The 144,179-nt window shown below is 40.3% G+C and overlaps 1 protein-coding gene across 1 annotated transcript; it reads left to right on the top strand.

Annotated features, from left to right (window-relative positions):
* Window positions 1-46,357: 46,357 nt before the first annotated feature.
* On the top strand, window positions 46,358-135,512 carry RBM33 (RNA binding motif protein 33; the record flags this gene model as incomplete). Its single annotated transcript, XM_079538145.1, has 18 exons — window positions 46,358-46,385; window positions 54,193-54,271; window positions 60,457-60,505; window positions 62,402-62,478; window positions 65,026-65,326; window positions 72,708-72,879; window positions 77,311-77,516; window positions 79,426-79,627; window positions 85,009-85,067; window positions 100,942-101,101; window positions 101,909-102,240; window positions 103,104-103,346; window positions 104,118-104,405; window positions 110,730-111,374; window positions 125,839-126,042; window positions 127,406-127,594; window positions 135,188-135,276; window positions 135,464-135,512. The coding sequence occupies 18 exons, from the start codon at window positions 46,358-46,360 to the stop codon at window positions 135,510-135,512; spliced, it is 3,372 nt and encodes a 1,123-aa protein (XP_079394271.1).
* Window positions 135,513-144,179: the final 8,667 nt, after the last annotated feature.

Raw genomic sequence — 144,179 nt, 5'->3', positions numbered from 1 at the left:
GGTAAGGTTTCCTAATCTATTGACATGTCGGTGCTTCACAGATCTCCCTCCTAAAAGCTGAGAATTTCTCTGAAGTCTTTCGCCTTCCTCCACTAGCAACCTCCACTCAGAAGCAGAGCTCTGCAGCCTCCTCCCGCACCCCTGGGTGCATCCCAACTGTCTCTGTCAAGGCTAACATTTACTTGGGTTCAGCTTTAGTTTTGGGGGTTTTAATTAACTGAGAGCTCTGAAGCTGATCTCTGCCCTGTGGAACAGAAGACATCCCAGGGAAGTTGTAGATGTCCCATTCCTGGAGCTGCTCAAGGCCAAGTTGGATGGGGCACTGGGCAGCCTGATCTGCTGGCAGATGTCCACAGTAGGGATTGTATTTGGATGAGCTTTAAGGTCCCTTCCAACCCAAACCATTCTATGATCCTATAATTCTGACCCAAAGGTCATCCCATCACCAGATGACAGCAGTGGCCAGGGCTGCAGAATGGACCGCAGCAAACATCCATTGCCTTTGGATACCAGTCAGCAATGTCAGTGATAACTTACATGACAATTATCTACCTCCACAGAAGAAAACTCACCTGACCCTGCCAAAGCACAGCCTCAGCTTGCAGTGGGGCCAGGCCATGCATGAAGCAGCACACTGCACTATGTTTTCTTACTGTGCTGACGGAAAGCTTCAAAGTGCTGCTTGCATGCTCCCAGGGCAAATCAAGGGTGGAGATTTCAGCTACTGGACTGCAGCCTGCTGAGACCACCTATAGACTTAAGCCTGTTAAATTAACCTTAATTCCACCATTATTCCTCTGCTGGATGGCAACCATCTGGCCGCGACTTTGTGTTGCAGTTTACCTAAGCTCTTGGCTAGGTTTTAGCTGAAATCCCTTTATTTCTGACCATGCTGGAACAGCAGTGCTGAGACTGGGGCAGACTTTAAGCAGGACTACTTCTCATTTACAGCCCATGTTCTGTGCCCTTCCTAGTCCTGCGGCCTGATCATCTGCACTGGGAATGGGATGTCCCTAAGCCAGAGCTGTTGCTTTCCTAATTCTGTGTGCTCACATCCTCAACTTTGAAGGTGAATTTTGAAGCCCTGTTCAGCACTGTGTCATCTCCTCCTTGCAGAGAAGCATTTCAGCACACTGATGCTTTGACCTCAGTGGGACACAACCCATACCTAAATGCTTGGAGTACAGGAGGAATCAAAGCGCGCTGGAACCAGAATGTCCCAGAAGATCCTGAGAAGCATCATGCAGGGGCGGACCCAATGGGACCTTGAGGGCCATTGCAGGAGCTCAGTGCACCCCTTCAGAGCAGAACCCGTGGGAAACAGGCTGTTCCCAGGGGCATCCCTGGGATAACGCAGCGCTGCACAGTCAGCACGGCACAGGGCTTTGAAATTTCAGCCCCTGCTTGAGGTTCCCCTCAGTGAGCTTGGGGTAATTTAACTCACAAAGCTGCGATGCTTGGGATGCGGAAAGGTGCAGAACAGCTGTGGGAATGCTGTTGGTACTGCATGTGCCCTGGCGAGCAGAAGCACAGCTCAGCAGCCTTGAGAAAGCCAGGTACAGCCTGCTTGGGCTGAAGTAAAACAACAGCTACAGTTTCACATTCAGGAAGGTATTTCAGGAATGTTTAACTTTTGGTATTTTTTGCTTCTTCTTTCTTAAAAAAGTAATTGAACCTTTTCAAGCTTCTCTGCGTCAAATCTACCCATATACCTGCTGAAGGCAAGCCAGCAGAAATTAATGTTACATAGGAACCACACAAGCTGAACCTCCCTATCCAAAAAGTCAACTCTGTGTAACTTAGTGCTGGTGCAAAGAGCCCTGGTTGATAAATAAACATCACAAACTACTCCTACCCAGACTTATCAGCTATCGCTGAGCAGAGACAAGGAGGATTATCGCCCCAGCTGCCAGGAAAGGCAACCTGCCCACTGCGCTCGCTGCTACCAAAGGTCAGCAGAACTCTGCAGCCCCCGGGACCAGGCAGGGCAGTTGCACACATTCTGCAGAGAGCTGAGAGCTGATGGCAGTGAAACACTGGGAAATGTTTGTGCATGAGGGGAAATCAGCAGTAAAAACTGCCTTACGGTTTTAACTTTAGGGAATGGTTGCTGCTAAAGCATCCTTTTTTTTTGCAAAGACAAAAAGCAAGGCTGGCTGCTTCCCGGCTCAGTGTGAGTGCATTTCTGTTTTAGTTGAAAGTTGAGAGCGGTTGATTTCTAGAATTAAGGCCAGTTGTTAAGAAGGGAGAATTTCTGATTTCTAGTTTGGTTTATCATGGGGTCACAGAATCATAGAATCGTTTGATTTGAACGGGATCATTAAAGGTCACCTAGTCCATCTCCCCTGGAACATCACTGGGGATGGTTGTGCTGAATATTCACAGCACATGCACAGCGTGATGAGCCATCTAGTTTAAGGAGATGTTTGAGAAAGCCTTAGCTACAACTGTTTCGCCATTCCAGGCTACTGTAACTATTCATGTTTGTTTTCTACAGTAAAAGCGCGTGTAAATGTACAAACACGAAAGTCATCTGTTTTCAAAGCAAATGTAAATGAACAAGGAAGACTGCATATGTAAAACTGCAATGTATCCAGGCATAACTGTATGCCATGAGCTGAATACCAGGAGCACAAACCTGTGCTGAGCCTCAGGCACCGTACCCCCAAACATCCATCCGTCACCAATTCCCAACCAGCAGCAGCAAACCCCGTGTGCTGTTTAAGAGATGATTGTGAGAGCATTCACCCCACCCAGCACTGCTGAAGAAGGGCTCCCACGCTGAAGGGAGTCACAAATAATTAAATGTTTCAAAACACAATGGATATGACATGCTTTCAAAATAGCATCTCTAGAATCGCTTCCACTAGGGCGAGGAGCTCTCTGGAGGGAAAGGCCTTTCACTCACTTCACTTGATTACCTGTATTAAAGGGCTTAATTTCTCCGGTGCATTTCCTTCCCAAATCACCTCTTTTTGCCAACATCGTTGTGGCAGATGCTCTCTCAGCCCCACACGCAGCCATGAGGATATGAGTGCTGGGTAGGTTTATTTTTCTAATGTGCAATTACACAAAAACAAAAACAAAAAAAGGCAAAAAATTTGTCATTACTAGGCTTAAAGTTTATCATTAAAATGCTCAATTTCTTAACCAGAAGAAATTTGACAATGGCTCAAGACTTCAACTCAAGATGTGTCAGCGCTGTCTGTGAGCTTTTGCAGCGAAATTGTTTTTCTTCTCCCAGTCTTGCTGTCCAAGACCTGCTAAGCATCTTCCCTCTCCCAGTTGGATGTGCAGCCAGCTCCTGAAGGGTTTTGACATCTCCAGGGTGGGAGCCAGATCATCTTCTGCAGGTTGAACTTGATGATCTCCAGAGGTCCTTTCCAACCCTCATGATTCTGCGATTCTTCAATTCTCAGAGCCCATTTGAGAGGAAGGGGCTGCCCAGCCACACATGACAGTATAAAGCCAAATAAAACAATGAAATACTAAAAACCATCCAAGAAATCAGTGCAGAATGCACAAACAAATCTAATCCCAGCTTTCTCCACCTGCAGGCAGCTGTTACTGAATTTCTGTGATCCACATTCAGAACAACTTCATCTCCAACCCTGACATCCTAGATTTAGGATCCGTGTCGCATCGACAGCAGTAGTACTCTCAGTTTTGTCTGATGGGAACCAGGTCAGATCATCAGATTCTTCTGTATATATCTACACAATATGCTTATGATTCTTTGATAGTGCGCATATATCCAAAATTCCTGGTCTTTTTTAGTGCTCTTAAGTCCTATAAATACAAACTCAGCTCAGACCTTCTATTTAGACAGATGCTTTGCCTGGGATTTCTCATTAAATAAATAAATTAAAAAACAAAACAAAACAAAAACACATATGTAAAGAAGTCATAGTAAGAAATACAAAGGCTTTGGGTCGCTATTGCTGAAATGTTTGTAGCCCTGTGGACTTTCCTCTCGGATTTAATATGATGTAAACAGTTCTACAAGGAACAGCATGCCTTGTTTCTAGAGATAATACAGCCGATCTCAAGTTTATCGTTGTCAACATTGTATTTCAGGTTGGGGCTCATAAGAATGGGCTGCCAGGGGCCATGTGCATGGGCAGGCTGGGGCTGGAGCGTGACTGCGGGGACACGCTCAGCTCGCAGCAACTGACCGCTGTTTGTCCCCACCCACAGTGCCCTCTCTTGGAAAGTGAAAACTGGAGCCACCCAGCAACCAAACAGCTGAAAGCTCAGGAAGGGACGGAGATAAGAACAAAAGAAGAATAATTAATCATTGAAAATCCTATGTGAAAATGACTTCATTCTCAAGTGGGTATAAAACTAATATACGTGTGGGACATTTGAAGAGCACCAAAGGCTCATGAGATGCTGCAGTGAAATTTAGACCACAGCTAATTTTATCTTCTCTGATGGAATGGTTTTTCCTTTTATCCTCTGCTTTTCGAAGTTTTAGGGCAAACTCTTATTTCAACTAGTTCAAAAACATCCATTCCAGCTGTCATCTGACCAAATTATTTGGATTAGTAATAGCTTTGGGCAAAAGCTGATTTTCTGCAGCCTTACACTGGGCAGTGTAAAGCTTGTTGCTCTGTGGTTAAGGCAATTGGTACAACTTTTTGGTGCAACAATTAGAGAAGTCTGGGAAAGCAGACTAAGGATGCTCTCTACCTACATTTTGGCACATCAGGAGCATATCCAAAGTGTTGGTCCATGCATTTATCTTCTCCTCTTTGCACTGCAAAAAGATGGGTGGCTCCCAGAGTGGGGGATTAGACCTGTTCCCACCCCAGGGGATATTGGAAGTGATAAGAATTTCTAAAAAGAGCATTAGAAGTGCAGCTTATTCTCCTTATATTGCCAATCTGCCTTTCACTGAGCACTGCCTGGGAAGGGATTTCCCTCTGGATTAATTAATTCCAATTATGACCTCTCATCATCTACCCGTAAATTGGCTTGGTGTGGACGTAGGTGAGATTTCAAACACGGGCTGCACATTAAATATAAATATATATGAATGTGTGTATATTTCTGTGTGTGTATATACATACACAAGCAAATCTCTATCTGGGGCTGCAAGGCAGCTCCCATCACCAAAGGGTACTCGTGTCTCCATCAAATAACGGAAGCCAAGCAGGCTGACTGAGAGGTAGAAAAAGAGACTTGTATATTCACTAGCAGGTGCTGGGTTTGGGCCAGATTTCTTTCATTTTAATCTGCTTTTTAGCAAACCAGCTTCAGCTTTCCTCTGTTATTGGTTTTGCTGTGGGTTAAATTTCTCCTCTTACCTGTCTTTTCTTGCTTTCAATGTGCTGTAGCATCTCAGTGAGCTCTCCTGGGGCCACAACAGTGGCTTGGAGGCTGTACCCAGGGCTGTTTTGCAGGACTGCTAAAACCACATGCAGTCTTCACTTCCATTACACAGCATTAAATATATAGATACGGATCAGACACTGACATATGAATTAATATGAAGGTTGCTGTTTAAAATAATGCACTGGATAGGGCCTAAGAGGCACTGAGACAAGAAAATGACTTCAAACTTCCCATCTGCAAATCACCCTATTGAATGTGAGCTATGAAATGTATCCACACCTGGAGATTCCTGCTTCCCAGATTGGATCAAGATGGGGCTGCCCCTGGTCTTGCTGTAGCTTGCCCTCAGCAGCATCGAGCAGGCTACACAAAAACATCAACCTCATAGCCTCAGCAGTGAGCATAGGTGTAGCACATCTGGATTGCTTGGGTGTCATGTGGCACTGTCTAATATTACCTAATATTTTGTTGTTTGGTCCAATATATATATTTTTTTCCACAGCTGTGCATAGGACTGGAGAGTCCCAAAGGGAAGCCAATTTTCCATCTGATCTTGGAGACAAGCAGATGAAGGTGCAGGAAGAAGAACCTGCTCTTCCAACAACTCTGGGAGGAAGGGATGCTACACACAAGAGCAGAAGCTTCTTTCGGAGGTCATGACATTAATATCTCCCAAAATGCCCCCATAAACTTGTGGGGACATCTGCATAGCTTAAGCAGAGTCATTGCTTCCAGCGAGTTCTTGTTGCACTAGAGCTTGTCATTTGAGGCACTGAAATGGAGGTCTCCTCTCACCTAGAATGAGTGGAGAGAGATGTGACTGTGTCTGGGCATCCGGGCCAGCTAGGTGGATCAGCATCTGATTTTGTCAGATGTTATTCCAGATGAGATGAACTTTTAAGTCAGAGCAGATACTGGATGAGTATCTCATTGTGGAGCCCTCACAGAATACTGAAGGCTTTCAGTTCCCATTCCCTGAGGTTAGACAAAGACACACAAAGCAGAAAACCTGGGCATCCTTGACGTGGAGGACGTGGGGGACATGTGACAAAGAAAGGCCATCAGTATGTGGACTGTGTGTTAAAGCAGCCCAATACTCAAATACCCAATACTTAAAGCATGCCTGTACAAGAAACTGAGCAGTGTCTGTGCAGCACTGGGGTAAAAGTAACTGCAAGAGTTACTCAATAAAGAAAAACAAAAGGCAGTGCTCATGGACTGAATGAGCGCTGCTGAAATGGAGAGAGCAACGTTTTTCTCCTTTTGCTGCCACAGTTCAGTTAAGACCTGTTTGTGGAAGGCTGCAAGCAACATCACTGATCTACATGCAAATGAGAGGACTAATGAGTGCCAAGCATCCTGGATTATTTGGCTTTTAAGGTTCGAAAGGGCCTGAGACTGATGATAGATGAGAGCAGAATTATTTTACTCCTTGGAAGCAAATTGACGCTTCTCCAAAGTGTGAAGTACCACCATAGGGTTAAAAAAAAAAAAAAAATGTCTAGGAAGTCAGTTTGAAGATTTCTGCCATGGAAGACAGAAAGCCTGAGCTTCAGTGCTGCAGAGCCAGGTTTCAGATGCCAAGGCTGTAAGAGCATTTTACAGCTCCAGTGAGCAAACAGCACTACACCTGATGACACAGGAGGTGATGTCTGGTTACTAACATGCCGAAGGCTGATTCAGTTCTTCAGGGAACTCAGGCTGGGAAATACGAAATGCTGGGGACTGAAAGGTAGCCAGGAGAAACAGGCAGTGCTTGTGCCAGAGTAGGCAGGGCAGGGCTCACAGCAGGGCTGCACAGAGCATTGGATTCCTCTCTGTAAGTGCTGATATCCAGGCAATCCTCACTGCCTTCTGTTTGAAGTACACAGATAAATCTTGGGCATCTGGATAGTAAATGACAGAGATAAAGAAGACACATGTATAAAGGAACTAACAAACTTGTTACACTACAGAGCTCATCACACTGAGATGTGGCTAGGACTTTACTGATTGATTCATAGAAACATAGAATCATCATAGAACTATTTGTGTTGGAAGAGACCCTTAAAGACCATCTGCTCCAACCCCCTGCAATGAACGGGGACACCCACAGCTCCATCAGGTGCTCAGAGCCCCGTCCAGCCTGACCTTGGGTGTCTTCAGGGATGGGGCATCCACCACCTCTTTGGGCAGCCTGTGCCAGTGCCTCATCACACTTATCGTAAAAAACTTCTTCCTTACATGCAGTCTTAATCTCCCCTCTTTTAGTTTGCAACCAGTTCTCCTTGTCTTGTCACAGAGACCCTGCTGAAGAGTCTCCCCTTCCTTCTTACAGCCCCTTTAGATACCGAAAGACCATTATCAGGTCTCCCTGGAACCTTTTATTTTTATTAAAACAACTTTCTCCTTATATTATTTGACCCTGCAGTGTGACAGTGCCCAATCTGTTGCAGAACTCAGCCTGTAAGGTGTTTGCTGTGGGGTAATGATATCAAGCTGGCCTACAGGCAGACTACATTATGGTGAGCTCACATTGCACAGGAATTGCAAGCTACAGACTGGAACAACAGAGAGCTGCAAAGCACACCTGCCCATGGATTATGGAAGTGATTTCATGCTATCTGTTCAGAAGAAATAAAGTTGCAGTGTGCAAAGGAAGGGAAGACTGGAAGTGGGAAGTCTACAAATATAATTTTACTTCCAATTTCACCTCTCATGAGGCATTTGCTCTATGAACAATTTCCTTTGAAGTCGAAGTGGTAATTCCATTGAATCCAACAAGGGCTGACTTGGGCCCCTGTCAACTTGAGAACTGGTGTTCTCACCCATGGTAACGGTGCTCTGTCTCTACTGGAAAGCAGAACATAAATGTTTGTTATTTCCAGGTTCCTTGACCTGACCGGATGGATCCATGCAGATTAAAAACAAATTCTTCCCCTTCTTGAGGAAGGGAAGCTGTGTGGAAGAGAAATATCTGCTTGCTTTGGATTTTTCACTAAAGGACAGTGTAAATGGGAGTACCTCATAAAATGCAAATATAACTTCTGAGTAAGGGGAAGAAGGTTTTGACGGTATAGTCTTTCTGGAAACAATTCCAGCAGAGGATTAGGAGCTATGGATGGTATTTCCATAAGCCCTTGTTTTTGGCCTGACGATGACTCCCAGAGAAGCTGATGGTAAATCTGCCATTGTATCCAAGAGGAACAGACCAAGAGCAAACTGAAGATCCCAGCCTTTGACTCAGTAGTGTAAATATTTTGCCTTTATAAGCAGAGATTAGTAAATTCAGGGACATTATTCAAAATACAATTTGGTAGCTGCTTCGCTGAGCACTGTCCATACTCACTGAGCATACTTATCTCCCACGGCTTTAAGACGGCTCCTTGTTGTTAAGGAACAAGGAAATAAATCACAAAAGCGACAGCGATTGGTGTCGTGGCGGGTAATCTCAGCACAAAGGGGACAAATGGGTCACAGACACATTATTCCCTTTGCACTCCTGGGGAGGGCCCCCCAGGAAGGGTGCGTGGCTGTTGGGGTGGGTGCTAGGTGGTGCAGACCCTGCTCCTGGCACAGGGGCCCGCTGCTGCCTGAGAGATGCTAGCTCTGGCCTCACGTGTTGACCATGTGCTATTTCCAAGGCTGCTGGAAACCAGTGGTGGGAGGAACATAAATCCATGTTCACATCCAAAGTCAGAAATATTACTGTGTATAGATGGAGTTTAATCCACTCAGTAGGAAAGTCCCTGACTGAAAACGTATCCAATAAAGATGTTCAGAGCTGTTTAACTGAGTCTGAGGGGATTTTTGCGATTTTCCATTCAATGCATGTAGTGAGGAATAATGTTCAGGAGATGAGTGCAACCCATCTTAGCTTGTAGCTGTAGCAGAAGCCAGGGTGGCACACACAGAGATATCTCTGCAATTGTTCACTGTACAGAATTCTTTGTGCACTCAGTCCTCGAAGGTGATGTGGGATCTGAAGATGATAGTTTAGACAAGCTGGAAAACGTGCTTGTGCTTTTCTGAAACGCTTTCTTTGGGTTAAGCAGCTTACAGATCCACGCTGCTCTTCAGACAAGGGTTCTGCCAGAGCTATGTTCCTTTCTTATTACTGAGGGTTGGAATTTGATCGTTCACTGAAGGATCTTAAAGAATTTTTATAGTTTTGTATTTTGAGAGTTGCTAAGATTCTCAATCTATCTTAGAAATACAATAATGGGACATGTCAAAAAAGTCAATTCAGACAATTCAGTCCTAAGAAACTTTATCATAGAATCACAGAATGGCCTGGGTTGAAAAGGACCACAATGCTCATCCAGTTCCAACCCCCTGCTATGTGCAGGGTCGCCAACCAGCAGACCAGGCTGCCCAGAGCCACATCCAGCCTGGTCTTGAATGCCTCCAGGGATGGGGCATCCACAGCCACCTTGGAAAACCTGTTCCAGTGCATCACCACCCTCTGTGTGAAAAACTTCCCCCTAACATCTAACCCCAACCTCCCCGTCTCGATTTAATACCATTCTCCCTTGTCCTATCACTATCCACCCTCGTAAACAGCTGTTGTCCCTCCTGTTTATATGCTCCCTTCAAGTATTGGCAGGATATGGCAAAAAAGGATGAAAAGTACCAGAGGTATACAGCTGCTGTATAGTTCTGGAGAGCAGTAAAAAGAGGAAAGGCATGAGAAATGACCCAGGCTCCATGACATCTGTCCTTGGCAGCACTGCATACTGTGAGAGCACCTGGAAAAGGAAATTTCTCCCCACCTGAAACCAAGAAATTGGTGGATCTGTCTGGGGCTGTGCCAGCGTTGTTCCTCTTACTTCACTCATTATTCCCACCAGGAATCTCCATGAATCATTGCTACAGGTGCTGGAAACCTTCTAATTATTCTGGAGATAAATTCTTAGTTTGAACTAGAATGTGAAGTGATAACCACAGCTGACATCAATACCAGAGGAATGCACATCTCTACAGCAAGTGGAGTTTTCCACTCAGACTTGGCCATGGAAGGATCAGAGAAGAAAACCTCTTCCTACCACATCAGCTGGCAGTGAATGAGAAGAGGAAGGGACAAAAGCATACAGCCCTTGTGTGAACGTGAGGTCAGCAGCCATCCCAGGTCTCAACTGAAGCTGGATTGCTGTAGTTTTGAAGGTACTGTTCTCTGTTCTCTTGTGTGGTCATTGCAGTCTTCAGTTAACTTTCTTCTGAAGTGACACGTTCCATCCAACAGCATTCTGCATCATCCTAGATTCACTTCCTCAGCTCCATCTTCACGCATTTATGGTGAATTCAGGTTCCTTCACAAATTGGTAATGTAGTGTTTGGTCCAGCAGTCCTTCGAGTTGAAAACCCCAACCAACACCCACAGTAACTACCCAATGACTTTCTCATCCTTAAAGCCTAAGTTAGTATTACCCCAACCCAGAGAAAGAAGCATTTGTCAGACCAAACAGTAGCGATCAGATGGAGGAGAAATAGGGAAAGCTGTCCTCCAGATGCGAGAGGAGGCACAGTGGGAATGTGAACATAAACCTCCTTTGGGAACTGACTGGGATGGGGAGCCCTGTGCTGCTGGTTCCTGATCCATGCAGCTGGAAATTGGACAGAAGAAGGATTGTACTGTCTCGACCTGAAGCAGCTGAAAAAGGATTTCATTCACACCCTGGCATTTCCATGGATCGCTTGAGCACAGGAATGGCAAAGTGTTGTTGCATAACTCCAGAGGATAACTTTTTGGACACCATCCAGTGATACTGGTCTGAATAAACTTAAATGTAACTGTTTCCCCTCAGACTGGAAAATAATCTTGTTCCAGCTCTTGGGTGTGACATAGGGCAGGGCATAGAAGCCTGGGGCCAGGTTCTGCATCCTCACACCTTGCATTTGACCTAGTTACCAGTTAATTGTCTCACAGCTCAAGGACTCTATCCATTTCCATATGGTATGTATTCCTGCAAAGTACTATAGGCTGAATTTCGTCTGATGTCTGATTAATCTGAGCTTTTGCACTATGACTTCTGTCCCCAAAGTAATTTCCCCTGTGTGCCAGCACCAATGCACCAACAGAGACACTGACAGCTTCCTCTCTTCAGCATGCCACCCCTTGCACATTATGATGGTGCTGAATTGCTGGTGATAAATCTTGGGATTTGATATCTCAAAAAGGAGTGAAATTCTTCCAAAAATAGTTCAAATCCATACTCATTTCCCTCATTTCCAAGACACTGATCTTGTTCCCCCTCCCTGGAACAATATAGATATTCTGGGGTTTGAGAAAGGACCTGAGCTTCCTTTTATGTCTGCCAGATCATAGAATCATAGAATCACTAGGGTTGGAAAAGACCTCTAAGATCATCAAGTCCAACTGTCCACCTAAACCATGTCCCTCAGTACACATTTCTTGAACACCTCCAGGGACAGTGACTGCACCACCTCCCTGGGCAGCCTGTGCCACTGCATCACCTCTCTTGGAGAAAAAGCAATTTTCTTTGAGAACCCTGCAAGGGAGCTGATTGCAGTGAATGTTTCAGTGGGAAAAGCTAAACTGAACAGAGCATCACTTCTAATATAAGCATTGCTCTGCCCTGCATTTGTTTAAAATGTTTGAGCTCAGACATAAGTGATATCTTAGCATTACTTTCTTCCCTCAGAAATAGTTTTGTGGATCATAGAATCATAACATCACAAAATATCCTAAGTTGAAACTGATCCACAAGGATCATTAAGTCTAACCATGAGGCCTCCATCAGCCTCCTCTTCCCTGGACTAAACAAACCAAGGGACCTCAGCTGCTCCTCATATATCTTGCCTTGTAGAGCCTTCACCATCTTCAGAATGTAAATCCTCCATGCCACCAGCATGGAGGTTTGGATGATGAACACAGGACTGGCCTCTAAACTTCAGGTTGGATATTAGGATGAACTTCTTCCTTTAAAGAGTGGTTGGGCACTGGCACTGGCTGCCAAGGAAGATGGAAGAGTCGCTGTTCATGGAGGTATTCAAGAAACGTGGGGATGTGGTTCTGAGGAATGTGGTTTAGTGGGCAATGTTGGTGGTAGCTGGACAGTTGGACTAAATGATCTTAGAAGTCTTTCTTAACCTTAAAGATTCTATGATTCTATGTTTCACTTGCTTGTGGGCTGCATTGTCATGCCAGTTAAATCAGGGAAGCTGAGGAGTGGGCTCCTGCCTCCAGCCTCCCCTGAGGCCATTGTAGCCATGCTTCTTGGCACAGAAAAGGAACCTTGCCCTCAGTGCTGCTTTAGATAACTAATTGTTGCTCAATTCATAGTAATACGAAAACAAATACTTGGTTTTAATAAAACCAGAGTTTGGCAACACGAAAGGACAAATCTGCAATTCCACATCATTGCCACTTCTGCAAGGTGTGTGCATACATACATCTTGAAAGCCAGCTGGGAGAACAACCGCGAAAGGCATCCATCCCTGAGCAACATTCCTTCCTGAGATGTGCCTGAACTCGCTCCTCCTGCCTGACACCATCATTACATCACTACACAGAGTGTATGTACCAACTGTGCCATGGACACGTGTAGCAGCTGGCTTCAAAGGGCGGAGCAGTGAGAGTGGGGTCACCTGTGCCTGGATCCATCCTGGCTGGCTCTGATTGCTGGCTTGGGCTGGCTGCATAGAGGACAGATTTATTGTCATTGCTTTATGTTATGATAGAGCTCCTCTGTCAACTCTACTATTTTTTAACCTCTTCTGACATTTAGGGCTTTCCTATGCCGGGGATTTAACACAAATTATTTGAGAATGTGAATTTAGAGAGGAATAATTATTCTTTATTAACTCCCCATGTGGACACTCTTGTTCCAAAATAAAAGTACTTTATTTCAAATGGATCTAATTGGCTCCAAGAAAATCTGGAGATTGTTTTCTCCAAGAAAAAGGGAAAGGGAGGAAACAAAAGAGAGAACATTTCTTCCCTTATATTTGTTGAAAAAATGCAATGACTTCTGCACATTAAGAAAGTTCTAACTGAAAATTGCTGTATGTTATTATGTATGATTTGCACCTCCAATAAAATGCATGCTGTTAAAATTATTGTTCCATGAAAATAATTACTCAGCAGCCAACACAATTAGACAAGAAACACAAAGTCAGAGGCAGAAATATAGGACGAGATGGAAAGGCTGCTTGAGGTGTGCTTTATCCTTGCACCCAGAACACTGCTGAATGTGACAAGCTTGACAAAAGCTTAATAAGTGGAGTTTCTGAGCTTTGGCATGAAATTCCTGTTCGAAACCACTACTCTCTGCACAGTATCCTTTATGTCACTGATCTGCTAGCATTCTAGATACCACTATTCAAGAGCATAGAGGTGTTTTGGGTGCAACTTGGGATGCAGTGAGAGCATGAGGTGAAGAACATTTAGCATGGATGTAGATATAATTTGTGTCATGCCTTTTGGCTACAGGACAGGGAATTGATCCTTGCTTTGTTGGTTACCAGTGCAAACCTACTCACCTAACTTCCTGTTTGTAAACAAATGCTCTGACCAGGTGGCAATCCAGTGTTGGAGATGATTATGCAACTCTTTTAAAACTTGCTCTACATTTCATATCGTAAACAGCTCACCTGAAAAGAGAAAGCTAATTTCTACATCTGTCCATTCTCTACATCCACTTCGGAGTACTTCATAGTCCTACTCACTCATACCCACCTGACCTGCCCAGGGAGATGGTGGAGTTGTTATCTCCAGAGATAAGAGATTAAGAGATGTGGATGATGCTTAGGGATGTGGTTTTGTGGTGGACTTGGTAGCCTTAGGTAAAAGTTGGATTTTATAATCTTAAGGGTCTTTTCCAACCTAAATGATTCTGTGATTCTATTGTTCTTTAGCAAGACAAACCTTTCCCTTATTTTTGGAGGGTAATATCCTGATAAAAAACACTTTCCTGTAATTGTGTGACTCATGGGACCATAATAGATAATGGCCAAAGCCCCAAGGAAGACAAACAAACTAAAACGCACTGCATTAGGTTGAGGTCCCTAAACCCTACAACCATGGGCTATGTACAATGAGGGTGGGTATGTTTTGCTACACATCTCCCTGTCCTGATCACCTTCACCAGGTCTAGAAACAGTGTGGGCAATTACAGCCCTTTTCCAGCCTGGACACCCTCAGGTCTTCTGGGAAAGGAAGGTGATGGTGTGCTCAGGTCTTATTGTGGGATTGAATGAGGTACAGCAGAGGCACATTTCTGAACTCAGAAGTATGAGAAAGTTCTCTGGTGCCACATTTTAGATATAGCATTCATAGCTTTGGGGACTTTCAGCAGAGCTTAGGCTCTTTGGGACCTGAGCTGTTCTGAAAATAGGACTTCCAGATGCTTTTGTAAATTGTAGTCAAGGTGAATTTATGCTGAAGTCTAAATCCACAGTTAATTACAATGAAGTAGAAATTGTTCTGAGAGATTAGGGATGAGCTTTTGAAGGAGGCCTCTGAATTTTAACTAACTAGCTCTTATTGAAAGACCCTGGCTTTGGACATCTAACCACCTTGCTTGCTTCTGAAGATCCAAACCAAGGTCTAAAGCTCATTCTGTTAACAAGTGTGCCAAGATTTCTTTCCTGAGAAAGCATTCTTTTGATATTCCAAAATTAAGACGAGAGAAGACTGCATTCCTTGTTTTATTCTCAAAGGCTAATGCTGAAACAACATAGAAATCATCATGAAAAATAAACTACAGCGATTTAGATATTTAGTTTTCAAATCAGTTGACAGGCATGGAAAGGAAATGTTTTTACCTCTGAAGAAATAAATGTAATAAAATACTGTTTAAATAATGTGTAAGTGATGTGGTGAAAGATGGGTTCACGAACCCTCAGTTATGTTAACAATTAGCAGTGCAGGACATGGATTTTGTTTAATAAATGTCTACTGATAATACTGGGGTCAATATATGAATAAACTATAATGGCAGTATGCACTACAGTCAGATTATATGAGTGCATGCTTAGCTATTTGTATTGCTTTATTTCTTACACCAGCACCCACTGCAGTCATCCCAATTTGGCCTATATGTTCATAGGCAGCAGTGGGCACTCATTCATTCTCTTGCCTAAACTCAGGCCATCATTTGTGTACTGGAAAGGCTTTCTTTCCCTAAGATGAGGAAGACACATACGCCTCAGCCCAATACTGGATTCTGATGCCAACCCAGGCTCTTAGAGGAAGCAGAGCCCAAGGATGCTGACCTGGGAGCACCATAGGAACAGCTGGGAGCTGCTGCTTCTTCTGCTGTGGACTTTTTGTGTGAACCCTCTCACTTTCTCTTAGCTTTCAGCCTCATTTGACCGAAAGTGATCTGTTGCTGTAAAGCACACTGTTGGCCACAATGGTTCCCTGTATCTGAGGATCTCACTAACAGCAAATATAAATTTCTTGACTGACAGAGTCATGGAAACGCAGGGGTTGGAAGAGACTTCTGGAGATCCCCTAGTCCAACTCCCTGCTGAAGCAGCATCCTACAGTAGTTTGCAAAGGAGAACATCCAAGTGGTTTTTGAATCTCCCCACAGAAGGAGACTCCACAACATCTCCAGGCAGAGGAGAAGACTCAGATATCTTGGATAGCTTCTTGTTCATCTTCTTTCCAGCTACTTTGTCAGGCTGTGGGCTCTTTCCAGGCGTATTATTGGGCAGCTTGGTCCTCATTGCTTCTCAACGATAGAGTGAGAACAGAAATGCAAAGACAGCCCTGAGAAGCACCATCTCCAGAAGGCTGCTGCCATTTGCACAGAAACGGCTTTCATCCTTATAATGCTTTAAATATTCACGTAAGCCTTTTAATTTACAAATGGAGATGATGGAAAAGTCCATTATCTGAGTCAACAACAATCCTCTGAAATATTTGCTGAATGACCTGGTTCACCAAACATTTCCAGAGGATTTCTGTTTATACATATCTGGTATTATCTGCATATTCCATGCTGCAAAGCACAGAGAGAAAGACAAGCTCTGCTTCTGCAAGATGGCAGCATGAGGGCTTGGTCCAGCAAAAAGTTGACCATCTCCAGTTCCCACCATGGGCAATGGGAACTGAAGGTATTCCACACCCATAAGAAGCTGTTGGCCAGCAGTGGGCACTATGCAGAGCTCCATTGCAATGCCTCAGTAGATATAGCTTGTCTCCAGGACAAGCTATGTATGTATATTCTCTCCCTTCCATTCTCCCTTTTTCTTTCTCTGTCTCAATAATATGTGTAGCTCTGATACATTTTTTATCAAGATTAACAGTGGAACAATGCTGCTTCAAATATTAAAAGGGCAAAGAAATGTAGGTACTGAAAAGGAAGGAAAATACCTCAATTTCAAGCCTAAAGATTACTTTGGGTCCCAGAGGAAGCAGAAGCAATTTAGTGGCTGATACCCTTAGCAAGAAAAAAGGTTGTAAGATTAAGACCAACTGCTGTTTGGATAAGTGGTTGGTAATTGCACGTATCAGCAATTATGTGCTGTCATATCATTTTGCTGTTACCTTACTCCTCTCTCGTGTCCCGTCAGGGTTTACTTGGAATGACCCTACATCCATGGCCCTCTTTGGATTCACCTTCTTAATGTCCTACAGCAGTGGCTCACAAGTTCAGAGAAGAAAAGGAATCATTATTACAGGAGATGCCTGGTGGAGGTGCTCCTCTTCACAGATGTAGCTAGAGGCTACTGCTGTAATAACAAGGCTTCTAGGCAGAGGAATAGAGACAGGCCTCCCTGACCTGAAAAATGCCTCCTTGTCCTCCAGCCTTGCACAGGGAGAAGCATGGGGGTGGATGGCTTTAGCAGGAAGAGGACTGGCTCTGAGTGGGGTTCCTGCAGCCCAGGGTGGGGTGCCAGAGGAAGGTCACCAGGAGGATCCCCTGCTGCAGACACACCTCCTGCCTGGGGGGCTGTTCTGTGGGCAGATCAACTTCCATAGCCATTGAATCTTTTCAGACATAAAGCAGGAGCCTGAGCTTGCTCTATATGTTGTTTATAACTTCTGCCGCAGCTGAAGATGTTCTGGGGGTAGCAGGGGGGGCTCTTGAGCTTCCAGACTTCCCTTCCCCAGCCTGTCAGAAGAGCTAACACCTTTATAAACACCTCTTGTCTTACAGAAGTAACTGATTCCCCACTAAAGTGTCAAAAGATAAGAACGTTTGTTACAGCTAACCTCATCTGCTTATTGCCTGAGGGAAGCCTCCAGCTTATATGGCAGGGGGTGCTCCTGTGGAGCAGAATGTATTTAGCTCACTGATCAGGTTCAGGTAGGAGATAGAGCTGCTGCCTGCAGTGTGCTCATCCTGTACCCATTTCAGGCAAGAGTCGGCTGCAGGATTCATGGCACCGACCTGCAGTGATGCTCCTGAGCTCAGTGACCTTGCACAATGCCTAGGAGAGCAGAACTGTATACCTCAAGCAGGGTATACATGTCTCATCTGCAAGGGCAGCTCTGGGCTGCACAGCTCTGGAAAGGAACAGAAAATCCCTGGGATGGGATTCGGGAGCTGAATCTCAGCAATAGTAGTGAGGTGCCACATCACAGCAAAGCAGCTGAAAGATTCATCAGCACAGATGAAGATATGAAGGCTTGGGCTTAGACAGCCTGCAGCTCCTGCCAAGAAATCGTGTGGAAGTTAGAAATGAATTTAAAAGGTTGAGTGGGGGCCAGCAAGTCAATAACTGAATAATCCCACCCAGATAGGAAACCAAAGCATAAACAAGAGTCTCCACATACTGACGAGTTAGCACTGGTTGCACTCTGGAAAGGATCCTAAAATAACAGAGATTCCTGGAGACAGAATAAACACATCTCTCAGTTGTCATCCCAAGCAGGGTAATTGCCTGGATGTCTGATTGACTCGCTGCTAGCACCAAATATGTAGCTCTCTGACATGCTGTCACCTTCTTCTCTGTACATGGGAGATTTTTCAGCAAAGCACATCAGGAATCAAAACGAATGTCCATGAGAAAAGATGCACCTCGACCTTGAACTTTAATCACTGGCAAAGGGCTGAAAATGAAGTTGAAAGAAGTGAAGTGTGTGCATTCCTGAGAGCACTTAATCCCCAAACTCCCCTGGGCTTTGTGTGTAAATGGTGCAGCCCCTGAGGGCTGGACAAGGGGCTGCAGCCCTCATCTGACAGTGGGGGCTCTAAGCACCATAATACTGAGCCAGGTGGCTCTTTAAGAAGTAAATTAACCTTTAAAAAGTGAAAGGGGGAGCTGGGTAAACTGTGGGCCTGAGGGTGTGTGATGATGCACAGTGCCATTAATAACAGGTGAAAAACTACATACTAAATGCAATGCGGCGTGAGCTCATGAAGGTAACCGTGATGACTTAAAGATGTAACAGTCTTCCTTAAAAAAATTTACTCAGTACTCTGTGATAGCTCAGGTACTGGATTGAAGTGAAAATGTACATGGTTCTTCTTAGGTGAAAGGATCAGAGTCATAGAATCACAGAATCATTAAGATTGGAAAAGACAACTGAAATCATCCAGTCCAACCATCAACCCATCAGAAACCAGAGGCCTTTAAAGGTACTAAAAAAAAAACCACAAAACAAGCACAGAGCTAAAACATTAGCTGACTATAGTTCTTTAAGAGCCATGGTTTTCAATCTTTCATGTTATGCACTGAGGTAAAAATACAGCCACTATCAGCAGCTCTATCAGCCACTATCAGCAGAGGTCAAAGGAGGCACAGCCACTGGGTGTGTGATTAGTAGGGGAAGGACAGGTTGACCAGTGGGCTGGGCATTCAGCATAAATCTGGGAGTGGGAGATGGAGAAGAGATGTTGTTTCTAACAGCAAGGGTGGTGAGGTGCTGCACAGGCTGGACAAAGAGATGGTGGATGTTCCTGGAGATACCCAAGGTCAGGTTGGAAGGGGCTCCTGATGGAGCTGTAGGTGTCCCTGTTCATTGCAGGAAGGTTGGACCAGATGGCCTTTAAGGGTCCCTTCCAACTCAAACCATTCTATTATTTGGTGATTGCAAACCTGTCCTCTCCCCTCGCCTCCAGCCCACACAGAAAAAACTGTTTTCTGACAGAAAGCACAACTTAGCTATCGCTTTGTGTGCGCTGCAAATACCTATAGATGAGGCGACTTGTCTAATATCTGTTCAAGATAGGAGTTTGAGATGTCAGGGAATTTTATCTGGGAAAAAAAATAAAAGGCATTCATGCACAAGAGGATAACTTGAAGCCTATCTACCTATCTGCTCCACACTAAGCTCTAGGTAGATAGAGAAGTCAAGCGGAAGGTAAAGCAGGAAGAAGAATGCAAAATGATTTCTGCAGGCAGAAAAGAGCAGGATGCCGCTGCTGCTTCTGCTAAACTGAGCTTTGGAGAGAAAGGTGGGGATGACACAGCCTGTGCCTCCTGCCCTCACATGCACAACCTGGAGCAAAGCGGTGCACCCAGCTGACACAGGGAAATGTGCCCTGAGAGACAGGGATAACACACATCTGTCCACAGACCCAGAGCTGTGCAGCACGTTGGGGTGCCCCGCAGGGAAATGTGCTGCTCCCTGCCTGCAAAAAGGGCTTCTCCTCTGCCCAGCTCCATAGGACTGGCCCTGCCGTGCCCTCTTCCTGCCTGCTGCCCTCTCTGCCCGGAACCACACTGTGCATAAGACAGATCCTGCAGATGACATTTTGAAGTTACATTTTCTCTTTGAGTGCCTTTTGGATTTATTTCTCCTCTCTCCCACCTTGTTTCATATTAAGTGTATTCAACTGCAGGGAGTGTCAGAATATACTACCCCACCTTGAGATTTGCTCTCAAGTGATTTCTTCCAATACTACTGATTTATACCCTTTTTCTGCATTGATCTGTTGGGAGCTTTCATCAGCTATATCTGACATAAACACTGCATTATTCTGTATTGCATTATACCCTAGAAATCCACTCAAATCCCTTTGCTCCTCAAATTAAAGCAATATGCCTTACAGTGTCCTGATTTCCTTCTCTTCTCACATTTGCATTTTTGTATCATGCTCTAGATTACTCACTTATATTTTGGCATATGCATCTCCCTGTTCATTTAAGAATGTTACCTTTAATCTTTTCTACACCTCAAAGTGCCCCAAATCCCTGCCCAAAGGACAGGTGGAGATACTTGTTTCCCACAGTGGTTGAACTTCCATGGAGGTTATTTAAAACCAAAGTCATGTTGCTCAGTAGCCTTCTTGCAAGGCCGCCATGTGGACACCCACAACGTTGTCTCACAGCATGGGAGGTTCACCTGCAGTACTACAGCTCTCTGCAACTCTTGTGAAGGGATTTGTCTTCCCAAAATGCATGTTAGTCCCAAACAGATGTTGATCTAGCTATGCTGGAAATATATTCAGCCAGCCAGAGTCCTGAACTTCAGTAATGGTACATGAGAACAGTGAGAAGGGCAGAGCTTTTCTTGGAAGAGGACGTTCATATTTTGGTACCCACTTTTCTGAGGTGGTATATATTAGACGTGGTGGCCCAGAGTTGCTCCATCTCATCACTGATCTAGATTAACTTTATTCTAGATTTTCATGAATTATTACATTATCTTCAGAATGTGGGCAAAAGTAGAGCTGGTAGGAAAAAATGTATATAATTTAGAATAAAATCATCCAATAAGTAGGAGGGAAGGGAGAAAGCCAGCCTTTATTCCAGTTAAGTCCAAGTCTACCACGTTCAGAAGGCATCCCATTATTTACTCTTTAGTTCAGACATCCACCATAAGCTGTCTGAGATCCAGCTTAAAAATCTGAGCACCTTGTTCTGAAAGCAATCAGAGAACAAGGGATGCAGGGACACAAAAAACACTCACTCAACCAGGTTCAAGATTGGCTTCCTGGAGCCAGTGGATATAAGGAACAATTTTTTTACAGTAAGGGTGGTGAGGCACTGGCACAGGTTGCTCAGAAAGCTGGTGGATGCCCCATCTCTGGAGGTATTCAAGGTCAGGCGGAATGGGGCTCAGAGCACCTGATGGAGCTGTATGTGTCCCTGTTCACTGCAGGGGAGTTGGACCAGATGACCTTTAAGGGTCCCTTCCAACTCAAACGATGCTATGATTCCATGATCTTGAGAGCTGCAGTTCCTTACAAACAGCAGTAAGCGATGCACACCACCAAAGATCCATCTGTACCTGCATAGCATGACCCATTGCAATGGGTACTCCACAGAGGGCAGTCCAACATCATTGTTTAATTCAGTGGAAGCGCATCTATCTCCTAAATTTTCCCACCAAGTGCCCTTCTTTGTCCAGGTGACACTGAAGAGCATGAGATGGTTAAAAATGAAGAAAATTTTATTCTCAACTCAAGCAGAAGAGCTCAATCTCTGCTAGCATCCACTGGGAGAGGAGCAAGGATAGAAAAAAACCAAGGCAGATGGATAACAAAAATGTCTACCTTATGCCCATCAGAGCTAGCAAAATGCCATTGTATATTCATTAAAAGATTTGTTCAAAAGTTCAGAAAATTCCCTCCAGTAATGTAATGGGTGATAATTCAATTTATTTATGTTTTTAAGGCATGAAGTCTAGCTTTAATTTCCCTTAACTGTGCCTCTATTATTAATAATCTACTTATCTTCTAAAAAGATCATCTAAACTACACTTCTACAGGGAATGTGATCTTTGGCCATGTAGGGCTTTGCAATTATCCAGTTCTGAATGAACTTGTTGTTAAAACATTTTTTAAGTCTAATGAAAACATTAGATCAATTCCTTGCAGTGATAGTTGTCATTAAATCAATAGCGTGTGTAAGTCCATTACACTGATATTTGACACGAACTGCTGAAGGTCTGCTAACAATGAAACCACACTGAAGTGTGTCCTCTGCTAAGCATATTTCCTACCAGATAAGAATCTGTTAAGTCTACAGTAACTGAAACTTTTCTCCTTTAACTAAAATAAACAGGTATCTGAAATGTTACTGTAACTCACCCGAGGACCACCATGATCACTCATGTTTTGGAGCCTGTTCTTTTATCACACCTCTACCATAGCTGCGCTCCCAAATCAGAAAAGCTTTCGGATTGTTTATCCGTATGGCGCACAAAGCATTTCCTAACAAATTCCTGCCAAGCGTGAAGGGCCTGACCCCATCCCCTCCAAAAGCAACGACATTGCCGCTGATTTGATGGAGGTGTGACCGTTCCTCAAGTCCCTGGAAAATTAAAGGTCTCCCCAAAGAAGAGTGTCTTGGCATACAAGTGGAGCAAGAAATCAAACCAGAGCCATTTCCCAGTGCAGAAGAGTAATTTCTCTGTATGTACTATCACATTGCAAATGGGAAAAGTTACTGAAAGATCTCTGGCCCTGTGTTATTGTTATGTTTTTCCAGTGGTCTGCAAACACCGTATCTGCTCCTACCGTGAGTACCTCATGAAGTCTTGCTATCAGAGCAACCCGGTGAGAGTTTGATGCCTGCTGTAGTTAATGTACATTGCAGCTTCTGCCAAGAAAGAAGTGCAAAACTTGAGAAACTGGCTATCTGATGGGAAGACTGGAGTTCAGAGAGAGCTATTTGGCATAGCTTAACTCATGATTTACAGAGCCACAGGTATGCACTGAGGGCTGGAGCCCCTCTCCTGTGAAGAAAGGCTGAGAGAGTTGGTCTTGTTCAGCCTGGAGGAAAGAAGGTACTGGAGAGACCTTACTGTGGCCTTCCAGTAATTGTGGAAAGCTTACATGCAGGAGAAGGGCCTATATTTCATATGATCTGATAGTGACAGGACAAGAGGCAAGGGTTTTCAACTTAAAGAGGGGAGATTTAGATTTGATAGAATCTAATTTAAAGAAATTCTTTACTTGAGAGGGCAGCGAGGCCCTGGCACTTCTGCCCAGAGATCTGTGGTTGTCCCACCCTGGAGGTGCTCAAGGACAGGCTAGATGGGGCTCTGGGCATCCTGAGCTGGTGGGTGGCAACCAGCCCACAGCAGGGGCTTGGAACTGGATGATCTTTAAGATCTTCTCCAAACCACTCATTTTATGTTTCTGTGATTTTTCAGTGGGAGTACGTGGCATTTTCTCACAGGCAAAATTGCTGTGAGCACACAAACATATATGGAAACAATTGGAAATGGCAGACGTTGACAACTTTCTGGCTTAAAAGGACACTTAAAAATGAAAATTTCAACTATTTTATTACAGAAGCGCTAAAAATTTCCTGGGGATGAGTAGAGGGTTAGTGAAAATTCATCAAACACATTTTGGAAACTTTTGTCCTCAGAAACCACATTTTCTTTCCATAAATGAATAAGTGAAAACAAAAAAAAAAAAACAAAAAACGACCTGAGGCATTCTGTGAGACTTTGGCCTCTGCAATTCCTGCAGCAGGAAATCCCAGTCCGGGCAGGAGTGGAGGAAGTGCCCAAGCGGAGGAGGGTCCTGCCCTGCTCTGTGCTATGGCTCCCACTAATGGCAGCAAGGGAAAGCTCATTCAGCCCAGACAAAAGAGCAGAAAAAAAACAAACAACTTAGAAAATGTTCTTCTCTTTGTCTTTAATGGTGGGCTCTCCTCTTGGGAGCATGAATCAGGGATCAGGAGGGGCTTGCCTGCCATGGGTCATCACTAGCACGTTGTTTGTTGCTGAGGAGAGCTTCATCCCCATTGCACAGGATATTTCTGATGCAAGGAGGTGGGAAAGTCCAAAACTCTCAGGTGAGAACCACGAACTGTGGGAGCAGATGGGCAAACATGTTTGTTTGACATCTCGGTGCTGAGCACGGCAGAGATTATCCAAACAGCTGGGCAATTTTCTGCTTGTGATGCTGCAGAGCTCCCTCACCGCCATTGGGCATGGGGGCCAGGTGCAGGCAGTCCTTGGTCCCACTCCTAAACCTCAGACACATTTCTATGAGGCCTCCAACTCAAGGAATAAACATGAAAGGATTACAGTTAATCAGATAAGTATGTCTTTATTTAACTGTAACACCAAAAATGAAGCTTGCAGTTCTTAAGAGATAGAGCTTTCAGTCTAATACAAAGATTATTTTAGGGCTTTTTTTTTTTTTTCATTTTAATTAAATTCTGTTGATTTTATTTGACATTTGATTTCAAGAGAAGAGTTGGCATTTCTCTCCTTCACTGTCCTTTGTGATTTCACATGTAATCTCTCTCAGCCAAAAGGATACTACACTCCTCCTGTATTTTAGCTTCTCTGTGGGTGATCCTACATGGATAAGCCACTTAAACACTTCCTTCTGGGTTTCTCTACAGCAAGATGATGCTGTGATGCACTTTTTACCCAATGGATGAATTACCTTCTCTGCTCTGGTTTCCCACCAGCACAGCACATCCCCATGCTGGTGGCTCTGGGGGAGGTGAAAGGGTAGAGTTCCCTCATGTGAGAGCAGCTTGCAGGACCTTGGTGGCTTGTCCTTCCTGTGGTGCCATTTGAGTTCAACACCAACATCTGCAGAGTCCAGGAAGGAACTAAAACAACCACTCCATGTGTTCAACAGGAGAGTAAGTTCTTCAGAGGCTGGATTTGATGTGCCAAAGCATAAGAGATCTAAAAAAGGATACTGTGCTATACAGAAGAAATTCCACAAACTGATCAAGACTGAAAATAAGGATCAGAGAAGCCAGAAAACACATGCATTGATATCTGCTGGGAAACAGCCTGGTGTCTGCTGAATTCCACTCTCACTCCTTAGTGAAGCTGGAAAGCACCCAGTGAATGAGGCAGGAAATTTGAGGAGGAGAAAGAAGACATGATGAAGGCAGCTGAATGGTGTCCTGGGGAACTGGCTCCTATCTCTGTCCCTGCTGAAGAGTTTCCCTGAGATACTGCCAAGTCATCCAAACCATACATCGAAAGCTTTGTCTCAGTAATTGTGTGGGTTTTATTTTCTGAATGCATAAAATTAATGCCCCCAAGTTCTGAGTCACAAAACTGCTGAGCACTCATTGCTGTGAAAGAAAACAAGGGCACTGTCCTTCCGGCACATAAAGTGCTAGAGAATGTGAAGTGTTCTGAAAAATCAGGTCATTAGGCATGCAAATTGGGTCATCAAAATTAGTGGATCTTTTTGACATTAATCTCTTTAGACTTCTTCCTGGGAAAACAGGGAGATCCCATACCCTACAGGAGAGTTGTGAACTAAATTAATTTAATGTTTGTTTCCCCACCAGCTCCCGCTCCATCTGATGCTGATGCCATTTGCATGTCAGGCAGGCTGCTGCCTTCACTTCCTTGCTCACTGCAGCCACCGAGGACAGGGAGGTGCTAACTGTCACTGCACTGCTGTGGAGCATCAGCAGTCCTGGAGATGGGGAGCCCTGCCCTGCAGGGCAGAGGCCGGGCACCATCAGCTGCCCAGCACTGGCATTTTTAGTTCCCAGATTCTCCAGTGTGGTCATATTTGAACCTTTGTTCACGTGTTCAGAATATCGTGAAGGCCAGGATGACCTCCCCACTTTGCCACACTTTGCTCCAATCCATAGAGCTTTCCAACAGCAAAGGCAACCTTTGGATGCACCTGCCTGTCAAGGTGCTTCTGCCAACTCCACTTCCATTTAGACAAGCCCGAGTCTATTATCCCCAAAGTAAAATGCAAAAACTCATCCCACAGCTGTTTAAAGTAAGCAGTTCTCAGAACAAAGAGGTTATTCAGCTTGAAACGACTTAATGCTTATGGAGGAACGCTCTCAGCTCAGCTCTCCAGCATCTGTGGGCCGTCGCGGTGGCTGCTCAGCCCGCCACCCCGAATCCTGCTGCAGGGTGGGACCTCTCAAAACTGCTGGGCTTCCATCGCCCAAGGCTTTGTCAAGGGATTCGGGGAGGGAGGTATGGCTGCGTCTGAAGCCACGGCGTTCATCAGGGAGGACTTATTTCAATATGTTGTTGAAGCTATCTGATGTCAGGTTATGTGTCTCAGGGGGACAAGCGTTTCTTGTAGTTTGTTATGCCATCTGTTAAGAAATGCAGCCACTTGTCTCTCTGCTACACGACCACAGATGGGGAGTTTTCCCCTTGTGTGCATGACTGTCAATATATGCCAAAGCCTTGTTATCTGGAACCAGGTGGAATCACCACCAAAACGAGAATGCCCTGTGAGAAGGGTGCTGCAGGGGTGCTCCCGAATACTGGGGCTCACAGCTCACAGCACACAGGTGAGCTTGATGAACAAAGCCAGCCTACCAGGCTGGGCCAGGTGTGTCTATGAGGCCTTCAGCCTATCCCTGACTTCCTTCTGCTCACACGACTCCAGGAAAGGGGCTCTAGGAGAAGATCGTGCACCTCTAGGAGGGAACGTGCAACATGGTGTGTAACCTTGCTGGTTGGCTTTGGGTTTGACTCCTGGGACTCATCAGCATTTACCCCCAAATAATCACCAGACAGATTGGCAATGGCAATCTCAGATTTAGGGAAAACACTAATTGTAAATCCTGTTTCCGTGGACATGCTGCAGCTCTCAGTAAAGTGTGGTGTGTGCTTAACTAAATAGCGTTTTCAGGTCTCCATTCTGCTGCTTGACCCACTGAGTCCTGTAGGGAAATAAACAAACACAGCGGGAACAGAAAATCCCCCTATGGCCAGGAGCGGCTATTGACTTAAGCATCAATAGTGCTCCTTTTCCAGGGTTGATTATCACACCTTTTAATATTGAGTCACACTTTTCCAGCACAACTGGATCTATTCCTGAGTCTGTGGGCTGCAGGTTTTAAAGGGGAGTTTTACAGAAGGAGGACTGTACCTGAAAGTTTTATGGAAACTGGAAGTTTCACAGAAAGGGGACTTTCATTAGGAAGGATCGTCTTAGAGAAACAGGAGTGGAAAGCCAGCCTGTTGCGGCCACCCTGTTTGCTAATCTCTTTGGAGCAGGTATTTCACCCAAAAAGAACAGGAACTGCTACCAAATTTATTTTCACTGGAAAGCAAATGGTCACTCTGCTCTCACTGCGTGACACTCAACACATGGGCTGCAGCAGCAGCAGGGCTGATGTCCTTGGGAAGGGCCAGGTCAGCAGCTGAGCTCCTTTCCCTGGAAGAACTTTGATGCTGGTGGTCATGCTAGAAAACTGTGGTCATGTCTGAAAACAGAGCAAAGAGATAACTTTTTCCTTTTTCCTTTTTTCTTCTTTTTTTTTTTTTTTTCTTTCCAGCAGTATTAGATACATCTTTCCCCTCCATTCCCAGCCCAGCTTCTGAGCTCTGGTCTAGGGTGATGATCTGGGATGGGAGCTCCTGGAGGTACCAAGTCTTAGATTCTGTGATTGGGGTTGGAAGGGACCTCAAAGCCCACCCAGATCCAATCCCCTGCCATTGGCAGGGACACCTCCCACCAGACCACATTGCCCAAAGTCCCGTCCAGCCTGGCCTTGAGTGCCTCCAGGGGTGGGGCATCCACAGCTTCTCTGGGCAGCCTCTTCCTGTGCCTCATCATCCTCAAAGGGAAGAATTTCTTCCTTATATTTAATCTAAATCTCCTATCTTTTGGCTTAAAGACATTACTCCTTTTTCTATCACTGCGCGCGCTTGTAAAAGTTTCCATCTTTCTTATAAGCCCCCTTTATGTATTGAAAGGCTGCAGTAAGGTATCCAAACAAGTTTTGTTTACCAAGTGATGTGACCAAATGAAAAAGTTGGAACATCTGAAAACTGCAACTAATGGAAAGGATGTTTTAATTCACAGTTAACTCCTTTATTTTTACTATAATTTAAATTTACACAAAAAAATACAAGTCACAAAAAAAAAAAAAAAAAAATTCAAAAGGAACAGATATCCTTTTAGGCATGTATTCCTTGTAGGCATGCAGAACAGCCCCCATGCACGCATGCTCTGCCTGGTGGCCCCGCATAATGGCAGGTGACTGGGAGACAATAGAGGAGACAGGCTGAGAAATGAAGAGAGGCCAGAATGGAAAGGAGAGGGAATAGAAGTTAGGGGAAAACCCCCTGGCTTTCCATCTTGAAAAATCGTGATTTTTAAGAGAAATCATAATTTCATTTTTACTAAACATATATAATTAAAAAACAGGATCACCCAATAGTAGAGGTTGAAAGCGACCTCTGGAGATCATTCAGTCCAACCCCCTGCTAAAGCAGATTCCCAACAGTAAGCTGCACAGGAAAGTGTCCAGTACTCCAAACGTGGCCTTACCAGGGTAGAGTAGAGAGGAAGAATCACCTCCCTCATCGTGCTGATCACATTCCTTTCAAAGTGCCCCAGGATACCGTTGGCCTTCTTGGCCACAAGGGCACACTGCTGGTTCATGGCCAACCTGCTGTCCTTCTCTGCAGAGCTCCTCTCCCATAGGTCAGCCCCTAATTTGTACTGAGGTATGTGGTTATTCCTCCCCCGGTGTAAGACTCTGCACTTGCTCTTGTTGAACCTTGTAAGATTCCTCTCTGCCTAACTCTCCAGCTTGTCCAGGTCAAGGACAACTAAATGGGCCAGCTACAACTCATGATCTACTCAATTTTTTAGGCAAATGACCAGCAACACAGCAACTTTGCACATCGATCCCTAGGATACAGCACTGCACTGTGCCTGTCAGGAGGACGAGGGATTAACTCTGGTGCTGAGGAGCTGACACAAGAACTGCTGCTGCCAGATACAGACCTATTTATGGCTGCAGCTATAAAACACACTGAAAGCAAATTTGTAAGAAAGATGCTCTAATGAAGATGTATAGAAGGGCTGTAATGCCATGGAGCCTCCTGATAACTCAGGCCCTGATCCTGCAAATTAAACTAAGCGGTGAAGTTAATCAGATGCATAAGCGTTTGCAGCATCAGTGTTTTTTTCCTTCCCCAAATGAGCTAAATTCAAAAAGGCTCGGTTCAAATTACACGAAGTTATTAGGCACGTCGGTTCTTTCTGTGAGCTGCTTTATTCATGCAGGGCGTACAGTGCGGAGCAGCACGCCTGGCATGGTTAGTGATGCATGAATCTGAAGGGGAAAAATTCCCTTTGCATTCTATTCACAGCCAACTTTCAAAACAACCCAGGCTGCTGCCTCAGCAGCCAAATGGGCAATTTTCCAAGCCGAAAAGTCAGCAACAAACCAAAGTGTTAATGCAGCTTTGTTCTCCCTTCAAGCTGGCTGTGTACCCTTGGAGCGCTCCCTTGGATAATTCCTTCTCCTCTGCTTCTTCTACCTGGCACTCTCTTCCATTCCAAGAGCAAAACCATGATGGTGCATTTCCTTGCTTTCCACCCAGAAGGAAGAGGTGAAAGTCTTGGGTGAGACCTTCCTCACCCATTGCTTGGGTGGCAATGGCTTCAGATGGCAGCAGATTTGAAGAGAGGACAAACAAACACCTGGGCAGCACCTATGGGGTATTCTGCTGCTTTCCCTGCAGTAAAACACAGGGGATATTGGGATGAGATGGTTAAGCCAGGGCTGCAATGAGGGGGAAAATCTTTTAAAATCTTTTAGGAAAAAAATGCCTTTATTCAAGCAGAAATACAACACCTAGAGGAAAAAAGGATACAAAAAGAACAAGGGGACAAAAGGATCTTGTTTTTATCTATAATTTTTAAGATGTTTAAGTGGAAAATATTATCACTTTTTGGTTAACTTAGAATTATTCTCAATATGCTTCCTTTCCATTTTCTAGAGGTCTTTGAAGATCCATTTCATATCCAAGCATTCCAGCAACTTCCTTGGCTATCCTTCCCAACTAGCAGCCACTTCCATCACACACCATGGCTATACTAGGGTCTTCACAGTCAGTCTGTGCTATGATTATAGCACACATAGACAACAAGAATGCCTATAAATATTTCTCTATGCATAACCTGAATTTAAGGGAAATCCCACCAAAGTTGGTGGCTGTCTGTGTTCGCTTATTTCCCAGCATAAGATCTCAACTTGTCTTTGAATCTTGGTCCCGTAGCAACTGAGAAACAGGGCAGCATTAAGTGCACAGGTATTGTTCCCATTCCCCCAGCCACAAATCTCTGGAAAAAGTTAGAATAAATATAACTATTCTTGTCCCCTTGGTTAGTCTTGCTTTGCATATTTTTTGGATCATTTTTGGGGGTAAATACCGTGCTAGATGGGCTAGATGAGCCAGCACATAACTTCTCAAATGGCTGTAGGACCAATAATCAGCTTGTCAAAACTGCAGAGGTTTGGAAGCACTGCAAAGAGAAAAATAGAAAATAAAAATAAATGCCATCAATATAGTGATGCTTTTAAGCTTTCTCCAGTTTTCCCTGTGCTGTTTGCAATAGTCAGAAAAATATGAAATAGCAACAGAATAGCAAGAAGAAAAGCAAAAAGAAAAGGGAAAAGATAATCCCCAATATCTCATGTTATTTCCCATCAGGCAAAAGGAGATGAAGTGAATATTAAAATTTTTAAAGAAGTAAACAGGAAAAAAAACCAACAGTAAGAATGAGTAGGAGAACAAAATGCTGCTCTGTTTTAAACTTGCAAGAGAAAATCTGCTGTTTTTTTCTTTTTAATCCATTAAAAATGAATCAAATCAACTCCATGACATCATGAGGTCACCTCTTCACATTGGCCTGACCACTACACATCACAGCACTGGATGCAGAGACATGGGGTAAAGGAAGAGGTGATCCTGGGGTGCTTTGTGCTAAGCCTATTGGGGCTGCATAGCAGCTCGGGGTGCTGCAGGAGCTATAGCAATGCTAGGGGTGACTTCTGGCAGCCACAGCAGCTACTTTTCCCAAAAATGCCAAGAGAGAACTGTTGTGCTCCCCTAAGCTCGTGGAGGCCCCAGCCAAGGCCTGGCACAGCCATACTTCCGCATCTTTGGGGTTGGAGCTCCCACACTCAGGGCTCAGACACCCACACAAGTGTTTTGCATCCGCAAGAACCATGTCTGTTGGATTGCCCTTTTCTTGCAATAACAATTGCTGCATATATACCAGCTCTTCACGACAACAGCTGGGCCAAGGCCAACTTATGACATAGGGTTCTTTCTCTAGCAGAGCCTGCCTTTCAACCAGGAATGTTTCATGGTAGAGCTCCCCTAGCTTGATGCAGAAGACACTTTTTGCTAAACGTAGGCACTAAGCAGCATTGTCAGCCTGCTTTGTTCACAGCACAATCAGCACACTCCAAAAGAACCACAGATGCCATTGTACCTCCAGCGATTTTGGAAAGCACAGCCTTGAAAAGCAGGAGCTTGTGCTATCAGTGACTGAGACACTTACTTTCCAGTTGATTCATATTGATAATCTGAATATATAGGCCCAGAATGCTGAATGCAAAGGAGGTGGTCAGTAGCAGTCATGCACCTTAGACTAGTTCCTGCTGGCAGAATAGTAGTGGCCTCCCTAAATGGGTTAAAGATCACCCAGTTCCAAGCCCTTGCCGTGGGAAGGTTTCTGTCCATCAGCTCAAGCTGCCCAGAGCCCATCCTTGAGCACCTCCAGGGATGGGGAATCCATGGTTATTTTTCAGCTTCACTTTCCATAGGCCTCCAAGACGAGAAAGGACTGTGACAATTATTTTGTCTCATTTCATACATTAAACAGTCAACAGATTTTCACCAAGTCCTTTGCTGAGTCTCACTAAGCTAAGAAACATCATTAACCAAATAGTCTGTTTCTACTTAAACAACTTCCACTGGTGAGGAAGCCACCACACTGATAGTTATAAGCAAATTCATACATTTACATGCAAACACATCTGCTTTTGGGATTACAAAATTTACAGATTTTCCTGTAGGAATGACTAAGAACATCCAAACCAGGAAGGAACCAGGTAGGAGAAGCTTCTGTAGTTAACTGAAATAAGTAGATGGAATATAGATTGAAAACCCATTTCAGATCTTGCTCATCAAGTGAGTGATGCCCTGGAGTGAGTATGTGGGCTCCCATTTGTTAATGACCGTTAATGACTGTTAATGACTGCAGATTGATCTGGATGGTCTGTTTGGCACAGCACTGATCCTAGAACCAACACAATCCTTTTTTCTTCCCCTAGAGGTAAGTGCAGAAATGCTTCAGAACATGAAAACAAACAAAAATTCAAATGAGTTCTTAGCAACTATGGGAAGGTAAAAGAGTGCTGACATACCAAAAATGAGCTGTGTCTTTTCACAGGCGTGTCCATGTTTGGAGAGAAGGACAAGCAAACAATTAAGGGAACTAAAATGATAGCTAAGGTACCACCTAAAAGATCTGAATGGTTCAGTTAATTTATACTAACTTATCACAAAATGATCACAATGTCTCTGCATTGCTGTCAGGAAACCGCCTGATTGTTATTGCACAAATCAGTTGGAGAAAGGCTGGATGGTGTAAGTGGGTATGCAATCTCTTCTAGGGGCTGTGGTAATAGTCAAAACAGCATTTGCAGATATAGTTGATTGCACTTACCAAGTTTTATGATTTCATTAATTATAGCACTAATTTGATAAAATAAAGGTAAGCCTAGCAAAATGGATTCTATTAGGAAAAATGTGTATTTTCATTGCTGGAAAAATCTTGAGTTTGTGTAACTGGGTGCAGATCTCAGCACTACAGCCTCAGGACTCCAAGAGCACAGACCAGCAGAACAGGGCACAAATCTGAAACACACACTGATAAAACATTCTTCCCCTTTGGAAAGCAGGGGGATCCTCATTTCAGGATGTAAAATGTCTTCCCTATCATCCAGCTTTAGGGGTCATTTTGGTACCAAATTCTGAGAATGAAAGAAACAAACAATCTGCAGAAATAACTCCATAAACGAAAGGAGATCACTGGCTCAATATGATTTGCACTTTGCTAGTGATAAATGCTACTGTTTTGCAGACCTAATTGCTAGCTACTTGTTCCATGAATATCCCACCTTTAGTATCTAGGAGATTGCTGGCCACGAATCCCTTGCCACTGTGTGAATTAGATTTGAGGGGGAGATCACAATTACAATCTGGACCAGGCAACACTGTCTCCTCAAGCCGTTATTCCCATTCCAACCTTCCCCGTTTTGCCTTTCGGTCATTTTGCTGGGACGGGAGCTGTCTTACCCTGAGCTTGTGTAGTACCAAATGGATCAGGGTGATTCTCTCAGTAAAGTCTGACATTGAAATGTTAAAAACAACAAAGAGAAAATTGGAAGTCTAATGTTAAGTGTCTAGCACTTCATTTTCCCCCTGTTCTGAAGGAAAGCTGAAGATTTCATCTCACCCACTATGGCTTCCCATCACAGATGAGTCAAAGGATGCTAACTGTGATCCTGATCCTGCTGACCAAAAGGCCATGCAGCCAGAGCTGTTCACACCACTGGGACTGCTCAGGGCTATGAGTTGTGGCTGTTTGCCTCTAGGTCCTGGCTGCCACCACTGCCTCCATAGAGCACTGCATGAAGTCAGCATGCTGGATAGCTAGCACTGCTCACTATAGACTCCATAGGTTTGTGGCCCTCATATGGATGACTCTAATCCTCCAGTGGCTCTTAACTCATTCTCTTTTCTTCTTTAAGTTGATTAGAAAAATGTTGTGAGGTTGTTTTTGTTTTTAGGTCAAAAATAAAGCTTGTTAAAAGATATTTTAACTGTCTTGCAGCTCTTTAAATACAATTTTCAAGATATTTTTTACATTTAAGGTTAAAGTCTTCTTGTCTTGAGCTATTTTGTCTGAGCTTAGTTTCTTTGTTTAACTAAATCAGTAAACTATCAGTAAACTGATGTGTGACCAAACATAATGACTGCATTTTCACATCTGTAAAAACTTCAAAGGAGCTTGTTTACTGCAGGCTATAAAGCTGCCCTAGAATACTCACTGACGAACTCTACATCAGGAAACATATACATATTCATTAGTAGATGTTATTTATCTTCAGAACACCGCAGTAATTTGATTCTGAAAGAGCAAATCAAGTAGAAGTACAAAAAAAAAAAAAAAAAAAAAAAAAAAAAAAGCCTTTGTATTCAGCCAAGGCTCTTCCACAGCTTCTCAGAAAATGATCAGTGTTACCACAGTTGTACTGAGTAGACATGGTTGTTAATTAAGGCATATTGGTTTGTTCTGGTGCTCCCTGTCCTCAGCAGAAGAACTGTCAAGTTATTGTAGCCTGTACAAAAGTTTTCTCTGCATACAGTACCAATCCTCATTTTTTAAAATGAAAACTCACTTGAGGTCTTCACACTCTCAAAGATCTCTGAAGAACAGTAGCAGAATTCCTACTGACTGTAATCTGAACAAACTCGACTTTTAAATAGATTTGTTACAGACTTGAAAGGATTTTACTGTCCCTTCAATAGATAGATACATAAACTACTTTAGGGTCCTTCTGGAACCACTAGCCAATAGTCTGCACTCTGTGGAAAGAGTGTCTTCAGGAGACTCATCTTTGATTTGCAACAGAAAGAAAAGGTAACCTCCTGGAGAGGAGAAATGATTCAACAGCATTGTATAAAGCTGAGACTTATGGGACAGGAATTCAATTCTGCCATAAGGTCCAATTTTTTATATGACTTTGGACATCCAGAGTTCTAAGCTCACAGTGCAGTTTTGCTTAGGGACAGCCCAATGAGTATGGGAAACAGGCTGGCTCTGACAAATTAGTACCTGGAGCTCATGTTCTTATGGCTAGGCTGTTTCTGCATCCTGAGCCAGATGTAAATGAGTTCACCCTGGTATCCTTACACCCATGGACACTGTGACTCTAAGGATGTATCTACATAGGTCACACGTAGTAACACCTCCTATTTATTTCCATGGAAACCACAGCAGATACAAAGAGCACAATAACAGTATTTGATAGAGCACATTCTCAACTACAAAACACTATTTTCCACTATGATTACTGCCAGTAGCTATGCATTTTTCACCAGTAATGAACAAGAGCCTGCCATGCCATGCTCATGCGTAAATAGACCGAAAATGTTGCAAGTAACCTCAGGTTTTGATTGTTCTTTGATTGATTGCTGCTTCATAGGACCAATAATGAATACTGAAAGCTCCAAATGAAGCTGTACACATTTGTGTCTACAAATGATACCAAAAAATTTTGAAACACCGATCTTCAGTCTCCTTGACGTTTGTATGAGTTGACCAGTTAGAAAATAATAGGTTAGAAATTATAGTTTGTCTTTCCTTCTGAATCTTTGGATTAAAAGAGGGGTTTTGTTTCCTGAGTCAGAGTGAATCGCACTTTTAAAATGTACTAATGGCAGAATCTCCCTGTTCTGTGGTACCAACTCAGACAGCTGGGCCACTCAGGGCCAGATGTAATCTCTGGCCTTTCCTCTTTGCTGGAACAGATGTAGCCCCTGTATTCATCCCAACAGTCATTTGATTTTTTAAATAACTATCTTATACAATCAGTGTGAGATTTTGATGACTGAATAAGTGGCCTGTGACAGTTCAAAATTTAAATACTCCTTGAGAGTTTTGACGCCTAATAGACCGAAATTTCTATTTTATCTAAACCAAAACTTCAGTGAACTGTAAGAAGCCTCTTTGCAGCATAGGCAAACTTGATCCACAATTCAGTGACGGACAGTAAACAAGATATTTCTTCTGTTTCTTGAGCTACTTCTTCCAGCTGCTGCTCACACTGATGCTTCATCTTCACACTTTGACCATGACAGAGATGTTAGGAGTAAGGACAGCTTCAAAGGTTAGGAGAAAGGCAGATCCAATTCTTGGTAAGATTTTCAAGACGTAATGAAATACAGATACAAGGGGCAATAACAAGAGTTGCAATATCCAGTACCTGTCAACTCCGCATAAAGCAAGTTTTGTAAGTGCTAGAGCAAGCCCAGCCACTTCAGCAGTGCTAAGCTTTACTCTTCTGAGATAAACACAGATCACAGCAACTCCTCTTCTACTCATCGCTCTCCAACACTGGGATTCCAGCTTGACTTTCAGGGAGGCAACCAAAAGAGAAGGGCAACAAGGATGGATTTGAATTTTATAAGCAGTTCTGTATTTCAGCACAGCTGCCAAAGAAATACAGTATTGTTTACCACCTGCAAGAGTGCTGCAAGCTGGCCCAAAATGTTCAGCACGTTGGTAACCTTGAACTGAGGTCATCACATGGAATTTAAAACTGCATCACACATTTTACTAAATGCAATGTGAAAGCTCACAAAAAAACAGCCACATTCGTCCTCTCTCATTTCAGGATGGTTTAATTAAGCAAAGTCTTCCTCCATCTCAGGAGAGGGAGGGAACCAGTGTTCTTTCAGAAATGTTGGCACAAGAGGGATGCAGTAGAACAACAATGGCAGAGGCTTGAGCCCACCATTTCATGGAGTTCCTCCAGGACCCTTTCAGGAGCTGCCTCCACCAAAGCATCAGCCAAAAGCTAGGGCCTGCACTGCCCGACAACACTGCTTTCTAAGGAGGAGACACCTTACACTGTTTCTTATTGGATCTCACAACAGAACATAACTGAGTCTTTGCCTCTGCATGTTGAGCTCTGGCCCCTTGCAGGGCTGAAAATCTTCTTTTTGCAGGTGTAGATAAAAAGTTCTGTTCAGTAAAATATGTGTCACTTGCACTCTCTGATTAGGCATTGCTCTTCTAGTAGTCTTCTGCTTCTTTCACATCACTGCTTTGTCTTTTTCTTTCTGCATTGGCTCTTTGGTCTTTATAGAATCAGCCTGAGGACTGGCCATTTTTTGCAGAACTATTTCACTTGCAGCAGTGTTTTTCTCTTCAAATATTGTTTAAAGACAAAAGGACTTTTTCCTCATTATTTTCTCATATTATACAAGATATTCTAACAGCTGGTGGAAGTTGAATACCATGTTAACAATGCATAATTTAGTAAATATATGCCCATATTGACACTGAAAGAAAATCTGAGATTGCACAACCATACTGTGTGTTTTTATTATACTGTAAGTACAGTTTCAAACATAATAGGATTTATTCATAGCATATTTACTCCACTGAAGTGAGCATAAATATGTAAATGTCTAAGGCTTAGACTGGGAATTGCCTACTGCTGCTTTCAAGTCATGCAGCACTCTCTGCACTCTAAATGCAGGCTGACAGCAGAAAAGGCAGAACTGTACTTCCAAGGAAAGTATTACAGAAGGATCAAGCTTGCATATCATTACCTTACTCCTGAATTCTAATACATAATGACAGTGGACACACAGCTGTAGCTTTCACACTACTGTAATGCAACAACTACGCAGAGAGAGAGAAAACAAACATTTCTGACTGGGGCAGCTCCTGCCAGAGTGTGATTTCAGAGAACAAAAATCCCTTTCTATATTTTACCATTCAAAGATATGAAGCAAAATAATTCTGTGTTGATAGATGTATAATTCAAGGAGGTTGACTTTGTTCACTTGTTAGGAAAGGATGGGAGAGCAGAGTGCCCAACAGCAGCACTCAGATAACATCTTTTCTGAGTGAAATAAGCATGAGGTATGCGGTGGGAAAGTTATTCTGTTGAAGCCAGTGGATGCAGTGGATGCAGTACTGTTGGCTGCTCTGGAGCGTGAGCCATCAGAGACCTGGATCGGGGGCTAGCAGGCATGGGAGGCTACACAAAGGTGTACAGAGGTGAGGGACCATGCACACAGCTTTCTCTCAGTCGGGAAGCTCGACCACTTTTCAAAATTGCAACTAAATAAATAAAAAGATAGAGTAGAAAAATTGCTCAAAAGGCAATTACTTGGGAGCAAGAAAGAATAATCCCAGTCCGCAGCTGGGATTTCAGATCTAAGCAAATATCTGAGTAATCGTCGTTAGCTGTGTACAAATTTTAATTCACACCTTTCCACTGGCTTATTGCTTCTGTACTAGATACTTTTAAAAAAGGGAACTGATTGCCCATAAAGGGTGTCAGATTGTCAACAATGGCAATGAAATCCCCAGCTACTGAACAAACAGGCTGGGAGCAGCACTACAAACTTCCACTCACTACCTAGGCAATTTGCCTATCGTGTAACCTGGAGGGTCTCATTATAACTGGTACTTGGTCCTGGCTTGAATTGCTCCAAGCACTTCTAATACAATCTGATCCCTTCAGACCCTGCTTTACTGCCCCTGCTCAAGCATGAAGAATTCAAGCTGGAACAGGTGCAGGGCAGGATGATTAATACAATCTGGGAACAGGGAGTCTTTCACAAGCAGAGCTGCCAACACTATCAATTTATGTGGTAGACAACTGCTTTGGGCAGTAACCCACCAAATTCCCAGTATCTGGCAGCTCTGATTCTTGGATGCTTGCAAATGCAGGAAAATTTCACAGAGCCTTCAGAAAGCAACTTGACATGGAATGAACAGTGGGGCTGATATGTCCCAGATCCCTGAAGTGTACGTAGTTAATGTGTGTTTGTCAGTTATGGACTCATAGAACTACATGGTGGGATCTTGATTTACAAAGCATAGTAAAGTTTGACTGCTCTCTGTGCACGCACTAGGATGGGAAGGAAAAGGGCTGAGAAGGAAGAAACGCCACCAAGGCTAAAAGATTATGTCAGCAAATAAGCCTGAACAAGTATGGATTTGCCTAGGATACAGTCACTTTGTAAACTGAAGATATCACATGTTGCATCATGGCATTCCTGAAAGAGGGGGAGGTAACAGCCTCACTGCTTTAAAACAATCTTGAACATTATGAAAGGATTACATAAAGAAGTGTTTGTAACATTAGGCATTAAATCTGCTAAGTCCAAAGATCCTGTCCTTTTTCATCCATGCATTAGACTGTTGGTGCCTCTATATAAACAGTATCTCTTTTCTCTGTCAATCTCTCTGCGTTCTTACTCATTGGGAATCAGCATTAGTATGATTACGTGCTACCCATTGTATTTACCTTATTTAAATTGATTTACCTTATTTAAATCGACTGTTCTTTGCATTTCTTTATATGTTTTCTGCTTATTATGTCTTCAAATTACAAAGGTAAGGGACCAAAGATCTTGGCATCATTTAGCTTAGCTGACAGCATGATCACCAAGAGGATTGTCATGAAATTAAAAGGCCGTATTCCTCATTTTCTTCTTTCACGTAACCTCTGTTTTTTTCCCTAAACTTTGTAACATAATCATAATCATAAACATAGCAATGAATGAATCTCTTTTATGACCATGGTATCATGGAAAATTTCATATACATCAGAGGTTAAATTTCCAGTTCAGCCCTGAATTGGAACTGGGCACACTGTAAATAAAAACTATCCAAAAACTATTCATTCAGTGAAGGCCACAGCTAACTTTCATTCTTGCTCAAGCCTACCTTATAAAAGTCTATCTGAATCCTTCATACTAAGCCATGAAGACAACAACCTAGAACTTACAAAGAAGGTCTTTCCAATTAACGATTTAGAAACAGGGGAAGGCACCTTATATACCTTTTCCTTATCTTTCAGATAAAGACCTCCTGGGTAAGCTTAGTAAATCCTTATCTGTTAGATAAAGGACCACTATGATGGGCCTTATCGCTTAATTAAATCCTCGTATGAAGTACAATGAAGTCAATAATTTGTTATACAAGATAGCACTTCAAACTGTGCTTGCATTGGATAATGCATCTCTATCGGTTCCCTGTACCACAGCATGTTGTAATGGGTTGTGATCCATAGCCTACTCCTGGGCAGCAAGGAACTCATTATAAAAAGGTGCCAAGCTTAGGTTGGACAGGCTGTGATAAATAAATCTGTGGGATTGACTAGATAAACTAAAGCCTCAGGATGAAACTGATTTGAAACGTAGGGCCTAATTCTGTCCATCTTTCTTCTGAGGAAAATAGTTGAATGTGAAAGATCTGTGAATTTTGGCCCAAATAGAATACCGATGCAGTAGATCACTAAAATGAATATATATAATTGAATTTAATTGTGAAGATATATCGTGAAGTTCATGGAACAAACCCAGTTAAAGAAAAGCACATGAAAAGGTCTAAGTCCTGACCACAATTTCACTTACTCACGTTCATATCACTCAATGCATTTACATCCAGATGTATCAGGGTGAAGAAGGAAACTAGTCAGTAATAACAACTATCACAAAGTATCATACTAGGAAGGTCTTGAATACTAAATGCAGTCCAAATTTCCAAGTAGACAAATGTATTTTCAAAAAGAACTGTAATACACATATTGCTTTATTTCACTAATTGGCTTATTGACAACATGCTAGAGTGAACTGTTTCTGAGTTTTATTAGCAACAACTATTTTGAGTATATGGATATTTTATGGATATATGGATAACACATAAAATGAAGTGCCTTTACCTATGCATCTCTGAAGAAGTCCCTTATAGCCTAAAACCATTATGCACTAAGCCCAGCAAGACAAAAGTGATTTGATTCCGCAATATGCACTGAAGCTCAGCACGTCAGGAGTCTTTTCCTGGGGAATGACACAAACTTGAGACTTGAAATCTGCTACTGCATTTAGTGTTGCTCATTCCTATCAAAATACAGACAGTATATTCCATATAGACAGCTGGGACTTTTTCCCCTTCACTTATACTGAGACAAATCTCTCGTAACTTCATTATTTAGCCCATATAGGCAAAGTGAATAGGATAACGCAGCCAGCTGAGATTAGGCATCTAACTTTTGGACAGATAAAGCTACAGAACATTTAGTCTTCCTAAGGATTGTTCGACTGTGCAGCTCAAGCATTACTATGACAATGATGTCTTTCCATGAATGATGGGACACTGAAATTCTTGGGTGCTCAGGAAGACAAAGATCTAGATGTGAATCTTGTTCACACTGAAGATGATGACAGTTTTGAAGTGTGTTATTTTTATTTATTTATACCAATTATACGCTCAGTGTTAAGCTCCTGGCCATGAGGATAACTGACTACTGAGATAAGTAGATGTGACCATAAAACTGCTCTGGATTATGCCAGACAAAATCGACCCTGTTAGGGCCATTCTATAAGCTTAGCATCTCAAGGCATCTGGAGGGTTCACTACAATTACATCCACAGTTTCATAAAGCTGAAGGCAACAAAAACTGCTTCCAGGAACCACTGGTATCAAGGCCAGTCTAAATACACTGTGAGTTGCTGGGGTGGTGTGCAGGAGGGCTTGGATTTCACAGCTGGATACTTCTAGCAAATTGCACTCTTTTCTATGCATAGTCCCTAAGGATTTCTCCTTAAATGCATAGATCCAGCTCTTGTATGTCTGGCAAACTCCTCCTGTATGCTTGCCAAGTTTTAAAGGGCAAAAAATCAACAGCTGATAGTTTATGCCAGGAACCAGCAATGATCCAAATTCATCCCTTGTGTAATTCTGGAAAAGCCTGTAGAGTTCCAGGGAAGAAGTTGTTGGCTTAACAAAGTAAATTCTCCCTGACATTTGAGGAATACAGAGTATCAATTAAAGTAGAGCTAATTATTGCTACTATTATTTGCATTGCAGTGGTTCCCAGAGGCCCTTAACAGGATTATAGCCTTCTGGTATGAGGAGTTTTTAGGAATGTAAGATCAGGAAGTTAATGTATGACAGCTAATATTCGGTACCTGTGTAGAAAGCCTCCAAGTTTGGAAGGGTTCCACAGAGCACAGGGCTTTGCTCATGGGTATGGGTCACAAGAGACTGAGCCTCTAATGCTTCTTGTGCTGCTTTGAGGTTTGCCTGAAGTCATCCTACATCTCATTACTCTGTAAGGTATGATACAGGCCAGCTTGTGTCCAAAGGAAGAAAGTCCATTCTCAAACTCAGCACTCAGGCAAGACCAGTAATCATAGAATCATAGAACATGCCAAGTTGGAAGGGACCAATAAGAATCAATGAGTTCAACCCCTGGCTCCACACAGAATCACCCCAAAATCAGATAATCTGATTGATAGTGTTGTCCAAATGCTACTTAAATTCTGGCAGCTTGGAGCTGTGCTTACTGGCCTGAGGAGCTTGTTCCATACCCACCACCCTCCAATAAAGAACCTCTTCTGATAACCAGCCTGAACATCCCCAGTGCTTTATATTGTATCCTCATTAAGAAACCTCCAGAAACACTTCTTTCACTTGTTCTGAGGAGTCATTCACGGGGTACAGCTTCCTTTGCCTAAGACACATTATACATTTCCACTCTATTTCCACTGAGTCGTTCATAAGGACTGCCTTACACATGCTAGCTTCACGTGGCTTCAACTGCTGCCTCTAACACCAGTCAGTTTCTTGGTGCAGCCCTTTGTTCTGCAAAGCCCACAGGACTTCCAGGGTCCAGACTGAAAAAATACTTAAATAAAATCCTGTAATATATTTCACATCTGTGTTCCTCTGTAGTTTCTTGACTACTTTTGTCCAGATCGCTAAAAATATTGCAAACGCTGGGGTCCAGAGCAGTACCTGGAATCCAAAGCTACAGCTGGAACCTCCTCCTGCAGCCGAGATGTCCAGCTCCCCTTTCTCTTTTGATTCCCAGAGAATCAGCCAAGGGACACACGTTACACAAATGTCATGCTGAGTTAAATTGGTAGCTGCACTGCTTGTATATCTGGAGGCCAGTATTGCTTCATTCCCCTTCGCCTTGCTCACTGATTACTGCTATGCTGCCTAGACTGTAATGTATATCCTTCAGCCTGGGTTGGTGCTGGTGATAATTTATGTTTTGTACTCTGTTTCACTGTACAGTGCATTCAATCTGTTGAGATTTTGATCTTTGGTGGCTGACTAGCTTTCTAGAGACTTCACACAATACACATTAATAATACACTTGACAGGCACACTGCTTGTTAGGACCATTTCTCAGCACACAAAAGTGCCCATTCTCCACCCAGCAGCTGTTTCAGTGGTCCTCGGGTCATGTTGCTCTGAAGAAATCATAACCGAAATAAGATTCATCAAGTAGGTTGCAGACAAGGTAGATAAGTTGCACCGAATAAATAAATAACAAGAACAGGGAATGGAAACAGTGAAAATGACAGTGATAACAACAGATGATCTACATGAACAGGTTCTGAAGTTCTGAAGCTATGGTTAGTTTGGTGATATGTTTTCTATTCAAATATCTTCTATTCAAAATTAATCACATTTTTTATCATATTTCCATTGTTTTAATTCTCATGCTATTCTCATTCATGAAGACATCTACTTGATTTCTAAGTCCTCCCTATTTCCTCTTCTGCCTCTGCACTTATGTGGAATATGTTCAAAGGAAAAACATATTTCATCTGTGTATACCTTTTAAGAAGCACTGCAGCCCCTGAGGACTGCTGTCTTTATCAACAGGCTCAAAAGCACCTATAATAGAGTGAATTCATTTTCACACACCTCATTTGTATCCTTTAAATCATGAATACCCAACTTTTGTCTTGCCTGGGCCGCACTGAATGAAAAGAAATTGCCTTGGGCTGCATAGGAAATGTATAAGATAGTTGATAAATATAAGTAACAAAACTCATTTTATTCCTTTATCAGGCTGAGAGGAACTGGAATGAAAGCTCATGAAGAGACTACTGTGGTACAAGAGAAACCAAAAAGATATTTTCTCTAAGGAGTTAGCAGCCACTTACTGTTGATAACACTGTTCTTACCTTCTTTGCAGGGAGCGTTCAGTGGAATTAACTTGGAATTCTGCTTTATTGGATATCTAAACTATGGCTTTCAACCATTTCAGTGTGCAAACAAAAAATAACAATCTGAGCAAAAAAGCCTACCTAATTAGATAAAAAAATAGTTTAGCAGTATTCTGCCCAGTTTACAGAGGGAAATGTGTTACAGCAGATGAAAGGTAAGCTGCCCCAGTAATGCAGCAAGCCAGGGCAGAGCCAGGGTTAAAGGCATCTTGAGTTTTTGCTCAGTTGTTTTTTTAATCCCATTGTAAAACAAGCTGTAGGATTCCCAATCACAGATTGGAAGACATGCTGACAAGTACATTTTTTTTGTAGAACTTTCAGAATTATTTAATAAACTGGTGATTGGTTCAGATTGAGGCATTTTAATTCACGGGTTTAAAACTTCCCGAAGCTGGCAATTCTGTTAATCTCTTATTTACAGAAAGAACTTGGGCATACTCGCATTTTACAGCACAGGTTAGCTAGAACTGAGTGGAAGTAAGAATTTTTTATTGAGAATCCAGAGCAGTTATGGTACCTGGAATTTGAAAACTCACAGAAAGGAAACAGAACTCATCTGAGTGAAGGTGAGTACAGCCACTACCCTTGTTTCTGTCATCGTAGTTTGGGTCCCTGTTCCAGACCTGCTTAAGTTTAGGCATTCAGAAGCAGCCACTTTTCTTTGTACCAGAATTATACAAAATGATTGAAGAGTCTATGTACTAACAAAGAGATTAAGAGTAAACTATCCTATTACTCCTTTTTTGGTATTAAATAGGTGTGTTAAGCATATGCAAGGAAATACTTGGTAACTTGATTTGCATTTGGATTGATAGTCACAGAAAGTCAAATCGGTACTAAAATAAGCACAAAAATAGAATACTGAATGCCTATCAAGTATACTTTCACATATCTGAATGCCACTCAGATGTTCACTGTACATACTGTTTACATTTAATAACTTCATTTCCCACCCTCAGCCAGAAAGAACACAGAGATTTCTGTCAAGAGCTGTGAAATGTAACAACCTGCTGCTGAGACTGACATTCCCACCCCATATTTTTTTCCTGCAGTCTTTAAAGGGATCGCAGAACTCCCAGGAAATCCTTTTGCGTTGCAAAACAGTTATCCAAAAGAAAGATGGATACCAAGATGTGATGGCTGAAATCCCAGCCCCACAGGAATTGTCACATTTTTTTACCACTGATAGTAGTAGGATTCGCATTTTATCTTCTAGGATTCACATTTTACTTCTACCTCCATGTGAGGCAATCAGAGCTGGGCAGATGGACTATGTATTAAGTTACGAGCACTGACCTACTGGTGGTGTGTTTCCTAAATTAAAATTGGAGTGTACAGAAGTCTATCAAGAATAAATCACTAGCTGTACAGTTGCGAAGCAAAGCTAAAAAATGAGACCAAATGCAATGCAGGGATGAGTCTTCAGGGAGCCTGGAGCAAAGTGACATGAGAACTTCCCTATTCTCTTAGCATGGCTTTAATCAGATAATGTTGATAATTTAAATATTAACATTGTTAATTATTTCCATGAGGATTTGTCCACTTGGGAAAGTTTTGCTTGTTACTTGAACTAGTCTTGCTGTAGGAGGCTCCACAGTATTCCTTAAGTTCACATTGGGCTTTACAAATAGCACAAACTAAGTTTGCTGTATATCAGGGCACGTTTCTATACTCCTTAACTTGCTCTGTTCAGAATGCCACAAGCTCTGTTCCCCCATTAGAAGGAAAGCTAATACGGGTTGGCTCTCAAAGGTTAGTTTTCTGTGACATCAGCGACCTGATCTGCCCTGTGGTCACAGAGTCACTTAGTCCTCTGAAAAGGAGGAGTGTATTACCGAGCTAGGACGGAAATGGCTAGAGAAACGAGCAGTGGAAAAGGACTTTTAGCCTGCAGGCAGATTGGATCTAGAGTGCTATGTCACATCGGATATTTGGAAAAATTTCTGCTCAGAGATGGGGAGGTATTGGAATAGGCTGCCCAGGGAGCTAGTGGAGCGCTGGGAAACCGCTCTCAGCCATAAGGGTTGGGTGGTGCGGTGAAGAGCAGGAAGACGAACTCGAAGGACACTGAGGAAGGCGCGCTGACGCTGCAAGCGATTCTATGACCCTCCGAGGGCCCAAACGAGCCGCTACGCAACGCCGCACAACTGCAACCCCAACGCGGACACCACGCACGCGCACTCCCGCCCCTCATCCGCGCGCAGCTCAGCCCGCTCCACCTCCCGCACATGCGCACTCTCGCCTCGTCCGCCCAGCCATCTAAACCTCAGGCTGAGAGCACTGCGCGTGCGCAGCGGATGCCGTCCGCGGCTCTCGTTGACCAACCAGCGGTGCCTACCGCCCTCCCTCCTTGAGAGGGAGGGACCGGTCCTCCGCCATCCCATCATGCAACGCGAGGGCGGCGGCGGCGACAGCGACGGCGGTGGCGGCCGCCATGTTGTGGTAGTTTGTTGTTCGCCGGTGGTGGCTGCGCGTCGAGGGGCCGCTGCCGGGCGCTGAATCCGGGCCCTTCCCCGTTCCCTCCTTTCCCCGCCGCTCCCGGGGGCGGCACCGGAGGCGCTGTCGGGGCCTGCCGCCGCCTGGGCACGGCGAGGAGCCATGGCTGCCGCGCTGGGAGGAGGAGCAGGTGGGTTGTGCGGCCTGCGCTGGGCCCGCCGGTGGGGCGGAAGGGAGCGGGCGCTTCTCTGTCGCGAGGGGCCGCGGTGGGAGCCCGACCTGGGGGGTGAGGGGGAGTGGCCGCGCCGTTGGCCCTGCGGTGCCGGGGCTGCTGGGGCCGTTGGCTCTTTCTCCTGGGCCGCGGTTTCGTTCCGTTTCGTCCCTTGGCGCCGGTTCGAATCCCGGGTGGAATGGAGGCGTTCTGGGGTCTGTTTACTTCTGAAGCTTCCGTTCGTTTGGTTCCGTGTTCGTGCATTTACGGCGTGTGATCTGTTTGAAGAGCTGATCACTAATCTCGGCGGTCGTGAGAGTTTTGTTTCACAGGTAACCCAGAAGCAGAGCGTCTCGCTTGGAACGTGTAAAACGAAGTCGGTGTTTGGTCCCAGGGTTCTTGGCTGCACCACTGCGCTGCTTTTAGGCTTCTACTTGCAGCATGTCAAATGATGGTTGGACCCAGTGCTGTTCTGATGGGCACATCAAGCACATCCTAAAACTATTGCTTGAGTGGTTTTTAAAGAAAAGACTGAAACACCCCATTGTGAACCGTGCAAGAGGATTTTTTAGGGAATGTGTGTATTTTAGGAGCTGTGTGCCTTACCTTCACTGGGAATAGCAGGTTAGGTAGCTCTGATCAGTCATTACTTAATGCATTGGTCCTTGTTTGCATGATGGTTTGTGATATTTTCTGTGCTGTTTTTGTTGTTGGTAGCCATCACAGAGAAGAACGTGGCTTGCACTTGCTGGAGTGCTCACGCTGCTACCTGTTAAGCAAACAGTGGTGAGCAAAGTATGTAAAAGCAATCACTGAAGGCAGATGTTACAAGGAAATTCCCAAATTTAAAAATTGAAAATTTTGGGCTCGGGAGGGCAGCACCAACTGGTAATATTCTGAATATACTGAGCATTGCTGTTGAAGATGTTACATGCACTCTTTTAAGTGTTTTACAGAAACTCTTGTGCTGTTTTCTGTGATTTGGTTACTTATAATGTGGAGGTAAATGTTTGCATTTTTGATTTGCGTGAAAGTTTTTTTGCTGGTGCTGTGAGTGAAGGGTATTTTAAAGAAACTGTCACTTCCTAATTACTTCAATTTGTGTGTTAAAACTGTTGGAAAAGTTGAATGAGCCAATAAATGGAGGTCCATGGTCCATTAAATGTGATATGTTTTCTATGGAAACAGTAGAGGTTTTAATCTGGGTGGTCACCTTGCAACACTTTATTGAATGAAAAACAGACTAGCAAAAGTGTCTATTGCATGCTTACTGTTAGTATGACTAGTCAAGTAAAATTCCTGGTGGAAGTTCTTAAGTGCACTTCTAAACTCACTTCAAAAAGCCTGGTATTTACAGGAATGGCATACACAACTTTTCTTGATAAGAGGCTGCTATCTAAAGTCAATAGTGATATCCAATTGGGCAAAAGGCTTCCTAGGTGAAAAGACCAGGACAGTGTGGTTATTTAGCTTAAAAGCTGTTCATTACTTGATCAGGTTTCAGCTTGAGGAGTTAATGTTTTAGAATTCATTCTCAGAGTGTTTGTTCTTGACTTTAAATTGTGGCGATACAACAAAATGTTTTATTATTATTATTATTATTATTTTTTTTTTTTTTTTTAAGGATGCTTACAGATGATTAGTAAAGATGTGCAAAATAAGTATTGGAAAAATAAATGGAACTTGAGTGTGACACTGTTTTGACATAATGTTTGGCAAAGTGAAGAATTTTGTCCTTGCAGATGCAGATTGTTGTCTGCAAGGATATGATGCGGGGCCGATAGTTGAAGTACGGAACTGCTGTGTCTGCTCAACACTGTGTGTGTCAGATTGGATGGAAGGAAGGAAGTTGGTTTGTCTGTTGTGTAGATTGTATAGAGTTGTTGGTCACTTTTATTTTTTTTTTTAAGCTCTTGGGAAACATTGGCTTGATACATAAGGATCGAGTGCTCATGTGTGCTCTGAGATCTTACAGTTGCTTGTCAGTCTGTTGATATGGTTAAGGTGGTGATTGCCAAACTTTAGTGCAAACCTGCATGCAAAACTGGGACCAGAGCAAACATTGAATGTTACAGTATAACAACTGTACGGTATAGTTGCTGAAATTTTTTCTTGATATTTAAAATGTAGCTTTAAATTGATGGTAGTAATCTTGTTCAGGATGAGATGGTTCAGCACATTCACACTAAAACTAAGCAAGAGCACTTGCTGATTGCTTGCTCTCTGATAGCACTGGCACCTTAATGGGTAAAGCTTCTGTGTTTATGCCTGAATGAGAGTAGAGTCCTGGATGTGGTTCATTTTCTGGGTTTTGCACGCTGCTGCATGGAGTGATGCAGCTGGACACTTACACTGAAATGTATACACTCAAACTGCAGGGTGACAGAGACCTGTATCATGAAGTATGGCTGGGCTACTGTATCAGCTGAGGACTAGTGCCAGAAAACATTACTACAAGCATATTTGCTTTCAAGCATAACAGTTCTAAACGTATGTATGTTTTGAAAGGCTTTAAGGAAGAGCTACATTTCTCCACATATATCATTTAAGGTCATTATAATTATTAGCCTAACCAGAGTATCACTTGCTTTTGTTATTATTGCTGCTTTATTTTTTTTACGAAGCTGAAGCCAAACCCAAACTTTGTTACATCAAATGCTTGACTTAAGATTTTAGGTCATATAGAACTTACAGTCTAGAATGTTAAAGAGGGTTGATTGTCTCAGGCTCAGCCAAAGGGACCTCCAGACAAGTAGTGTTACTGGTCCACCCAATGTTTGCTGGCTATGAAAGGTACTGAAGAGTTGAAGTTTCTCATTGGTGTCCGAAGCCATTTGGGAGCTGAGCTCATGTGGATTTCATTTCAGCCTTTGGCCTTCATTCACTGTTAGACGTGCTTGTGAGGCAAGAAATCATGACACTTACTGTTTTTCCAAAGCAAATGTATTACTAATTCCAAGCAGGCTTTGGAAACATTTTCTATGACTTGGTTTAAATGCAACCTTTTTTTTTATTTTATTTTTTTATTTTTTATTTTTTTCCTCCTTTAAGATACTCCTTTCAAGCACGGATCAGGAAGAGCTTCAGTACCTGTGGCATATCACTGTTCGTTCCATTCTTATAGCTAGCGACTTGCTTTGCGTCACTATAAACGTGGGAAGAAATCCAGAAGCTGAGGGACACGTTGTGCAATTGCTGTGTTGTGACAGATGCTTAATCACTGAATGCTTGAGGCTTGTATGAGTAATTGTTTACCAACATGAAGATGATATGATGTTTGTCTCTAAACACATAAACCAAACTGTTTGTGTTTGTGGGGTGTTTTTCCTGCATGTGTTCTCCTGTGCATAGAACAGTTGTTTGAATGAATGCAGTTTTTATGATAGGGAGCTTGACTGTCAGAAGTGAAGCAGGAGTCATAGTCCTTCATCACGTTTGGTTTGCATCACAGGTCAGGGGTTCGTGTTGACCCCGTAACTAATCATAACAAGAAAAGCACAAGTTTTTATTCAGTTGGTACTAATAGTACAGTTATGTTTCCACCCCATGTTTTAGCAATGGCTGTTCCTCTTGAAGCTTGCTATTCGCCTGTATCACATAGCAAGAGATGTGAAAGAAAATTCAGTAGAGGAAGGCAACAGCACTGAAGTGGTGTGCTCAAGTAATGGAAATCCAGGCTATACAGTACTTGTGTTGTATTAAATCTTGCGATGAAACATGAAGAAAATGTTTACCAGATAAGCTTGTACACTGTTTTTGATCTTGCGACTCGTGCTTGTCAGGTTGTCATATCGAGTGTTTCGAGCACAGCACTGGGGAATGGGAGAGATCAAGATGGAGATGATTGTTTTCAGATCTAAGTATAGAGAAGCAGTGTTTTTCCATGTAGGTAATGACTTTTCCTTTATCCCCATTTATTTATTTAAAGTAGCCTCCTTCAGTTGTGCCCAGAAGCAGTACACCTAGTTACTTTAAAAGCCCGTTGCATAAGCAGTGTGTGATAATTTTTTTTCTTTTCCGTTGACTGGATCTTCATTGCAAGTTTTAGCCTTTCTTCATCTTGTTTAGGTTAAGGAGAAATCTTTGGTGCTTTTTCAGTGCCTAAAAGTAATGGTAAGTGTGGTATTTTTGATTGTGAAATACTGAAGCGGGCCAAAGTACGTGATTTTGAACTGCGAAGGAGGTTCCAGAGACCGTGCAGAGTGTGTGCAGGTGCTTTTGTAGCAACAACAGTGTGGCCATGAAGTGTTTTTCCCTGGCTGGAAATCTTGGGTTGCAGTAACACAGTAACGTATTCCATCTTAGCAACAGTTGCTATGTAGAACGACCTTTTTAGGCTGCCTTGGTACCATTTTGAGATATGTGGGAGCTTTGCTCTGCAGTGTTCTTGCTGATTCACCTCCCACACTTGTGAGACTTTGACTGTGTGGCTTAGGACCATTTTACATGGAAAATTATTAGTGTAAATTTTACTGAAAGGAGGACCAGAGAGTAGGAAATACCATCAGCATAGCCAGAGGGGAAATGAGGCTTGAATTCAGTGGGTTTCTAGTGTGGGCAAATTGTTCTAATAAGGTAGGAGGAGGGGAGCAAAAGACCACTGCCACAAAAAGACAAATGAGATCAGATATGATGAAAGGAGAAAATGAGCTGTACAACAGCTTACAGCTCTGCTCTAGCTGCTCCAGGTGAAGTAGGAAGTAGTCAGACCTTTTTAGTGTAGGGGATGAAGTGTGTTTGGCAGTCTTTGTGCTTACTCTGGATTCCAGCTGCCCAGAGCCCTGTGAGGCAGGCAGGCCTAACAGCAGCCAGGGTTGGTCATTCTGCTGCATCCTGCAACTCTTCTGCAGCTTTGCAAATGGTGATTTTCTCAGTGCTGCCGTGAGGAATAACCAAGTATTGGATTATTTCTTTCATTTTTCTAAATAACTGGTCTTTCCTGTTTTGTCATTCAGTTAATGCTTTTTTTTTTTTGGTATGTGACAGGTCTTGTTCTTTCCCTTACAGTGCTGCCTGGAAGTTAGAGGCTCTCTGTGTTTAGTGATCAACTGTCAGAATCTTCCAGTCGATACTATTAATCTACACACGCCTTGGTGAGCTTTGCCATGAACAGCATGAGTTGCAACAAGGAGCCCTAGCTGTTGTGTTACATGTCTTGGCAGCAGTTGTAGTGTTCCATCCCTGGCTGCAGTGATATCACTGCAAGAAACACAAAACGTCTTTCACATCCTGCAGTGGACATTTTCCTGCTTAGAGGCCCTATGTTCATGGATTTCCCTCCTTCATTTTTTTCCTTTCCACCTTCCACATAAGATAGAATTATTCAAGCAAGAAAAAGTCTTCTGTTGCAATGTGCCCGGTGCTGATTGTTTGTCTTTCTGTAAAAGTTAATGTTTATGAGTACTTAACCATGCTTGACACAAAGATCAACTTCTTCAAGGGGAAACATCTACAAAGGTTACACGGGTTGTTGTTAACTGTTTTTGCCTGCGTGATTGGAAAACGTAGCTTCAGAAACAAAACCTCAAGCCACTCTGCCAAAGATATGCTAAATATCAAGTGGCACTGCATGTGTAAGGCCTCGGTGTCCATTTCAGTGTTTGCTGTCTCAAGCCTTGAATCTGGGACTGAATAATGTTTGCAGGTCCATGGCTGGGTGGTAACCTGATTTTCTAAAGGAGATTTAAGAACTACTTTGCATTCCGATGATGATCGATGGCAAAGTGGTGTAATTTGTGGTGCTTGTTGTCAGTGTCAAATGCCAAGGGACAGATAAGTATAAAGCCTAGAAAAAAAAGCTTCCTCTCTTGCCACAAAGATCCTGGTGTCGTAAGTGTGTGATGAGATGGGAAATGATGGCAAGGAAGTGATGGGGACATCTGGAGCAGCTCTTAGAAGCTCCACTCACTGCTCACACACTGACTGGGCATTGCTGAGGCTTTGGGATGCATCCTGCCACACAGCACTTGTGAAAAGAGTTTTGAAAGAGTGTAATGCAGCTTTGGATTTTGGTAGGAGTTGCTCTTCAGTAGAATGGGAGGATTTTTGAGAGGTTGGAAGAGTTGAAGTTTGTGTCAGTGACTGAATGGGGGTCCAGACATGCACTAGAAATTTGACAGGAATTTGTTCTCATCATTGGAGGTAATATTAAGTGGAAGCACTTTCCTGTCAGTGAGACAGAAGTATCTGGCCTAGAAAGATACTGAGTTGTAGTGAAGAGTTTTTCTTTTTTGCTGTACAGTAACATTAACAGAGAAGAAGATTTTGGTGTATAGCTTGGTGCGTGCTGTCTAGATTTAAACTTAGCTGCAGTTCAAGTCCATCTGTGTAAGAGTTGTGTGCTGGATTTCTTCATGACAGATCTAAGATCTTGTCTTCAAGCTGTGTTGGTTTATAATGAAATGCTCTATGCTTCTAAAGGTGGTACCTGGGACACAAAACCTCAGGTTTTTTTGCAAGGAAAACAGGCAGATCATAGAAAGAAATTGCTGACTTTGTGGTGATGATGATTGTTTTCCATTGACTTAGTCTGTGAGCATTGCTAATTTGGGTTACTGCAAACTCAGGCATATTACTTTAAACAACCTTTGTAGGTGGTTATATCAAGTGAGTGCATTACTGCAGTTCAGCTGTAAGAACAGTGGCACTGCAGGATATTTCTGCCTTAAAATGGCAATCCACTGTGATAATCCCTGCTGCATGGTCTTGAATGATTATAGGGAAAACAATGTGGCAGTTCTTTTAGTGACCACAAAATTGGATAATTTGGTGTTCAAGAGGAGGATAGTCTGTGTCTGAATATCTGGCTTTTCCTTATGAGTAGGATAGGAATTGAAGGAGATTGTGGTACGTGGATGTTTGAGCAGAGAGGTGGAAGTTCGGAGTTTGTTTCAGTTGTAAAAACACAGAATATCATTTAAAATATAGCCATATCTGAGGGCAGTAAATGGAATCAAGGAGAGTTGTTTTTGTCTACTGTTTCAAAAGCAGCGAGTTGCCACACATCTTTTATTGCATTGTAATTCATACTGAGCAGTCTTATTTTCATAGTTACATATGATGGAAAATTCAGCTCTGGGAACATCACTAAGCCAGCAGTTTTTAAAAGAAGTTTCAATTTTTAATGTTGTTTTTTCTTTTTGATTTGTGTTGGTCACTAATACTTGTATTTTGGTTATGTGCAGAAGTGAATAGATGTGTTGTTGCATGTGGTGAATGCTGAGATTGAGTTTTAAGAGGAAAGGTAGATTTGGGTTTGGTGGTTTTTTTTTTTTTTTTTTTTTTTTTTTTTTTTTTTGGAGGCTTGTTAAGGGCAGAAAAGCAGAAAACCAGTTGATTGTTGACATTGTACTTAGACAAAGACTTGAGCACGGATTGTGCTGGAGGATGACTGGATATCTGTATGCTTAGTAACAGTGAGCTAATTCCAGTTCTTGTGTAGTTTGTTTTCTTTTAAACTCCGGCTGAAACAATTGAAGGGTTTTTACGCCTGACTTCCTTCGCTTCCTTCAACTTCTTGGGGTTGCTGGTGCCTTCCTGTGTTGTGCTGATGCTTGCTGTCATTTTCAGAGTACCTTTCCAGGACCCCGGTGTGGATGGATGGGTGTGATGCGCACAAGGCAAGCAAAGAACTGTTGGGCATCATTTCCTTGACCTCCAGTGTGCTTGAGCTTCATGAATTCCTGGGAAGCTTCTGTCTCTGAAGTGGTTGCTTTAGAAACAACCTTGAATTTCAATAAGAATTATTTCACGTAGTTGCCTTTTCTTTTGTTTTGTATTTAAACAGATGATGACTTTGATCAATTTGATAAGCCTGGTGCAGAAAGATCTTGGAGAAGAAGAGCTGGAGATGATGAGTGGGACAGGTGAGTAGAATGTTTTTATGTTCAGCTTCTGTATATTAAATGACATTGCTGTGTTTTCTGATTCTCACATTTTGTATTCTAACATTTGCAGTAGTGCACATTTAGATACTAATGAAGATGTTGGTTGCTATGCATGTGTCAGCAGATGTTAGACTGTGCCAAATGTATACTTGCCTTGAGGAATATAGAGAGCACTATGAAGAGATGCTATTTAAAATTAGATAAGTATAAAGCGTTTGTGGTGTGTAATTAAATTTACAATTACTGTCCTGGTTTTCCTCTACATCTTTAGTAGGGTCTTAATAATTGGCTTAAACAGATTTTTTGCTAGTACTTGAATTTGGGGATTTTTAAAATAGATGTTTAAATTCTTCAAAATCCTTTGGTAATGGAGCTTACATATGACCTTCTATTGAAAAATATATGACAGCTATGAGGATTTAGAAATATGCATGAACTTGGTTATTTTTGGAGAGTGTGTGTGTGTGTGTGTGTTCTGAAAAACCTATGTCTAACTGCTGATTTGACTTGTCTGTTCTTTATGGGAGAGAACTTTTCACTTCCTGTGAAGTTGATTTTTTTGTTATTCCTGTTTGGCAGCTGAGAGACTTGTTCAGACTGTGCCAGTTGTCACCAGGTTTCACTGTGAAAAAGGGGAAAAAGATGAAACAAGTCTTATCTAATAATCACTCTTGTGATTGTAGTAAACAAACTTTACTGTAAGTAGTTTTCCACTGAGCTGAGCCGTGGGAGTGAAGCAGCTACTCTGCATTTATTGTCATTCCTAAGGGATTAGTTAGTTTCCTCTTCCGTGCTTTCCTGCTAGGCTGAGTGAGCAGTTCTTATTGCTCTAGGAGGTAAGTAAGAATGAATAAGGAACTCAGACAATATCTTGAGTGTACAATGTTCTGCTGTGAAGGATATTGCTGCTCTGTCATGCCAGCACAGCTGTGGGTTGGATGGTGAACTGCATCAAGGAACTGATCTGCTTTGAGAATGCAATTAAAATAACTTGTTGGAGGCAACTCGCTGTACTGTGCTGTCTCCCAGCCCCAGAAATGTGATGTCGTGTTTGAGGTAGCATGAGACACCTCAGAATTACTGAAACCAATGTCATGGACAAATGTTAGTAGTAGAATATCTTTTTTTTTTTTTTTTTTTTTTTCCTTTTGCTTCTGACTTCATGGTCGACTTTTAGATGTTGGTTGGCCCCATTTGTTTTGTAGCTCTCCTACCTTGGCTTAGAATGACTAAATCATAGAACTGCTCAGGTTGGAAAAGACCTTACAGATCACTGAGTCCAATCACGACCTAACCACACTACTCTAACTCTTAACAACCCTCTATTAAATCCTGTCCTGAGCTACTGTTACTGTGAAAAGTGGTTTGGAAGAGTCAGACAGTTACTCCACTGGAAGAAGCAGTGCATTGCTACGGGTAAACCCCTGGTAGCAAAGCTATTTTCATAGGACTTGAGAAAGGTTATGGAGTATTTTCACTAAGCTGAGACTTTGAAACACAGAGTTTTAGACAAATGCTTTGTCTTTTAAATTTGCTTTCATTTTTTTCTTGATTTATTATTAGAAGTTGTATTTTATTTATTCTTTAGTAGAATTGTAAGGGAAGTGGTTTCAGGTTCAGTACTGGTGATTCATAGAATCATTATGGTTGGAAATGACCTCTAAGATCATCTAGTCCAGCTATCCATTTACCACCAATGTTGCCCACTAAACCATGTTCTGTAGTACCACATCTCCACATTTCTTGAAAACTTCCAGGGACAGTGACTCAAACATCTCCCTGGGCAACCTGTTCCAGAGCCTGACCACTCTTTAGGAGAAGAAATTTCTCCTAATATCCAACCAGAACATCCCCTGGCACAACTTGAGACCATTTCCTCTTGTTCTATTGCTGTGACACAGGAAAAGAAGCAGACCCTCACCTTACCACAGCCTCCTTTCTTGTAGTTGTAGAGGGCAGTAAGGTCCCCCCGAGCCTCTTCTTCTCCAGACTGTTCTCCAGAGTAAGCGATCCCAGTTCTCTCAGCTTTTCCTTGTAGGACTTGTGCTCCAGTCCCCTTACAGCTTTGTTGACCTTCCCTGGATACGCTTCAGGGCCTAGATGCCTTTCTTGTAGTGAGGAGCTCAAAACTGAACACAGTACTCAAGATGTGGCCTTGTCAGAGCTGAGTACAGAGGGTCAATCACCTTCTACCCCTGCTGGCTGCATTATTTCTGATACAAACAAGGGTGGCATTGGCCTTCTTGGCCTCCTGGGCACACTGCTCGCTGATGTTCAGTTGGATGTTGACTAATACTCCCAGATCCTTTTCCTCTGCGCAGCTTTCCTGCCTTCTACCAAAGCCTGCAGTGATGCATGAGGTTGTTGTGGCCAAAGTGAAGGACCCAGCACTTGGTCATGTTGAAGATCATCTCAATGGCCTCAGCCTGGCTATCCAGCCTAAGTCCCTCTGAGGGGCCTTTCTACCCCCAGGCAGGTCAGCACTTTCTCTCAACTTGGTGTCATCTTCAAACTTGCTGAAGGTGCCCTCGGTCCCATTGTTCAGGTCATCTGTATAGATACCAAACAGGACAGACACTGGGGATCACCACTCGTGACCAGTAACCAGCTGGATTTAACTCCATTCACCACTGCTCTCTGTGCCCAGCCCTCCAACTGGTTCCTTACCCAGCAAAGTGTGTATCTGTCTAAGCCATGGGCTGCCACCTTCCCTGGGAGAAATCTATGGGAGACAAAAAGCCAAAAGCTTTGCTGACATATGTAGAGTATGTCAGCAGCCTTTCCCTCATCCACCAGGCTGATCACCCAGTCATCTTGCTGATCATTTGAGAGAATGCTTCCTACAAATTTATCTAATGGAGCATTATTTCATTTGCAAATGTTAGAATTATTAATATTTTAATACTACTTTTCCATAGATTGCAGTGCTCTCTTGTGGAAGTGTTGACTTCTGTGTTTGTCTGGGCGACAGTGAATACCTTGCTCCTGAGTATGTTATTGCCTAATGTAATTGCTTGAAACTTTGTAACTGCTGGCCCTGTTCTGTATAGGTCATGGTTTACTGAAAATAATAAATGAACATGGGATTTTTTTGATTCCTCGTGCTTTGTTTTGCAACTTTTCCTTACTTTTCTGGGAGGAGGGTGAGGGGCTGATTTGTCATCCATCCACACATGCACTGCATTGCTTCTTAAGAGTCCCATCCCCCAGACATGTAAACCAGTTTGAATTCCCAGCTCTTTCTGTTCTCAAACAGTGGAGGGTGATTACTGAGAATCAGAAGGGCTTTATTATTTTGGAGTACAAATATCACATTGTTCTTAGAGAATTTTTCCCATTGCTTTTCTCTGGTTTTATTTTAACATTCTTTCTCAAAACATTTGTCCTTGCTACTGCTCATGTTTAATGAGGCATGCTCATGAAATCAGAGGCCAGAAAGGCCCATATAATCTGATGTGTTTATCACGGGCTGTTAACTTATATGTTTATCTCTACAAGTAGCTGCAAACTTGAGTTTGGGAGAAATGTACCGTTCTGGTGCTGTTCAGTGAGACGACAAAAGTGATTTGATAGTTGATTTTTGTGGACATTTATTTCTTCTGACTCTCCTCTGGGACAGTTTCTCTGTACTGGCAAAAAATGTCTTCCATTTTGTTGTGTTTCTTTTTTGAGGGTATTTTCTCTTGCTGATCTGGTGAGCTGAATTAATTCACTGGGGGGAACAATGAATATTGAAGTCAAAGAAGGGCAGGTAATGAGTCTGTCTCTTCTGAGAGCAGCAAACTATTTGATTACTGTAGCCCTACTTTCCTAGAACTGCAGCATTAGGAAGACGTTTGTCTTGGTGATAGTGAGGATCAGTTTCCTTTGGAACTGTCACGGGTGTGTACTTTTATTCCAGCTTAATTTGTTTTGTATGGCTTTGGTATCAGCTTGCAGCCATTTGGTTTTCTCTATTTTTCCCTGCTGACCTAAAATCTTGTAGTAGTGGTTTTGTTAGTTGCTTTAAGAAGTGAGATCTGGTAATTCTGGTTCCTCTTCCTTCTGACCTGTAACTTCAGATTTAGCTATTTAAAAGAAGCTTGAGCCATGTATGCTTTATTGTGTAGGCTTTCCACTATTTCTTTGTTTATTCAAATAGTAACCAACTTTGCTCATTTAGAAGAAGAAAAAAACAACGTAAACATAGAAAAACACTATGAACTATGACAACTTCCCAGTTGTTATGAGCTTCTTTTATGTGCTGGTGCAGTTTTTTTGATTGTCATGTTATATTTAGAGTACGTTTGCAATTACTTCTATTGATCAAGTCTTTCTTAAAAAGGAAAGTAATCACATCAAAAGTTTTTTAGTGATATGTTGAATAGCCCTAAATATATTTAGATAATAAAGTCAATCTTTCATTGTTTTACAGTTCTGATCCGAACTTCTTACTAGCTTGGCTTGCTTTTGTCTTTGAATGTTTGTGCAACGCATGCTTGCTGTCTCTTGCAATTTGTTTGGTGCTATTTATTAAAAGCTGTCAGTGGTGGATTGTACTGCTGGGAAGTGTTTTCAAATCTCGGTGCATTTGTCAGGTTACTGGCAGCTAATTCTGTGCTGAAGAGATCAGACTTGTTTCCCTACCTTGGGTTTGGCTTTAAATTGTTTGGAAACAATTCTGTTACAGAAAGTTTTCTGTCTCTGAAATGAAGGGCTTAAATTCTAGCTCTTCTACTCACTGAATGCGTGGTATGTCTTATGGCCTAATTTGTGCTTAATATTGCTCACAGTGATCACAGAACAGTTGCTATTAATGTTCAGTCATTCCTGGAACTGTTTGAGATCGGTAACTACAGACAAATACTGTGTGCAGGTGATAACATCCTATTTAGTGCTGATAAAGAAAATAATCACTTTTCTCAGAAGATTGTTTTTTATGTTTTCAGGCGCTATCTGTACACTAGCTAGGTCTTAACAAGGTTTATCTGTCAACTCTAGCAATGCTTTATGCCTTGGGATTGCCTTTAACTTTAAGTCTTCCTCTGGAACTCTAAAGAACTCTTACGCATTTACTCCAGTATGACTTTGCTTTCTAGTTGCTTTGAAAGAGTGGCAAATACATTCTTTTTTTGTGGGCAGAAATACTATGAAAACTATCTTTGCTTTTGATTCTGCTCATAAAGACTGTTCTCACTTTGGGGTATTTAATTTGTATGTAATTTGATTGATTGTGGGTTTTTTTTTTGTTTTTTGTTTTTTTTTTAAGTGTGTATAGGTTAAAATGGATTCTAATTCTTGAGTTAGAGTTCATACATCAAATCACTGTCATCTCATTTTAGTATTAGCTGGTGCTTGTTCTAATATTGGCATTTGGCAGTAAGAAGTATTTTGTATTGAAGGGTGGGTCTCCTGGGGCTAGACAACCTTTTCACTGAGGAGAGAACAACTTGTTTTAATCATAGGAGTGTAGTTCCTTATTGTTGCATCCTCTTTATGGCAGAGATTTTTATATGATGAAAGAAGTTTTGTGAGCCAAAACCCTGTATTTTTGTTTCCTGAATTCTTAGTCATTCTCAAAGTGGTGGTGAGCCACAGACCTGATTTCTGTAGTCCCACAGATGTCTGTTTGACCTGTCTTTATTTCCTCCTCCTGAAGCTTGGAGCTTTCACAAAATCTATAGGCCTTAATGCCTCCCAGGTTAGCTGGTTTCCAAGTGCTTTCTTCTTCAAATGCAGCTTGGATGGTGTAGCCTGGAGGCTGAGTTCTGCCTGCAGCATGGCATTGTTTCACCTGTAGCTTCTGTGGGGAAGTGGGAAGGAGCAATTTGGACAATATGCCCAAGAGGCCTTAAAAAGAAGGACCTGGAGCAGGGATCTGGCTAATCATGTCGTAAAGCAATATGCTTTGCCTAGGTCTTTGTACTTTGTCATGATAGGATGGATTTGGAAAGGGATAAAGAGAAATGAAGTGTTTGCACAACAGCAGTGATACTTTAATGTGTCTGGTTTGCGGTTACTTTTAAAATCTTTTTTTTTCAACTTGCTAAATGTTTCGATGAAAGGAAAGCTTTGTGTGGAATCAGTAAAAATTCTCAAGTTACTTTCCTAAGCCATGTACCCGAAATAATGTGTCTTTCTGTTTTCTGAGGTTCAACTTTGAAAAATGTCTTAATATTTTCCAGTGAACTTGAAGATGATTTGCTTGGAGAGGATTTGCTTGCTGGCAAAAAGGTAAGAGATGTACATTAAGCGAGTTGTTATGCGTATTGAAATGTGAACTTCATTCATCTTGTTCACTGTAGTTATTAGATGTGGCTTTTTATGTATCAAACATCCCCAAAGACAGCCATGTTGCTCGAGTATCTGAGATCTGCTGTTCTAGCAGAGCAATCTGTGCCTGTGTCTTTTAGTGAAATGCCTCCAAGTATGATGGTTTTTAATTATTTTAAGTTTTTTTTTTTTCTGAAATAGTATTTGTTCTTGAAACATACAGTTCAAAAAAGAGTTGATTCTCTAAATTGATTTATCTGAAGTTCAAATTGACAATTAAAAAAAAAAAAAAAAAAGCTTCCTGAAGCATTCCTGAGAATTCATTTAAACTGTCAGTTTCCTGTCTGTGTAAAGCTATTTAAAGAATACCAGTAATGTTGTGCTGCTCATTCCCAGCAGTGTTCTACTGAGGTCTGTGTGAGGTGCTCTGATTCATCCTGGGCAGTGAGAAAAGTAAAACAACAAAAGAACGTAAAAAGTCAATAGTATCTGTAGGTAGTGCTACTATTTTGTGGAGCAGGTAGGCAGAGGATTTCCCCTTCTACAGAGAAGGGAAGGAGCAGCTAGTGCTGGAGAACATAATTGAATTTACAAAATTGAACCGTGTAACAGAACTGATACCTGAAGGAGGAGATAGGATTTAATGCTTGGGAAATCAAAACTGGCTAGTTGCCCCTTGCTTCTCTTTATCTGCTAAATGAGTTAATTTATGAAATAGTTTTTAAAGTTATGTTTGAAGATGACTAGGCTTACGTCACCCAGATCCGGTAGAAGTTGAGTTTTAATTGATGTGGTTTCCACAGTCTAAATATTAAAAGCTAGCTTTGTGAAATTGCTCTGTCAGTAATTTCTGTTAAGATAGGAAATCCTGTTGTCTGATAGACCGGCTATTCAAAATGTTAAATGTTATCCAAATGTTAACTATATGTGTATATATACAGTGGTTAAAATGTGAGTTGATAAAGCTGCTCACTTACTGAAATTAATCTGTGTGAATATTACCAGTATTCTATTTCTCCAGTGTTTGATGAGACTTGTGCCCTCCTTCGTTGTGTTTGCAGTTTTCTATCTTAGTGTCTTAGTGCTCAGCAGTTTGTGTGGGTATGGACTTGAGTGGTGGAGTAGTGCTAGGCTTCTTGGGGAGTTTTCCCTGAGCTGTTCAATCTAAACTTGCTTCTACTTAATCCTGTCTCAGTACTTTCAGTACTATCCTTGTGTAACCTTTCTGCCCCCATTACTTCAGAGCGATGGGAATAATGTGGCTAAGCAAAGCCGTGGTTCTCTCCTGCTGGTGTGTAATTATTTAGAACAAAATAGTTAAAACATGTGTATGAAGAAAGTGAAATTATGATTGGCAAATAAGGAGTTTAGAAAAGTCACAATATTTTACTTCACTTGAAAGCAAATTATGTTGTGTCAGTGTTCTTAATATCATTACATCGTGTCCTCCGGCCTCCTAAGTATTTCTGCCCTTTAGAAAGAGGTGTAACTTGGTGTTTTTCTTGAGTTGCCTGATACATCAGGGTCACAAGGCAGTAAATAGGAGCACTGATGTTAACATTTCTCTTATCCTGGTCTTTCAAATGAGTTGTCATATTTAGCTACGCATGGGAATACCTCAGTGAAAGTCTAGATAGCTGGGCACATCTGAGTAAGGCTGTGAAATGTTTATTTACAGATTTGTTGTTTTTTTAGTATTGTTTTTTCTTGAATTAGGTAATTTCATTGGAGATATGGTCTCAGTCTGAAATATGTTCCTCATTAAAAAATAATGCCAATGTTCAGAAGTTTGAGTAGTTTCTGTAGTTAAACTTTGTGTACTTCTTCTGTTAATGATTGACTTTTTCTGAAATCTAGAATCAATCAGACTTGTCAGATGAAGAGCTGAATGATGACCTCCTGCAGAGTGACAATGAAGAGGAACAAGAATTTCGGTATCTCTTTTCTAAAGCCTGTGTTCTGGATAACTGTGAAGTTACATGCACAACCAATATATGCAAAGTGTTAATGGCTACCACTGATGATAGCTAATAATGAAACTAAAGCTATACTGAAATTGTTATATATTTGAAACATACTTTTGCTTCTTAGTTACTTAATGGTGTATTATATAGTGTGTTCAGTAGCATTATTAGCAAATGAGTAAAATGATGTTTAGCTTATTTGAATAAAATTAACTTAATCAAAATCTATACTAAAAAAAATAGTAATAACTTGAAGAAATGACATCTCCTGTGCTGTTTAGGACTATCTGTGAGTCTTGCAGAACTTGTGTTCTATGCCTTGTTTCTGTTGCAGTAGACTTTGTCCTCCTTGACAAGTCCTTTCACTACCATTCTGCTTTTAAAAATGTATCTTATCCCTGAATATCTTGAGGAGTGGAGCTCCAGAGTTTATAAAGCTTGAACCATGGCTTAAATACATGTTTAGAGTACACAGCAGGAAATTTGTGTGAAGTTTTTAGGGTTAAGCAAGGATGTAGTTGTTTGGGAGCTTGAGGAGTCTGCCCTGTGAATGCTGTATGTTGATACAGATCTTAAATTAGCACTTAAATTAGGTGCATTACAAATCCAAATGGCAGTCTTAATAGTGTTGTGAAAATTTTGGTTCAGATAGGCTTGCTCAATTATCTTTATCCCAAAAAGAGGCAGAGGAGTGTCTTTCCCTTTCTTTATTTGAGTAAAGGGAGAGACTGGGGGGCCAACCCTGCCACAGAGTGTCTCAAAGTTTTGGAGGTGCTGAGTCTTTTCTATCCTTACCTCTCTCCTCCTTTCTCCCCTTGTATGTGATCCTGCTGTGTATCATAACATTGCATGTGCAATTAACTCTTAACTTTATGCAGTCCAAGGTGAATTAGTTAATATTATTTAGCCTATTAAGCCTGTACAGTAAGTCCAAAGTTCCTGAGTTCAAGCTCTCAATCGATTGCATTTGCTTCTCCTGGTTTCCTCGGATTCTTCTTCCTGATAAACCTCATTTGGGGAAAGTTTACAAAATAAGTACAGCTATCAAGCAGAAAGTAATTTGCAAAACTTTGCACAACCTGTTTACAAGGATGTCTTGTAAGCAAGCCTCAATAGTTCTGAGCTGGATTGAAAGGTATTGGAAGATGCTTGTAATGCAGTATGACTGCTGTTTTTAATGACCTCTTCCTTTGGGTGCTGCTATTCTTGATGTGTCATGCTGTGCAGGTGTATGTTATGAATGGTTATGTTGGTGTTGCTCTGAAACCTCCTTCCTGTCTTTGGTCTGGATTAGGACATGGGGATGCCTCCCTTTGTTGGCTTGATGATGGTGAGGTAAAATATCTCTGACCGTTCATCTCTGTACTGGCTGCTCTTCCTACTTGCAGGAGTGGTCTGTTCCCTTCAGCATGGGAAATCCTTGCTGTTTCTGCTCTGTATTTCCTCCTTGTGAGCTATGGGCAGCAGGGATAGCTATGTGACTGTATTAGTGCTGAGAAAGTACCTGAAGTGTAGTAGTGGAAGCAGGTTTCTGTAGAAAATTATTGCATTTTTAGCAGCTTTATTGCCAGGATATGAAAGCTTTGGTCCACTCCTCTCCCTTTGTTTCCACTGAAACTAGTCTGCCTCTATAGTTGAGAGGATAATGATAATCCTGCATAATGTCTTGGTTATTGTGTTAAATCTTCTCCTTCTGATAGATGCAAATTGCTCAAAGCTGCCTTGATTTTTGTGCCTTCAAACTTACGAAAATGGTTGATAATAGGAATGTAATTTGAAAAGCAACAACGAAAAGCAATCCTTTTTTCCTTGTACCCAGAACCTCTCAAATCAAAGAGCTTTTTGTCCCTGCTTTTATAACTGGTCTGTGTTAATGAGTCATTCTTTTCTGTGTTGATGACACTAGCTGTGTCAAACAGTAAATTCTGAGTTTTGCTTTTCTTCCAGATAATCTTCTTGATGTTTTATTTTGCTTCTATTCCTTGTCTATACCAGTGCTGTTACTAATTTAGAATCTTAGGCATTTAGAAGACATGCATATGTATTTGTAATTTTGACAATATGTATTATATTAGAATAGTGAATCTGTCAAAAAAACAAACAAATTCAGTGTAATTAAGAATGAACAACATTAATGCATACAATTGAAAAATAATTTACAGGTTTGAGAGATTGGGAAAGCAAATGCAGTTATGGTAACTTTGTGAATTTTCTGTTAGTCTTGGAATTAAAATTAAATCCAGCCTGCTTTGGTTACTGAGCAGGACTTTTGCCAGTTTGACCTGTTAAACCATCTGGCTGGTTTGATTCCCCTGGTCAAATAGCCTGCAGCTAGTGATAAGCTGCAGTACAGTATGCATTGTGAGAGCATGGCATAGAGTCAAATAGTGTGTGAGGTACAATTTTATTCATAGACTCACAAAATATGTATTTGTTGGCTTTATTTTGCTCAGCCTTTGTGTGCACACTTGAGGGTTTTATACTTCAGCCTTTTAATCTTTTTCCCTTACGCTGCAGTTCTCAAGGTGTCACGGTTAGCCTCAATGCTACGTCTGGCATGTTTACATCATACGAACTCTCTGAGAACATCAACGATCCATCAGTCGAACATGGGTCTGGGTACAACCAAGGAGAAGATGAAATTGGTTACGACAAATCTGAAGCACCTGAAGTGTATGCTTCAGAGTATTCTGAGGAAGGACATTACGAAGGCAACGATCCTGAACTGACAGAAGACCAAATAGAATATGGAGAAGAGCCTGGAGAAGATGATGAAGTGCTAGACCTTGAAATCAATGAACCCCTGGATGAATTTCCAGTGAGTTTCTTTCTATTGTATCTTCGAAGATAACATTGCTTCACGTGCATGGGGTTTCAGACTGATTTGAAAACTGTTTACCTCCCTAGGGAGGAGGGGAAATTAGACCTATTATCACTGTCTGCCAGTTTCTTTATCTAGGCTGTGACAAAGTTTGTGTTGACAGCTTGTTTGGCGGTAGGTAATGCTCCTTTGTCATGCTGGAAGGCAGTTGAGAATCATGACCTTGAGGATTGTATCCTTAAAGAAGAAAACAGCTTTGTGTGGTGGAGATACACTGCCAATTGTTAGAAGTACTTAATGCAAAAGCTTTTATCCAAGCTTTAGGCAAGATCTGATAAAGTCTTTCGAAGGTGAAAAGATTATTGACCTGCTAAAGACATCTTTAAGGTGCTAATATCCCAAAGTGATTGATGTCCTGCTTGTTCATCCTTTTTGTAACTGAGAACTGTCTAAACCTGAATAAAGAGATTGGAGGTTAGTTCAGAAAATGTCACCTGCATAATTTGGTATGTTTTAAACAGTACGTTAGAGAACAAGTGCTGGCTTTAATTGCTAGATAAATGATATAATCTTAATTAACACTGTATGTGATCAGTGAGATGTCTTAAAACGTCATCAGACTTCCTGAGAGGACATTTTTGTTCTCTTTTACTGATCAGAAGTATACAGAGTTATTGAGAATTGTAGAGAATGTAACTCATTCATTTGTAAATGATCTCTGTTTTCTAAGAATATTTGTTTTTGTTGGACTAAAATCTGGTGTTAATGTGTGTGTGCTGTGGGTACCTGTGTCTTCTGGAAAGAAATTACTGCAATTCTTGCTTCATCAGTGGATGTAGAAGTACAGAAGCAGATGGCAGCTTTATGAGATGACATTATTGGAAACAATGAAAACATTTCGGTTATATGTATTTTTTAATAATATTGAAATTATGATCTAATTAAAAGCCTAATAATTATGCCTCCTATGATCTATCACTTATAGTTGAGAATTCTGATAGATACAATTATCATCCAGTTCTGAAAATGATAACAATGCATCCAGAGCCTGTTTCTTGATGGATTTGTTTCTGTAAAGTTGGCCTGTGTCTTCACAGTTTCTTGCACTATTGTTTTAGGATGAAGATTACATGCAGTCATACAATCAGCAAGCAATGGAAGAACAAGGAGAGTATACAGCTGATGAGGAGCTGGAAGAATCACAGACAATGACAAATGAATCTGAAGAGGTATGTTGTGAATTTAATGGAAAACCAAATTGAGTTGTTTCAAAATTAGAATTGGCAGTATTGCTGGGTAAGAACTAATGCAACTCTGCCAGTGTTGAATTACTGGTGCCATTACTCTTTTTATATAAAGATGAGCTGTGATAGCATCTAACGTAATAGCACTGCCGGGTACACGGAGTGCTCTCTGCACCTTGGGCTGATAATTGTAGGAGAGTTCAAAGTGTTTGTGTTTAATCTTAGGTTCAGCATTAGAAATTTTAGAAATCCTTTGGAGTAGGAGAACAATGATAGTGCACTGTGGTTAGGCTGTTTAAAATCACTGGTAGCAGTGGTGCATCACTTTTCAGATAGGTGATTTCCTGCTGTTAAGAGTGATGGTGGAGCTTCCTGGTATCACGTTTTGAGGATGAGTGAGAACATAATATGAATATTATGACAAAGATGAAGTCTTTGTTTTGAAAGAAGTTGTATTGGGACAAATTTCTGTGAAGTTCACTTTAGCTCTTTGGTTAGGAAGGGAGGGGTAAGTTCCTTCATTTGCAGGGAGGAAGCATGTGCCAAAAACTGTTCAAGTATATCTTACAGCCTGAAACAATGATATCATACTTGTTACTAATTTGCCTTCCACACCAGATGCTTGCTGCAGAGGGATTTTTTTTTCCTTTCCCCACCAGGAATCTGGTTTCATATTACTTTTATCCAGTTCTTAATTAAATAGGATTGAGTGTGATACCTGCTGAGAAGCGTAGTCAGAGTGTGTGCCCTCTGTGGAGACTGAACTCATCAGAAAATTAATTCCTCAAAGACACAGGAGCATTCTTCTCTGAGGTGCTAGCAAATGGGTGTGCTGTGGTACTTTCCAGTTGCATGAAACTTAAAATAGCATTTTGGTATAGGAGCAGAGATATTGAAAGACAGCCTATAGTGTTTACTCTTCTGTGCAGGTGTGACATCCTCAACCACATGTAACTTAAATATCATTTATTTTGTTCGTATTAAACTTATCCTTAAAAAAAAGCAAACGAACAACTAGTACAACACTTGAAGAACTACTTTTTCTCCATTCACTGGATAAACAGTTCTCTTGTGTTCTAAAAGCAGTCTGCACTTGTGCTATCTGCATCCAAGGGCTCTGTGAGATGGTGAGAGCACTGTGTGTTATATAAAATCAAGTACTGATTTCTCTGTCAAACTTACTGCTTAGAGAAGGCACAGCTTTGTATTTAGAATATAGGGAATATTTATTACAGAACTCTTGATTAGTTGAAATTTTTCTAGTTCAGAATTCAGTTGTTTTCATTCAAAAGGCAACATGAATGCATTTTTAATTGACTTTTTAATAGAAGTTGTTCAACATGGAATGCAAATGTTTTGTCTGCTTCTTTATGCACTTGATCTATATTCTGACTTGATTTGCATGCTTTGCAGATTGCTACAGCTTTTTTATTTCCGAGATAGTACTATCTTTTTATTTCTTTTCCATTCCAGGTGTGTTTTATTTACTTTTGTATGTAGGCTACCAATCGGATTCTCCCAAAGAGTATACCACAAGGAGAGAGAGCCAGAGTATGCACTTCTGTGTATGATACAGATGCATGTCTGTAACTACAAACATTTTTATTATTTGGATGTTATGTAATGTACAGTCCTCACTAAATCTAATAACATTCACAGCTTGCAAATGAGTAATCGTTGGCATCTCTCCTGTGGAAGATAGAGCGCAAGACTGGAGCCGTATTAAATAAAGTACAATTAAATAGTGTTATTTTTGAAAATTGGCATCTCATTAATGGAAAGAGCTTGATAGAAGTGTTTTGCAGTGCTATATCTTAAGCAATTTCCACATTTAAAAAAAAAAACAAACCTTGACCAAAAAAAGCTCCAAGATAAATAAACACCGTACTGTATTGCATGAAGAATTTGTAAGTCAAGAGAAAATCCCACTGGCTGAAGGACTGAAACTCGATGCGGGAGGCTGATAAAAACAGAATTGAGGGACCTGTTGGAGTGGCACTCGAGTGGGAAGGAGTGCCAGGCTAGGACTGCTTTGAGGCATACTTTTTCACGTGATATTTGATTTGAATTGGTGCCTAGAACTCGGATTTTGAAATGTGGCAACACTCTGTGGAGCTTCCTTGGAAACTACGGAAAATGGTTTTGCCTTCACTAGATAGAAAGGAAGGCTTGCTGCCTAGGTGTTTCAGCAGCAAATAAATGTAGTAAAACTGTCAGCTACGTGAGTTACTGTGTTCCAAATATTTTCAGAAGAATGATATCCCTAATTATTTCTAGAAAATATTCATTAAAAATGAATTAGAATTCATAATTCCATTGTCACTTTAATGTTGGAACCAATCTCCTGTGAAGTCAGTGATGGAGGTTTCTCATTGCATACTTTTAAGCCATGTCTTAAGTTATGCTTGTAAAAAAATTAGGCTTAGATGGAAAATATTTCAAAAAGAAATGCTGCGTACTTGTTTTCTTTCTATAAAATAGAGACATAAAAGGGAAAAAAAAAAAAAGCCAACATTTGTGTTTGTTGGGAGAGCGTTCATTGTATGCTTAGCTAGATCTCTAGTGTTACACTTTCGCTCAAGTTTCATGATACTGCTTATCAGCCTGCAGGAGAATGATAAAAAGCTGCAAATCAGAACAGTCAGATTGTAAATATTTTTCAAAAAATACTTAGAAATTCTGAGGTTTGTTTAATAGTCCCATTTTCCATCTGTAGGTGTCCTTGGAATTGATGTAATGCCCTCTTAACTGCTCTGTTGTTTCTTGATCCCTCAGGATTGAGCAGTTGCTGCTTAGTGTTAGCAGATAAGCAGGGGCTACCAGAGGCCAGCAAAGTAATAAAAGATTCTTTTCGTTTCTAATTTTTCTTGTGGAAGAAATATGACTTAGCCTTTACAGTGCTTACCTGGTTTGTGCCTCTTGGCATTATGGCAGAAAGGTCTCCAGAACGCTTGCCCGTCCCATCTTTAGGATCCTGAACTAAGATCAGCACTGAGCATGCTGACTAGTGCTTTGTGCTGCTTTCCTTGGGCTTTCTATGCCTGTTATCAGTTTTGCAGCTGCCTGGCGAGCTGTTGGTGCAGGAACACTCATTGCTCTGTAGCAGGTCATAACCCAGCATGGGGAGTTCTGGGCAGTGACTGGGATTTAAGGCGTAGTTATCTGATGAGGATGGTAGGGGAAAGGTCATTATTACTTTTCCTAATAATGAAAAATCAGCAAAGCTCTAGGGGAACTTTGCACAAAGTATTATAATGGGCAATGTTAAGCTTCTTTTGAGGAGAGTTGCTAAGAAGCCCTGGCTGGCCAGTCAGGTGATGTGGAGTGGCTGTTCCAGGGCTGTTCATGTGTGTAGAGGGATTCACCATTAGCTGGTATTAATTAGGGTCCTTTAAGTACTGTTACCTATTAATTCACTGCTTGCACTTGATTTCTTTCCTGAAAAGTAGCATCTTTTTATATACTGTAATACCAGGAAAACAATTCATCTTATCTAGCAGATAATAGAAAAGGGTATCTTGTGTGCTACAGCTCTTAAACAAGTTATGTTGTTGTGGGCTAGGGTGTTAAACAAATTGTGGGCTAGGGTGTGTTTTCCTACACAGCTCAGATAACCTTTCCTGGTACTGTATGTAGAGAACATGTGGTTGACTGTCTGACATGTTCACGTCTCCATCGCAGCTAAATAATCCCTCAATAATAGGTATAATCAGACTTAGACATCAGTCAGCATTCTCAAGCCTTGCCTTTCCTCAGTGCCTGCTTTTTTATTAGCTCTTTTCAATATATTTTTTTCCTTTGATAGGCAACACTTGTGTGGCTGTTATTTGTTAATAGGTTGTGTGAGCATTATACTGATGAAAAATGTGAGTTAGACCCAAAGGACCACAGGGCTGATATCAAGTGAGTGAGAATAATAGAGTAATGCAGGTGTAGAGAAGTTGGAGAAATGGCCATGTTAACCATTCTGGGCCTGATTCTTCAGTCCAAACTATGTGCAGAGCTCTGGATGAGCTTTGTGCTCATACATGAAATTATATGACTGAAACTTGACTTCAATGAAAAAAAAAAAAAAGTGGAATCCCAACACAGTTTTTAAGAGTCATGAGCAGCAAGAATAGATATGCCTGGGTTTTTATGTTCTGAAGTAGAGCAAGAGGCTCAGCATAATGAGAGCTTGTCCCACAAAGGAACCATCCCATGGCTTCATGATCCTGAAGGAAAACGAGCATTGGAACAGTGAAATTATGGCTTTTAAGGTATTTTGAAGTGTAGATTTAGTGGAGGTATTGTGCTGTGCCTTTCCTTCTTGGAACTCCCTCTTTTGGAAGAATCACAGAATCACCAATGTTGGAAAAGACCTTCAAGATCATCCAGTCCAACCATGACCTAACCATACCCTAACAACCCTCTGCTAAATCAGAAAACTTCTAGCTTTCCTGTTTCTGTTCCTTATTTTTATTAAACTATGTTAACATTTTTTCCTTGTTAACGTGCCTCCTTTCTTCCAACGGTTTCAACTGCCTTTCCTGTGAGGTGTTCTGATTTCATGTGGATATGTTAATCATACCAGTTGTTCTCAGTTTGGATTTTTGAGGCTTGCATTTCTTTCAATCTTGAAGGACTTCCTTTGCCTGCCATCCTGTCTGTTGTTTATAATTTTATTATTTGATATGATAAGCCTGTGTGTAAAATAAATATCTCTAAAAATATATGGCTTAGAGCTTTTTGTAAACTTAGGCTGTTTGGTTAGCTTTACCTTGAAGAATTTTTACAAAGTCAGGAAGTACAATGCTTGAATATGTGCTTAGATTGGATAAACAACAATCTGAAATGAGATGGGATCAGTAACTCAATAAAGCCCAGTAACTGAACACACGAGACCAAAGCTGGTGAAGCTTTGAGCTTAAGGTCTTACATTGTGCAATCCTGTATAAGTTGAAGATGTTTTGCCAGGTCCTATCTTTTCTTGTGATTTTTTTTTTTTTTTTTTTAATATAAAAGTGGGCTCCTGGGTGATGAAATAGGCAATCTTTTGCACTATTCTGCTATTAATTCCTTTTTTGATGTTTGACTTAGTATCTGTCTGCCTGACTGACACCTTTTGCCTTTTTCATATAAATTACTGCACCAATCTGGTTAATTAGAAGATTAAACCGTTTTTTGCATGTCATATTTCACTCACTTTTGAACTGTCCAAGCAATGTAAAAGTTGTGATGTATTTAGTGACTTCACAAAGAATTAAATTGCATGTGCAGTTTCTAAGAAATGAGCAAGTAGGCTTCTACAAAAAATGGCCAACTATAGTAACCAAATAATTTATGGAAAATCATATTACATTAGAAGATTTTTAATTTTCAATTCCAGAAATTAAATATAACTTGTGTAACATTCTAAGCATTAATTTTATCTTGCCAGTGCAGGAAATGACGTTTATTTACATATTTTAATTTGAAAGTGAGAAATCCATTTTCAATTGGGACATTTTCATCTAAATAAATGTTCTCTGTTACAGAGAGAATTGGCAAGTAAATGAGGACCAGGGAGCAGCATTCCAATATACAAATTTAGTATATTCAAATGTTATGCAATCATTTAATCCATTCTCTTCCCCAATGAATTACGTATCAGAAATATTCAAAGAGTAGAAAAAAATAAAGACAACTACAATTATACATACCTAAAGGAGTGAAGCTGAGAAATGTGAGGTTATCTGCATTTTTTTTCTTCTACAATGCAGTTCTTGTAGTTGTTAAGAAAATTAAAATAAAAAATAAAAAATGAGTGTTTGGGTTACTTGAATTTGGTTGTATCCCAGGATTGCCTCTTAGTCAATTCAGATATGGAATAAGTGTGTTCAAAAGCAGTTAGCAACCTGGTGATGGTTTTTATTGGAGATTCCGTATCTCTTATGGCATTGCAGCACAGTATGTTTTATTGGTAGATATTACTATATAATTGATTATACGTTGTGTTTCTGAGTTTTTTAATTGCTAAGTTCTTAACATTCATTGAGTTTTTTGTAATATATAGTGGCAACCAATCTTTTAAAGGAAGCTTTTTCTTCTGAATCTCACTGATATCAAGAAAGTAGATTTTCAGTTTGCATTATCATCTGTATTTTGTGATTCAGGCAGCTATTGAATCTCTGGAACTTCAAGAAGAAACAAAAGAGGAATCTGATGAAGAGGAAGATGATGATGAAGAGTCTGGAAGATTACGTTTCAAAACTGAACGGAAGGAAGGAACAATAATTAGACTCTCAGATGTGACAAGAGAAAGGAGAAACATTCCAGAAACTTTGGGTGAGATTCTGTGGCAATGGACCATTTTGAAGAGCTGTAATAAGAGAAACTTAAGAGGCTTTGTAGAACTTTTGACAACTACTTTAGTGAAAGATACGATGGCCTTCTTTTAACTTAGACTGGCCTCTATCCAGGTTGTCTGCAGTCATTTTCAGTGTGTGCTGTGTCCGTCTCCTTGGTGGTAACGTTTAAGCTTACAGCATTTTGAACGTGAGCACAGTGTCTTTTCCTTGACATTTCTGTGGTGTCTTCAAAAGCCTTGCTGTTCTTAAGTGGAGGCTGCCTGATCTTTGTTTTACTGCTTATTGTCATAGAATACATTTTAAGGAATTCCTTGAGGAAGATTTTCACTTTATAACACTTGCATGCACTAAGCACGCACTTTCATATCTATGGTTTCAATCTGTACATATAACAAAGAGACTAGCCAGTGAGAAGACAACCTATACTAGAGCTTGAATATTAGAAGAATAGTGCTTAGACTTTGTTGCCTGTGTTCTGCTGTCAAATAGCTGTTCTGCTTACTTTTTTCCCCTCTCAGGAATATGTTTAGAACCTATTGCATTCCCACTGCTGGATTGGCCTGGAGAAATTATAACTTGCTGATCCCCAAACCTATTTGGGTGCTAGAAAAATATGGAAGCCCCATCTTCTCTTTTCAGGTTTATGAATTTATCACTATTCAGAAGAAGCAGTAGATAAGCAACTTTTGTACAGCTGCCCTGTTTCAGTCTGTAAATAGAACAAAATTGCCTTGTGTTTTTTGAGGCTTTCTGAGTCCCTGTGTGCTGTGAGGGAGGCAGCAGTGTACGATTTTTTTTTTGTTTTTAAATTAATATCTTTCTCATCCATTGATATCCATCTCATCCATGATTTCTTATGATTTTGGGCAAGGTGTATATTAAAGGCCATCATTTCGCACTGTTTTCATAATGAAGTGTTGATCACGATGGCAACAGGACTGAAAGAACCCTCCGGAGGAGTTCACACAAAAATTATCTACGTGGAAAAGGGGCATTTTGGCTGTTCTGCATTCCAAATGTATTTTCAACCCTAAGACAGTGTATCTTATTTGTAAAAAAGGTGCCGGTGACTTTACAGAACAGATTCTCTTAAAAATAAGAGTACATTGGAATGGCTGAATCTCAGTACATGATTGCGAAGTGGCTTGCAGTTGCATGCACTTTAATATCTATGGTTTTAGTCTGTACGTATGAAAAAGAGACTAGCCAGTGAGAAGACAACATATACTACAGCTTGAATATTAGGAGAGTAGTGCTTAGAATTAGACTTGCTTCTGTGGGTAATTTAGGATGTAGCTCTGACTTAAAAGGAGAAGATGATGCAAATGCGGGTGAATTTGTAAACAGCTTGTTTAACCTGCTTTTTTGGACAAAATACAATCTTGCTGTTATGAAATGGCTCCTATTCGTACTAGTTTTGTGTCTTAATTTGTTGATAAAGGACCAAATAACTGATCACATAGTATAAAGTTGTTCTCAGGAAATGCTTTTTCCTTGCTTGTGAGATTATAAGGCAACTCTGTAAATATGGCTGGTTTAAAAATGAAACTTTGTTGTAGAGCCTCATTTCCTTACTTTAACATCTGAACATAGTTGAGAAAACACTTACAGAGAAATTAACATTTCAGTTGAAGTTACAAACGTAATTTCCATCCTGTCACATTTTGGTGACCTTTTGTGACAGCTTGTCTCTATTGGAGGAGTGCATTCTTTCTTGCTGATTAAAGATGTCATTTGAAACCATTTTATTACCAGGGATATTGAAATTAATCTTGACACTTAGAGACACTAGAAAAATAATTGCTGATTCACTGCATTAACTGCATGCATGTGAGAGACTGTACAGTCAAGATCAGAGTAAGTGTGTGCAGGGCAAACCGTGTAAAAATAGAGTATCTCATAAATGTAGCTGGGATCTCTCCTAAATATTTTCTTATCCATGGTAAAGTAAGTAATTGTTTTAAAGTGTTTGAACAGAGAAATTGTAGAATGGCTAGGCCATTGATTTCTAAAAATGCTGAATCTTTTGAATTATCTTTGGTGAGGAATATATAGCATTTAGTGCATGTGATGAACTCTTCACTGAGTTGGAACTGCCATTTTGCACCGGATCTGCTTACCCCAAGGGAATAGGAAGGAAAAAAAAAAAAAGCTTTAATATCACCAAACTAAAACATTAAAAAACACAAAGAAGAATTTGACTCTCTCACAAACTGGTAACAATTGTTGTTATTGTTTGAGGAACTACTTTCTTCTGTGTTCTGATTAGTTTGTGTTCACCGTGCTAACTTACGATTGAGATTTCGGGCAAGGAAAGAGGCTTGAAATGAGAGCTCTGTTTTTGCCAGTTTTTTTCTGCCTGCTTTTACTACCTCTGACAGCAACAGTGGATAAGGTGATTGCTTTAGATGCATCTCATGCTTTTGATTGCATTGTATAAGAGGATAGTGATCTAAATCGGAGCTACGAGAGATGGTTTAATGCTCGTAGCACTGATGGGAATGGGAGGGTGGTTGGACTGGATGATCTTGCAGGTCGTTTCCAACCTTGTGATTCTGTGTAAATTTTCCTCAGTAATCCATAATGTGTATGCTTACTGTAAAAAAGACTTCAGGGACTGTGATTCCTTGCCCCTTGTCTAGGCATGGTATGAGATTTTTGCGGAAGAAACCTTTTTGTCTTGGGCTCTGCTGATCTCCTGAGGCAGGTACTAAAGCAGAGGTGCCATTTCATAAGAATATCTGGTGTGACTATAAATTAAGAGAAATTTTTCTCATTGCCTGCATGCAGAAATGGCATAGGAAACGTTATGGCAGGTATTGGGATTGTAGAGTGTCATTTTGCTGCATTCTTGGACGGTCAACCAGTTTTAAACTTTTAAGAATCAAAGAGCCCCTGTTTTCTGTAGGTGTCGAATACCTCTGAAAATTGGGGCACATGAAATGGCAGCCTTTGCAGGTCCATTGTACAGCTGGTATCTGTAGCTCAGTAAGAACAGCTGAGTCGGTGGGAATATGCTGTTCTCAATCTTTTGTGCCCTTCTGTCAATCCTCCATTTCAAAGACTAGCTGAGATTACTTATAAAGGTGTTGAAGGTGGTGGGTTAAGTAGCTTTGTCTGTTACACTTGCAAGAAATATTAGCATCATATTAGTGTCTTCAGCTTAAGAGTGCTGTCAGATGTAAAATGTTTTTATTTTCATCTTCATATTTTGCAGTATTAACAAGTAGCTGTTTTATCCTGGAAACAGATCTCTGTGCCTCGCCTCCTTTAAGAGGAGAATTCTTAAAAATGGAAAAAAGGAAATGTTGCTCTGACTGCCATTCATGTGAATTCAAAAGATGTTTTGTTTTGTTTTGTTTTTTTTCTTTTGGTCAGGAGTGCATTTCTTGTAGAATCACAGAATCATAGAATGGCTGGGGTTGAAAAGGACCTCAAAGATCATCTAATTTCACTTCCCCTGCTACAGGCAGAGTCAGCAACTACTAGACCAGGCTGCCCTGAGCCATATTCAGTCTGGATGTAGACTATTTAATTTTCCACTATTAAATGTGAAAGTGAAGGTTCTCACTGGCATGTGGTGAAATGCTCAGCTGCCTGCTTGGGTTTAAGTTTTTCCCCTTTAAATAATGGATACCTCAAGAGTGGCACTGCTGGAGGTGTCATGGTGTTTGGTGATTCTATTGTAGACTTTCTCTACATATCCAAGTAATTTGATAACCTGGCCCTGTTACTGCATAATTTTCTTAATTTTATCAGCATTGTTTCAATTTTTAGCTAAGTTTGGCAGACTTCATTGAGTACCATCTGTTCTCTGGTGTTTGCTCATGATGTGGGTTGGGTGTGTATCAGACTTGTCAGTGGCTGTATCAGGCTTGAGCTGAGCACTCAGTTTGAAGTGTGCTCTGAGTGGAACTTGGGAAGTACTGCTGGTTCGTCAGCCACATCAAATGTACGTCAGTAGTTTCACAAAGTGAAAATGCAGCTCACTGGCAGCAGTGTACTTCTTTGGAATATGCCCATGTGCAAAACGTTCTTTGGGTTGAATCTCTTTTCATGGAAGGCTCAGCAGATCCTTGATAGTAAAGATTGCTCGGTCTTTTATTGTGTTGCCTGGCATTTCTGCAGATACATGAGAGGAAAAACAAACCTTTTAGTTCATGTTTGTTTCAGTCACCTGCCAGTTCTTTGCCTGTGCAACAGACACAAGTGCGTGTGCTTTTTTCCTGTTGGAGGTGTCATTAATGAAATGTTAACATGTCACCTGGAAGAGATCAAAGTGCCTGCAAAAATTCTCTTAGTTTCAGGGATTTTTCTATGGTTCTAGCATTGTTTTTTTTTCCCTGGTATTTTCTGTACTTTCAGCTTGAGGTTAATTTTTTTTTTTTTCCATCTCTTTTTTTAACAGAACTTTCTGCAGAAGCCAAAGCAGCATTACTTGAATTTGAAGAAAGGGAAAGGCAGCTTAAACAGGGGCGATACGGCTCAAGGAGAGGAGGGCGAAGAGGAGGCTCAATTATGTGCCATGGAATGGGAGAACAAAGGAGAGACAATGATAGGGGAAGAATGAAGGATCACAGACCTGCACTGCTGCCAAACACACCATCAACAATGGTACCTTTTAATCCTTAGTATTCTTTGGACGTGCTTTCAGGAAATGATGGAGAGAAGGCACTCTAAATCACATGTCTTTATGAAGGTGGAATATATATTCCAACATACACTTCTTACTCCTTTGCTGTTTTGTTAGGTTAAACGAGCTTTGAATAATGTGATGATTGTAAAAGCATGGGGTTAATCCTGTTACCAGCCTTGAGGAATCTATAAGCTTGCAGATGAAAATCAGATTTTGACTCAAATACGAACAGGCAAGGCAGTAGAGACCCTGACTGAGCATGGAGGAGTAAGATAATTCCTCTGAGATAGGTGCAGTATGGGGATGTGTTCAGTCCGTGTTACAAATAGTAGCTTAGTAAAAATAAATATAAAGTAACTCAGGGTTTTTGTGGAACTGTTTTTTCTTTTTGTCATACTTTGCAGCTTATAAAAATTGATTTGTATTTCCACCATTCTACTGTGGAATCAAATTGAAACAAAAGAATCACACCTAGACAAATTAATTCTGTAGGATTTTAATTGAAATTTATCTTTGTTACTGTTATTTTTCTGCTTGTACTTTGTATCACAACTAGAAGATGTTACTTTTTCCATCCAGACAAGCAATGTGTAGGATCCAGGGGCATCCCACGCTTGCTTTTCTAACTGTTATGGTGTACTGGGAACTGACTCATAGAACAACCTCAGTGTATGCCTTTGCAGGATGAGGTCATCTGTATTAAACAATGAGAATTTTTTCCAACAGCAGTAACTGTAGGTATTGTTCTGTAGCAGGAGCTGGTGGATGGCTCGGTGGTTGAAAGCCCTGCCAGAGGAATGTTTTGCATTTTTAAAACTGTGAAGATGGAATCATTTTTTTTCTGTACTGCTGCACTCTTTGCTACTTATTCTGATCTTCAATGTTGTAAACATTTCTGTGCTAGTCATAATATCTTGTGCGTTCCTTGTAGCTGCCTTGCTTGACGTTCATGACTGCTGGAAGAAACAGATGTGACATATCTTTATTACTAAAGGGTTGTGTGCTTGATTCTTCTTGCATTGTGATTTTAAAGCTCTGGTTTAGAGCTGACCTGTAGTATCAGTGAGTTCAGAAGTAGAAGAACGAGTGTCTCTGAAGGACAAACTTGGTTTTTGTTATTTAAAAAAAAATAAATAAATAAAAAAATTGGCTATTCATGTTTGAGATACTGAACGAAAGACTTGTTTTTGTTTTGAAAGGCATCTTTGAAGCAGATGAACATTTTTTCTTTCCAACAGTATGAACAGATAGACTGCACTGATAGCTCAGGAGTCTGTTTAATTTATTTTGAGTTTTCTTCCAGCTGTTAGTTCTGTCTTCTCAGGCTCTTATACATTAGGCAAAAGTTAGTGGATTTGCTTTGTTACTGGAACTCATCACATACGTCCTAACACAGCTGATGGCAGCTTCCAGTGACGTATGCAAACCCTAATCTATGAAATGAGGAAGTTTCACAATTTAAAGAAAAACAGAAAAACAACAACAAAAAACCCCCATGAAGATAAATGCATTCTCATAATGTTCTCAATGTGTGTACATCCCGGGCAGCACTGCTGTTCACTTGTGAATTTTTTTTCTTGCTCTTTGCTGTTTTCTTCTTTGTGCTGATGTCTCTTCCTTTGCTTTCCTGTGCTAATTGATCCATTTGATTTGATGATATGGGAAAGAAGTTTTTTCCATTCATATTTGGCCTTAGTTGTGTTTTCCAGAGGTGTCTTATTTTTGTGCTGGTTTATGTCAGGTTTTGTGAACTTTAAAGCCTATTGACTTTGTTCTTTTGTCTGACTTTAGACTCATTCACAGAGGTTAATTCCAACACACCAGCAACCTGTTAGGAGTCTGTTCCAGCACCAGCAGCAGCAACAGCAGCAGCAGCAACAGCAGCAGCAACAGCAGCAGCAGCAACAGTTACAATCTCTGCTTCCTTTACAGCATCAGCATCATTCTTCTCCTCCTCCAGGGCTACATATGCCCCCTCAGATAGAAACACCTAGAATAATGATGACTCCACCGCCAGTGACACCTCAGCAACCGAAGAACATACACATAAATCCCCATTTCAAGGGAACAGTAGTGACGCCTGTACAAGGTGAGCTTTCTGAACACAATCATTAGTATGTAACTCATTGTTCTTTGCTGGGGACGCAACCATATTTGTTTACCACTTCACATAAATGTGCTTCGGGCTGATTTTTTTTTTTTCCTTAAATATTTGGTAACATTAAGCAAGGTGATGTGAAAAAGGAAATTGTACAAAAGAAAGAAAATACAGTGATGTAGTATGTCTGCTGTTGGACTGTGGCCAGCAGGGATTAGTAAATCCATTTCCACTTCTTTATCACCTTTGCTTCTCCAAAGCCTTCAAAGACCAACAAAACTGTAAAGAGAATGTGTTTTCAAAGTAGCAGATGTTGGTCTTCAGTACCAAGTAGGTACTGCAGTTTAGAATTCCCTATATCATTCTAAGTTCAGCCAAGGATTCACAGAATGACCACCCACCTATTTTAGTGAGAATATATAGAATCGTAGAATGACTTGGGTTGGAAGGGACCCCAAGGATCACCAAGTTCCAACCCCCTTGCCCTAGGCAGGGCCACCGAGCTCCAGATCTGGCACTAGACCAGGCTGCCCAGGGCCCCATCCAATCTGATCTTGAACACCTTCAGAGACAAAGCATACACAGCCTCTCTGGGCAGCCTGTGCCAGCACCTCACCACTCTCTTGGTAAAGAACTTCCCCCTGACATCCAATCTAAACCTTCCCTCCTTGAGCTTAAAACCATTCCCCTTTGTCCTGTCACTGTCTATCCAAGTAAAAAGTTGATTCTCCTCCTTTTTACAATTCCCTTTTAAATACTGGAAGGCTGCAGTGAGATCTCCTTGTAGCCTTCTCTTCTCCAGGCTGAACAAGCCCAGCTCCCTCAACCTGTCTTTGTAAAATAATTACATGAAGGTAGTCTCTGAACTATAATTGTATAATTGCTTTGTGAAAGGTACCAGCTGTAGTCCTCACATAACAGTGTGTATGTGTTCAATTTTCGTTCAGTGCTGCATTTATGATTATTTGATTGATAGTGTAGAAGTGTATTAGAAGCACACTTTTTCTGCCACTTGACACAAACGCTCTTCAGGCTACACCGTTTAGGACAGCTCTCAGCAAGCAGAACTGTTAATATTGCTACTTATTTGGAAAGCATTATCCTTAAGAGGATAAAGAAAAGGCTGATTTGTGATTGAGTCTAGACAAAACAAATGAAAGGTCAACGTGGGTGTATCTACCTTTAGGTTTTCTGGTTTCGTTGGTTTTTTTTTTTTTTTTTTTTCTTCTTTAAATTAGCAGATCTCCAAGCCTGTATTACCTTTGCTTCATTTGTTTGTCCAATGGAAGGCAGGAATTTGGCAGGGTAGGATATTGCCAGCTGTTAGACACCTGTTAGACTTCTTGCAGTTGGCTGTGCAGTAGCTGCTCCACTAAGATTATTTCATTTTTTCCTTTCCAATAAAATCTGGTTCTTATGAAATTAGGTATCAGGGCAGTTTATCTGGAAGCAGTTTGAGAAGTCCTTGAGTCTTGGATGTATGCCTTCTGTGAATTTTATTAACATTTCCAAAGCAACAATTCTTGTTTTGTGAGAAGCAAAAATAGATTTTAGACAATTCTAGATGCCACTCTGTTCTCCTTCTGAAACAGTCCATACATCATATGTAGCTGTGTGAACAGGTTTCCTTCTGATGGTAGTAATGGTTACTGGGGATTTTTACTTTTGCCTGATGTCAGAAGTATACTAGTGTATGTTATCTCTTTTGTCTGAGTTTTTTCTGTCATTGTTATGGCAGTTATCTCAGCCTGTGGCACCTTGGGCATGCTTGGGGTCTGCTTTTGTCTTGAGCATAGCCTTATTCTGTTCTTTTTAGAACTTACAGACTTTGTGTGCACCTTCGTTTCTTCACTTGTAAGACTAGTCATCCTCTCTGAATGAGCAGCTCCAGAGAATGATTGATTTTTCAAATGGTAGAACACCTGCATGTCAGCAAGTAAGGTCTTTGCCATGTGTGTTGATGGCAGTTGGTTCGTAAGAAAACACTTCGTGCCACCCATTTTACTAAAGGCTATTGAATGTTTCTGCTGATAGATGTGCAGCATACTGTTAAATGTAACTGTAGAAATTCTAGTGATTTAAATCTGTTTATTAGTGAGCAGTTAGCTTTCTGCAGTGGCTGAGAACAGTGGCCATCTCAGTCTTAGCACATACTAGTGGAGTTATGTTGCATGAAAGTGTACATTTGCATACTGAAGGAAAACATGTAGGACGTCGTATGTCTTTTCTAGGGAAGATGAGCACAATTCTAAAATCTTCAGTGGAATTTGCACAGTAAGATGAATTTTTAAGCAATCACTGTAGGCAGATGGCAAATAGAAATTCCAGTGTAGGGATAACTGTTCTAAATTTCTTCTTAATACCGAGCAAGAGTTTTAGTACTCCAGCTTGAGGCCCCAGCAGAGAGACACTGGTAGCTGAGAGTACAAGCATGTTTGACATGCAGCAGCATTCGTTTTGAGGTAACAGGAACTGTGGAAGAGATGAGATTAATTTCATGTTCTTGATGATATCCAGCCCATTCTCAACTGAATCTGTTTCCAAACATGAGGTTTTTTACTTATCAGAGAGTGCAGTCAATGCAAACTTTATTTGGATTCGGTTGTTTAAAGTGTGATGCCAGGAAGCCAAAATGCCATGTCTGGAAGTGCATGGTAGGTACACTTAGGTTCTGTTAGTTTTAAGTGTGCTGTTGTTTCTTCACATGGACTGGCATTTTTTTTGCTTCTCTAATTTTATGTCATTAATATACACTTACATTGTCACACTAAGGGTATGTATTCTTACTCGCAAACCATAGAAGTATTCTTTCTCAACATTTTTTTGGCTTTTCATCTTGAAATGTGCTCAGTATATCAGTGTTTTCTAAAGTAGACTAAAATCTGTGAATGGTCACGACACTTTTATTTGAAGAAAATAGCATTTCAGATTTCTCGTAGCCATCAGCTTTAGCCAGAGTGAGCTGAAGCAGTCCTGAAGTATCCCATTATTGGCTTATTTCTTTGTTCCAGAAGCAAATCTTCAATCTCCGTTCAGAAAACAAGAAAACCAACCAGCAGTTGCTCTGTGTCAAGCCAGTTTTCTCAAACGAATTTCTAGTAGTTTTTTGGTCTTTGAAGCTTCATAAATGATTAAGAAAGGCTCAGTCTGTCAAAAACCTTAAGTGAGTGTCTATTGCAGATACTGTTTGTTAGCATTCAGTTGTATCTTTTGTGGCATTTGAATCCCATGTCTTGCTGTTGATTGCTTGTTGTAATTTTTTTCTTTTGTATCCTATTCTGTAAATTATTTTTGACTTGTTAGAAGAAATTTCTGGCTGAGTGTGTGTCCAAATCTGAGTATGATCAATTCACAAATACCAGAGGATCACATGGTAGAAGTAGATGTACGGTGAAATAGCTTGTGATTTTAGTACTGAATGTTTTTTTTTTTTTTTTCCTTAAATATTTATATCACAAATAACCATTTCAAAGCTACTGTAGTGCTGCCAAAATTGATAGGAGCTATTAAGGAGCAGCTTGTGGCAGCTCTGTGAATTTTCATGCCATTTACCTTTTTGAAAACTGTTTTATGTCTTGGGAAAAATTACATTATTATTCTCATAAATTATCAGTATGGGAATGGCTTCTTCATCTTTACAGATAAAGCCTTGAAGTTTACAGCCAAAGACAAATGACTCCTCTCAAAATAGCATCTAGCAACGTAATACTGCATTTGAAACATAACTTTCAAACCTGTGCAAGATGTAATGTAGGGAAAATTAATCCTTATTTGAGAATTCTTTGCTGCTTTAGCAAGTGACTGGGTACTGGAAGGGCAGTGAGTTTGAACAATCTTTCAGGGGTATTAAATTTGTTTGTTTAAAGGAACAGGTATATCTTTATGCTCCTGTCAGAGGCAGGATACCAAAATAGACCTGAGTCGCCTGTACAGATGACACTCCTTTGCATTTACTACCTTATGTGATTTTATTTTTTTTCCTGCTGCTCGGACCTGAGCTATTTTAGTTCTAGGTCTGTCAAGAGCTTGCTGTCAGTTTTTTCAGGTGGTGTGATGATTGTGTGAAATTGGCAGATCTTCATTAGAAGCCAAGATGAAACCATTGGACTAATCCTCTCCTGGAACCTGATGCACAGTTTGCACCTAGTCCTTCAGAGCTGACATGCACTGAAAACAGGTCCTGGTGCACTAGCTCCTGTGCCTGTATTACTGAGGAAAAATTCTTGAGGCATTTTAGCTAAATGTGTTGCTGGATGCAGCTAGTTCAGTCTTAATAAAGTTGTCGACATCAGTATTTACCCCCGTGTGGGAAAATAACCTTATTCATAGTTTTTAGTAAGTGAGCAAGTACATTCTGTACTGTTTGATTGCTTTGTATTTATATTTATATTTTATATCAGATACTGTTTGATGCTTTATATTAACTTCTGTACGCCTTTTGTCTAGCACTGATATATATTTAATGATTGATAAAGTTCAAAGGAAGGTAGGAAGGAGAGCCTACAATGAAAAGAGAAAAATCTGTCATTATACTTTGTACTACAGATTCCAACAAAAATTCAGTCTCCACGGTGATCCCACAGTAGTTATTTCTTTGTGTTATACCATAATTTTGAGTGGTGGTTTTGGGTCATATTTTTGGGGATCAGTTCATTGAAACAGTATTACATGGTCTGTGTTTGACTCCTTGAAATTCTATCTCTGGAGAAGTTACTTTTCAAGAAGAGGGTTCTTTTAATTCTCGATGTCTCTTTATGAAGCAAAAGTCTTCTGGTATCACCAATTCTGTGATTACACAAACAGATTTTACTTGCATTCACCATTACAGTGGGAAAGCCGGATGAAGTAGCTTTTGCTTATTGTTAATTGCTGCTGCCTGCCTGCCTCATTGTACCCTCCCATGAACAGTGATTTATGCCAGATAGATTTTTCTTATGCCTGTATTTGCTGTGGGAGTAGGTGGTGACACTGAGACATACGTAGGAAACGAGGGGCATTAAGTGGGGAAGGTGAATTAATCATGTGTCCTTCTATTTGAAACATGGATTTATTGTTCAGAGTCTGTGTCAGCTTTGTCTGAGAGACATCTTTGGCTGAATACTTACTCTGTTTTTTTCTTCTCTGAAACAAGAAGCAATCTAATTCTGGAAAATGCAGAATTAAGTTATGTAAATGAACTAGGAGAATCCTAATTGCCCTGTTGCATGTTGCAGGAGAGGGAATGGTTGCTTGAATTTAATTGTAGGAACTGTGACATGTGAGGGTAAATGTAGCAGATTTTAATCATGGCTTCTTATTGGTACTTCTTTTGGAAATAACAGCAACAACTGTTAGGTGAAACAAATGGTGTTAAAAGGTGCTTCTTGTTTCAGTGCCCTTGCTGCCAGTTCCAGCCCAGCCAAGACCTGCTGTAGGACCCCAGAGATTTCCTGTGAGTAGCAGCTGTTTCTTCTTCTTTGATATGGATAAGCATACATTTGCAAAGAAATATTAATATAGCAAATAAAGGCTGTTCTAGTGAAATATAATTTTAAGGATTTGTAAATATTGACAATACACTCTGCAGTTGAAAATGTTTGTTAAAAGCTTAAGGTCAATGGATTTTTGAGAGTAGAATTAATTCTGTTTAACTGTAAAATTGTTGAACCAATCTCTCCAGTGGGAGAGGCATGAATGCATCTTATCTTAAGGAATATGGGCTTTATTTTATTACTTGAGTCTTTCTGTATGAATAGAATCCTTACTTTATTTGATATAATAAAAGGCTGTTTGAAAAACATCTGAAAGCCTAACAAGCAGTATTATTTCTGTATTTTAAAAATCAGAAAAATTGCATTTTTATCATTACTTCAGACATTTAAATGCCTTTAAATTATTTTATTGGAAAAGAGAATGGGCTTGTGTTCTTGCATGTTTCTTCCAAAACAAACAAGATACCTGACAAGATACCTAACTACTTCATGGTGATCATTTTTACTTTTTTCATGAATGAAGAAAAACGCCCTTCTTGATCATTTTTAATTGATATTTCACAGTTCTGTTGTCCTGAAGTTTTAATTGAAGTGGTTTGCAGAGTATCAAGATAAGAATAAATAAATAAATAATAGTACAGTATTTCCCTAAACATTTTTAGCTAACGACACATACATTGTTTCCTAAACACACACAAAAAATGGTTCTTTGTTAATGGTTGTGGTGTGGTATTGCACAGTGAATTACTTGCACAGAGGTCAGATGAATTTGAAAACAGCAGATTTTTGGAAACTGCTGTGACTTCTGATTGCTGTGTGCATACTAGGTTGCTTCTGATGCAGAGTGTTTTTTAGACACCTAGGTGAGTAACTGCTGTCCATACTTTGTAGAGTGGCTGAGTTTTCAAATTATCACATTTCTTCTATAAAACTTATATAGTAAAACTGCAGTTTCATTAGCTTTATCCATTACATAGTTTCAGTGTCAACGTTTTAAGTGCAGGTAGCTTTCTGTTCAGAAATATTGTGGTTTTAAGAGGAAGTTCCCTTCAGAGCCTGTAGTATTAAGCAGAAACCTTATTAACATTTTAGAAGTATCTTGCCCGTGGTTTCCTTTGACATTAACTTGCTTGTGTCAATAAACACAATTTAGTATTAAAAAGAAATTAAAGGACAAGGAATATCTGTAAAGGCATTGTAATTGACGTCTTTGAAGTATGTTTACATCAGTGTAGAAAAATTGGAAATTAATTTTTTTTAAATTGACTGTGAAATTAGATTTTAATTCTGTTTACTTTTGTTTTTGAAAGTTGACAAGTACTCCAGCCTCGCTAATCTTGTGTGCACCCATTTTTTAAATGGAATAAAGTCAGTGAACGTTTTTAGTAGGACTGTTGTTCCTTTTGCCTGAAGGAAAATACTACTTGCTGCCATTTTATGTAAGCATTCTACTAGCAAAAGTCGATGTAATTTGCTTTTATTAGGAGAAAGAAAGCTTTAACTGTAGAATCCAGTGTGATTTGACTGCCTTGAGTGTTTTTTTCCCCTTCGGCTAGTAGCCTGCTCTGTGGCCATGAGAAAGGTGCTTAATCTCTCCATGACTCAGTGGTTTGTAAAATGGGTATATGTTCTTCCCTTATGAAGTACTTTATGAATTTTGCATAGGTGATCAGTTAGGATTAGGAATTAAGTGTCACTGTGTACAAATGATGTTTGTTTTATTAAATGTAGTACGTTTGTTCTTGAGCTGAGCACAAATTTACTTTGACTTGAATGTTTTATCTTGCAGAACTACCTTTCCTTGCTTTGTTACATGTCAAACGCTGCTGTGTTGTTATAATTCACTTGTTTATGTAGAGATGTTGACTCTTAGCAGTATAGCAGTGGTTAGACAACTTTGCTGACAAGCCATTTGAAAAAGATCAAAGTAGTGTTCCAGGCTGCAGTGTATTCATGCTTTTTCTCATTATAAAAGGAGTCTCTGGGTATGCAATCACTTGGATTGACTCTTGTTTTAGGATCACCTGATTTTAAGATAGTAGTCAAACAGTCTGCTGGTTGCTTTGTTTCTAAAAACTCTGGAGTTAAAATTATTTTTGGTCTTCTTTCCCCTATGACTTTGAACTGAATGTTTTGTTTGGTTGAATGTGGCAGAAGTGAAAATGAAGGGGAGAGACCTACAAGTGCTGGTGCCTTGTCTGAAAGAAAGATAGCATCTGAGTTCCTGTCTCATCTAGTGGAGACTTGGGAAGTCTTCCCAGAGAGCCTTTGTGTGCTCCACTTGTGAGAGCAGCTTCAATCAGAGCAACTGCTACTCAATTGCAAGTCATAAATCCATTGGAAACCAGGTGTTACTAATTTAGGGCTAATGAAGTGACTTGTAACATGTAATGGTTAATTCTTAAAACCTTTTGCAGACAAATGTAATTGAAGAATGAACAAAGTTGTAATGAACATGTTAGTATATTGGTTTCGGTTCTAAACTGCAAGAAATGATGTAGTACTAAATTGGGTGATGTTGATCAGAGCTGAATTGTCTTGGATGTGGGACAAATTAAATTCACTGACAGCCCTCAATCTAAGTTTTAATGTTTCAGGGTAAAGCATATTGTTGAATTATTTCTCACTTAAAGCTTAACTCCTTGTGCTTAGAGAGGAAGTCTGGAAATGACACGATGGAATTAATCCAGTTGTGTTTTGAACTTATTTGAACATTTAAAGTAATTTTGACTCAAATAAGGAAGTTGTCCATGTCTTACTCTGTAATGATTCAAGGTGACTTAGTCTTAACAAAATTTAAGAGCTGTAGTTTACTAAGTAGGACTGAATAAATGGTGGATATGAGATATGATATGAGTAGCTGAGAAATGTGGTAAAGTTGTGCTGACTTGGAAGTTAAAGACTTGAGTTCTGCAGAGGCTTCTGTGCTCATATGAACGAGCTCTCTTCAGATGGCTGTATTTAGTAGTAATTCAGACTTCAACTGTAGTTGATGTCAGTGTTTCACCAGGTGTTTGAGTTAACCTGGAACTGTGCAAGTGCCAATGCAGTGTTTTCTTTAAGCTGTTTAAAGAAGAGATTAAGCTAACATCTTCAGCTGAGTGCTTTTGGCGGTGTTGCTTTAAATATCATCTAAAGCCTTCTATTTAAAGCAGTAAAATGCCTTTCTCTGACTTTCTGTCCCAGTCAGTGTTTCTCAGGTAACAATGTTTGGGGACTAATCTGTTGGAACGAAAACTCTGGAAGTTTTACTCATAAACTGTTGCATGGATCTCCTGAGTTTTTCACATTTTTCTGACCAAGTTAGTAGTTCTTATGGATGTTCCAATCCTGTTATGGGACTTTGTTATCCCTCTTGTGTAACGCTTGTGGTTTCTGACTGGTGGTATTTATTTATCTAGGATAATTTTTTTCTTCATTTATTGTTTTCTTTAAAGAAGAGCAAGATATAATAAAGTTAAAAAAAAAAATTAAAAGGAAAATAAAAAAGATATGGAGGAGGAGCTTCTGAGCACTCTGTATGTAGGTTGCTGCTAACTGACTGTTATAGAGGCCAGATCCTTATTTAGCATGTAACTAACAAAATCATTTGCTTATGAATGGCAGTTTTCAGGAGCTGAGATGATGGTCCAATTCTTTTCATCTCTTATGTGCTTTCACCAGCACATTCTAGTTTGAAATATTCCGAGAAATTGGAATGCTAGATATGCCTGAAGACTTTTCCTTCAAATATTACTTAGTTGTATTTAACTTAACACCAAAAGGATTTTCACTTGTCATTTGTGTGCAGTTTTTCAAGGACATATAAAAATGGGCCAAGTGTCATCATGCCAATTTTGGGATAGAGTGTGACCGAGGGAGAATGTTTCCATTGATAAAATTCTTCAGATGGATACTGTGGACACAGTGAGGATCCCTGTCATCCAAATTTGAGGCTGGTTTAGGATTTTTGGTGTGAAGAGGGCCTTGTGGAGAACCTGCCTCACAATGCTTTAGGCAGTAGAGAGGAATGGCATCTTCAGGTTTAGGCTGTTTCAGTTCTGTCTCTGTTGCCATTTGTTGTCTGAAACCACTGCAGAGAGAGCAGAGCCTGGGAACTGTGTGCCTTTTGCAAGGAGAATTTTCAGGGAAGTTGGATGAAAATTTATTCAGCTTATTCAGTTCTTACCCTCCTCACTCCAGCTGTGGTGAGAGCTGGGCAGATAACCACCCTTCAGACCAGTTCCTTTAAATTTGATCCTTCTGAGTTTCAGAGCTGGAACTAGGAATGGTCTGAAGTGACATGAAGCAAAAAATGAAGCTGCGCTGTTCTCTGCCTGGCTGACTTATGCCACGAGGGCTTTTGAGGTGCACGAAGCCTTTCTCCTTTGATAGGACACCTTTAGTGCTCTAGATGCCTTTCAAGTAACTGTTGAATTCAAATCTAAAAAGAAAGTTGAATTGTACAATATATAAATTGTGTCTTATTCAATATAAAAAAAAGACCTTAGTAGAGCAGCTGTCCTCGGGCTCTAGTGAATATTCTACATCATGAGTCTTTTTACTTCCCAAGAGGGTTTTTTTTTAACGTGATTTGCTCTTGGATTTTGCCTTTGAATTTTATTTCAAAATGGTCCTCATCCCAGAACACCTGAATATTTATTTTTGTTAAACTGCAGAAACCTTAGTAAACGTTGTTTACATTTTCACGGAGTATTCAACTTCATCTCCAGTATGTCATTGTTGTAAATGGCTGCTGGAACAGAGAATTGGTTAGCTGTTTTGAGTCATTGCTGAAACCTTCAGTTTGGCAAATTTTCAGCTTTGAAGTTGTTTGAAATTTCAGATGCTTAGAAAACACTTCTTTCTTTTAATCTGTGAGAGATGCAGTGCCCAGCTTTGCTGTCACTGATCACTGTCCTTAATTTTTGCCATTTGCTTGTAGAATTTTAGCCAAAAAGTATTAATGTTATTTGATTTATAAGAGATATGTTAGAATATGATCTACTTTTTTATTTTGTAAAATAGCTCTTGAGCTGGCTGTATCTGCCTGTAACACTGTTTTAGCCAACTTGGTCAGTGTAATGGATTTCACAATGGACCTTGGCCTGTGAGTGTATCTTTGCATAAATGCCTCGTACAGTCTGTGCAAGAAGAAATTTACAGTGCTTTTGGAAACAAAACTCCTTGCAGTAGTGTTTCATGTTTGTTGTGGAAAATTTATATAGGAAGCTAATTTTTTTCCAAAATTTCTAATTTGGTCATGGATCGTTACTCCTACATAAGAGTTTTAGCAACTGTTGCAAAAGTCTTGCTGTGTGTTGCCTGGTGTTCATGGTAAGGACAATTTTTAAGTGGTTGTGCATCTCAGTACTGGCAGTCCTTTTAAGCTGATATTTAGGAAGTAATGATTTGCAGTAAGTAACCAGTATGTGTTTACAACACTATGCATGTTGGAGATAAAACTGTTAATGGAAATAAAAAGCCACTTGTGAAAGCGATTCTCCTACTTTCTCACAATTACTCTGCTTTAGCTATGGCTTTAATATAATGACTAACAGTAAATGAAATTTTCAGTCTATTACTATGTAGCAAGAGCAGGTCACAGGTAGTGTAGAAAGCATTTTGTTTTCATTTAACAGGATACATGGTATCAGGTGGTGTTGATTGACATTTCTTGGATAGTGCTTTATACAGCATTTCATGCAAATCATGTTTGAATGAGACTGCTGCATCAAATTACATTTCTTTCAGATTTATAGCCCTTGCAAATGTGAGACAGAGCCTGTTTAGCAGCTAGCAAAAAGCTTTTCTTTTGAACACTTACTGTTTTCACAACTTGATTGCAAACCTCTATAATTACAGCACTTAAGGTAGTGAAGGAATGATGAGCATTTTCTCTTATCAGATCTATAAGTAGTAGCAAGCAGATGCAGCATGAGAACCCTCCAGCTGTCAAATATTGTCAGGCTGGCATAAAGGGAATGCAGTTTAAAATGCAGGTGACATAATACCCAACATCCTCCATTTGCTGGTGGGCTTCTGATTAATCACGATTACCATACATTATCATACCATCAAATTTAATCATATCAATGAATTCCCATCTGCAGGGGGAGCAGCAGCAGCTAAACATGATGGTAACAGCTATTAAATTTGAGGGAAATAGATGGTCTGTAAATGCAGTAACCCTTTAACTTGTTATGCTAGTTCCAGTGTGCACACACTCTTTAGATATGAAAATCAAACAGAAAACTTGTGCACTTAATTTTTCATAGCTTTTGTCATTTAACTAATTGCAGTGTAGGAACTACCAAGGAAATCAGAGTTGCAGAATTAAACTTCTTTTTGTATTCATGACAGTAGATTTTTACAGTTCAGTCTCAGCCGTGGTATCTGCTAAGTAGAGAATCAGAGAGTAGTTGAGGCTGGAAGGCACCTGGATGTCGGCTTGTCAACCCCCCTCCTGCAGCAGGAGCACCTTCAGCTGCTTGTCCAGGACCGTGTCCAGATGGCTTTTGAATATCTTAAAGTGCTCAGTCACCTGAACACTTGATAAGTTTTAATTTGTATATAAAATTATATAAATAATATTTTTAATTGTTTTGTATTTGTGTTTAGACTTACACAGATATTTGCATGTACGTATTTGTATACGTACAAATGCATTGGTTTTGATTTATTTGTATGAATGAAGTTTGAACTTGTTAAGCATTATAAGCAAAGCAGAATTTGTTATTGAAGCACACACAAACACGTACTAAGGGCATAGTTTCATAGCCATTAATTAGGCACTGTTAAAGACTGTTTTGCTGATGCCAAGATTTCTCTTACAAAGAAATTTAATTACAACATACAATTGACTTCTTACTACAATGCAGTAAGACTAATCTAGTGCTTAAATACTGAATGTAGAGCTCAAATGTGTTTGTTAAAACATAGTCCTAGATGATAGTATAGTGCTCTTACTGTGCTGAGAAGTGTCCTTTTGAGGTAAACTGGTATGTTTGTCATTATAATTAAAAAAAGAAGTCTTATCAGTAAACTGTTTTTTTTTTTTTTTTTGCCTTCTGTTCTTTCAGTTCTTGCCATTTACTTTAGCATATGAAAGGAAAAAATGCTTCATTAATGATATAGTACAAAGATGTACTGCTAATTGTAGGAAAATGAGTTAATTTAAAAGAGTAATACATGTTGACTGTGCCATGCACAAGAAAAAAAATATTTTCAGGCCTTCATCTTCATGGTTTAGTAGGAGCTATTGGGAATAGGTGAACGGTTGGACTGGGTGATCTTTTAGGTCTTTTCCAACCTTAGTGATTCTATGATTCTATGATTCTATGATTCAACATGTGAGCAGAACCTGCAAGCACATGAATAGCCCTGGGTGTGTAAAGTCCTCTCATCAGAGTGTTTGCAACATCAGAGACGTGTAGAATATCCCCAAAGTGCAATTTCTATATGGAATTATAGATAAGCAATGTTGTAGCTTAACATCTAAACAATCAGATCTGAAATGTTACAAATCAAAGTCTAAGTTTGCAGAAATTATGGTATTTTCTATAAAGCTGTGTTGTTTCTTTCTATTTTGGTGTAGGGTAATCTGAGCCCTTTTAGTTGAAAGGGGATGGGGAAGCTTCACCGCCCAGGTCAGATCTTTGAGATTCACACATTGTGTTGAATTAACTCTTAACTGCATTGTCAAGCTTGGAGTGTCATGTAGAAATTTTGAGTTTGATCTCCATCATGTAATGCAATACTGGCCTCCTGAGTTTTGCTTCTAATCATTAGTGACGTGCAGGTCACCGAAATACATCAGGTCAGTAAACTCTAATAATACTTCCATGTGATACTCCTTCGTCTTGGGATAAGTTACTCATTTTATACGCTTTTTATGCCAATAGTTGTGAAAGCTGAAGAGTTCCAAAGCCTACCATGCTTCTTGATGTTTATCTATTCCTATTAGATAAGCTAGCTTTCAGCTCAGAAATATGGAAAATGACTTCTATTGTCTCAAGGTGAAATAGTTATAAACATCTTCCTTTTTCATCATCCTGGCACTAATGTCTGTTGCACTCTTCTTTTTTTTCCTTATGATGTTCTGTGATGTTTCTATTTTGTACTTTATTTTTAAAAGTTAGGACTGTAAAGAGTGGTTGCACCTTCTTCTACACCAGACCCCTGGAGAGGGCTACAAACTAAAGTGAAACTGAAGCTCTCAAATGAGTTACTTTTAAACATCAGTTTAAAAAAATCACTTAACTTTCTACTCTGATCTTAGAGCTTTGATTTTTCTCTACCCTCAAGCAGTGCAGCCTGCTACAACTTCATATTGTTTGTAGCACCTGTGTCTCTTTGCTGTAGACACTCTTTCTTCATCCATACAAAAGGAATGGATAGGGAGTTTGGTTCTTCTGCACGTCAGTAGTTTAGAATTTAAAGCCAAAGCTGGGATTCTGTCAGTGGTATCTTTCCTATTGCCTGCATTTCGTTTTGGAGCATTTTCATGAGTGAGTGGGATCACTTGTCCAGGTGATTTTCATTTTGTGACTTCCATACCTTAGTGGTAGAATAGGTGAGAGTCCGGGAGCCTATCTACTGAGTGACCTCTCCATTTGTTCTTTGTGGGCTCTTCTACTGTGGTGTCTTTATAAGAACACACTGAAATTCAGAGCATTTTTGCCTTCATTTGCAACATGAGCAAGTCTGTGCTTGATGTGTTAGGAGAGGTGCACCAAAACTTAACTGGAAAGGAATTTACCCTTTATAAGGGAATTTAATTTAGTCTCCTGAACTGTTTGTGTTGGTCACAGCATGCTGAAGAACGAGTTAACCATCCTGCTTCTTTGTTGACCATATCCTTTAGTTTCTTGATTGTGAGCTGGCCTAAACAACAAGCAATCCGTATCTTCCCTCCTTCCTTGGACTTGTTTCCCATGATGGTTGGATTGCATATTGGAGCCTTGAGCATTGTGATTTTCCATACTGATTTTATATGAAAATCCTGTTTTAAGATCACTTGTACTTCAGTGTCACAGTGGACTTTCTTATCTCCTGGAGCTGTGCAGTGTCAAAGAGAAGCTTGTTCAAGTTATGTGGCACGTTTTAATATTAAAAATTAATTTTGGGTTGGTTTAAAGAAGTAATCAAACTGTTCTTTTCCAAACTGAGTTTACCTTGACGTTAGAATCTGTGCTGTCCATGTACAAGAACTAGCAGTTGTTTCGTTCTTAAATTTCACTGAATCATTTATTTTCTGTATACTATGCTCTGTAGGTCAAAATACTTTGAAACTTGTGTGTATAAAACCACAGTTTGCATAATTATACTGTATCTACTTGAAGAATTTTAAACTATATTAAAGATGCATGGAGGGGGGTTTCTTACACAAGAGGATGAAAAGTCAGTTCCTTGCACTGGAAGGTAGGCATTTTAGGAAGGCTTTTCAAAAAGTCTGGTAGCTGCTGAAATAAGAGGATTAACATCTTGTGACAGATGGCTATAGTTTTAATTGTCATAGGTTATAGTGGTCATTATTCTTTGCATTTAAACCATATAAGAAGAATTAACTGAGTGGCCCTGCTTAACTGTCAATGGGCTTCTCTTAGTTCTTTGCATTTTAAGTGAGATTAATAAATGAAAACATGTTGTAGAGGCAGGGTGTAATTTATTGAAAGATTCATGAAGTTTCAATGACATTGTTAAGGTATTTAATTAGTGTCGTGGAAAAAAAAGTGGAGTGACCCTTTTAGAGAAGCTGATAAGTCATATAATAGCTCTTAGATCCTCTTTATTCCTTGCTTTATAAGATTAACTTTGTGCTAAGCAATTTATGCTAAGTTTTCCCTTTTATTGGTAACCAAAGTTATCTGTGCTTCATGAATAGATTATTAGAGATAACATCATGTAATTAACAAGAGATGCAGAAAAGTAAAAGTACAATTTGTGTAAGAATTGTATGAGAGAGAATGTTAATTTCTTAACTAGGAAGGATATTTAAAGGGATAAAAGGAAAGCAAAATAGTGCAGTTCTTTGGAAGGATTAAAGTAACCTTATCTCGTGTTCTTTCAGAAGGTAGGATTGCCTCAGTGTGAGAGTCGTGTTCAATGAGCTATTCACAGCTCTAATGAATTGTAGACAAGTTTGCATTGCATTTTTTTTTCCAAAAGTGATTGATAACATGCGAGTTAATTGAATAATGGAAGTAAAAGAAGAAATTGTGTAATGTGCATGAAAAATTGTATAAAAAGTCAATTGGAAGTATTGTAAATCGTAGCACGATGGGGAGAAAGTGTGGATAGACTTTTTTTTATTGTCAGGATCAACTTTACAAAACTGAAGATTTAAGACAAAATACCTGTCAGTAGTACTTCACAGTGTGATTATGTGCTTTGAAGTATTTCTAGAATGTCTGTGATTGTATCTCTTAAGAAATCCACACCGAACCCCATTTCCAGTGTAGCTGTGATTCTTTCATTGAGCTCTAAGTTCTTGCATTCACAAAAAAATGCATAAAACTTTATGCATTTGCAAAATGTTGCTAGGATAAAATAAATGGTAGAAATCAGCACTTGCATTCCTGAAGAATTGAGAAGTCTGGCACAAAATTACTTTGGTAGCTTAAGAAAAATCTGCGTGTTCAGTACATTGCTTTCATTGCTCGGGCATTAATGCATTTTTTTTGGCTTACACAGGAAGTAAATATGAATACTAAAAGATCGATAATAATGATGCTACATCAAAAATAGTAATACTGAATAATTAATCTGATAATGATGAGAAAGAGGGAAGCCTCTCCCAAAAAGCTGCAGTCTGTGCTCTTCTGGTCCTTTCTCATGCAGATGCTCGGTAACTCAATCTTCAGAACTGCTGTCTGTATGAATCAGAGCCAGCCCTGTGGGGTCTTGCTGGGAAGGCACATAAATATTTTGTCCCTTCCCCCAGTGTCACAGTTGGCCCCAGTTTGGGACTGGAAGTTAAATTTTACAGCCTTGACTGACTGTATGAATTTGCAGTTCTCTCTTGCATTTCAGCTGAACAATTTAACTTGAAAATAGGTGGTTTTGAACTGCATGGTGTTTATTAAGTAGTTTCCAAAAATGTATCATATGGTGAGGTGGTAGTTAAAGTGATTTTTCTTTTTTTTTGTGGTAATAGTTAAAATGATTTTTTTGTAGGGAGGCTTAGTGTGTGTATTGAATAGTTGCTTGTTATTTGAAACTGTCCGCATAGCAAAACCATGAAAAATGGAGGTAACTACTGTGCATATAAAGATTTATTATGCATCTATGTTACAGTATGCTTACTTTATCAAAAATGGCCCATTATGAAAACTGGCTTATGCACCTGCTCTTCATTAATTTTTGAAGTTAAATAACTGCGTGGTCTTTTTTACAAAATACCAGCGGTCACTTGGGGATTATTTGTAGCAAATACTTGCTGAATGTAGAGTTTAGTGCTAATGGTAAAATAATCCTCTCTGAGAATTATAGTTTGACTGCTGTTAAGAAGGAAAAAAGCAACCTCAGACCTTAATCAGTAGAAAACTGCTGCATCACTTTGTTCAACTTTTAGGGCAGAATGTGGCGTAAATAAAGTTGTAGTATGAGTGTATTCCTAGAAATTGGCAAAAAGGAATATGATGGTATTTCAGAATAATAGATGAGTACCTCAAAACTTGGAAAAATATTCACTATATTTTGCCTTTTTTTTTTTTTTTTTTTTTTTTTAATGTTTGTGCTTGGAAGCAATAACTCTGATTGAAACTTTCTTTCACGTGTAGTGTGTGAAATTACTCCATCGCTGTTGGAGCTTTCCTGAATGCTGGAAACAGAAGAAAAATCCCAGCAACATAAAATCTAAAAATAAAGACTTCTCCCCAGCTGTATCACAGTGATTTATGGGCAGAATTTTAATTCTCTTTTTAGGAGTACTAAAAGAAAATCTGGTTTAGAAAAAAGAAGTGGAGGTCAGACATTTTTCACTGACGTTAGAAGGAAGCAAATTGAACTAATTTCTGTTTTTAGAAGCAAATATTGATAATTCATTTTTCTGCAAATAGCAAATGACTTTGCAATTAACTTTCTGCGATTGGCCTTTGGTTATCAGCCAAGAAATGTGATTAGTCATAATTTACTAGTTCTTTAAAATGCCTCGTACAGATGTTAAAATCTGCGGGTGATCAAATAAGTGGGTATTGCTTAATGATACTCTGTTGTTTTTATAGCATGCTGCTTTGCTATACATACACTGGCATATACTTCTGTGGCTTCCCCACACTCAAAACTTCTTGATTGAAAACAAAGCACAAAAAACCCACCACCTCAGTTCCGTTGTGCGTGGAGAAGTGCTGTGGCAGGGAAAGGTCGTTGCTTTAGTAATCACATACAGCACTTCAGCACTAATGATTTCTGACAGAGACAAGTCCTGCACATTGCAGGATGTGGAAAGGATTTTCATGTTGTTTTAAATGTGAAGTGGAGAAAGAGGGTTGGCTTTAGGATTCAGGAATACTATTATTAAAAACTTGCTAACTTCTGAGTTTAACAACATTGAGTGGGGGGGGAAAAAAACCCAGCATTCTGAATTGTGAGGAAGAGGCTGATATGGAAGAGTTAAAATGATTTCCTTTGTGGTTTCGGAGTTTTCGGATCTTTCGGAGCTTTCACCCAAGCGTGCTGTAGGATGTACTTTCTGAGGTATAATGTGAACAAAACCAGAGTGAATTTCAGTGCATCTTAATGGGATTTGCTTTTTTTCTGCAGTTGGATAACTTTTTAAAGTCAATGTAAGTAGATGAGGGGATATATTTGTTTCTAATGTGGTTGACACCTTTGCATCTGTGGGAAGCTTGGTACCAGTATTGCTTACGCTTGTGGCAGTAAAATGCCTTGCTGGTTGGTGGTGTCTGTAACTTTGTAATTAATCCATACTCTCCTCTTTGTTCTAAGTGTGACATTTTCTGATCTAAAATACCTTAAAGTTTTAGAAGTGAATAAAGTTTATTTCAGAAATGTTTAAAGCTTGTTTATGGTGGGAAATATAAATCTGCTCTCAGTGTGCATAGCATTTACCAGACTTCTGTGGTTTAAGCTAATATATTCTGCTGGTTATCTGCCTCATTTGGAATTGTTTTGCTTGGAACTGTCCCAGGACTTCCATTCTGAGACTGAAGTGCTTTCATTCTAAGGGTGAAACGGTAGAAAATACTGTTTTGTCCAAGAAATTGTAATTCATATGTTTTATGGTTGCTCCATTTTTTTCCAAAAAATAAAATATTTGCCTAAATATATGTTGAGATCTGTGTGAAATTCAGCAGCAATTTCCATTCAGATGTGATTTAGGGCTGCTTTGGGATGAGGCGCATCCGATCATAATAATGAGGGTGCAGGATGTCAGAACAGGGAAAGCTGCTGGGAGGAGGTGTTTATTTAAAATACGGATATAGAATCTCCTTTTTCCCAGTGTGCTCTCATTTTCTTCTCCTTCCCAAGCATGAAAAAGAGAGTAAACGGCCTGCACTAAGTGCACAGGCAGGAGAGTCTGGGGCTGCGTTGGCTCTTGATGGACTATCACAAGACAGGAAGACCTGCTGGTGGTACAGAGCTGGAAAGCTGGATCCCAGCTGGGATTGGGACCCAGTGATAGTGGTGAGGATGGCAGAATGTGTCTGAAGATAAAGTAGGATTAGGAGAAAACTAATTGGAAATATTGTTTAAAGACTCGAGAGTTTTAAAGTAAAGCACTCAGAAAATAGGAGGAGAAAAGCAGGTTACCTGCCTGAATTTTCTTCCCTCCCCAGCTGATAAACACTCATGGGACTGTGTGCTGTAAATAAGAAGTAAGATAAAAACCACCCAGTGTTGTGAAAACTGCCCTGGTGAACTGGTTTCTCCCCTGCCTCTGTTGGAGCGGCTGTATGCATTATGCAGCAACTAACAACTAACTGCCAGTTGTTTGCTGGTGGCCTCCCTTGGGCTGTGTGGTTTGTGGAAATGCTGTGTATTCCCAGTGACTGAAAGAGCTGTGCTTTAATATGCTTTTATCCCCAAGGCTTTCAAGATGAGGGACTGCCTTTGACCCTAGTTTGAAAGGACCTTTGGTAGCTCCTGTGCACAGTGGTGATACAGGTGTATTTGGGGGCAAGGAGGCAGCATCCTTAAGGTTCGGCGGGCAGCCGGTGCTGTTCTCTTCAACTGGAGGGAAGGTTCAACTGGAGTTGAACAGGCTGGTTCAGCTAAACATGAATGGGTTTTGATGGTACAAATAAATGTCTCCATCCCAAATATTTCCCTCTTCCTCCAAGTGCTACTGCTTGCAGACAGCCTTTGAAATTTAAAGGTCTTGGTGTTTTCTGTGGGTAACTACCATTAAGTAGTATGTACGTTACAAAGACTGTCATGCTTGAGTGTAAAATGATGTCTTTTCACTAAATGAAATACCCACAGGAGACTGGCTGACTAGGAGCACTGGCAGCAGGATATAGAACCTTTAATCTCTGAGTGATAAAGTATTTACAGCTGATGGCTGTATAATGACATAAAATATGTAGTCTTGCTTCCAAATGAGGTCTTAGTATTTCAGATATCCCCACTTAGATGTTTTCAAGAAGGCCACAGATTTAATATTGGTTTGATGCTCGATGATACTCTCATATATATTTCTGGTCCTTGTAAATCCCAGCTGTAGCTTACTTGCAGAGTGGTGAGAAGCAACTTTGCTTTGTGCTGCTTTGGTGAACAGACTTCAGTAGCCAGGGCAAATACTTGGTTTTGCTGTGCAAGAAATTTTTGAACCAAAATGCTAATATTTTTGCTGTACAAATAGAATAGGGTGAGACTACATGTTTGGTTATGGCAGCCTGTTGGATAAATAATAAACCTTTGCTGATGACTGTAATTCAGTTTAGCAGGGAGTGTGTGCTCTGAGATCTGTTCTGAAAGGCTTATCTTCAGCAATGGCAAGTTTTAAGGTTTTAGATGAACACCAGATGGAGATAGAGCAGATGCCACCACTAATTTCAAAATTGTATTAAGTGGAAAACAAGAACGTGCTTAGATATTATGTTCATTGCTTATTTGATTTACTCATACATAATAAGGAAGTGTTTGTGAATATAATGGTTTATGTGAGGCATAGCTTTTCTGTTGTCAGAGGCTGTCAATGTCCTTTGTCAACTTTTGAAGTAAAAGAAAAAATGGTAATAGTGTAATAGTGTAAGTTACTGACTTGAGTGTTCTTTCTGCAGAGTTCTCCTTTTAGATTAAGGTTCTGCTTTCTGCTCTACGTAGATTCACTTGACATTTAAAAGAAATAACTTAATGGTGGACAGATAATTTTTCAGCCTTTCTTATAATGCTTCAGATGCATTATATGTAGACATGTTTTTATTTTTTTTTTCAAAGATTTCTTTAATTTTCAAATGCCACAATTCCCCTCCCCCATTATAAGTAAAGCTGCTTCACTTCTGTAGCTTACATTGTACCAAATTGATGGCACAGAATAGCATGGTTTAAGAAGATAAATGTCAGGAATGTCTCCTAAAGTAGACATTCAGGTTTTTTTGGATTAATGGAAAAGAAGGTCAATAATTGCATGGATTTCAATAAGCTTGAGAATAAGTGGCATTCCTGTGGTGCTAGTGATTATTAAAACATTGTGAATACATTTCAAAATACTGTACCGAGGTCTAATATCTCTTCTATTGTGAAGGGATGACTCAGTAAGGGCTGCCAATTTGAAGAGATGATAGCAGGTAACTCCATAAATCAATTAGATTTTAAGAGGAGAAAAAGTTATAGCAGGCGAAAGATAATTCTCTGAATGGTAGTCTTTATTTTTGTCTCATGTAATAGGTCCCTCCAGACTTCCAGCAGCACGCACCTGGACCTGTTCCTACCAACTTCTCCCAAGCCCCACGGCTGCCAATGCAGGATCAGTGGAGAGGCCCACCTCCCCCACCGCCACCTCTCCCTCCTCCACCTCCTCAGGACAGAGACCCTTTTTTCCTAGGAGGTAAACCTTTTCATTTCAATTAATGTACAAAATATACTTCTTGCGAAGTAAACATGCTGTTTGAGGAAGAACCTGAAGACTGTATTTGATGTAGTCTGCCTAGTGCATGCCAAAAATTCCAGTGACCTGGTCTCTTTTCTCCTCTTTTGATGTTGTTTTCTGTCGACCATTGATTTATGTATTTCTCCAACTATAAAATAAAATTAGTATCAAAGTAATTGCTGCAAATTGTTGTGATTTGTTATATTTTAAACACCATACTCTCTGGAGTATGTGTACACTATAGAAATCTGTTAATATTAGCTGGAATGTTAGAGCATAGCAAGCAAAATAGTAGTTTGTGTGTATGTAGACTTATGTTTAACATCTGTATGTAATATCTATATATTATGTATAGACCTATTTAAGATTAACACCTGTATGTAATATTTATATATAACATATATGTTATATATATTTTTCCTGTACTCAGAAGGATGTAAAAAGTTGCTGAATATCTGATCAGCAGAAGTTCTACAAGTTCTTATGTGCTTTTAAGCACTAATCACTGTAATCCATTTCTAAAAGACATTCTTAATTCCTCTTGTCTTCAGTGTACTGGTGCTTTGAGCATCAATTCCTCTTAAAAACAAGTGGCCAAAGCCAGAGAAACATGACCTTGAAATTATGTCTTAAAATTATGAAGTCTCACGTTTTTGCTTTTTTACCAATTTCAGGTTGCTTTTCAAAACAAAATGTTTGCAGTTCAAAAGCACGCTTGTTTCCCAAGGGTGGTTTGTCATTTAATTTCTTTCCTGATTCCCACAGATCCAAGATTTCCCAGCCATCACTTGTTTGAGCAGCGGAGTCCCCCACCGCCACCGCCTCCCCCGCTTCTTAACAGTCCGCACCCCGTCCCTACCCAGAGCCCGATGCCGTTCAGCCAGCCTGGGCCAGCATTCAGCCAGCAAGGACAGCAGCCTGTATTTCCCAGAGAGAGGCCACTAAGGCCAAACATACAGCCTCAAGGTCCAGTGGGAATTCTCCACTTCAACCAGCCAGGTTCAGCAAATCCACGGCCCTTCATTCCTCCGAGACAGCAGTTCCTACAAGCCCCAGGACAGCCCTTCCTTGCGGCACATGCACAGCCTAACATGCAGGTACAGGTTTGCAGTATGGAGGGGTCCTAAAAGAGGTGTTTCAGGTGGCCTAGTTCTGTGTTGTACTCTTGTTGATGTATAGGAGTAATGCAGCTAAAACTGAGTTATTTGAGGTAACAGATATGAGGCAGATTTACATATAGTACTTTGTCTGAAAAAGTGACTTACCTTTTTTCTTCAGTTACCAGCACTCTTGTTTCTGATAGCGGTCTACACACCAGCCCTGTTTCTACAGTAAAGTTACAAAAAACACCACGATTTGCTTAACGCTACTGGAAGCAGAGAAGTTGTAATGTTGTTTGGTTCAGCATCGTATAGCTCCTGATATTCCTTTAGCTCCGCAGAGGTAGGGGGGGCTGTCCCTGTGCCCCGATATCCCCGTCCATCTGACGGCAGTCCCGGAGCGCCCTCTGCTGCTCAGCCCCGCTGCTCAGCAAAGAGCTAAGCCTCCTGCTGCCCGAGAGGGAGCTGAGCTGCTTGCTTGATATTTTGGGGTTTTGCAGAGTGATGCACATGGCTGTGTTTATTTGGAGGGTTTTCTTCATGTTTTGATGTAGGGAAATATTGAGGTCTGGTGATGTTTGTTTGGAGAAGGAACAGTTTGGGGAATTAAAGAAGAAGGAAGGGGAGAGCAGAAAGCTTTTCATTTGCCTTTTTCCACTTAAGCTGTTGACTGTGTAAATATGGAACTTCTTTACACAGCTTCTGTTAATCCATCTTTTCCTCTCAGTATATTTTTGATTTAGCTTGGTCCATAGCTGCTCACAAGTTTGTTGTTTTGTGGACTTGGGAGGCTGGAGCTGCTTTTTTGAGAGGTTATTACTTTGAAACTAAAAGCAAATAATCTTTTTCTTCATATGAAGGGTCCCTTGCATCCTCCATTGCAGCCTCAGCCACAGCCTCAGCCTCAGCAGCACCATCACCAGCAGCAGCATCATCACCAGCAACAGCAGCAGCAACACCATCATCATCTCCAAGGGCCACCACAGCCCTTGATGCCCATGAACCAACCACAGTTCAGGCCTCACATACAGGCCTCACCGCAGCAGCCAAATAACAACAGAATGCAGTGTCAGCAGCGGCAGGGTCCAATGAAGCCAAGGCATGTAAGTGCCACTTAGTGTTATCTTACATAGTTCTGTATGGGCAATAAAACTTACCATGTAGTTTTTTATTCTCATTTATTCCTTTTCTGCTCTGCCCCTTTCTTTTCCTTTTTTTTTTTTTTTCTCCCTTCTCTACCTTGGTCATTTTATAACCTACTTCCACAAATAGCATGTCTATCTTGTACCTTTTTTTATTTCAGTAGCCAGTGTTTTCTTGATTTGGCTCCATTAAGAGATTATAAAGATTTTCCAAGAACTGTCAGTAAAGGATTTTGGAGGATAAGTTTGTGTTATATTTAAAACTGCAGATAGTCTGTGACTGTGTGGGAGCCCAGTTCTCTGACACTTGCTTTGGTTAGAAGACCTTTCAGTAGCACTGCAAATAAGTGTTCTGGTTCACATGGTGCCAGTAATGTCCTGTGAGTTTGCAGCATGTTCTGTTGCTAGGTAGGTTGGGGTGACACAGCAATCTGTAGCAGCGCTCAAATTATTGTGACTGTAGTTGAGAAGAATGATTTTAATTAAGAAAATAAATAGTGAAGCCGATTTCTGAGAAAGATGTTAAATAAGTTATCGAGTGTTGCTGTTAATAAAAAAAAAGTTAATGTGCTTATTTTCATACTTTCTTCTTACATTAAAAACACAGTGCCATTTTGAAAAGTTTTTTGTTTGTTTTTTGACAAACAACGAAGTTGTGAAAATCTGAAACAGGAAACACTTCAGTCTGACTTTAAATAGAAGCCTCACATTTTTTTCCTTTCTGCTTTTCAGAGCACACCCTCACAAAATATTGTCAAGCGTCCAAATCAGCAACTACAGCCAACTGCTCCAAGGAATAGTAACTTGCGGGAGCTGCCCATAGCACCGTCACACGCTCTGGAAGTGAGCAACAACAGGCGAACCTCTACTCCAGCTGCTCAGGTCAAACCCATTACCAGCACGATGTCTGCCTCCAAGACTGTAGCTAGTGGTGGAAACTCACAGGGAAGGCCTGAGATGAAAGCTAAGGCAGTCACACCAGTGGGCCAAGTGAAACCAGAAGTAAAATCAGAACCAGAGGTAAGACTCTTAAAACTTTTCTAGTCTGACTTGTGAGCTGTAAGCACACCTGATGTACTACTCATCCAGCATTTTTTTGTTGCCACTAGAGGCCTCTCTTTTGAGTTGCACTTTCTTTAACGCAATAGCAGAAACAGTTTCAGTTGACAAAAAAAACCCAAACATCTGAGAGGTTGGCTGGGCACTCTTCATGAGTGAGAGAATGAGTAGCTTTGCATTGATAGTGCTCTTAATACTGAATGTCAGCAAGTGCCAAAGGAACGTGACAGCGTGCAGCCTGTATGATTTCTGAGTGTCAGGTTATTTTGGACAAAATTGTGAGTCATTATAGTTCGGTTGCTCGTGAAACTTGTCTCGGGGACCAAGTTTCCTTCATCAACTTCATCAACTGTTGAAAGCTTTAATTGGGATAATACTTTCTTCCCTTTAAGCTGCTGCTGATTATTTTCACATCTTGCTCTTGAATTAGTTACGACCATTCCTAATTTTCACAAATGTAGCACAAAAGAAACCCATAGCTGGCGGTGTTTGACCTCGTATGCAGGAGCTTCTCAACTGGAATAAAAAAATTTTTATCCAGTTTTTAATTTTGATAGTTTCTGAAAAATTTGCTGAAGTAATTTCCTTTACCTCAATTCAGTTTCCTGGAACAATCAAAGTCACAGAAAATGCTTTGCCTCTTAGGAAAGTCTCTGCCTTTCAGGCTATTAGTAAAGGAGCATATTGAAGGCATCTGCAAAGGACATTCTCACCATCTAAAGCATCTTAGAGTCCCTTAGTATTTCTGTCATGGAGCACTTTGGGCATTAGTTTGGAAATATCTCTGACAATATCTGGAAAGCTATCTTTGAAAGCAGTTTGCAATACCTGTTTTGTATAAGTTATACTTTCCCTTCCAAAACAGAAGGAAAAAAGTGTTGCACTTGAGAAAAAGATGCATCTCCTGTAGTGTTTAGTATTGTTAATCATACAGGTAAAGCATCTGTAGGGACACTCAGCAAGTACTGAAAAAATTCATAGAGGTTTTCAGAGTGGACCAAGAGCCTATGCTGCAAACAATGTAGTAGCAGTTGTCCTTCAACTGTGCCACTGCAGTAGTATTTATTGGTGCCATTTATTCTCGTTTTCACAGACTGAGGATTGCTGCACTAGTAACTTTCATTTTCAAGCACATAATCGTGTCTCTTTTTGTTGCATTGTAGTTTATTAAATTTCTCATTTAGCCAGATTGCAGTGTTTTCCAGCATTTTGTCGTCTTCTAATTACCTAACTTTTTGTTGATTTTTGGCTTCCCACTGGGATGAGAAAGAGTTATGTCATCTCTTCTAGCTGTCTTGCTCATAACTGAATTGGGCAGGTTATTTTGCAAGTGTCTTCAACTGGAAAATTAAGACTTTTTTTCCATCTCTGTCCCTGAAGAGCCAGTGGACATGTTTATGAATGCCCTGTAATTCAGGGAGCACAAAAATGGCAATATTCTGTTAAGTGTTTTCCTCATCTACAAAACAAAGGTTTTGCAACCGAAGTGACTAGAAGACTAAAAACTATTTTAGATTTCTGAATAGCATGCTTGTGTTCTTGTTCCTATGCGACTGGAAAATACCGGCTTCAATGCCTTTGTTACTTTCCAAGATGTGAACTTGCATGTCTTCAGTCTGAAAAATCATTTTTACAATGAAATTGAGAGGAATATAATGGCTGTGAGTCTTATTCTGCTCATGCCGAGGTCAGTTTAGGATGAGAGGAATTAAGGTACTTAAGTGCTTTTGTGTTGAAGAGAAGGATGAAGAAAACGCAGGAAGGTGACGTAAAGCTTTCTAGTAGAAACTAGATATCGGAGGTCAAAGCAGGAGAAAAAACTAGTAGAACACAATCAGAAGTGTGCTGATATCACAGCTTGTATTGCAGTTGATGTCCCTGCTGTGGACAGCCTTTCCATTCTACCAGCAAACTCTGAAGTGGGTGTTTGTTTGTTGGGTCTTATATTGGTAGTTGTTTTTTTGTGTTGTTTTTTATAAACTCTGAATATGGAAAATAGTTGCTGTATGGAATTATCAAGCAGATGTGTCTAAATTATCTTTTCTGTATTAACCTCCTGAAAAATTGTACATGTATAAATTTGATCTTTTGTTCTAATTTGAGTAGATTTGGCTTCCAGATTTTAATAATGGTGCTTTCTGTCTTGTTCTTTGAAGATTGTTCTCGTCAGTCTTTTTCCAGTTAGAAGATCATAGTATGATACTCAGACTAACTTGTAGCAGCTCATACCTTCTTAGGGTTTAGGAGCTACTGTCATCAGTAGTGTAAAATGGGTGTTGTATATTTAGCTGCCTTTATTTAAGATACTTTATGATTTTGAATGGCAGCCAACAGATGCTGTAATTTGGATTTGCCTTTACCTTTTGTGAAGACTTGTAGTAAATTACTGGACAAATGATGTTTCTAATGGTACAACTGAAAAAAAAAATTCCTACGAAAAACAAACCTGCAGAATACACAGATTTGTGTATATCCTGCCATTTGGTTGTACATATTTTGCTAGGGAGACAGGTGAGCTTGGCAGCATGTTTCATTTCTTGTTTTTGATTGCAAACCAGGGCACTTGCAATATTCAGCTCTTATGGCTCTGCATTTAATTCTAATTACTAGTAATAAAGCCTGCAGACCTCTTAAAAATAATTAAAAAAAAGTGGGATATTTGAATTCACTGTATAAGAAACAGGTCACTGATACTAGGACTTAAATTGCAGTAGGGAGTGTAATCGTGTTTTAGAGTTTGTCTTTTCTGTCTTTTGCTCAGCAGTGCCAGTCTGAGCCTTCCTGGAGAATTCAGGACTGCTGCTTCTCTTACTGCTGTTGCTGAGCTAGACTCACAAAGGCAGCCTGTAACATTTTCTTTTGGCACTTTCCATTAAAACCTCTGAACATTTAAGGCAGAAGAAGAACCTTGTAGCTAAGGTTTGGTTTTCCCTCCGAACCACGAATGTATTGTGTTCAAGAACACAATCTCTACTTTACAAAAACAGGATGCTAAAGGAACTGCTTTGTTTCTCTCACTTTGTGCTCTTCTATTCTTTTCTTACTTTGTACATAAAAGGAGAAGCCAGAGAAAATACACGACTTCTTCATGTGGAGTTTTCTACAGACAAATGGTGAAACATCTATGGAGTTTATCTGGGAAAAAGCTACTCTGAGTTTTTTTTCACCTACAGATAACCTTGCTCTTGGCAGCAAACTTCCAAATGCAACACAAGCTGTGAACTTCACAACATCTTTGAAAGATTTCTACTTCTTTTGTCAGAATGGTTTGTTTGTTTCTTTGGGCGGTGCTACTGCTTAAGGAGGGATGTGCTGGGGTGAAAATCGTTAGCAGCAGCCGTGACAAACCATTTCCTTCTTGATCCAATGCGCTGCCTTGCTAGTTCAATCTAGTGAAGTTCCTTAAAATGTAGAAGAGATGCTGTTAAAGCTGAAGGTGCAGAGTGTTCAACTATCTCCATTTTCATCCTGGTGAGAAGTTTGCTATCATTTCTGAATCTGTGCTGTTGGTTCATTCCAGAGCTGGTTGCAATTAGACCTGACTCCTAAGGCAAATATTTTGTTAATGATCTCAGTATCTTTATATTGTTTGGTCTTCCCTATCCTAGCTGCAAGGATATTTTACTAAGAACCTAACTGTTCTAGCTACTTGCTTATGAAGATGAAGAATTTAGGCCTACTTATAGCTATTAATGAGCTGACCTTGCAGTTGTCCTATAGCCTCAGAGTTCTTGGCCTTTCATTTCAAAACTTGCCCTCTAAGAAGAGGTTGACTTCATAGCATCCTTATAAATTCAATAAGTAGGAGTTGAGTTCGTGAAAGGAAAATTTCAGATTATAGTTGAGATCAAGTAGCCTGAAGATCTTGCTAAGCATTCATCAAACTTAACATGTGTTGCTAATACAGTTTGCCAGTTGTCCTCTGTATTTAATGCTAGTGTAGCTGAACCCAGTTCATCTGCCCAAGGGGTTCTGCATGGGCATACTAATCGGAGTGTTTGGTCCTTGCCTGCCAGCAAGGCTTATTAACTGTGCCATGAAGTACACATCTCTGTGCTGCTTACTTGTAGTCTTTGGCTTGGTGTTTTTTACTTTCCAGATCAGAATCTGTATCTTCCAAGGCCTTCAGAACTTGTTAGATGGGGCCATAGAGTTCCCTGATAATAAGTGCTGTCCTTTAGATAAAGAAGGGTCTGGTGTTATGCAAACTTCTGCTAGCACTGACACCTTCACCTGTCTATAAAGAAAAAAAATGCAAGGCTACCTCCAATGGTAAATTTGGTACTGGCTCCTGTGGTTGATCAGACCCATTTAGGTAAAATGCAGAATACTTTGATCTAGAGCCAAGGAAGTGAGTAACAACATATTAAGTGGCACAGGTTTTCTGTGTGGACAGTTTCAGTAACGTCTTGAGCCTGCCTGAAAGCTTAATTTGTATCATCTGCATCATAGCACATCATCCTTCTCTCAATTTTCTCATCCCATGAAGGCTATATTTAAGAGTCTTATTTTGCACTGTTTCTCAGGAGTTCTTTATTTTTTACAGCAATCTGGCATCTCCAGCTCTTGACTTTTTGATCATTTCAGTTTTTTGAAGTATGTTCCTATTTGTTGCCATTTATCAGCAAAGTTGTTGTAGTGATGGGTCACTACAACACCAGAGTCACAGTCTGAAAGGTACAGAGAAAGATGAGAACCTTTTGTTCTATGAAGCGTTGTCCTAAAAAATTTCAGGCTTGCTCTTGGAACTATGGCTCACAGTTTAAAAAGAAAAATAAAATTGAGTTTTGTGTAAGTCTTTTTTTAGCCGTTGTTTGGACTAGACTTTTGGTCTGAGACATGCTGCTCTTTCTCAGTCACTGTGGGAAAAATCCATGTCAGTAGATGCTCAGGAAAGAAGCAGTTCTTTCTGCAGGAGTCAAATGTTTAGGATATGTGTATCTGGGTTCTGTGAACACAAACTCTACTCGGCTTTTATATTTGTGAACTGTCATTGTGGTTGGATTTGTTCTATTGCTTTTCCCTACATTGAGGGGGGATTCTAGGATGTAGCACAATAAAAGCCACGTGGAACAACAAAATCTCTAATTTCTCACTTTAGTTGTGTATGGGCTTTAAAAAAAAAAAAAGGCATTTATGTTGACATGATATTGCACCCTCACTAGTGCAAGGTGGACAACTTTTCACAGATTCAGCCTTTCAGAAATGTTCTAATGCTGTTTATGCAGTAGCTTACCGAAATGAGAAGTATTGTTTCCCTGAGAGCCTGTGTATCAGTAGGATTTACCAGTAGGATTTTGTGCTCATTAACATTCGTAAGCAGCCTCTACAAGTCTCTAACCTCATAGTACAAACTGTTGAAAATAAAAAATGTGTATTTAAAAAGCGTGCTTTTTAATTGTAAAAGAAAGCATGTGATAGTATTGTAAGAGCATCTTCATTTCCAGGGTGATGAGGATTTGCATTTCCTTGACTCTTGTCCATTTCTTGCAGCATTTCTTAAGAATCCATTTTGCCAAAGTTGAGGCATCTTTAGAAAGCTTACTTGATAGTGTATAAGACTTTCAGAAGGGTGTAGGGGTGGAATATTAAAGGCATTCTCTAAATACCATTAATATTCCAGCACTGCATTTGGCAACATTTTGATTCTGAAGAGAGTGCATGAGTTCAAGGTCAGAGAGATTGACTTGTGCTGTTCATTATAACCAATTATTGTGTGACAAATGAGTTTGAGATCAGGCTGAAAATTCTGTGAGAAAAATCAATAGTTCTAATCAGGGCCTTTCAGGTCATTTACCACCCTACCTTTTGTTACTTTGTCAGAAAAGAGCAAGATAAAACCTGTGTGACAGTGGGTTGCCTTCGTATTGTTACTTTCCATTTGAAACATATTTTGATATCTTGAATTATATTAATTTAGTTTAATTGCTTTTAGAAAGTTCTAAATGAATTCCAATTTGTAAGACTTAATTTTTTACTATTCTGATAAGATTTCTTAACTGGTATTATAAGCTCCATGTATTTTATTTTATTTTTCCTCTCTAGGAAGTATTATATCTAAGTCTTGAACCTGATTCAAGCTGTTTGTGTCTAATGAATAACAAATAAACCATACTGGCAGATATGCTCTACTAATAGCCTTAGCTCAATGTCAGGGATAATTTCAGAAGCTCTTCAGAGACTTAGGCCATTATGACATCTTCTAAAACAATATTCTCGTTCTATTTTGACCAAGCAAGGCTTATGCTGAGAGTTTTCTAAATTAATTTGCATTTCCCTTTGTAGTATCCAGATGAAGACGAAGAGACTAGATTGTATCGTTTGAAGATAGAAGAGCAGAAACGTCTAAGAGAAGAAATTCTGAAACAAAAGGAGTTGAGACGGCAGCAGCAGGCTGGTGCTAGAAAGAGAGAATTGCTAGAAAGGCTTGCACAGCAGCAGCAGCAGCAGCAGCAACCTTCTATACAGCAATCCTACATGCAACAGGACGATGACTCTTCTGAGTACCCTACCAACGGCAATCCTTACATACCCCACTCTGGCTTGCAGACCAGGCAGAATGTGAAAAACAGACTTCTTGTTAAAAAGCAAGATATGGTAGTTCCCAATATTCAGCCCAAACACACAGACTACTCGCAGGTTGGGGCTAATACGCAGTATCAAGGACAGCAGATGAAACCAGTGAAACAGCTGAGGCAGACCAGAACAGTATCTTCCAGTCAGCCTCAGGCATCGCAGAAAGTGTTACAGACAAAACCTGCTGCAGCACCGCTGCCCACCTCACAGACTGCTAGAGTGGCTTCCGTACAAGCAAGGCCACAGGAGATGAAACCTGGCGTGAAAAGAACTGTCATGCAGCGGACAAACAGTGGTAGTGGAGATGTGCCCCATGGCGGCAGCAAAGTCAGGGTGATTAAGTTGTCAGGAGGGGTAAGTTTCCAAGGCTCATCTTGTGTGTGTGTGCTGTCATGGTTTGTTTCTGTGTGTTTCATTCCGTGTAAGTTCAAAATAAAAAATAGGCCTAAGACAAAGGGGGAAGGAGCAGATTTATCAGACTTAATAATCCGTAATTTAGATTTTCAAAATTGTAAGTTACTAGCAGTTACTCAGGAGTGTATGTTTGCCATAATGCTTTACTGTCAGACAGTTATCACTGATACCATCTTTTTGAAAATAATGCTCCATTCTTTTAACTTCTTTGTAACTTGAGTCTGCAAGACTCCTCAGCTTAGCTCATGTAGCTTAAGGTTGGTAGGTCTGAGCACGGCTCAGAGAAAAGGACTTATATGGCTGTTTGTAAGGTTCAGTTAAACGGCTAGGCTTTGTTCATTCATTAGTTGAAGCCACATAATGTAGTTGGGTGCAAACACTGGAAATAGCGTGACTTCTGTACTCGAGGGGAGATTGTTTTTGTTTTCTAGGGAAGCATGTTGTGAAGTGAATTCAAGCAGTATATTGGAGGGGGATGTTTCCTGCTAGAGGCTGGATTTAAAACATTACCGTTTCACTTCTGCATCTAAATTAGATTTCCTTATCTTTTGATGAGGGGTCTGTTGTCTGTAGAATGTCCCTTGTCCCTTGACCAGTGTTGTGGATGACTCTCAATGCCAGCCTTGAAGGCAGCATGCATACTGAAGGTCTGGGGGTTGGTTAGAAAGTTTATAGACCAGATTTTCTTCTATCTTAATGAAGAGATGAGTTAATTTGTTAGGGCTCTGGAGAAACTGAGATGAAGGGACATGTTTGCCACTATGCAATCTGTCTAGTTTTTATGTTGAGGAGGACATGATATTTTGAACGCTGTGATAGAATGGAGGAGATTGGGCAGATTTTTTTGTATTTTTGGGATGTTCTTGTGTTGTTCTTTTTTATTTTTTTTTTTATTATTTTTTTTTTTTTAAGAAGAATGCTTCTTAAATTATGGAGAATGTTAATTAGAGGAACTTACAGAACTGCTGTAATGAAGTGAATGTCCTATGTTAATAGGGGCTTCATGAAGCCTTGGAGGCTAGGCTTTAGTGCAAAGTAACATGGAGAAAATCAAACACTAAAACCTTAGCTACTTGTATATAGCTCATAAGTCGAAATATGCTTAATACTTTCAATTGCATAATAATGTTTTTTCAAAATATTAACACAAAGGACGTTGTTGACTAACTAGAGCTGACAACAACCTGACTTAAAGGGTGTCTGTTTCCTCAGACATGGTAACTTAAACACAGAAGAAAGTACCAGAGGTTGAAAGAAATTGTTTCTATTGGGCTAAAAAATAATTATATAGAGATATGTCTGCAGGAATCCCAGTGGTTTACAAGAGGTATGACAGGTTTGTTATTCATTAATAATTGAATAAAGCAATCATGCACAACATCTTTTATTATGTGATGGAGCAAAACAATGCCAGTCACCACTGCATACAGCTCTTCATAACAAAAGGTTGTCAGTGCCCAAACTTTCATTTGTAATGAAATAATTTTTATCACAGTGCTCTGTTTTAGGAAACTTAGTGATTTGTGTCATATAAATCTCTTGGTAAGCAAAAGCAATTAACTTCATTAAATTCATATGTAGCTTCTCTTTCGTTATACACTCAGGCAGATTTGTTCTGTCCTTAACTTCCAGATACTGAGGTCTTGCCAAGGTAAAGCAGTGTCTTTATGTATTGCTTTCTGGTTTTTTTTTATTTTTTTTCATATAGTCATAGAAAATTTCATTTTTCCTTCCCACTGTGGAAGAATGAGAGCAGGCATTGCAATTAGCTGCTTAGCGTTGATCAAGACGGTTGATTAATTTTTAATCATTCAGTGACAAGCTGAATCTATATGACTTTGTTTCTTTGACCACACAAGGAAAAAGAAAAAAAGAGCAATGTGGGGGAGCAATCTTGTCCCTTTTGACAGGATTTTAAAGAATTAAATGCTGCGTGGACTCTGAGTATCACAGAGATCGCATCACATTTAGTTTCCCTTTTAGACCCGCCACCTTTTAAATTTATTTTCACACCTTTTGTATGAACCCTAGAGGTACAGCAGAAGCCAAATCTCTCTTGTGCTTCATATGGTTCCCTACCTTTGGCCAAGGGGGTGTTTGGTGCCTCTGATCTGCAGGCATTGACTTGACCCTGCAATTAAGCAGCCCTGCTGTTGCTCTCAACTGTAATCACTTGTACCCCTTTTGCTTTCTAGAGCTCTTTTGTGCAGTGGTGTTTTTAAGACCCATGTATGAGTGAGATGTTTGCGATTAGACACAATGCAGGTTCCTTTCTGAAGCTCTTGATTCATGTCAGTAAAGACTTGGAAGGTGCCTTTTCTATCTGCCTGCCAGCTGTAGTGCAGCATGGTAGTAGAGCTGTCAGCTGAAGAGCTGGCTGTTTTGAGGCCAGCCCTATTACAAACTTATCTAGTCCAAATTAACCTAGAACAGGAGCAGGTGGCGAGGGCTATTCCCCTGCATTCAGCAGGACCATATGTAGAACAGGGCCTAATGGTTGTGTGCTGCTAGTGACTTTTTTATTTAACAGTTAAAGAGATGTATTTAATGTGTTGGTGAGATTTATGATGTACAAACGTCAGAAGAGAAAGGTTCATTTCTTGAGGGCAGTATCTTTCATGATCTAAGCTTCTGACTGTATTTATCTGTATTGCTGGGCATTGCAGTACTATTGAGCATCTCTGACCTTTCAGATAAAGGTAATCCTTGTTATTTAAGAAGGTAAAATAGCCTTTCATCTGTTTCTACAATGCTCTCTCTTGAGAGGATATTACTTCTTAAGTATTTTAACAGAATGGTAAGAATTACTAATTAAATTCCAAGAAATAATTTGTTCAGCTTATCTGATGTAGAAGCAGCCTTCATTTATGTCTTACTATACTAGAGAAAAGAGAAGTAGAAAATATTCAGTAATTTCTGTATACCAGAGCAAGTTTGCATATCAAGATGACTCATCTTAGATGTGGTTTTTTGTTTTTTTTTTTTTGTTTTGTTTTTTTTTGTTTTTTTGTTTTTTTTTTTTAACAAATTGTCCTTTCCCCCAGAAAAAAATACTGGTATGTCCGTCCCTTTCCAGTACGCCCCTAAGTTATGCAGGAATTTATGCGGTACAATGAATAGTTTTCCATTTAGATGTTATGCTCTTGGAAAAATGAAGCAGTTGCAGATCTTTAGAAGATTAATACTTTGGGTCGGGTATTTTTTTTTAATTTTTTTTTTTTATTTATTTGAGGCCCAAGAAGACTTTTCAGAGTCTTCAGAGTCTTCCTTTCTTGAAATAGGAGTTCAGCATATTTGCTGAATGTTTGTGATCCTGTATGAACCTAATGGATTGCGTGAGGTTTGAGAAGGCCAAGTGCAAGGTGTTGCACTTGGGACAGTCTGAGGTGTGTATACAGACTGGGAGAGGAAGTCATTGAGGGCAGCCGTATGGAGAAGGTCATAGGACCTTCTCCTGGTGGGTGAGGGGTTGGACGTGAGCCAGCAGTGTGCGCTTGCAGCCTGGAATGCCAACTGTATCCAGGGCTGCATCAGCAAGAGGGTGGCAGCGGGGAGAGGGAGGGGATTGTCCCTCTCTACTGCGCCCTCCTGAGGCCCCCTCTGGAGTGTTGCGTCCTGCTGGAGTAGTACTGCATCCTGCTTTCCTGCTGGAACGATGTGGAGTGGGGCTAGAGGAGGGCCATGAATATGATCTCCTTCAAAGACCCACTGCACTCTGCAACTTCCTGAAGGGAGGTTGTGGTGAAGAGGGATTTGGCCTCTTCTCCCAGGCAACGAGCAGGACATGGGGAAATGGCCACAAGTTGTACCAGAGGAGGTTTAGGTTGGACATAAGGAAGAACTATGTCTCTCAGAGAGTGGTCAGGCACTGGAATGGCTGCCCAGGGAGGTGGTGGAGTTGCGTCCCTGGCAGTGTTCAAGAGGCGTCTGGACGACGTGCTGCGTGATGTGGTTTTTAGTGCTAGTGGTAGCAATGGTGATGAGGAGACAGTTGGACTAGATGATCTTATAGGTCATTTCAAACCTTGTGATTCTATGATTCTATGAAAGACAGGTTGAGAGAGTTAGGCTTGTTTAACTGGAAGAGAGAAGGTTCTGGGAAGACCTCATTGCAGCTTTCCAGTGCTTACAAGGAGCTTATACACAGGAGGGAAATCAACTTTTTACATGGTAGAGACAGGACAAGGGAGAACTTTTTTTTTTAACTGGAAGAGAGGAAATTTAGAGCTTGGGGAATTTCTTTACTTGAGGGAATGTTGAGGCACTGGTACAGGCTGCCCGCAGAGGCTGAGGATGCCCCATCTCTGGAGGTGCTCAAGGCCAGGTTGGATGGGGCCCTGGGCAGCCCAAGCTGGTGTCTGATTTAGTGGTTGGTAACCCTGCCTGTGGTAGGGGGCTTGGGGCTAGATTATTTTTGAGATTCCTTCCAACTCAAGTCATTCTGTGATTTATACTAGGATATTTTACTAAGAATTATTTGTATTGGCATATTTTACTTACAAAAAGTCTGAGATTTGCTTGGCTTGGAAAGGGGCCTGAACTCAGTCCTAAAGATCAGCTTAAGAATAAACAGTGAGTTTGTAGGCTGTTGTTTATCGGGAAGCGATGCCCAAATAAACCAGTTACAGAAAAACAGCAGCAAAAGGACCAGATAAATAGTTTGTTCTGCCTTGAGGGGGGAGGAGCTGCAGAGCATTCCTGACAGATTTGTCCAGCCTTTATTCTGAGATCTCAGTTATAAAGATTCCTTTTGCCATCTACTTTAGTGTTTAATGTGTACTTTTAGATTATTGTAGATCAAGCCAGATTTTTTTTTTTTGCTGCAGTTTTGTTATAGATGTTTCTGTCAAGAAGCAGAAAAATTATTTCCTTTTTTTGTGACCAGTTCTTTTTGAAGATCTTTTTGAAGTGTTTTTGAGCAGTCATGTCCTTTGGATAGGTCACATTTTTCTAACCCTTACACTTTCCATAGTGATTTCCTTTGGGCTCTGCAAACAGTTTGTCAGTACATAGTTCTAGTACGTAGTAGAACTGCATTCTTTAAGTCAGTATACTGTAAATGCCTTTATTCCTGGAAAGAACAGGTTTGTACCTTGATTTTATAAGTTGAGTGCTGAACGTATTTTTCATTTAGTTGGAGGTTCTGTGGGAAATCATAATAAAATCTTAAAATGTCTGTATCTTTCATTCATCTTATATTGTTGTTGGGTGTATTTTCTCTAGCCAGAAAATGATCTGCCATGCACAAAGTGATATATGTCTGTACCAAAGGCCTGAAAATGCTGATTTCTTACGCTGCACCAAGAATGCGCCAATCTTTGTGGAAAACTGCACAATGAGCTTTTTATATATGTAAGCTACGTAAAAATCTCAGTGTTCCCCATTGGATTAAATGCAATATCTTATTAGTGATCTTAATTTCTGAAAACCTGAGATTCTTCATCTGGAAAGCTTGAAGAAAGTATTGGCAAGATTTCTGTGAGAAGTCTGTCACAAAATTAACCTTGGATTGTAAAAAGAAAAAAGAAAATCAGAATGGAAGATAAACTTCATTCTTACGTGAAGTAACTGAGAAGGGAAAGCGATGAATGTGGAGTTCTAAATATGGAAAGAGACACTGATTTAAATGATTCTTGTTTGATAATGTAACCGTATCAATCAACTTCACTTGAATGTTTGTATTTGTTTTTGCTTGCATGTGTATGTTCGAGTTTAATTAAAAACATTTTGACTTGAAATCTCTATAGCGCCTTGCATCTAAATTTGTTAGGACTGACAAACATCAGGATTTCTTGATGTTTATATGACAAGTTCTTGAGGTATCTCTGCCCAGCTCTGCAGTGCTGCCAGCTCTAGAAACAGCACGCAGGAACTGGCCCCACACACAGCAGCGTTAATTTAATAAGCTGCAGAATGACGTGGTGGTTTGTTCACATCCCGTCATTTGAAGGAGGTCCGGATAACGCCCGTAGTACAAGCAGACTGGAGAAGCTGCAGAAGCTGTGATAGCTTAACATTCAGCTACTATGTTTGTTCGGAGTATGTCAGAATGGTTGTGACCACTGAAGCACTGCTATTTTAAATCCTGCTGAAAAAGGACTCTGCCAGCCACAAGCTACAAGGTAGCACTCTAGAAATATTTCACAAATGGATGTGGATTTCTTATTTCCACCTCCAAGTATCAAGGGAAAACAAACAAACAAACAAAAGTAAATCAGGGAGCCCCATGGTATTTCAGTTATGAAAAAGACAGTATTTTTGTGAAATATTTCTCAGCAATCAACTGTCCTCCCAGATATCCAGTGAGGATTGTCCCGGTAGAATACATCATAACTTCAGAGTAGTTCTTTATAGAACTGAGGTGGGCTGTCCTGTGTTGTTGAGGATGAGGTACAGGGGAAACGAGGGTATTTGTGGACACCCTTAGCAATCTTAGGGTTAGACTAGGTGCAGGCAGTACTTTTTATAGGTTTTTAATAAAATCCTTGAAAGGGAGAAGATAATTCTAACTACACTGAATTTAGTATTGCTGTGGATAACTTGGGACCAAAATGCAATAAAATATTTCCTACTGTAAAGTGGAGAACAAGTTTCTCCTTTTCCTCAGGAGACTTTCAAATTGTATGTTGAAGAAGAGGCGCAGCCTCCTGAATACCCTGGAAGCAAGGCGTTTGATATTGCTTGTCACTTTTTTTTTTTTTTTTTTTTTTTTTTTTAAGTCTCAAAGGAGAGTTTTTCTGCCATTGTAAGTGATACAATGTGGAGTTTGTATTGGTATGATGTTGGTGTTATGGAGCATCTAGTTTCCCCAGCTACCTGATGGGAAAGGACTAAAAGCAGCTAACACTGTTGAAGTGCATAATAAAGAGAGCAGGCTGTTTTTTGGATGAAAGTCATAGAATGATAGAATGGTCTGGGTTGAAAAGGACCACAGTGATCATCTAGTTTTAACCCCCTGCATTGTGCAGGGTCACCAACTACCAGACCAGGCTGCTCAGAGCCACATCCAGCCTGGCCTTAAATGACTCTGGGGGTGGGGCATCCACAACCTCCTTGGGCAACCTGTTCCAGTAATACTGCTAGTGGGTTGGAGGACTGGGAATCTGCTTTACAGGGAAATAAATAAATAAATCTGTGGATTTGTCGTCCTTGTCTTGATTAGTTGCTCTTTTTTGACATCAACACATTTTTTCTTTGTGTAATCTGGTCTAGGAAGCCTGCTTTGGCAAGGGGGTTGGACTAGATGATCTCTAGTGGTCCCTTCTAGCCCCTGCAATTCTGTGGTTCTGTGAGGTGGGAGAATCCCAGTAGTGGCTGGAGATGGAGATAATGCAGTTTGTCCCTACCGAGACTGTGCAAGAAGCATAGGGCAGTGTGTGGGAAGGATTCAAGTTGTCTTTAGTTTTAAGCTTCAAGGAACGCAAGCTGGAGCAACTAAAAACGAGGGAAGCTCCCATTGCAGTGTGACACCTCGTGTCCAGCTGGGAAGGGCTCTTTCAGGAGCTCTGGGTGGCTTTTGGGTCATTGAGATTTTAAAACAGGAGTGTTTTCTGTTGGTGATGTCTCTACGTGTCCAGCGTTCCTGTCAAGTATCCTGGATGTGGTACCATCAGCTGAATTGGGAGATGTGAAATTTTGGGTTTTGTTCTCTACATTGTAGTGCTGTATTTCGTGGTCAGAAGCATAAAGATGAAGGTGATGCTTAAACAATTTCCCACTGCACAACCTGGATTTTGCTGTAGTTTTGACACATGTTTCTCGTAACAAACTGGTGGGTCTTTGTGCTAGAAGGACGTGTAGTCATGATGGAGCACCCGATCAGCTATGTTTAGGTGCTGGTGAGACCAGTGTAGCACAGCTGGGGTTCTCTCATGCCTTTTGAGCAGTTCTCCATGCCTTACTTCTCTCAGTGCGTGATGTGATTCTTAAAGGTAAGAAGCCTGCTAGTACATGGGATTAAGTGGAATTGGCTGCTTTTTCTTGAAGCGTTTTCTTCTGCTGTTCTGACTTATCCATACACCATTAGGCTTGGAAGGTTGTCATCAAATCACAGTTCATTGAAGCAGCTCAACTGCCTTTTTATTTTGTATCATAGGAAGGAAACCACTTTTGGTTTTTATTTAAGCAAAGTTTTTGGCTGGGAAAAATAAGTATATTTCTGGTAAGCACAAGTGTCATATTTCTGCTGTGTGTTGGTAAGCTCTACCAGGTCTGAGGTGTGATATGGCTGATTTCTTCCTGCACTCCAAGTCAAACCCAGACCTTTAGTGTATCTTAGACTAAGCATTCATTGAGTAGTGTATTGCAGCCTGACCAGAGAGCAGGAGCTTTTCTGTTTGCTTTTTTCATCTTTTTTTTTTTTTTTTTTTAAAGTGCTGTATTCTTGAATTACAAAAAAAAAAAAAAAGAAGACTTTGAGAGGTCTTTGAAAGCCTTTAAATAAAAGGTCACCAGATGTTTCTCATTGGTGTTTGACAGATTGAAAACAAATCTTCAGCTGTTTGGAAACAGCACTTGTTCGTGTCACTGGTTTGTGAGATGTTTGGCAAGTGATTGGGCTTCCTATTCCCTGGTTCCTGCCTGTTTCATACCTGCTTGGAGCTCCAGTGGAAAAACAGATAATTATTAGGGTTTTACCTTCAACTTATGTTTCTGATTACTGCGATGAAAAAATATTCACGTATATTGGAAGACTGTCTTCCTTTATACATCATTTAGCTTTACTGTTTTATGTGAGGATCACAGCTGCGATGTCTGACTATGCAATTGTGGTATCAGAGAAAAAGAAAAAGTTTACAAAAGAAAGGAAAATGTGTACAGCTGGTGAAAGAACAGTAAATTGCTGCTGTCCTTGGAGTGAAGATGAGTTCAGTAACATGGTAGATATTTTTTCCTCTTAACTTCTGTGATACTGCAGAAGTACTCATTTCTGGAAATATTGACTCAAACTGGTAGGAGATGAGGAGTTTCTCCTTTCTTAAAGGAAATCAATCGCAAGATGTTTTTTGGATTGAGTTTTTCCTGCAAGATTCAAGCCTTCATCATGTTGGAGAGAGTTTGATGTATCGTAAACATAAGAAAAAAATTTGGTTCTCTGGTTATTTTTACACAAATCAGCAGTTTATTTCCTCTAAGTGCGTTATCCAGCATGCACATCCCTTTACTATTGGGTGATTTTGAATTAGTTTTATAAAGATTACATGGATAGACACAGCATTGTTGTCGTTAATAGAAACCTGTGCAGTGAGGTCTGTGAGCTGCAAGATCTCTAACAGTGCCAGTGACAGTGAAGTATGGCCTTATCGAAAGGAGAATTCATAAGAGGCTGCCCTGGGACACTGCACCACTATCCTTCTGTGTATCCTGACAATGTTATCTGTCCTCTCAGTACGGAGTATCAAATGTCTGTCACGAGTACAGAAATTAATTTAATGTCACCTGAAGACATGCAATTAATCTTTTAGAGGTTTTCATAATACCTTTACAGAAAGAGTTGCCAGTTTGGCGGATTTGGATTTTGGGGTTTAGCACAAGATAAGGAAAATTAATTTTTCATCAGGGTTAATACAAGCTAGCAGGGCCACAAAGGCAGAGAAAAATGGTTTGGGAATTTGTCAAGTGTTGTCACTCTAGAATAATGCTGCTTAACGTCTGATAGGTGTAATCAAGAGTTGAGATTTCTATAGAGGGGGATTAATCAATTTGCGCACTACAGAATGCGGGTTGGTGATACCATTCCTTCATGGGGTTTAAGAATGAAAATAAGATTTGATCTGTCAAATCACAGGAAGCTCTGACAGTATCAATAGGCATTTTTATCAGTACATTTTAAAGCATTTGTTATAAATAAATTTGTCCTGCTAATGTTGGTGGCAAATAAACTTCGTAACAAAACTATCGTCATCGTGATTATGATAGAGTGCAAAGCTTCAGCTCACTAAATTCAGGCAGTATCATACAATTCTGGTCTTAGAATTTGTGATCTCATTTTTGACAGAAAGCTCTTCATGTTTCTGAATGTACAACACTGACAAGCGAGAGGATGTCAATATTGGCAAACAGCCTTGATTAGTATCAGGGCATGGCTTCTAAAACTCGTGGCCTTAGTGAATCACATCATTTCTCTTTTTCGTTAATCTCCAGTTCCATATTAAGGAGGTGCAGATTCCTTCACAGTCAAGTTTGAAAAATACTTATTATGTAGATCAGATTTTTTTGTCTTGATCTTTTGAGTTTTGCTTAATTATACACAGTAGGGAATAAGAAAAACATTTTTCCTTCATCGGCTTGCAGACAGAAAATGAAATTCACTTATCTGTAGAGGACTTAAGAGGAAGTTTGCGTTATAAAATTGAAGATAGTCATCAGTCTCAGGTCCTACCATAGGACTGGGATGAACTGGGAAGTGTTCTACCTGGCTCCGGCACTTTCAGGTTGTAGGAAACAGGCTATGATGATGGCTAGATGCATCTCTGAAAGATCTAGAGTTGTCCAGTATATCCCAAAAAAGCTCTTGGGGGGAAAAAAAAAAAGATAAAAATGTACTTCGACAAGACCTAAAGCATCTCATTCTATTCCTACATGTTTAAATGTGGGGGGAAAGGTGATGTAAGCCAATGAAAAAAATAGCATTAAGAAATTAAGTCCTGAAGAAAAAGTTGATTTCAGATGTGTTGGAACTGAGATATTTTATGCAGAGATGTTAGCAATTCGGCTTCTATGATTCCGATGTCATTTTGGGTAGCTTCTGCAGTACCATCTTGCTTCACTTACCTGTAGCTTTACTGTATGTTTTATCTGCTTATTTCTGCCTCCCTAGTGAAAGTCTGGAGTCAGCACAGGAGCAGTCCTGTTTGCAGTTATGCCAATCTACCAGTGTTAATATTCTCATACGGACGTGTGGCTCTAAGTAATGTTCAGAGGATTTGTGGCTTTAAGACCAGGTGATAAAGCTCTTTATGGGTGTTTTGCTTAAGACTTACTTCATTTGCATTCCCGAAGAAGCCAGCAATTATCTCCCTTATAAGTTTAAAGGGTGATAATGGTGGCAATTAAAATAGTGGCAAATTAAAAGTGCCATCTTTTAATTTAATACTGTGTAGATTTTACTCATTTTGGTTTTGACACTGCGTGACATCTTTCTCAGCAGTTCTTTTTTTAGCTGGTTAAGATTTGTTACCTGAGACTTTGTTGTTTCACTTGTTGAACACACACTGACCTAGGAGCCATGTTTTCGGTTTTTGTTTGCCTTGTTTTGTTTTTAATTTAAGAAAGACGCCAAATTTTGTCTTCAGTTACAGCCAGGAGAGCTGTGCATGAAACAGCGTATTGCTGTCAGGGAGCTCAAGCCAGCTCAAGAGGCAGTGTTTTTAGAGCAAGGTTATAAAGCCAGGTTTTGATTCAGCTGTCCATTTTTTCCTTTCTTGTTACAGGAACCAGCAGGCTTTGCTCCTTCCCCGTTTCTTACCCTGTGGATTTCCTTTATTGTTTTTTACAGGTTTTCATGCTTCTGAGATGTATTAACTTACGAAAAGTCCAGAGATGCTTCCACCTTCCAGATTGGCATCTGAGAGAATTTTGCAGGCACGTTGTGTTAACACTTGAAACCCACAGACTGGGTTTCAGCCCAGGGTTGGGTGTTGACCTATGAGAAACTCCAGCAGGAAGCATATCCCACCATATTCCTCATGAATACGAACCCATATTGTGTGTTTATGCGTTTGTTTTGTGTGACTGTGTGTTTCCTGCTGTATTTTGAACAGTTTTATTTGGTGATAATTGAGCTTTCCAGTTAAATATTGGGTGGTTGTTGGCCGTCCTAGTCTTTATGGGAAATGATTGCTTGCTTTTGAAGTCTCCATAATGAGCATGTATGATGTGTTTTGTACCTGAGGGCTTCACTTGTACGCTGTTCATATGTGCAGGAATCATTTTTGGGTTTGGAGAGACACAGTCGCAAGTATTTATGGTTGTTTTGCACAGCAGGCATTTAGCATAGATTGGCTTTGAACTTGCAATTCTTAGGATTAAATTCCTGCTAGAATTTTTGGTTCTTTTTAGTTTTGTAATCTTCCAGCTGCTGTAAGGTTGGATAAAGGAAATTATCTGACCAGAGCATAAAGCCTATGCTGCTATTTAAATCCTCTTCATTTTAGTGTTATTTCAATACTGGTTTTTTGTACAGGTTTTCGTTTGTGTGCTTATGTTTTCAGGAGAGAAGGGCTGTTGCTTGTTTTTGTTTCTTTTTTGAGCTGTAGTCGAAGACAGACTTTGAAGGAAAAGCTTTATTATTTCCTTCTAGTGACTGATCTCAAAGGTTTATGTACAGAATTTTATGTGAAGCCACGTTTAACGTGGAGCCATTCATTTCAGCAGAGGGAAAGTGAATGTGATGAGAAGTAGAGAAAAGATGCCACTTTCTATTGTTTTCTCACTGTGGATACTGTGGAAGAAAGCCCTTAAGTAGGAAGAGCTTCAGGACTCCCTGTGCCAGATGGTGTTTTTGAAGTGTAGATGGTATGAGGCAGTGATGAAACCAATTTGGTGGGGGTTTGACTTGTGTGGGATTTAAGTTCTTGAGAAGTTGTTGCCTGCATATGCTTGATGATACAGAGTATGTATGTGGTTTAGGGATTTGAGTTGCATGCCAGTGAACTTGAGAATGTGAGGATATCCCAGATAACACCTTACTGGGCTACTTCTGTTCAATGGCTGTGGGGAGATGTAGTCACAAGCAGCCCTCAGTAGGTGTTCCTGTGGTGTAATGCTGGTAGAGGTGTCGTGATTTATATTTCCACTCAAGATAAGATTTTTATTTCCACATGGACCATAAATGTGCTCCCTCTGCAGCCTTGTATTTTGTCTCCTTATCTGCAGAAAACGGTGTCGGATCATTTGACGCCCTCTGGTTAGTGACACAGAGTACAGATGCAGAAAGACTTTTGACTCATCAGTATTTAAGGGAAGGGAAAGAAATGATGTAAACAAAGATGCTTCAATAATTGTTTTTTATTCTTCAGACGTGCCTTCCATTAGAGAGCTTTTGAAGGTTAACCTGGGGTTTTTCATAGGCTTAGGCATAGGCCGTGCTTATTTGGCTTGACTCTTGGTGTTACAGTGGTGTGTGATTGCGGGTTAATGAATTTCCACTGCCTGGCTCCCTTGGTGGCTCGGGTGCATCCCAGGGCTGTAAGTGCTGTGGGCCTTCCAGCTGTTATTGCAGCTCTGATCAATGGCGAGTGTGCTCCCAGTTAAATCTTACAATGCAGTGAGCTGCTTTAAAAGGAAATAAATACAGGGTTTGCTAATACTGGCAGATTGAAGTTCTGAAGTGGAGTCCAGCTTAAATGTAAGTTCTGCTGTTGAAGCCATGCAGAAAGCGTGCAGTAATTCAAAGGACTTTACAGAAGCAGAAGTACCTTATCTGTTGTCAGGCTCAAACAAGGTACTGCTTCTGCTGTCTGTTGTTCCATGGGATGTTTTTCAGTGTCTGCCCTGATTTGCTGGCTAGACACAAGCTCAAGAATTTCTGGACAATACTCTCAGACATACGGTCTGATTTTGGGTGGTGCTGTGTGGAGCAAAGCTCAGTGATCCTTGTGGGTCCCTTCCAAGTAAGGATAGTCCATGATTCTACAGATTGCCCTTCTGTTTGTAGAGAAAGCTGAACTGCTCAGGCAGAGGCAATGCAAGCAAATCACTTATCTTCCAGTGCATTCACCTTTTATTTGTGCTGTATGTACACTGCAATTAGAGGTGTAGTGGGGAGAGTTAGGGGTCATTGGATCAGAGGGGGAGTGAGGCGTTGTTAGTGCTTGTGAGTGTAAATATTTGTACTAAGAGCGTTTTAAACCAAACAAAAAAGTCCTGGGGGGAAGAGCTGTTCTAAATGCTCCAAACATGGGCAGTGTTGGGGGACAGAGATAACTTACGAGGTTGCTGTTATAGGAACAGGCAGCGTAAACATACACTACAAAATAAATATAATACTGGTTTCTAAAGAGAGGTTGGACTTGTAAAGATGAGCAGAGTGTTTGAGCGGCTGTTCCAGCTCTCACGGTTTCCTGTAATGTGTACATCTCTGTGAAAGAAACAAAACAAAAATAATATTAATAACCCAAACGTAGTTCACACGTATCCCCGGGAGGAAGAATGATTTGGAAAGAGAAATGAAAAATACCTTACCTATCTGGGTTTGAACATAGTGGTCAGTAATGAAGTCCAAACGAAGTAAAGCATAATTTCCAGGCTGAGCCCTTACACCCTTCTGCAACTGCCCCTGGTTAATAGGCAGATCGATGAGAGCTCGCTGCGCTAAGTGCGCTGATGTCACAGGAGGTTTCTCAGGGCGAGCGTTTGCACTGCGTAGACATTGAGCCGCGTGTTGTGTTGTTGATTTCAGCAGGGGGGAGAGGACGCTGGCTTTTTTCATCCAGAGGGCCAGCCCCAGCGGCCTCAACAACCTCTGGAGCCGAAACAGCAGCCAGTGCGGAAGGTCACATTGACAAAGGGAATGCAACAGCAGCAGCACCAACAGCAGCAGGCACTGATCCGTTCAGCAGCTCCTCAAGGGGTCAAAAACATCCAGGGAATCCATCAACCTAAAAAGGTGATTTTTAGATGCATATTGCTGCTAGAAGTTGTACTGTTGAGCTGTGTTGCTATACTCATAACTAGCATTCTGTTTGTCAATTACTAGCACAGGGCTGCATGACCCAGGAGATGCATAATTGCATATAAAGCATTTAATCTACAGAGGCCCGTTTGTATCCAGCACAGACTGGTGATGCCTGCAAGTTGTTTTGTCTGATGGCTTTCTGGCCAGCACAGTAGTCCCCATGGGAAAGGCGTGTGTCTCATGATAGCTACTATAGGAACGGTATCCAACATGCTTTCTGACTTAAAAAACAAGAGTTATTCTGAAGTGCTTAAGCTCTTATTCACTAGGGTACACAACAATGGTTTCAGGATGCTCTTTGGTTGATTCTCAAAGGTGGTGTTGCTCAAAATAGTTGGTGAGCTCATAACGAGGTTTTCACACTCATCACTCACTGGGAGGAGGCAGGCAGATCATTCATGCTGCACTGGTGTGTACTTTCTGATCATTTTCAAGCTGAGATGCTCCCTGAAAATAACAGTGATTTGGGCTTCTGTTTGTTGGTGTCGAACTGTAAACCATAACCTTCCTGCTTCGTGTAAGGATCAGATTTCCTTGCTGATGCAGAGAGGAAGAGTTGTTGACCTTTGATAGGCTTTCCAAGCATGAATCCTGCTCCAAAAGAGGAAGTGTTGAGTGTTAACTCAATGTTACATGTTAATTGTTGAATGTTTGTTACTGTTTCTTTGTTAATTTTTCTCCCTCTAACCATTCAACCTTGAATTTACAAGAATGGTCGCACGTTTCCTGCTCTGGCAAATACTGTAGTTCCAGATCCTATGGGATTTGGGGGAAAAGGAGCTTTAAAAAAAAAGTTGTTCGCTATACACAGGTACTCCATCCTGATAACAGACTAATGGTTGGTATAATAGAGACTGGAAGCACTTGGGGCAGTTTGCTGGTCTCGTGTGTACATGAAATTTATCTTTGGACTGAGATGAGAAAAGGAAGAAGAGGTATTGCTGTTTTTGTTGACTAGACTCAAAATGTGGGAGCAATCCTTAAATCTTACTGATGTACAGCATATGTATTTTGGTGTGGGACTCTTACTGTCTGGCTAATTATGCTAAAGCTGAGGCTTTTAGCCTTAGTATCTCTAACTCTCTGTCCCTCTAAATTAGGTTTGTATAAGGCATGGATGGATGTGTTAATATGTGACCTTTCAAATAAGCTAACAGCAACAAGCTGTTTTAAGTCGACGTGTACATGAATCAAGTTTTTAAGTAAATTGCTAACTTTCACATCATCTGTCAAGCGTAGTTAACAGAAACACTGGGTAAGTAAATCAAAATACTGTTACTTTTGTTGTTGGCAGGTCATTATGCATGGGAGAGGCAGAGGAGTAGCAGGCCAGATGGGCCGAGGACGCTTGATGCCAAATAAACAGAACCTGCGAGTGGTGGAGTGCAAACCTCAGCCCTGTATTGTGTCAGTTGAAGGGCTTTCTTCATCAACTACTGATGTCCAACTGAAAAACCTGCTGATGTCAGTGGGACCCATTCAGGTAGGTCAACCTTGGTTTATAATTTTTGTGCCAAAAGTCTTTCATTCTGGAAAGCTCAATTAATTCCCTGACACTAAATACAATGTGTGTTTATTGGTAATTCGTGTTTGAAGGCACCCCCCCTCCACACACACACACACACAACACCTGATAGCAAAGACAAGCACATGATTATATTGCAGCAGAGGAGGTACAGTGGAATTTTGCTAACCGTCACACTCCTGCTGCAAAAGATTCTCCTTCATTTTGGAGTTCTTGTACTGCCTCCATTGTTTCTATATATAACATGAGCACGTCCATTCTGTGGGGTTTTGTTAAAGCCAAATTATGTAAGAACAAATATTCTGTTGCTGTTGTTATTGTTGGCTTGCACCTACACTCTATGATTCGTGTTGTTGCAGTCCTAGGGTAACAGTATTTAATGAAGGCTACTCATTTCGGGTGTTGCACCATTTAGCACTATCTGCTTTTTCAAATGAAAACACATTCTGGTTCGAAGGGGAGGGTTTTGTAAGCAAGGTTATGACATATATAAGGAGGTGTATCTGCTGCAAAGGTTCCTGAAGTGTCACGTCAGTAAAACTGACTTTAAGCAAGACCATGAGGCTTTCAAAACACTGAAGGGCTTATGAGGCCATTTCTGCCTTTTTGGTACATTCAAAAGTATCACTCAGTGGATAATGAAACATACAGACGATTACAGTGTTTTTTTTAACTCCAATTTTTCCATTTTGGGTGCTTGTTTTGACAGGATCAACATTTTCAGACAAATGCAATGCATTAATTGAAACTATTCAGTTGCTCAGAGACTTGTTTATGAATAAGATTATCTCTCTGCTGTAGAACACAGTGCTTTCCTAGAGATGTACGCTCTGTCTCACTTTTTCCCAATTTAGTAAATGGAATAAAGCTGAATTATTTATGTCGTCAATTCAGAGAGGTTTAATTTGTTTGTGAAGGCAAAAGTACTCTCACAAAATACTTTGTCCCTTCATGTTCTGTAGTACTTGAGGAAATTATTCATACAGTTCCAAAACACGTTTAGTCAGTATTTACTTGCTAAATCTTGCATGAGAATATTAGGAGGAGATTAATAGAAATCCTGCTAGGAAGCATTCAGAATTGAGAGAAGCAGTTGAGATGTACTGAGGAATGTTTTCAGTACTTGCTATATTTTTTTAGCAGACTGCAAACGGTGGTTTCTAAATGCAGTGTCACAGACCAGTTTAGGAGGGTATGTTTATGGGAAATAAATTAAGTAATTTCCCAGTGGGATCTGATATATGTGTTTCTGTAACAGAACTTGTGTTCTTGCAGTCGTGTCAGCTGTACCTTTAGTAAGTTCTAAATCATCAACTTTCACCTCACTGTGTATATAGAAGTAGTACTTGAAAGAGGTGGCTGAATTAGCTAATTATTCTGGAGGCTGATAATTCTGCACTTCAAGTCAGACTTTGAGAAGTCCAGAAATTTTTCAATTTTTTTGAGACTTATTTTACAAGTGTGGATAGTGAGGTATACAGGGGAGAAGTGGTCCTTTTCTGCATCCTTATTCTTCTTTAGACACTAAAGTAATCATCCTGTGCAGTTGTTCCATGATTGTCTTAAATTTTCTTTCATCAGATGCTTCCAAGCATGAAGTATCAGTGCAAATTCCCAGTATTGCTTTATGAAGATCATAAATTTTGATGTCTTAAGAGCAATTAATAGTGGAGTGGGGAGCTGCTGTTGTGTATCAGAGGTGATTAGAATGCTGTGATTGTAGTTGTATTTTGAATGCTTTTACAACTATGTGTTTTACTCTGATAATGTATGTAGTTATTGCTTTTCTGGTCACAGAAAGGGAAAACATTTTCCTTGTTGATGTGCTTCTCTTTGCTTTCTTAGAGTGATAGTGCTACCTAGCGCTCAGTTAGAGGAAAGACAGGTATCTGCACCAATGCTGTATGCAAAGCTGAGTTTATCTTTAAGGGTAAAAGGCTTAGTAATGGAAATGACAAGCACATGTAGATGAGTGCGCCCAGAACATGAGTGCTCTTCCAGCATCAGCAGGGTTCTTCTCCATGTGACACAGCTCATGGGGTGCACAGCACTGCTCTGGTGACCTGTTTGTTCTTCATGCCTGTAAAAAAAAAAAAAAAGACAAAAAAACATTTTCAGCTGTTGCTGCTGAGTCTCTCTCCATTGACTGTGGAAGAAGGCATGGTCAGTCCTGCCGTGTCCTTGGGCTGGGGGAGAAAAGAGCAACTCCACAATGAGCCTGTCCAGTTCAGCTGTAGAGCAGTGTGTGAGCTAGAGAAGCTCGTCTTCATCTTGACCATAGATCATCCCTGTTGCTCATCTCGTTATTGTGAGATTATTGTGCTGCTGTTATCATACAGCTTGTTTGAGTATTATTTTTCTGAATACTGGAAAAGAATAGGTTTAAGAATAAAACGTGTGCAAAGGAGGAATTTGAGACCAGTGTGTAGGTCTAAAGAAATATCTGTAGATGAAATGGTCATTTTATAATGTTCATTCTTGAGTAACTGCTAACAGTTCAGTTGTAGATCATGTCAGTGCTTCTGATGCTTTAGAGTTGTTAAATTTAACGTGTTTTTTAAAAAAGCTGTAGGCAAGCTCTCAATCAAAAGCATTGAGTGTTCATGAAATTCTGGCTGTTTGCAACTATTTCATTTTCCATCCTACTCAAGATCTGTATCTTCCAGTGACAGTGTCTAAAGAAACAGCAAAAGGAGATAATCAAGATCAATATGAGCTGTGTGCTTCCAAAATCTTTTTCATAAAATACTCCTTCCTGGCCCTACACATTTTTACTTTTTTAATACTGAGACTGTGTCAGGATGTAATTTCTCTTTTACTACACCAGAGTCAAATGAGAAAATACATAGAATGCCTCTGATCTCACCTTGATCTCGGGCTGGTCTGCAGTAAGAGCCACATAGTAGATCTGGATGCCCTAATCTGTAAACTAACAAGTCATTTGAAATCCCCTAGTAGTTATTGCATTGTCAATCCTTTACACCTGAGTGGATCCGGGCAGGGGTTTTCATTCTCTGATGTCTGACTGAGTCAACTTAAAGAGAAAATGTGAATTAAGTTGTTTTTTTCAGAGCTGTGATGGTTGGAAGGATTGTGATACTTCGTTTTAGGAACTGCTCGTAGAAAGAGGTTGTTGTGGAGTGCAGTGTGACAAATCTGAAATCTCCTGTTGAGGAAATTTCAGTGTCCCTGCATTATATGGTCAGAGAAGTAACTCTTGGTAGAAGCAGTGCATCTCCAAAGGCAGTGGTGTGTGGCTGGCCCTTCCCCAGCTTTCCCTGACTGACCTTTGGCACACTGCAAAATCAGTAGTTAATGAAATAATACTGAATTCAGACCAAGGGAAGCATGATGTACACTGGGAAATACAGACTCATGCTTTAACGTTGTAAGGGAGAACATAAGGGAGAGGTTTATTTTTATGCTAGATATTTGAAAATATGTCAGTAGGAGCATATGAAGACCTGTTTAATGGTCCTAGATCCTTAGCCCACTGCAGCCTACTTGAGACATTTTTGGGAATGTCATGCTGTTGGACAGCTGGCACTTCTTCCAAATGAATGATATTTTTGCAGGGACTTGCAGTAAGACCAGTTGGCATCATTGGTTCAAATGACATATAGAACCTTGTCTGAGCAATGTAGAACTTTGCAAATGTTGCCTGCATTAAATATTGTCAAGTAGAAATATTTTCTTTGGGATGAAAACAATTTGTGGTTCCCACTAGCTGTCAGCTGCTGGAGAATTATTTTTTATTATGATTTTTTTTCTGCCCTTACATTGACAGTGGTTTCTCCAGCCTGCTGCCATTGCAGCTCTTTCACTTCAGGGCTGCTCCTATGGAAATTTGTAGGAGGAACGTCCTCAGTTTAATGCTTTAGGCAGATCGTTGAGCAGCCATTGAGGCTGATAGCCCAAAAATTAGATTTAACCACTTCCTTTAAAATCATGTCATTTCTGTTCATGAAATTAGCTATTAAATAGAAAAACTCTTCTCTGAACGTGGAGTAATTTCAACTGAAGGTCATTTTAGCTTCAAAAGCAAACAAGATCTATAGTTAAAAATGTACAAATCTTAGTTTAGTTGATTTAGTTATCTATAGAATCATACATAATTCTCTTCAAGTTGCTGTAAAATCTTCTCCAGAATTAGATGAGCATTATGAAAAGAAATCATGAACATTTAAATCTCTCGTGATATGCAATATTCTGCTGGAAATATAAATCAGGTACTTTGTGGGAAGCAACAATCAGACTGAAAACAGATGAGCATCTGTTTTCATACTTGCTCTGCAATGGCTAAGATTATACTTAATGTATTTACAAATGATAAATACTTATACAAGTTAATGAAATATCTTACACAGTAGTACCAGGAATTTTGGAAACTTCTAGAGCTTTCTTTACAAGTAATCTGGCTACAATACAGTGGGTGGTCTGTGTGGTGAACAGCTTTCCAGGAGGTTATTTCAAGATGACCTTGTAATGAATGTGTGAGCAGTCAGGCTATCCTGAAGATATGAATGCTGGAAATACTGACTTGATCACTGCAAGGAATGGCTGCCAAATTATTTCAGAAGGGTGACAAAAAACTGGCTTTTAAACTAATAAGGTAGTTTGATTAAGATATTCAGAATTAATTAATTTTGTATGTATTTTCCTAGCATCTAGGAAAAACTTACGGAGTAAGTCTATAAAGGTAATGCCTTGAAAAAAACCACCTTTGAGGTATAAAATTCTGCAGGTAACAGACTAAATCAGTTTCATCAGAATATTGCTGTTAGCATCACTTAAGTGCAAGATCTAAGCTAGGTATCATCCAGAATTCAAGGAGACAGAAATCATCCACTAAGATGAATATGCAGCTATTTTATTTCAGGTTGCCACTGAAGTGGAACACTTGTTTGTATTCCCGGCCGATAGCCCATCTGTTCAGGCTCAGGATAGCAGCAGGTCAGGACCTACACACTCCAGCAAAATTGTACTGACTTGTTCTGTGCCTGACAATCAGCACTGTTGTTCCTTTAACCATGTAAGCGTAAAGTTCAGGCTTTAAGCTGCAACGTAAGGAAGTCTGTATTGTCTCAAAATGACAGCAGACCTTCTCAAGAGACTTCTGTGAGCAGGTATGAATGCAAGGTAAGATAGGTAATAATTTGTTTGAGAACACGACGTTGATCGTGTCCCGTGTTGAGATATTAAACGTTGTCAGCAAAGGTATTGTGCTGGTATTGCAAGCTATGGTGTTCATAGAGTCCAAGTAAATTAGCTTAGTAATTGTCTAATTTCTTCCTTGCTAAAACAAGATGAAATTTTTTTTTAATACCTCAACAAGACAAACACAAAGTTATTCTGCACTATTTTCTCTACTATAATTTGAGTCTCTTGAAGGCTGAGTATATTTATTAAAGCTGTCTGCTATTTGGATCTGGTAATTTAGATGTAGCTGTATATGAACGTAGATTTTTTTGGACAGCTCTTCCAATTGGAGGAGGCCCATCTGTGCCACTTAAGGTGGTTTGCATCTGGATGCATTAACCAGGTGAATGTGGGAAAATCATGATTGTTGGAGTTTACACTGGGGCTTTGAAATATAAAATACTGTCAGGGGAACTGAATGAAGGGGGAATTGGTAATGAAATGGTTGCTGCTTCCATTGAAAAATCATCTGAAAACATTTTTTAAAACTTAGCATTCTAGCCTGTTAAGTGATATGAAGAGAATGTATATTAACTACAGCTCTGTAGATTATAAGGGACATCTGTAAAGAGGAAAATACAAACTTGAATGCTTCCTTCATCCACTCCAGCAAATAACTCGTAGGAGAACTGAGTTTTCCAAGTTCCTTTTTAGATGCTTTGTTGAGCTTGACAGTATTCACGTTGGTAAAAATGTACTTACCTTTGTAATGAGCTTCCTGATTAAAAATCAGATCTGTTTAGTATTTTTTAAAGATAAATTCTATTCCTGCTAGCTTCAACCAACAAACTGCAGTGACTTAGCTGCACCTTTTCTGTTGTAGCAAGCTTTCCAAAAGGTATGCAGTGCAAATTAACCACCTGAACCTTACAGATTTGCTGAATCATATATCTGAGAAAAAGATATGATGACATTTTGTTTTTGCTATCAATAAGTCTAGCAAATAAAGAACATTGCCTTTTTACTTGATTGTTTAGTCTATGAGGCCTGATTTCTTTCAGGTTTTCTTTCTCACTCTTTTCTAGTCATTTCAAATTTGAAGCAGATAATTTCCTTGACTTTTCCTCTGCTTTCACTTCAAAATTGTAGGAAAGATGGAAGTATTAAACTTCTATGATTTTGTGGGGGAGTTTCCTTTTAATTACAAGGTGATGCAAGAACTGCCAAAGTTAATGCCTTCAAAATCTACGGATAGATTAAGTTGCAGAAAGAGCCTAAAGCTGCATTGCCTGACCTGAAAATAGAGAAATACGACCATTGGATGCCACAGCTTTTGCTAAATAAGCATGCTATCAACTCGAGTCTTACATGTTCAAAAAGATTGTAAGTAGGCAGTCTTAGTAGCACATTTCATCCTGGCATTTGACATCTGGCCTTAAAAAGCTGCATTAGATTGAATGAATAGGAAACACATTGGTTGGATTAAAAATCATTTCACAAAGACATCTCAAAGTGTGGCACTCCTGATGAATGTATCAGAGTGGGGTTGATTATGGTTTCCCAAGGAACATCCCTTTATCTAAAGGTATTAAGGTATTTGTTACTTTTGTATGGCTATCTTCCATAGAAACTCAGGAGATTCTATGTTTGTATTATTACAAAGACCACAGGACTCTCAGGAGACACCTTTGCATTTCCTGCTGTGGTAGGAAGCGTGAACGTTGAGTTCTGCTCCTAGGCTTGCTGTAGTTTTGGAGGCCTCAATACCACATCTGTTTTGTGTTGGAAAATGCTGCTTTCACAGTATGGGAGGCATGCATCTTAGGAACTTTTTCAGGTAGCTGTGTGTGACATGGTTCCTCACTACTGGGAAGAGTTGAAATTGGTGCCCTAAGCCATCTCATCACAAGGTTATTAGTGTCTGTCAAAAGCTCTACCTATTTGTATTGAAATAGTGTGAGGATATACAATCCAGAGATGAAAAACTATGACTTTTTCCTACCATTTTTTTTCCTGTTTCTGCCCTGTTTCGATCCAGTAAAGCAGATCAAGTGAATGAATCCAGGTGCTTAGGTGTGAAGTTAAGCTCTGCTCAGTTTAATGCTTCTCATTCAGTTGAGGAAAGTTTGGCTGCGGGGTTTGGTTCATCGGTGTGGATCGGATCGAAGAGTTGTGGTCCTTGCTAAACAAGTGATTGAATTTTCCATTTGGCACAGTGGCTTAATTCATGAGCTCAAACAGCTTCACCTGGGTCCTGACTGAATCTCAGAAGTCTGTTTCCATATCATGGACAGCAATAAAAGGTTCTAAGAAAAGAAGGGTGACAATTTCAGTGGGTTCCATGCAAGATGTTTTTTTAAGTGAAATTCTTAGTGCTCATTAAAAACAGATTTTGATTTTTTTTTCTTACAGAGTTTACAGATGCTTCCTCAACAACGGAAAGCCATAGCAAAATTTAAGGAGCCAGCACATGCTTTAGCATTTCAACAGAAATTCCACAGGTAAGTAATTAAGCACAGCTGGCTTTGGTTTGCTCACTCCCTTCAAAAGGTGAAATTTGTTGCATCTGATCAATGTTTCTCTTAATCCATTCAAGCATCTGCTTGTTACTGACTGTTGTAGAACCTTCTTGTCTGATCTCTATACCTAGAATAAGCTTGATTACCAGATCTAAATTTCTTTTAACAGGCACATGATAGATCTGTCCCACATAAACGTGGCGCTGATAGTTGAGTGATGTCTGCTGAGAGAATTACTTACACTACCAGAAACATACAGTGGAGCGACACGGGACACAGTGACAAAACTATCAGGTTCTGAAACCTTTCAGCTTAGTCTTTTAAATGCCATGTTGAACTACAGAGAGCAGCAAGGTGTCCTCGAGAAGAGCTGAACTTGAGAGGATCTACAGAGGTGGAATTTCTGTTTGGTTTCTTCAGATTCTGTTGTAACCACATGGAGCTACAGTCTTGTTTTGTTTTTTTCCTCAAAAAGCTACAGTGCAGGTAGACACTGTTCTTCAAGATACTACTTTGTGACCACAGTGACTTTGAGATAGAACGTTTACACCGAAAGATGTACAAACTTTCTTCATAGCAAAGAATATTTGATAATGGTTGCTCTTATCTTCAGTGTGAGGTATTTGAATGAGAGCTCACTTTTCTAAACAAAACACATTGATTACGTTGTATGTCCAAGAGCGTAGAAGGTATTCTTGCATAGGTTTAAACGTGGTCTACTTCATTGAATAGAAGTATGCTGAGAAACTTTGGAGGTGACACTGGAAAACTGTAGTTTCTATCTTTGTAAATATGTCAAGTCTGTCTCTGCATTTTCTATTCCAATACAGACTTCCCATTTTCTCCTTCCAACTCCACTTATTCCATAAAACACTGTGTAGGAAATAACATTGCTGTATTTTCCCTTGGTTTTTAAAAACAAGGATCTTTGCCATTCAGTAGCATCCTGGGGTAGTTAACTCCAAGTTGTAACTAAATTGTTTTTAATGATGTTGCCAGCTACAAGGAAAAAAGAAATATTTAGTGGCTCACCTAAAAGAACCCAAAAAGTTATACAGGAAGAGTGGTGTATTCCTAATAGTTCTTTTCGGCTAGTGTTTCGTAATTGCCTTATGCTTTATTTGGATTAGTTTTTTTTTTTCCTCTTGAGATTTACTTTGTGACTAATGCTGAACCATAAGAAACCCGTTAACTGAAAGGATTTGGTTTGATGTGTTGTTCCCAATGCATACGAGACTGTAAGGACATTGTGAATCTGCTGGTGAACGTGGCAGTTCGCAACAGTACGTGCAAACGTTAAGGAGCTTATATTTTATTCAAAGCAAAACCCATGTTTCCTTTTGGTTAGAACCATTTAGATGGTATTGCCAAAGGAACCTTTTTTTCAGTTACTTCTGAATAAACTTCTTAAAATGTCATCTTTATATTGGATTGCAGTTTTTAATGAACATTTCCATAGTTTTTAGACTGTGAGCTTTTGCTTCACCCTTTGTTTTAGGAATACTCTTGAGCATTCCACCTACTATTGAATGGGGGGACTTAAGCCTACAAAGTTTTGTTGTTTTGGTTTTTTATTTTTATTTTTTGTCATCTGAACGACCACAGAAGAGCACCATTGGTATGTAATTAAACAACTGTGAGTGGGGTCCAAAACAGGAGAAGGATGAACTAAGCAAGTTTATAGTAGCATAGATACATATTTCTTAAGATCAAATGGTAACCAAAGTCACTAAGACCTAATTGGCTTTCTTACAGTTTTGGTCCAAACTTTGAATTGAGTAGAAGTTGCTAAAATTAATGATTGAGTAATAAATACCACCTAGTCCTCTAGGTAAGAACTGCTTTTTGTTCACTGAAGTAACAGAGTAATGTGGTGCTTTTAATTGCACTGGTGAAAAAATGTGAAGAATACTTTTAGCCCAGTTACAACGCAGTGATGAGGCACAAGAACATCAGAACAATATTCATACAGAAGCTAATTTTGTACCTGTTTGTGCAGTTCCCCTCTTATGCATAACACTTAACGTTCAGCACAGTTACTCTGCATACAGTGCTGTTAGTGCTTCAGTTAGACCTAAGCCCAGGACAGAGTCACAGGTAGGAAGCACCCGGTGGAAGCCAACTGAAGACCAATGCCAGGTGATTGCAGTGACCAGCCCTGCTAAGTGCTCTTTAGCTCCTCACTCCCATGAGCGCTGGGACCTTTGTGCTACTTCCTCAGGTTATGTAATTTTTATTTTTGTTTTTAAATAAATGTTTATATTTAAAACGAGTCATTAAACAGTTATTCACCCCACTGTTAAGACAGCAACTTCTCTGTACTGAGGAGAACGGAAAGACATCTAGGAATGGAGCATTAATAGCGTGTGTCTGGAAATCTGTGTTAGGTGCAAGTGGCAGACAGGCCAGCAGCTGAGTTCAGCAGTAGCAACATCTGCAGTTGATCAGCTGTTCAGTCATAAGCAAATGTTGTTGGGGTTAGAGGGTTTCTTGGAGCTGAAGGGTATGGGTTTGATTCAAAAGTCAAAGAAGTTCGTAGAACTTTGTAGAAGTTTGCTCCTGCTTTGGGTTTTGAATCGATCCCAGAGAGGCTGAGGTTCAGCCAACCCAAACAAGCGTTACGAATTTTTTTTCAGTTGAGTTTTGGGGTTTTTTTTAATGTTTTTAAACAATTACAAAAATGGGTGGCTTTGGAACAAAGACTTGAATTGCCTCAGATCTATTTAAATGTAGGAGGCGATGCTAACTACGCTTGTTTAACGACGAGGTGGGTTGTCTTTAAAGGTGGTTGCAGTTATTGCTTGTGCATAGACAGTGCGGGCAGATTGCTGGTGATTTTAACTGCTCACTGCAGTGGCTGAGTATCAGAACTATATGTAAACATCATGTATGTATGTCTATATGTATTTTATTATACACATACATACACACGCTCACCCTTATTGTCACCACTTCTTTCCAGTATCTTAAACTCAGTAGCAAAAGTAGCGATTAGGCGAGTCTCTTGTTAAAATGTTTGTGTTTCGTTAGTTCTCAAATCCTTCCTTAACACTGATCTGTTGGCAAGTGAGCAGTTTGAATGATGCATCTCTTCTAGTTCTTTTTGTTGTGTCTCCTCCCAAAAAACCACCGAGGAAGTAGAGGTAAAGCTAGATGAACGTGTTATTTCCATGTTCTCTTTCAGCACATAGTTAAATCTGAACATCTTAAGTTAACTTTCGTGGAAGATCTGTTGCAACCATTATCTTGTTCTTTCTTGATCATGCATTCAAAATACAATGCAAAATGCAAACAAAGCGTTTAATGTAGTATGTAAATATTGAACTTTTGGAATTAAAATGTTACTCGAAGTGCTTACAGTCAACCACATCTTAGCTATGTTAGATTTTTGTGTTGTCTTATCTAAGTTTAATGGATATGGTTCCATAAATGTTGATGTGTTTTCGTGTATATCTTCAAATTTTTATAAAGATGCTAGTAAGTCAATACGTATACCCTGATCTGTGTATTATTTGTCCACCATTCTTATTAGAGTAGTTCTATATTGATTTTAATAGGCGACTCCAGTAGGTCTTATATGGAGCCAACTTTTTTTTTATTGCTTTGTTTTCGTCTGTCACACTGTAGCACTGGCAAATAATTCACTTCATGACTAATCATATTCTGCTTAGAATTGGCCTAAAAGATTGGCCATGTGTTGTGGTATTTTAGTAAAATGTTATACATTAAAAAAAAAAAAAGGGTTTAAAAAACAGCTCTATCTGTTAAGGGGAAATAGAATAAATAGAATACACTGTCAGACTGAGGCCTGGGCTTCTAGGTTTGTTTGGTTCTGCTGTACCAGTACAGACAGGTCTGCCTTGTAATTCTGTTCTCAAAGTTTGGGCTGTTCTTGTTTTACACATAATTCAAGTTGGTCGTGTAACACTTGTTTTCATCACAATGTTAGCAGCTGATTGTGGCACATACTGTATGGTGAAACCAACTGGAGTGTTTGAAGAGCTGGGTGTAATTGCTGCTAGGTGGGAGGAGGACAGATCTGTAGCATCTTCACAGCTAAGAGAAACTGCCACGCTGATGGTTTTTCTCCAAGTAGTGATGGAGAGTAAATGTAGACAGGGTGATGGTTCTCAGCCCCCCAGAAAGCCTATGAGTTGATGTAAGAAGAGTAAATGCTGGCACCCTGTGTGCAGAGTATCTTCAGATACAGAATTTAGTCCCCAGTTTAATTCAGAGAATTCACTTCATATTCTCCCTCCTCCTCCCTCCCCCCCCCCCCCCAAAAAAAAAAAAATAAAAAGGCCATCTAACCACTACAGTGTCAATTAGAGGAAGCATTTTAGTTCTTCAGTGTTTGGTCTTCCTCTGTAAGGGCTTAGATGAGGCTTGTTTGTTTTTTTTTTAACAAAACTAGGTGAGAACATGTGCACCTTGAGGTCCTTCATAGTTTTTTTTTTTCCTTACATAATGTACCTCTTTGGCATGAGAAAAATCTTGTCACTTGGTGCAGAGAATTTTAAAACGTAGGATATCACCTGGTTAGCTTTACATAGGGCAGTTACTGTATGCACTTCTGTAGTTGCATGAAGTAACTGTGTGTGTGTATGTGTGTGTGGTGTGATGCCCTTATACTTGGGCTGAGAGGGCGGAGGGAGGCTGGGGGTTTCATGTATTGGTTTTGCCTGTTTGACTTACTGGAGGGATTTCCTACATTTGTTTGTAGTATTGTGCTGTTCTGTCCTTCCCCTGCTATCGTGGTTGTTCCCTGGCTTGTGATGCCCAAAGGTAGAAAGCTGGCTTTGCGCGCTCACTGTCCAAGAGACGTTTTTGTTCATGCAGACAAACCTTTTTGAAATCATTTTTTGTGCTTCTTGATTTTTAGCAGCGTGTTGGATGAGAAAAAAATGTGAAGGAAACAAATACTGAATGGATTGCAGGAAGTTAGCAGTATTATAAAGGGTAACGGGTCATTTAGGGTAAACGGGGCTTTTGTTTCAGTGCTACCTCAAATACTACTTCATTCATAACCATAGTACTGGAAGTATTTGATCTTTAATTAGTATGAAATCCTAAGGATTTTTATGTAAGGGTTTTTTTTGTAACCCGCTTTTTTTTTTTTAACATGAAGATGATTTATTATCTACATGAGCAAAGGGCCTTGTGTACAAAACCTGATTCATATTGGATCCTTACGTATACCGTCTTCCGGTATCATACGGTTGGGAAGGATCATTTTGTTCTTTGTAATGCTGCTTTTTTAGGGTTCGTTTTTATTTTTGTTGTTTAGTTTCTGGTTTTTAACTACAACACAGTGTCCTTTTTCTATTTCTCTGCTTGCTTTGGTGGAATGTACGGTCCCTGTTGCACTAAACAAAACCTCAAAGGGAAACCTAATCTCAGTGGGTCTTCTAGGTGCCTGTGTGGCTTTCTCACTTCTTGGTCAGACACGTTTTCCTGACTAACTGGAAATGGGCCTTGTATGCACACAGGTTTTCAACAGGTTTACATTCCTTTTCTCATGTAACAGCGCTCAGGTTAAGCCATTTTTTTTAACCCTCTGAATAATTTCAATCCGTGTTACAGATTAAGACTATTTGTGTACAGGAACCTGTGCACAGTTAAAAGGAGCTGTATTGCAAATGCTGTGCGTAGTTACTTGGAAGATCACAGTTTGAACAGAGCGTTGCTGTATTAATGTTACATTCATTCTGTGGCTCAGAATTTTCTCTGCATACATCTGATGGTTTTTAACATGCCCTGTGTTTTTTCCTAGCGTCTGCCAGGCTGACTTTGGAACCTTAAGAGTTTTATTTCCATGCATATAATAATGAAAAGGAGGTTTTTTTTGCAGGATTTCTTTTCCAGGCACTGACACTTTTCAACTGCTTAATTTCCTAATGAATGCACATTTTCACTTACAGATACACCAAAGACGAGATGCTAATGCTAATTTATTCACAGCTGATCTTCTCTGTCACCTAATATAATTTTTATTGATACAAGGTGCCCTTAGAATAAGTCAAATTTCTTTTCTCTTCAGGTGCTCTTTTCCTCTGCCCTGCGCTGTACCTCATTTCCATCTCATTTGCCCCCATTTTTCCATTCCCATGAGGCTATTTGTATCCTTGTTATGTTCTTGCTCTTTTGACTCCACATTCATCCCTCTCCCTCCAGACTTTCTCCCATCCAACTGCATAGCACTCAGTCATTTGCAGTATTCTGTTTTCTTCTCACCAGTGGCTCTTTTGATACCTGAAGCCTAAATCTCCACGCAGAAGCATAGCAGCCTGTATTTTTCTTTGCAGACTTGCTTACAGTACCTAAAGTTGAGGCCTCATTTGCAGGTGTCAGACCTTAGGAGATGCTGCCCATCCCACATCTCTGGACAAACAACAATTTTGCTTTGCAGTTTTACTGATGTTGGAGAATTACAGAGTTTTTATACATGCTCTAGCATTTATGCAAGCCAGGAGAAACAGGATTAACAACTCTTTCATCCTTTTTGCTTTTTCAGGAGTTCTGTTCTTGAATTCAGTGATAGTAATAGCACTTTTTTATTGTCACTTAGTAATACAAGCTCTGCTGACACAATTCTACCTCCTATTACTATTACTGAATGTGATCCTTCCTAACCTGTAAAGTCTGAAATGCTGTGTACATTTAGGTGTATTGAGAATCAGAGCGTGTCGCTCTAATCTGGATGGCAGTTTGTTGATTAGCAGTTCAGAATATAAATCCATCAGCCGACTGTATCATTCTGACTCCACCTGGGGTTCATCCGCCTCATGTTTTCTACAGCATCATCTGCACGCTTTATGTCTTGAATGTAAAACTGAGCTATACCAAACCCTCCACTCGCATAAGAGATCTCTGTCGTACTTATTTAAGTGAATGTAAAAGTGGCAACACAAAAATGATCTCGTGCAATTTCTTATTGCCTGTAATTCCATGTTTAACGTGTCAACGTGCAAATATATTTACTGTACCTAACACTATGTGAATAAAACTTTATCTTCTTCATGTTTGCTTTGTTGTCTTTTGATGTCATAGAATGGCCTGGGTTGAAAAGGACCACAGTGCTCATCCACTTTCAACCCCCTGCTGGGTTGCCAACCAGCAGACCAGGCTGCCCAGAGCCACATCCAGCCTGGCCTTGAATGCCTGCAGGGATGGGGCATCCACAGCCTCCTTGGGCAACCTGTGCCAGTGCCTCACCATCCTGTGTGAAAAACTTCCTCCTAGTTCAGCTACCTGAACTTCCACATTGCCAGAAAAAGCTATACGTACCATATTGTTTTACTGTGTCAGCATCCCCCTGCCCCCACTTCTGCACCAGTGCTGTAGCATGGAGTTCTTCCAGAGCTGTGCAAAGGTGTCCCAGATGAAGAAACAGCTGATGGTCCTGCACTTGGGCTTGTGGTTGTGTGAATCATTGAAAGGATCTTGAGGCTAATAAGGGTCTCATAGCATGAATGTAGGAGAAATGCTTAAGCGTGTAAAAGCTCCTCTACTGTTTTTAGCCATGCTGACGTGTCCAATAAAAGCCTTCTGCTTTCAGATATTGTTTATTTCTATGACATAAAGGAGCTCCCAAGAAGCTCAATATGGTCACCATCAATTATACTGTGCACCACAGGGCACAACAGGATTAACAGTTGTACAGCACAGGCCAGAAAACAACCTTTCTACTTAAGAACACAGTTGGGATCAGGCATACCAGTCTGCATTACTTTTAGAGTTAAAATCTCCCACCAATGAACTAGTAATTTTTTCAGAAGCTGTATGCAGTACATATACAGCAGTGTGTGCCAAGGCTGGAAAGCCCTATGTTCAGCTTGAGGCTGATAAATGCAAAGTGGTAGAAGAAATCAATGGGGTTGAAAACTACTTATGGGAGGAATGGAAAGGGAGTGACCAAGGGAGGAACGAACAAGCCTCTAAAATCAAATGTTGGGATGCTGTGTGAAGTGTTGCAAAAAATGGGTCTTGATTGACCTTAATTAATTGGTAATGATTGAGGCTCGAGGAGTTGCAGCGTGCTCACCAAGCGTGGGAGATGCACGAGGGAGGGCTGACGTGAGGAGGAGGAGGATTGGAACACTATACAGGAATTGGATGAGCTAGAGAATTAAAATATAGATGAGAGTCAAATCTTGTGGAGTGCAAGAGCGTCCACTCCAGTATGAACAAGCACAGACTTCTGCTGTAAGCTGGGAGTCTCTGAGAAAGAAATAGAGAGCAGTGAGTTAATTGCAGATAGCTGACCAGCAGATCTGGTGAACCGTGAAGAAGGAAGAAAAACCTTTTTAGGATCAGTGGATCAGGCAGTTCCAGAGCTGAGACACTCCTCTGTATACATGTAATATGAAGAATTAGTGCTGGACTTCAAAATACAAAGCAACCAAATGAACTCCCTCCCTTGTGCCCTAAGTGGAAGGAACCCCCCAGTGAATATATATATGTATTGTTTAATAGTTCAGCAATCAGAGATTGTTCACTTTTTTTGCTCTCCATGTTCTGCCTTTGAAATACCAGGGCCTTAGATACAGAAAACATCTTCATACAAGTACTTAGAATGGCTTGGGTTGGAAGGGACCCCAAGGATCATCAAGTTCCAATCCCCTGCCATAGGCAGGGCCACCAACCTCCAGATCTGGTACTAAACCAGGTTGCCCTGAGTCCCATCCAACCTTGGGCTGGAACACCTCCAGGAACAGAGCATCTGCAGCCCCTGGGCAATATCAGTTCAGTGAGAAGTGACTGATCACATGGCACCACGGCTACTTGGTTTCGAGTGTCAACTCTGCCATTCACGTTCATCGTTTCACAAAGATCACTGGGGAGTCATAGAATCATTAAGGTTGGAAAAGAGCCCTAAGATCATC

This window comes from Tetrao urogallus (assembly GCF_951394365.1).
Source record: "Tetrao urogallus genome assembly, chromosome: 7".
In the NCBI taxonomy this organism is placed as follows: Eukaryota; Metazoa; Chordata; class Aves; order Galliformes; family Phasianidae; genus Tetrao; species Tetrao urogallus.
Note: the sequence above shows the minus strand (reverse complement) of the source record. Positions and strands in the feature narration are given on the sequence as shown.